The 120,347-nt window shown below is 40.1% G+C and overlaps 2 protein-coding genes across 2 annotated transcripts; one reads left to right on the top strand and one right to left on the bottom strand.

Annotated features, from left to right (window-relative positions):
• Window positions 1-40,768: 40,768 nt before the first annotated feature.
• On the bottom strand, window positions 40,769-66,633 carry LOC124140136 (PI-PLC X domain-containing protein 3-like). Its single transcript, XM_046507531.2, has 2 exons — window positions 66,492-66,633; window positions 40,769-52,189 (listed from the first exon to the last, which is right to left on the bottom strand). The coding sequence occupies exons 1-2, from the start codon at window positions 66,613-66,615 to the stop codon at window positions 51,360-51,362; spliced, it is 954 nt and encodes a 317-aa protein (XP_046363487.1). The 5' UTR covers window positions 66,616-66,633; the 3' UTR covers window positions 40,769-51,359.
• A 1,600-nt stretch (window positions 66,634-68,233) lies between these two features.
• Window positions 68,234-103,801, top strand: LOC124140135 (MAM and LDL-receptor class A domain-containing protein 1-like). The gene is made up of 21 exons (XM_046507530.2): window positions 68,234-68,321; window positions 70,806-70,860; window positions 71,742-71,933; window positions 75,543-75,796; window positions 78,436-78,517; window positions 81,343-81,522; window positions 82,313-82,566; window positions 84,438-84,519; window positions 84,706-84,842; window positions 86,383-86,803; window positions 87,867-88,052; window positions 91,205-91,458; window positions 91,619-91,703; window positions 92,701-92,880; window positions 94,250-94,503; window positions 95,593-95,674; window positions 97,145-97,322; window positions 98,450-98,663; window positions 100,828-101,095; window positions 101,471-101,584; window positions 103,569-103,801. Exons 2-21 carry the CDS (start codon window positions 70,809-70,811, stop codon window positions 103,730-103,732), a joined length of 3,633 nt encoding a protein of 1,210 aa, XP_046363486.2. The 5' UTR covers window positions 68,234-68,321; window positions 70,806-70,808; the 3' UTR covers window positions 103,733-103,801.
• Window positions 103,802-120,347: the final 16,546 nt, after the last annotated feature.

The raw sequence follows: 120,347 nt of genomic DNA, 5'->3' as shown, positions 1-120,347 counted from the left end.
TAGTGAGATTTCACCCTTATCACAGTGAGATCCCACCCTTTATCACAGTGATGTCTCACCCTTTATCACCGTGAGATCCCATCCTTTATCCAGTGATATCTTACCATTTATCACAGTGAGATTTCATCCTTTATCCAAGTGATATCTCACTATTGATCACAGTGAGACCTCTCCCTTTATCACAGTGATATGCCACCCTATATCACCGTGATATCTCACCCTTTATCACAGTGAGATCCCTACCTTTATCACAGTATTATCTTACCATTTATACCAGCGAGATTCCATCCTTTACCCAAGTGATATCTCACCATTTATACCAGCGAGATTCCATCCTTTATCCAAGTCATATCTCACGCTTTATTACAGTGGATTCTGAACCTTTATCCCAGTGATATCCCACCCTATTTCACAGTGATATCTCACCCTTTATCGCAGTAACATTTCACCCTTATCACAGTGAGCTCCCAACTTTATCCCAGTGACATCTTACCATTTTTCCCAGTGAGATCCAACCATTTATCACAGTGAGATCCATCCCTTTATCACAGTTAGATTCCATCCTTTATCCAAGTGATATTTCACCCATGATCACAGTGAGATCTCTCTCTTTATCACCGTGCTATCTCACCCTTTATCACAGTGAGAGCCCATCCTTTATCACAGTGAGATTCCATCCTTTATCCGAGTGAGATCGCATCCTTTATCCGAGTGCGATTCCATCCTTTATCAAAGTGATATCACACCCGTTATCTCAGTTAGATCCCACCCTTTATCACAGTGAGATCCCACCCTTTATCCGAGTGAGATCCCATCCTTTATCACAGTGAGATCCCATCCTTTATCCGAGTGAGATCCATCCTTTATCCGAGTGAGATTCCATCCATTATCCCAGTGAGATCCATCCTTTATCCGAATGAGATTCCATCCTTTATCCCAGTGAGATCCATCCTTTATCCGAGTGAGATTCCATCCTTTATCCGAGTGAGATCCATCCTTTATCCGAATGAGATTCCATCCTTTATCCCAGTGAGATCCATCCTTTATCCGAGTGAGATTCCATCCTTTAACCCAGTGAGATCCATCCTTTATCCGAGTGAGATTTCATCCATTATCCCAGTGAGATCCATCCTTTATCCGAGTGAGATCCCATCCTTTATCCCAATGAGATCCATCCTTTATTCGAGTGAGATTCCATCCTTTATCACAGTGAGATTCCATCCTTTATCCGTTTGAGATATCATCCATTATCCCAGTCATTTCTCACCCTTTATCAAAGTGAGATCATCCTGATCCCAGAAAGATCCACCTTTTATCCCAGAGAGATTCCAGCACATCCTTTAACACAGTGAGATCTCATCAGTTATCCGAGGGAGATTCCATCCTTAATCACACTGATGTCTCACTATATATCAAAGTGATATCTCAGCCTTTATCACAGTGAGATCCCACCCTTTATCACAGTGATATGCCACCCTATATCACAGTGATATCCCTTTATCCCTGTGAGATCATCTTAGAGACTGCAGTCATCTTGTTCATCCAAGCTGCAGAAGATGTACAGTAGCTCTTCGTGACTTGAGTATTACGTGCGCACACACTTTTTCGAAATCCTGGATCCACTTCTGAACCATTACCATTTTTGTGTGGTATGTGGTATTACTTCCGCATATGTTTTAATGACCAACGGGTCAATACAATTTAATGCATTTATTTTCAGACATGTAACTTCATAACGGACGCCTGAAGTTACAGACTAGCTTTCAGCTCTGAGCTCCTAGGGTCTGAATAAAGCAAATAAACTGTTTGGAAGAAAATGAGCAATTGTCTGAAATACCGTAAGTGCTTCCACCTATCTATCAGATTACAAAACAATTTAACCTAGAAATGGTAATGGGGAGATTCTTGCGTCAGCTCCCTCCTGTAGAGGATGCTTGGCTTGTTTACCACCTTTCCTACAATAAGAGTTCAGCTGTATTGGCGTCCATAAGAAGTTGTTCAAATAGAATAATATCTTGTTTTGTGTAGATTTGAAACATGGCTGCTGTCTTTTGTCAAATATTTTAACTGTGACATGTTGTTTTGAAACGACAGTACAGTACGTATTTTTCATTGTCTGCATCTGTTTTCTGTATGATTTGTTTGTTTGCTTAGCGCCGCACTCTTCCACAGCAATATTCCAGTTATATGACGGCGGTCTGTAAATAATCGAGTATGGACCAGACAATCCAGTGATTGACATCATGAGCATCGGTTCACACAATTGGGATACAATGATATGCAATAACCAAGTCAGCTAGTCGGACCACCCGATCCTGTTAGTCGCCTCTTTCGACAATCATAGTCGCCTCTCACGGCAAGCATGGTTTGCTGAAGACCTATTCTTTCTTACCCGGATCGCCACGGGTCGTTTTCAATATGAACCATGCTCTCTGTACTTTTCAGGATTTTGTGCAACTTCAAATAATAAAGGACCTAATACAAGGACAAGCCAGACTATGCAGAAATAAAGAACAGAAGATACTAAATAACAGAATGGCATGTACATCGATTCATTATTCAATACATTACTTGTTTGAGGTCAAAAAGTCAAAGGTCATAATTCTTTCAATCCCAAAATACACACTGAAGTGAAATACACGTACACGTTACAAAGCAGCCTACATACTTAGGGCATGTCACATTTCACAGTGTTACCTGTTATCATGGCTAAGTAGTAAGACAAAATGATATCTTCAGCATGCCCACTGTGGCTTTCATGTTTAAACTTGATTTGGAATTCTGTTGGAGTTGCTATAACAAACAAAATATTAACTGCATTTCAAATGTCATAGTATTATATGTAGAAATGGCTGAGCTTTTGGCCCAAATGTCATTTTAAATAAGGATCCATTGTGGCTATGTTAAATGTTTGATGAGATTTCCGAGAGGAGGTTTTAGAGATGCCTTTACAGGGATCATCAACGCAGAGCTTAAGCTTCATATACACAGGTCCTACAGTTCCAGAGGCATGTAAAAGTTTATGACAGATGGATGGACAGTTGACAGACAAAATGCCAATGTATTTGCTCACTTGAATTGTTTTTGCAGGTGAGGTCAGAAGGGAGGTGTGTTTCAAATGACTCCTTTTACAGCAATCAGAACAAACAATCAAGCAAAATATGCATAAGTAGAAATTCTACTATTTCTGTCACTATTCTTCAAGATGATATTACATACTTAATTTGTCCTTTGAAATATTACTTCACACATTTCATTTTGTTCATGTTTCACAGACAGCTGTGATAGTCACTTTTATAGAATGGTGAAAAATTAGAGAGAGAAACATTTTTGACATCTCCTCTGAAACAACTGGGTGAATGACACTGCTATTTTGACATCTCCTCTGAAACAACTGGGTGAATGACACTGCTATTTTGACATCTCCTCTGAAACAACTGGGTGAATGACACTGCTATTTTGACATCTCCTCTGAAACAACTGGGTGATTGACACTGCTATTTTGACATCTCCTCTGAAACAACTGGGTGAATGACACTGCTATATCACAACTGGGTGAATGACACTGCTATTTTGACATCTCCTCTGAAACAACTGGGTGAATGACACAGCTATTTTGACATCTCCTCTGAAACAACTGGGTAAATGAAACTGCTATTTTGACATCTCCTCTGAAACAACTGGGTGAATGACACTGCTATTCATTTAACGCCGCACTCAGCAATATTCCAGCGATATGACGGCGGTCTGTATATAACGGAGTCTGGACCAGACAATCCAGTGACTGACATCATGACCATCGGTCCACGAAATTTGGATACGATGACATGCATCAACCAAATCAGCGAGCCCGACCCTCCTGATCCCGTTAGTCGCCTCTTACGACAAGCATGGGTTGCTGAAGACCTAATCTATAGCGACGTGCATGTATGCGTGTGTGTGTGCGTGCGTGCGTGCGTGCGCGCGTGCGTGCGTGTTTGTATGTGTATGTGTGTGTGTGTGTGTGTGTGTGTGTGTGTGTGTGTGTGTGTGGCTGCTTGTACTAATACCGATTTTATAGTTCTAGCCCACTGAGATAACATGTCGCAGATAAACATGAATACTCCACTCAGACACAGTACAATGACTCCGAACCGACCAGTCCTTGTTTTAGCCCCTTAATGCCGAGCGCCTGACAGGGTAACAACAAGTACCATCTTTTAACGTCTTTTGGTATGACGCGGCCGGGGATCGAACCCCGGACCCTCCGCTCTCCCGACGGACGCTCTACAACTAGACCGAATTTGCAAAGACCTTTTACAAGTACATGTATTCACATATTGTTTATATGATGTATACTTATGACTGAATTATATATTGCATTCCCGGTCTGACATAGCATATGTAAGGTCTATATTAGTTACCATCGTTACACACACATATATATGTAATCTTGGACCAAATTCAAATACATTTAGGGATACACTCCCTACTGTAAGAGAGTTAGATTCCAACATTTCCTGTCCTCCATCTTGTTCGAAAAAATTGGCCACTGACAGCTTAATTTTAATATCAATAAAGTTTGTTAATATACAGACTAAATGAATATGATGTGTATGCCATATCACCATGGTTGCACACATCCAAGCGTATCTGGATCTTGAATAAAACATGATGGTAGATGGTTGCTTGGTAATGATTTGTCGTGCTGGTTGATGACGTTCATACTCTGTGCAGAGGGCATATTGGATACTTATCAACTTGAAAAAGAAGCCTTGGACTACCACACTTGACATTATACCTCCCACATTAAGCTGACACGCCGTGATATAACTAGAATACTCTTAAAAGCGGTGTTTAACCCAACTCACTCTTATACATCCCTTGTAGTACAGTTTTCTTATACACTCCTTGTAGAACAGCCTTTTTTTTATACATTCCGTGTAGTACAGCTTTCTTATACACCCCTTGTAGTACAGCTTTCTTATACATTCCTTGTAGTACAGCTTTCTTATACATCGCTTGTAGTACAGCTTTCTTATACATCGCTTGTAGTACAGCTTTCTTACACACCCCTTGTAGTACAACTTTCTTATACATCGTTTGTAGTACAGCTTTCTTATACATTCCTTATAGTACAGCTTTCTTATACACCCCTTGTAGTACAGCTTTCTTATACATCCCTTGTAGTACAGCTTTCTTATACATCCCTTGTAGTACAGCTATCTTATACGTCTCTTGTAGTACAGCTTTCTTATACACCCCTTGTAGTACAGCTTTCTTATACATCCCTTGTAGTACAGCTTTCTTATACGTCTCTTGTAGTACAGCTTTCTTACACACCCCTTGTAGTACAGCTATCTTATACATTCCTTGTAGTACAGCTTTCTTATACATTCCTTATAGTACAGCTTTCTTATACTCCCCTTGTAGTACAGCTTTCTTATACTCCCCTCGTAGTACAGCTATCTTATACATTCCTTGTAGTACAGCTTTCTTATACGTCCCTTGTAGTACAGCTATCTTATACATTCCTTGTAGTACAGCTTTCTTATACTCCCCTTGTAGTACAGCTTTCTTATACTCCCCTTGTAGTACAGCTATCTTATACTCCCCTTGTAGTACAGCTATCTTATACATTCCTTGTAGTACAGCTTTCTTATACATCCCTTGTAGTACAGCTTTCTTATACTCCCCTTGTAGTACAGCTATCTTATACATTCCTTGTAGTACAGCTATCTTATACATCCCTTGTAGTACAGCTTTCTTATACAGCCCTTGTAGTACAGCTTTCTTATACATTCCTTGTAGTACAGCTTTCTTATACATTCCTTATAGTACAGCTTTCTTATACACCCCTTGTAGTACAGCTTTCTTATACATCCCTTGTAGTACAGCTTTCTTATACGTCCCTTGTAGTACAGCTTTCTTACACATTCCTTGTAGTACAGCTTTCTTATACATCGCTTTTAGTACAGCTTTCTTATACTCCCCTTGTAGTACAGCTATCTTATACATTCCTTGTAGTACAGCTTTCTTATACACCCCTTGTAGTACAGCTTCTTACACATTCCTTATAGTACAGCTTTTCGACACATTCCTTGTAGTACAGCTTTCTTTCACATTCTTTGTAGTACAGCTTTCTTATACGTTCCTTATAGTACAGCTTTCTGACACATTCCTTGTAGTACAGCTTTCTTTCACATTCCTTGTAGTACAGCTTTCTTATACATTCCTTGTAGTACAGCTTTCTGACACATTCCCTGTAATACCCAGAGAAAAGGGCTGATGTTTTATATAGTACTTTAAGACATTGACAGTACATGCTAAATAGTACATTGTTTCATGCCAGAGACAGAGGCACTGATTAGTTGTTATATGTTTTATTACTTTGGTTACCTATAAACTTCAGGAATGAGGAGGAAATATAAAATTTTCGTCTGAAGCTATTCTTACTTCATGCTGAGTCTGATAAGTCACAGACACTGTCCGAGACAGCTGGTACATACCCAATGAATTGTCAGTGTTGGCTCCAAGACTGGTAACCCTAACAGTAGTTTTGTTCCTGTGTAAAGGCTACATAAAACATTATTTAACATTAAACAAAAATGACATAACAAAAAAAATAAAAAAATAGATAATTTTAGCTCATCCTACCGACCCAATATTCCAATATTAATGATAAGTGAAGAACTAATTAATTTTGTTCTTTAGATTTCTTCAACCAGGATATGAAAAACAGTTACAAAATTATTTCACATTTCACGAAATTGCCAAATGAAAACAATGAATTTAATAGGGTATTATTGTCTCATCCCACTGACCCTATATTCTAATCTGAATAATAATAAATGAAGAGGTAATTATTTCCTTTATATTTATTTTGACCAGCAAACAAAACTTTGAAAAAAGAAAATATCTGTAAAACGCTAATAATAAATCAGGGTGCCACCCCCCTGCCCTGAATCCGATATACCATCTAATTTTGAGTCATTTCTACACCCCTGACTTTGAAGGTTAAAGTTCCTCAAAGATGAGATTTAAACGTCAACGCCATAGATTAACCAGTCTCTATTATTCGCTGAAAAAGATTCAAATGCCAAAATAGCAGTGGAAATTATAAGAATGGATTCTCTTGTAGAAACTTGGAAGGGAGCCCTTTGTTCTTTATTTCCCTTGTAGAAACTTGGAAGGGAGTCCGTCGTTCTTTATTTTCCTTGTAGAAACTTGGAAGGGAGCCCGTCGTTCTTTATTTCCCTTGTAGAAACTTGGAAGGGAACCCGTTGTTCTTTATTTCCCTTGTAGAAACTTGGAAGGGAGCCCGTCGTTCTTTATTTTCCTTGTAAAAACTTGGAAGGGAGCCCGTTGTTCTTAATTTCCCTTGTAGAAACTTGGAAGGGAGCCCGTTGTTCTTAATTTCCCTTGTAGGAACTTGGAAAGAAGCCCGTCGTTCTTTAGCTAACTATGGGTTTGTGTCTTAGTAGGGATAAGCGTCTTTCCATGAACCATTACAAGAAGTGTTTGAAATTTGGACATTCTGCTTTTACATTTAAAATACATTTTGCATCACGACGCACCACAGCACATGTACATGCCTTTCGGTTATTCATTAAATTAAGCCAGATGATATTTTCTTGATTTATATAAAGAAAATCTTGTTTTTTAATGAATGTGCCTACCTTAAATGAAAAAAACCAACAAAACAAAATGAAAACAATGTCACAATTTGTTCGATTGTAAATACTTGCATTGCTATATTCTATCTGTATTTGTAAAAAGGAAGTTCTGATTTACCATCATGTATACCAGTATATTTTTTGTTCATTCTGGTATTCTAGTACACTGACAAAAAGATCTGTAAAACAAGCAATATCAATAAATCTGGCTTTAAGCACACAAATATTTTGTTCAAGAGTATGCTCTTGTTCATAACCTGGCACTGAGCTCGGGTACAGGAAGAAGCAGGTGTAGGCACACTGCAACCATGGTAACAGGTTAGCTTTATCAGGTTAACATTTGGATAAAACCGAGTCCTAGATTATTAGAGGTCTGGTTATTATATAGCTTAGCTTGGCTTGGCAGTGTATCTGGGATGCGCTGAAGGCTACACACCACTACAATACAATCTGCTACTCATCATGTTCCAGATTAATAAAGAACAGCCATACAGATGACGGACATAATCAATGAAAAAGCAGCCATGATCAGACAGGGTATAATATTATATTTTTATATTCTATTCTATCATATATTTAGATACTTATCCAGATACTAGTATCTGCTCAAATACAGTTTATTTGTTCCCCGACCAGTGGATCCGTATGCATTCCGGTTATCATTCTCAACTCCCTGGGTAGTATACAACCCAACTTGCCTATGGATGTTGGGTGCTAGAGGGTGTTTTACATCCATTTCACACATCGGGGGAGTTGGCGGTCGGGTAGCCTAATGGTTCCATGGTTAAAGCATTTGCTCTTCATGCCGAAGACCTGGTTGATTCCCGACATGGCTACAATGTGTGAAGCCCATTTCTGGTCTTCCCTGCCGTGATGTCACACGTCACTCACTCACTCATTCACATATTGGGTACCCATTCCCCTGTAGGTGAACAGAGGCACATAAGTCACTTGCAAAGGATGACATCACGCGTTCTGACACTTGTGTATTGGGTGTATGAACATCGGATGAGTGGGTTCTTTTGAGTGAGTGAGTTGGATTTAACGCTGCTTTTAACAGTATTCCAGTTACATCACGGCGTGTCAGCTTAATGTGGGGGGAAAGCTCGAAGTGATGCAGGTCTCCGACGTTTACCACTTCGGTGAAACCCACGAGCACCGGGATTCGAACCCACAATCATAGGTTTCTGGCGTACCCAAGGGAATCAACTCTGCACAGCGAATCGCGACGCCTTAGACGACTGGGCCATCCGTGCCCCCAGGGTTCTTTTGAGTGCACATTGGTGAATGTACTGTACACTAGAATATAGCTCAGAACCAGGACCACCTTTCAAATTGATGTTTTTGAACACTAACACTACAGTAAAAAGTCCATGAAATATCTGGAAATGTTAATTCACTGAACATAATTGCAACCCATGCCATGATCCCATGATTGCGGGTTTGAATCCCTGTTTCTCCCTGATAACAGTCACAGTTGATCTCCACCTGTCCTTGTGGGTTCCACCACATGGGTTAATGTCCTGGCAGTGTATTCACTAGTTGACCAGGATTGTTGTCAAGGGGTCGTGGTGAAAAAGATCCAGTCTCATTAAAATCAGATCTTAGTTCTTCCTATCGCTAAACAAAGATCTGAGGACATCCCATTCCGAGTCACGTCAGAACAACCTTTCATCCAACCAATCAGAGCGTCGCTTACCAGATCATGAAAGTGACACACGGAATGTGTTTTTCTAATCATGCAACCTCGAAATATTTAAGTGGGTATTCCGAACGACATTGACGGGTTTTATGATTATATCCATTCAATATAGGCCATCTATTAGCCATTCCAGAATGTTCTTTTTATCAGTTTTAAAAATTGTAATCGAGAATACGTCAAAATATGTTTATAACGAACACGCTTATAACGAACTGACAGATATAACGAACTTATTTTTTGGTCCCGGCCATTTGCTGTATATTTGTTGTATATATGCATATAACGAACTACGGTTATAACGAACTAAAATTCTCTTTTAGTTTGTTATAACCGTAGTTTACTGTAGTGTCGTATACTCAAGAAAGCTGCCTTCTGATTGGCTAATGTCGATTTCTTGTCAGTTATTTCATTGATCGGTCAAAGTTCGCGAAAGGTCGTTCTGACGTGAACCCTAATTGGAGGTCCTCAGATCTTTGTTTAGCGGTAGCGAAAACTAAGATCTGATTTTAATGAGATTGGAAAAAGATCGTGCCTTGGTCTTTTCACAAAACTGTCTCAGCAAGATTGTCACAAAGGTGTCGTTGCAAAAAGATCTTATCTTAGTCTATTCTGGAGGCTGTCTTAGTGCTAAGTTATTTTAAGTTTATAACAAACATTAAGAGAGAGTCGAACTTGTCTCAGGAGCTTGTGACAGGTGAGATGATAGACCACAGACGGCATGTTGAAGAAAACGAATTGGCAGCTAGTATGGGTCTACAGTATCATTTCTGAGAGAAAAACTGAGTTCCACGAAAAACACAGCATTTACTGATTATGACTTATGTCTAACATTCAGTTGATAACCGATAATATCCTAACAATCATGCCATACAAAATGTTTTGTGGAGGGCAGTCTACCTTATCCTTTCAGTTCAAACACTAGTTGTAACACTAGCAGCATGTTTGCACGCTATCTGTAGCGAAGGTGTCACGCGCTGGGAAGGAGCTTGGCTATCTCAATGACCATGACCTTTTCTTGTCAAGGGCAGTTAATTAACATAGAGAATGAGAGTGGTGTCCCTTTGACTTGAAAGTGCACCATGAAATATCGTCTGTTCGAGCATCCTGTGGATTATGTATTGCTGGATGTTATGGTGTTGTAAAACCATTTAGTCCATGAATTAATATTCCATTACGAATGATGAAAGAAAATGATTCAAGTTTATTTCTTTGAGTGTTGTGTAAAAAAAAAAAATTAACATCATTTGTAGATTGAAATCATATTTTTTTTACACTTGCTGGAGTATTTGCCATTGTTATCATACAGAGAACATAATAGTTTAGATGCTCATTATAGCTTCAAGGATGTTGCTCAAAGTGTGTGAGGCAATCTATCTGTGTTTGACATACCGACACAATGCACTAAATTATTCTATTTCCTGGTGGATATGTTTCCTTTTGGCTAGATGTAAGATCCTGCATTGTGACACTTAACAGCTTAAAAACTATCACATGGAAGTCCCCAACATATAACAAAGGGACATACATACAGGGTATTTACAAAGTGCTGAGTTCACTACTTTGGTGTATGTTTCATGTGATTAACAACTCACAAACTTTCAAGAGCTGATTTGCCATTTTAATTTTAAGAAGCTCAGAGATGCTTATTCTATGTTAAATAAATTCAGTATTTGCTACGAATATATTTGATCAGTTGATGTTTGAGTTGAACATTGTTCTGTCTGAGGTCAAGCAGTGCAATCCTATTGTCCTAGCTTTGTTTACAAGTTATTTCAGACATATATCCACCGTAGAAAATGGTTGTTGTTCTAGGGGATACTTCTTCAATATACAACACAAGTCCGTCTGCGGGTCCACAACGTTTTTATTGTCCATGGGATCTTCACTAGCTGTTTCGTGTTCAGCTCCCAGATCTCAAATCCCCAGCATGCGTCAGTCTACATGCATATAACTAACTTTCTAACATTCATCCTATTCTTTATAACATAATACAGCTATGCCACGCAGTATCTTGTCCGCAACCCACATGCCTCTCGTGCAGTGGTCATCCAGATGACCTTACTCTTGCCCTTATAAGACAACAGCATTAAGTTGCAGTCCCATAACTCCAAGAGTATATATAGCCGGCCTCCCGCATCCCTCACTAGCCACCAGTGAAACTGCTGACCACTGCCGACTGACCTGTGTCCCTGGTTACTACCCCCATGAGGGGTTTGCTTGAGGGAGAGGGGGAGGAAATGTGTGCTACTGCCCAGTGCACACTGCTCGTTGTCCACTGTATATTACTGCATGTGGTATACTGTATATTGCACTTGAACATGTTGAAATACTATTTACTGCATGTGATACATATCGAAAGTTGCACTAGTGTCTTTAAACTAGAAGAACATTGCCACATGTGCTACCCCTTATACATTGTTATGTTTTGAATACTGTATATGACGTAATATGAGCCCCGCTCTTATAAGCGCCCACGGCCATATTTGCTAACATATTGGCTAGTGAACAATCCCGATTAGCACCCTTTCCAACTGATCAATGGACACAAGACTTATTTATTCGTGTATAATATGCACTCGTGTGTTATATGCACCCTTAATCATGGGCAGTTAAATTCTGGAAAATATATCTGTCATACATAAACACTTCAGGCTGTCAGCATAAACCACAAAATTTATGTTTCAACTTTTTTCACCATAATAATATTCTAATAAGCGCCCCTATTTCTAATTTTTAGAGCGCCCTGGTCGCTTATTACGTCGAATACGGTACTTGTGTTGCATTTATGACATACTGCAACTGTCACATGGTTTAATCAAAATTGGTGTTGTGACACGTTGAATGCTTGCAATCATTGTTACATACCATATTTCCTCACTTACCTGATTTGCATAGTGCCTTATGTACATTGTGTCTAATGTACATGGTGCCAGGTTGTGTCATATTAGCATGGCGCCAGTTTGTGTCTGATTGCAAGGTGCCAGACGTGCATGATGTCAGATTTGCATGGTGCCAGATTATGTCTGATTTGCATGGTGCCAGATTGAGTCTGATTTGCATGGCTCCAGTTTGTGTCAGATTTGCATGGCGCCAGTTTGTGTCAGATTAGCATGGTGCCAGATTGTGTCAGATGAGCATGGTGCCAGATTGTGTATGATTTGCATGGCGCCAGATTGTGTCAGATTTGCATGGTGCCAGATTGTGTCAGATTAGCATGGTGCCAGATTGTGTCTGATTTGCATGGTGCCAGTTTGTGTCAGATTTGCATGGTGCCAGATTGTGTCAGGTTAGCACAGTGCCAGACGTGCATGATGCCAGATTGTGTCTGATTTGCATGGTGCCAGATTGTGTCTGATTTGCATGGCTCCAGTTTGTGTCAGATTTGCATGGCGCCAGATTGTGTCTGATTTGCATGGTGCCAGATGTGCATGATGTCAGATTTGCATGGCGCCAGTTTGTGTCAGATTTGCATGGTGCCAGATTTGCATGGTGCCAGATTGTGCCAGTTTTGCATCGTGTCACATGTGCATATGTCAGATTTGCCTGATATGCCTGATGAATGGTGCCAGAGAAGAGGTACACAGAATAATTCATCTATGAATGCTGTACAAATAATCCACAGTATTCCATGTCCTTTTTGTGTTTATCTCCCTTTTGCCTAATGACAAAAAAAAGTGAATAAGTAAGGATAAGATATTTGATGTACAACTTCTTCACTACAATTAGTAGCGACATTTCGGTGTAGGTTCTAACACCGTTATCAAGCAAGTGATGTACAGAGAATGGTTGACAAGCATATATATATACAGGTATACTCTGTACACCACTTGTTTGATAACGGTGTTAGAACCTACACCCAAACGTCGCTCCTAATTGTAATAAAGGGCTTGTTCATCCATAAATCTTATCCTTACTTACTACTTCAACTTCTTAATGCCTCTCAAAGAAGTTTAAAGTGAATGACTTGCCCATTCAATCCTGTAATGTAGTGTACACCTACTTCTACTTTAGTGGTAGTGGACTCTGACTAAAGCAAATGTGGTTCACCATTCCACAAGGGCAACATTTTTTAAGCCTATTCTTGGTGTTTCCCAATTTGTGTGCAGCAACCTGGGGCATAGTGGAGCCTTGTTACAACCACCTGATCCCAGCTGGGTGATCTATTGTAACACTTGTACGTAAATTGCAAAGTTAGTTCTCAAACAATTGTCTTACAGGATGTGTGCCTTGGAGGGATGGCACTGGCAGAGTCATGATTTGAAAAAAACTTTGCCCGTGTCACAAAATTAACACATGAGTGAATGACACAGGTTGGCAATGAAGGTATAACTGGCTGTGGAGTGGAGAGGAGAGAGGAGAGTGAAGTGGTGGGAGGAGAGTGGAAAGGAGAGTGAAGTGGTGGGAGGAGGGTGGAGAGGAGAGTGGAGTGGAGAGAGGACTGTGGAGTGGAGAGAGGAGAGCATTGTGGAGTGGAGTGGGATGGAGAGAGGGACTAGAGTTGAGTGAGGAGTGGAGCTGGGGGGAGGGGGAATGTGGAACTGAGAGATAAGATGAGAGGAGAGTGGATTGAAGTGGGGACAAGAGAGGAGGGGGGTGCAGAGTTGAGTGGGGCATAGAGATGAGATCTGAGTGGAGAGCAGAGCGGGGTAGAGAGCAGAGCGGAGTGCGGAATGGAGCTGAGAGGTGAGGAGAGCAGAGCGGAGTTCAGAGGAGTGGAGTAGAGAGGAGAGCACAATGGATTGCTGAGTGGAGCTGAGAGGAAAGAAGTGCAGAGTGATGGAGTCAAGCGTAGTAGAGAGGAGCATGGTGGGGAGCGCAGAATGGAGCTGAGAAGAGCATGGAGGGGAGTGCAGAATGGAGCTGAGAGGAGCATGGAGGGGAGTGCAAAATGGAGCTGAGAGGAGCATGGAGGGGAGTGCGGAATGGAGCTGAGAGGAGCATGGAGGGGAGTGCTGAATGGAGCTGAGAGGAGCATGGAGGGGAGTGCAGAATGGAGCTGAGAGGAGCATGGAGGGGACTGAGGAATGGAGCTGAGAGGAGCATGGAGGGGAGTGCTGAATGGAGCTGAGAGGAGCATGGAGGGGAGTGCAGAATGGAGCTGAGAGGAGCATGGAGGGGACTGAGGAATGGAGCTGAGAGGAGCATGGAGGGGAGTGCTGAATGGAGCTGAGAGGAGCATGGAGGGGAATGCAGAATGGAGCTGAGAGGAGCTGAGCTGAACGGAGGGAGGTGTGGAGCTGAGGAGTAGGGAGAGTGGAGTGGAGCTGAGTGGAGAGGAGTGAAATCATTTGGCATGTAGGATGAGTGATAATGCACTTAACAATTTCAAAATCTTCTAAAAAATCAAAATAATCCTCCAATCAATATATAGCTTTTTTCAGAATGATAAATTGGACAAGAACTATATTCTCATGTCCTAAAAAGTTTTTTGCTACTTTATTCCACTCATGTGGATATATTTGATATAAAAAACACTTTGGTGTCATTCCTTTTTAACACAAAATCCACAGCTGCTTTTAAGATCTAAACATCTGTTTGTGTAAATATCATAGAAATATATTCTCAATATTTCCAGTTCATCACTGACCCCAGAAAAATCAATCAGCATTTAAGCAAACAACATACCACATCCATTAAAGTATACACTAAATACAGGCCTGCTTTGAAGGGCCCAATTGTCTGCTGAGACTGTCTTTATTTAAGCAAAAACTAGGTCAGCGCTGATCCCAAAGTCAAACCAACACTCTAATGATTTGCAGCCATCGGAAATATCCTCAATACGAATACACTCACGAATGTATCTGGCAAGTACATATGTACCCTGGGTTCACCCACTCTCGTCTATTTTCAGTCGAGCCAGGAACAAGAAAATGAAAATATTGGGCCAAGAGCATTGATCTTGTAGAGGAAAGTATAAATAGCATTGGTTACTTCTCAAGATGGGCGGAACTGTGTACTTACACTGAGTGTAATATATGTGATTTTTAGCTTGCTATGGTTGTATCCAAACAGGGAAAATACACAGTGTCACAGTTTTGGTTTTGCGTGCTATTTTTTCAAAACCTAGAGTTGTTGGCTGTTAAAAGAACATTCTTACATGATCTCTTACAAGAATTGTCCGTTTTGGGAAATAAATGCTACAAATGTTTTTTCCTTTTCTTTCTGCTTTGAAGTTTTTCCAATTCTGAAATTAGTGACTTGGTAGGAAGAAAGAAAAATTATTGTTATACACCAAATATCTTTCTTCAATATTTCAGAAAAAATTATTTTAAAAGCCATTAAATAAAGTAAGTAATCTGCAAAAAATAAAACTATGTGTGGAATGTGGAAGTTAGACTCAGCATCATACCAATGTTAAACCTTAACTGTCATCCTATTTTTGATGCTGCCACTGCTACTCCAGCTGCTGATATATTCCTTGTGTTGCATTATAATCTCAAAACAACCCTGATATTTTAATTTTGATTTATTTTGACTCTGTCTGAAAATCCAAATAAGTAATCAAGTTGCTGTTTCTAAGATTACAGAAACACTTTAATTAATTTCTCATCTTTTCACATGATGTCAATACATTAAATGTATTATTTTGTCATTACACATAGCCACAGTTTTCCGTTTAAGCCTACCACAAATGTTGACATTACCTGTTGTCTGCAAACAAATTCCAAACCACACAATGATAGTTTACTGTACATAAAGAGTCATTTTCTGCAAAGTTTAGACTAACAAACACTGGTTTGTGGCATTCTTTTAGCTGCAGAATCTGTATGATGTGTAGACATAGATTCTCTTTATGATCTATTCCAATGAATCTATTTTTAGCTGTCAGTCATGTTGAGATTCCCTTTTTTTAATGCCACTTTTAGCAATATTCCGGCAATATCATGGCGGGGGACAGCAGAAATGGACTTTACACATTGTACCCACGTCACGGTGTGAGGAGCAAACGCTCTAACCACTAGGCTACCTGACCGCCCCCTTTTAATGTCTGATACAGGGCAGGGTAACCTAATGTCAGTTCTGTTGGGGCCAAAGGTTAGAAAAGGTTCGAAGCATTCTATTGCTTGTCATAAGAGTGACTTCATTGGACCCGGCAGTCAGGCCTGGTGGCTTGGTTCATTGCCTGTCGTCATTGCCCAACAGTGTGGGACATTGCTTGTAACACAGATTTGTTTGTTATTGGCTGTGGTGATATAGCTGGAATACTGCTAATGTGGCATAAAATAACAAACAAATTAATTACAGGATTTATGTAATATTTCAATGTTTCCCCTTTTCAGATAGACCTCAGAAAAGAAGCTTATGGAAGTTATCAAGAACTGTTTCTGAGTCACAACCTTGGCAACTCTTGCAAGTCATTCAGACACCACTTTTTTAAGATTAATTTTATTTGTTCATCAATCCTACAATTAATTATTGTTTGTTTGTTGTTTAATGCCACAATCAGCAATATTCAAGGAACATGACATCGATCTGTAAATAATCGAGTCTGGACCAGACAATCCCGTGATTGACATCATGAACATCGATCTAAGCAATTGGGATACGATGACATGTATCAACCAAGTCAGCGAGCCTGACCACCCAATCCCGTTAGTCGCTTCTTACAACAAGCATGGGTTGCTGAAAACCAATTCTAACCCGGATCTTCATGGGTAAGTTAATTATTACCCTAAGTGTACAGACACATTGTCTCATTTTGACACAAGTCACTAGTTACAATATTGAAACCTGGACTTGATAAGAGTGAGTGAGTGAGTGAGTGAGTTTGGTTTAACGCCGCTTTTAACAGTATTCCAGTTATATCACGGCGTGTCAGCTTAATGTGGGAGGAAAGCCCGGAGTGATGCAGGTCTCAGACGTTTACCACTTTGGTGAAACCCACGAGCACGGGTATGGTGCTGACAAACCTAGAAACATAATCGGGGCGAACCGGAATTCGAACCCACAATCATAGGTTTCTGTCGTGTCCAAGGGACGCAACTCTGCACAGCGAATCGCGGCGCCTTAGACGACTGGGCCACCCGTGCCCCCGGACTTGATAAGAATAGATACCTGACCTAGATAATGACGGAGGCCTGGACTAGAAAAGTATGGAGGCCTGGACTAGATAAGTATGGAGACCTGGACTAGATAAGGATGGAGACCTGGAATAGATAAGGATGGAGACCTGGACTAGATAAGTATGGAGACCTCGACTAGATAAGTATGGAGACCTGTACTAGATAAGTATGGAGACCTGTACTAGATAAGTATGGAGACCTGGACTAGATAAGTACGGAGGCCTGGACTAGATAAGTATGGAGACCTGGACTAGATAAGTATGGAGGCCTGGACTAGATAAGTATGGAGACCTGTACTAGATAAGTATGGAGACCTGGACTAGATAAGTATGGAGACCTGGACTAGATAAGGATGGAGGCCTGGACTAGATAAGTATGGAGACCTGGACTTGATAAGTATGGAGACCTGGACTAGATAAGGATGGAGGCCTGGACTAGATAAGTATGGCGGCCTGCACTAGATAAGGATGGAGGCCTGGACTAGATAAGGACGGAGACCTGACCTAGATAAGGATGGCGGTCTGGACTAGATAAGGACGGAGACCTGGACCCTGTTCCACAAAGCTATCTAATAGACTTAGCACTGAGAACTCCCATACATTAACATATTCAATATTGCTTTGTGGAATGAGGCTCAGGACTAAATAAGGATTGTGTTTGTTTATTTGTTTGTTTGTTTGTTTGTTGTGTAACGCTGCACCCAGCAATATTCCAGCCATATGACGGCGGTATGTAAATAATCGGGTCTGGACCGATGTCATGAGCATTGATCCACACAATTGGGATATGATGACATGCATCAACCAAGTCACCCTTTAAGGCAAGCATGGGTTGCTGAAGACCTGTTCTACCCCGGATCTTCACGGGTAGATGAGGACTGTGACTTGGACTAGGTAAGAATGGAGACATAGACTAGATAAATATAGGGAACATTTTCAAGGCAGAGAGCTTACAAGACAACAAATCACAGCTGTAGGTGGAATAACTTTCCTTTCCAAAAATCCCTTCAATAAAATAATAGCATGGCTTTCTTTAATGAAACAAGATTTGTTTTTTAAACAATTCAGAATGGGAGGATATGCTTTCAGATGCGCAAATGGGTGGACACGAAAACAAGTTTTTAATATTTTTAAGGGGATGGTGAATTGGACCATTGAAAGACATGAACACTAAAAACAAGGCAGTTTCTGAAATCAAATTTGAGCTTTTTAACATTTTTCAAAGCTCCAGCAAAAATTCAAATTAATCTTTGGGCTACTCAGCATTTCACAAATTCACAAAAACCAAACTGAAACAATAATGGAAAGAAATAGTCCATGGTCTTTCAAAAATCTCTAATGCATTCCATTAGCGCCACATGAAAGATCTTCAGGTATTGATCCAACTGGATCATAATTCTTTATTTTATTCTGTTGTTAACCATTTGTGTGAATGTCACTTAATATTTGACCAAATTAAAACATAACATCGCTTCCATCAATCATCCCAGACAGCAACTACAAAAGCAGGAATAATGTTTTAACTGAAATGTCAAATTTGAATTGCCTAGCAAACAGTGCCTTGAACCGGAGGAAAGGCCAGCTTCTGTTCCATTACCAACACTCTCAAACATCAGACCAAGCCATTATGCTGCCCTCAAATCAAAGACATGCTCTGGTCATGTTCAGCTTTCAACTGCATTTGTTATTCATTTTCTTTTCAAAACAATAATATTAGGAAAATCCCTTGATTGTATTCAAGTACCAGGATGATTTGTTTTTATTTTCATGAGGCATTTATTTTGAGAAAATACAGCATGATTTGATCATGGATTTGTCCTTTTGCAATTAAGGATGTCTATAATATATTTGCTCATCATAATACAAATCATACAACACGATACCTTGTGATATTGTAAATATAATGATATTTACCTTGTGATATGATACATATCATGATACTTACCTTGTGATAGGATGTATATCATGATACTTACCTTGTGATATGATACATATCATGATACTTACCTTCTGATATGATACATATCATGATACTTACCTTCTGATATGATACATATCATGATACTTACCTTCTGATATGATACCTATCATGATACTTACCTTCTGATATGATACATATCATGATACTTGTGATAAGATATATATCATGATACTTGTGATAAGATACATATCATGATACTTACTTTGTGATATGATACATATGATATTTACCTTGTGATATGATACATATGATATTTACCTTGTGATATGATACTTGTGATAAGATACATATCATGATACTTACTTTGTGATATGATATATATCATGTTACTTACCTTGTGATATGATACATATCATGATACTTACCTTGTGATATGATGCATATAATGATATTTACCTTGTGATAAGATATATGTAATGATGCTTACCTTGTGATATGATTCATATCATGATACTTACTTTGTGATATGATACCTATCATGATACTTACCTTGTGATATGATAATATGATATTTACCTTGTGATATGATACATATCATGATATTTGTGATATGATACATATCATGATACTTACCTTGTGATATGATACATATCATGATAATTACCTTGTGATATGATACATATAATGATACTTACCTTGTGATATGATACATATCATGATACTTACCTTGTGATATACATATCATGATACTTACCTTGTGATATGATACATATCATGATACTTACCTTGTGATATGATACATATCATGATACTTACCTTGTGATATGATACATATCATGATACTTACCTTGTGATATGATACATATCATGATACTTACCTTGTGATATGATACATATCATGATACTTACCTTGTGATATGATACATATCATGATACTTACCTTGTGATATACATATAATGATACTTACCTTGTGATATGATACATATCATGATACTTACCTTGTGATATGATACATATCATGATACTTACCTTGTGATATGATACATATCATGATACTTACCTTGTGATATGATACATATCATGATACTTACCTTGTGATATGATACATATCATGATACTTACCTTGTGATATGATACATATCATGATACTTACCTTGTGATATACATATAATGATACTTACCTTGTGATATGATACATATCATGATACTTACCTTGTGATATGATACATATCATGATACTTACCTTGTGATATGATACATATCATGATACTTACCTTGTGATATACATATAATGATACTTACCTTGTGATATGATACATATCATGATACTTACCTTGTGATATGATACATATCATGATACTTACCTTGTGATATGATACATATCATGATACTTACCTTGTGATATGATACATATCATGATACTTACCTTGTGATATACATATCATGATACTTACCTTGTGATATGATACATATCATGATACTTACCTTGTGATATGATACATATCATGATACTTACCTTGTGATATGATACATATCATGATACTTACCTTGTGATATGATACATATCATGATACTTACCTTGTGATATGATACATATCATGATACTTACCTTGTGATATGATACATATCATGATACTTACCTTGTGATATGATACATATCATGATACTTACCTTGTGATATACATATAATGATACTTACCTTGTGATATGATACATATCATGATACTTACCTTGTGATATGATACATATCATGATACTTACCTTGTGATATGATACATATCATGATACTTACCTTGTGATATGATACATATCATGATATTTACCTTGTGATATGATACATATCATGATACTTACCTTGTGATATACATATAATGATACTTACCTTGTGATATGATACATATCATGATACTTACCTTGTGATATGATACATATCATGATACTTACCTTGTGATATGATACATATCATGATACTTACCTTGTGATATGATACATATCATGATATTTACCTTGTGATATGATACATATCATGATACTTACCTTGTGATATGATACATATCATGATACTTACCTTGTGATATGATACATATCATGATACTTACCTTGTGATATGATACATATCATGATACTTACCTTGTGATATGATACATATCATGATACTTACCTTGTGATATGATACATATCATGATACTTACCTTGTGATATGATACATATCATGATACTTACCTTGTGATATGATACATATCATGATATTTACCTTGTGATATGATACATATCATGATACTTACCTTGTGATATGAAACATAATATGAGACCCGTGAAGATTCCGGGGTAGAATAGGTCTTCAGCAACCCATTCTTGCCCTTAAAGGCGACTATGCTTGTCGTAAAAGGCGGCTGGTCAGGCTCGCTGTGGATCGATGCTCATGATATCAATCACTGAATTGTCTGGTCCAGACTTGATTATTTACTGACCGCAGTCATAAAGCTGGAATACTGCTGAGTGCGGCATTAAACAACAAACCAATGATACTTACCTTGTGATAAAATACATATCATGATACTTGACAAGGCCCAGTGATATGCTGCACCTACGCTTGTGTAATACTTGCTGATGTGGGGCAGTCGGGTAGCCTAGTGGTTAAAGCATTCACTTGTCACGCCGAAGACCCCAGTTTGATTCCCGTCATGGGTACAATGTGTGAAGCCCATTTCTGGTGTCCCCCACCGTGATATTGCTGGAATATTGCTAAAAGCGGCGTAAACCCATACTCACTCACTTGCTGATGTGAATGCAAACCTTCTAACATCTAACAGGTGGTGTACATCCCAGGAAGTTAAGACTGCCACATCATATCTTAGCAAAACAACATCATACCCATTTTCACTGGTATCTTACAAGTGTCCTATAAGAGAGCTTATTTGGTAAAATGTGGTTTTAGTATAGGTTCTAAATCAAGTCTTTCACCATGATCAGCGCTTATGTTATATCTTCAAGTATGTCTGACAATATCAAATGGAACACAACCAGCATATTAGGCAACTGAGTAATTGCCTCTTTCCTCTAATGATAAGATGAAATGGCATGCAACACTTTTAGACTTTAGTGAAAAGTACGAAATACCACTAGGCTAAGACGCTAATCAATACAGACTGCAAGCTAAAAGGCTAAGGGCACACTTAAACCAACCATTTGTCTGTTATAAATAAAAAAAAAAGAATATTTATACTGACAACAGATTTCTAGTTCTTGACGTGTCCTAATCATTGCATGCAAATTGTTCCAAATAATCAATTTCTGTTGATTCCTTCAGAGAACATTTCTCATGCTGGGACATGAAACCCATGAAAGGTTTTAAAGTTGTACATGTGAGTGACGGCTCTGATTTATCTGTCCCCGTGACGTCAGCTAACCACAACCGGATTGAAACCTATTTTTATAAGGCTTCGGAAATAGCATGACCTATGTTGTTCAAGTTCTGAAATTCATTACATGAAAAGATTAATGTAATATTAAAATATTACATAAACCAGTCTTAAAATAGGCATTAACATTAATGCTGATGTTTATCTTAGAGCTAAAACATTGATATTCTTAATTATTAGCTTAAGTAGCATGTTATACTTTCTTTCAATTTCCTGTCATTCTTCATAAAATACTCTTTACAATTCCAATCTTTCTGCATTTCCCTCATCAGCATCAGATGAATTTTATCATTTAAAAGTATGGAAGACCACCTGCCCCAAATGTCAGTGAACAGTAAATGTACATTTTTTGGATAGCTTCATGTTAAAGAGACATCTATCAGTATCAAAATAAGGCTCGTGTACCTGTTGATACCCAGAAATAGTTTGAATTGAAGGCTTAGCTGGAGATTTCAGGTGTGCAATATCCAAGCATAAAGTATTCACTAATACCTGCAATATGTAAACACATGTTTATCGACATTGTAAGAATACAAAGATATCAGTTACGGTGTTTTCCTTAGCGCTCTGTCAATGTGAACTCTCATGACGTCAACTCTGGAATGCTACAATGGCATGATATGCTTCCATGATACCCGAACCTGCAAGATTTGCAGATTGTGGAGAGGAGAAACAACGAAACTGAAGTTGTTCTAATAAAATATCGATTAAACTTTATGAAAAACTAATGGGGTATCAGTTTCGCCAAGTCACAAACATAAACTCATAACAGAATAGAATGTTCATGGATTCAATCCAAACTATTGGGTGGTCACAATATATATACCCCACCACCATCTGAGAGGCAGATAGATCCCTTATACCCTGCTTCGAAGCAAAAAGCTGCACGCTTTTTTCCGAGCCAATTGAACAGCTCATTGAACAGTTGTTTTCTATCAATTTTGAATTTGTTTTAATTCTTTTACAATGTGATATTAAAACATGTCGGTAAGATAAATTCGCACAAGGGTGAAATCTGGACTTTTATAGACAGTTAACTCCCTTGCCTAGGGAAGATTGTATCCGTGCAACTTCCTTTAAAAAATAATACTTTTCTTATTCAGAATTAACCACTAAATCTGTCCAGGTTACATCAATATAACATATTCTGCAGTTCCCTTTGTTTGATACAAAGGAACCAGCTACGCGGGGCCTCACAGGTGTTTTAGTATTGTGTGGTCAATGTGTTTTCGATGAGAATATTACATAAACATGACCCTCACTGACCTCGTAAATGGGACATAATTGCTACGCTAGCTAGATTGTATAAGCTACCGTGAGTCTCGCTCAGTTGTCATTAGGTATAATATATGCATACACATATAATTTTAATGCAATGACATTTGGGTAACAGTTTCCAATTTCCGTTTCTTAAGTTTCCATTTGAACATATCACTGCATCTTACAAACTCGTTTTCTGGCTGTGCAGTAGACAAGCAAGTGTACTGATTGTTATTTAATACAAGAAAGTCGGCAATGTCACTGTCTCTGATACTGATTTAGCCAAATGACTATCGATTGATGTGATATTGAATAAATGTCAAGGTGAATTTGTAGAACTATAAATATACAAAAGCAATAATTGTTAGATTCATCCGGTCAATATTCTGAACTACTCGGCAAAGCCTCACAGGTTTCCTCGTATCACGGGGGAAATCTTTCCATTTGCTTGTATTTACAAACCATTAATCAAAATTCAAAATCATATTTCAAATACATCAACCATTACACTCCATATACATAACCATAGCTGAAGAATATTAAACCCTGATATCATTAAACAAATAACAGATGTCTTTATCCCAAATAACACCAAGCACACAGGAAAAAACATCAGTGGATCTTTAAAACGATTCAAGAATCTGATCCAAAAGTAAACCTGTTGACGAAAACCATCCAATCGTTATTCCTCCAATAATAAACACAGCGCAATATTGATGAAGCTATTCCTTTCTGCATGCTCAACCTTACCTTACCTCGGGCTCCAGGTTGCTATCAGTCGGACCGCTCTGTGGTCTCGTGGTAGAGCGTCCGGCCGGTTGAGCAGTAGGTCGGAGGTTCGATACTAGACGTTAAAGATGGTACTTGTTGTTACTGGTCCGCTCGGAGTCGCTGTACTGTGTCTGAGAGGAGTATTCACTCAAATTCAAACACGACTTCCTAGCACAGTGAAGATACAGAGAAGTGGCAACAGAACAGGTCAACCCAGGCCTAGTGGCTTTAGGGGAACACACTCAACAAGATGAAATTAGTTGTACTAACATTTACTGACATCTTGTTTACTCCATCATCGATGCATTATTATTCGTAGAAGGTGAACCAAATTCACAGACTTGATTCCTTGTGATGTCACATCATTAGAGGTCAACGGACAATTATTACTTTAAAACCTGCTATTTCTCTTTTTATTTGTTATTTAACTGAACATTTCAAACACAAATAATAAAATCAAGACAATTGTCCAAAGTAATACTCCTAGTTCAAACTTTTATAACCTATTTCTGTTCTCTCTACATTCTTAGGTCAAAAATGGATTTGTTTGTTGTTTAACGCTGCACTCAGCAATATTCCTGCTGTATGACGGCGGTCTGTCAATAATTGAGTCTGGACCAGACAATCCAGTGATTGAGCAACAATCATGAGCATCGATCAACTGGGATACAATGACATGCATCAACCAAGTCAGCAAGCCTGACCACCTCATCCCGTTAGTCGCTTCTTACGACAAGCTTTGGTTGCTGAAGACCAATTCTAGCCCGGAATCTTCACGGGACAGGTGAAAACGTAGCTTCATAATCAGAGTATCAGCATAGCTACGCAAAATAAAACACCATTACTTAATTTACTTTGGGTCGCTTGTGTACGAGTAAACATAAAAAAAAAACATTCCAAGAGTTTTACAACACTGAAAAAATACTCAACACAGCCTTTTCAACTTTCATAGCAGTATTTCTTAACACATCTCTAATAACTGACCGAATGTAGGCATCACACAAACACACTCTACTGCAGTGGATAGATGGACGAAAGTGCCATGTCTCGTGTCTTGTAACTCAGACATCTATGTACTGTAAATCTGGAAGGTTTTGCGAGCAGGAAAGTACTCAATCTCATTCAAATCAGATCTTAGTTATCGCTACCCCTAAACAAAGTTCTGATGACACCCCAATACGGATCACGTCAGACCGACCTTGCGCGAACTTTGACCGACCAATGGAATGACTGACAAGATGTCGACATTAGCCAATCAGAAGGTAGCTTTCTCGTACATTACAGCACTAATTTCGATTGGCGACTACGCTTCGAAACATATTTTGACAAATTTTCGATTAAAAATTTGAAACCTGAACAAAAGAACATTCCGGAATGGCTAAGTACATGGTCAAGATTGTATGGATTCACTTGTTAAGCCCGTAACTCTCGTTCGGAATACCCCATATTAAAGTTTTCGATGTTGCATGATCAGAAATCACATTCCGACTGTCACTTTCATGATCTGGTGAGCGACGCACTGATTCGTCGGATGAAAGGTCGTTCTGACGTGACCCCTAATGGGATGTCTTCAGATGTTTGTTTAGTAGTAGCGAGGACTATGATCTGATTTTAATGGGAATGGGAAAGTAGTGCGAACACTGCGAGTGACACACATACGGAATAGTTTCATGACACAATTATTTTTGCAGACCAACAATAAACTGAAAAATGTAAAGAGGCATATTTCTTAAAATATATTCACTTCCACACATCGTCAAACCAGAAAGTATACGATTAAATACGTAATCCCTAACATCCCGTTTCCTTAATGACACAGGAAGGTTCACTAACCTGCCACATCTCATCAATTTGCTTACACACAATTTCATGGATCGATACTCATGATAAAAACAAAAAACAATTTGCTTACAAAACACCGAGTTACATAAGTCCAGGTATATGCCAGCCTTACGAAACTACTGTTACAAAAACACGCTCCTTTAGCCTGCGTTGTTAACAACATAACACGCATCTATAGTTTAAAAGACACTGACTGACAATGAGTTACCTTTTCATAACGCTGCTTCCTAATCATAAAAAAATACCACATGGGAAAGTATGATCACACAATGCCTTTTAGAAAGTGGTCAAATGTAACTGATGTTATATCTGGGACAACGCTTTCTGAGTAAAGTACAGATTCTCGTACTTTTTTGGATGGGACTGAACCCCCAAAAGTAGGAGAATCTGTACTGTACTTAGAAAGTGTTATCCCAGATATAACATTAGTTACATGGGAAAATAGCTTTGATAATCTCTTTCACGGGGTGTTGCAAACTTTCAAGACGCAGTTAAGGCTGTTGTTAGCCACTAGCAATATTAATAATTTCATGCTGCAAAACTTTCCCGCTTGACAGTATATGTCATTTTTGTGAGCTTGAAGTGAAATTTAGCTTCTTGTTAAAGCTATCAAACATCATGGGGAGTGAAAATCCATGCTGACAATTTGTTTATGTGACGATATCAATTGAAGCAGAAATATTGAAGCAAAATATGATACAGTCCTGACCAAGTTGGACAGGGGGCACTTAACATAGTGTATACGGTTTGAGCAAGATGGAGGGACATTCGTCCGTGATGATCAAGAGGACACTGAACACAATCTGTGTCAGACAAATCTTTTCTGTGAAAAGTTATTCTCAGTTGAATATCAGATATAGAATTAGTGTCTACATGTTGAAATGAGTCACTTTTAATGCCAAATCCATCATGAGTATCCTGAAGGTCATGTCTGAACTCCAACTTATTGGCTGAATAATAGTCTGTTGGTGCCAGTTGTATTTGGCAGGAACAGTCTGGGCTTGTCTGGGCTTGAGCAATGCTTCCAAAACACAGAGCAGCAGGTGAGAAGCTGAACCAAGCAGATGTGAGAAAAACAGATAAAAGCAGAATGATGAAAAGTGGGGAACTACACAGCCCTGAAGCTGGCCACAGGTGCAGCAACAGCTCCTTCCCTAGAAGCACTACAAGTAGAAACTGAAGCACTTCCACTGAAACCAAGAAGAGAGCAGACAATATTAGCGTTCTCGAAACAAACAGCAGACCCTATGGGGAAACAAATATGGCAAAACAAAAACACCCGAGATGAAGCTCTAGCTCAGAAAATCTCTCACTAAAACCCAACCCTACTATGACCAGTAGCTATCACTAAAATTCAAACTACCTGGGATAACTGGGCCCAAATTACACTGATGTATCCAAGAAACCTATCAACAACAATGCTGGTTACCGGATCCATGTCCACAGCTCCAAACCCCAAGCTTATTTCGCCCCAAATAACCTAATGGTTATCATGCACATAAATTCATCCTGTACTTAAACTCATGCCGGAACTACCGGAAGCAAAGGCAGTCATCATATCAGATTTGAAAAGTTCACTACAAGCCATCAGTGGCAGAAACCCAAACTCTAGACCAAACACATTCAATAATATTCTATACGCATATATTAATCATCGGATCAAGGGAAACAGGTTGATATTCTGATACAGATATTCATGGAAATGATAAAACAGACACACAGGCAAAGCGGAGATACAGCCTATTCCCTTCAGCAAACAAGAGATAAAAATCAAAATCAAAGCCTCCATAGCCCCAAAATAGCAAGTGCAATGGGACGCAAGTACGATCGGTTTGGTTATACAAAATTCAACCCAAAATCCACAAAAAGCCATACTCATACTCAAATGGAAAGAACATTGTAGCCATCTCATGCATCAGACTCCGTCACACAAAACACGATGGCAAGGTGTGTCCATCTAGCAATCCACCTGAATCCATTGCTCACTTGTTACTGGAATGTTAGAGCATGTCCAAGCCAGCGCTCATTTAAGACAAGAACTGCAGTTACATCCGCTATCTGTCGTAGATCTCCAAAAACCAATGGATGCAACAGTGAAGGCCAAACTAACCCTATTTCTCAAAGATGGTCAGCTACTCGAACATATATAAATTGTGAAGCCAAAGAAATTCTATCAATTTCTAAACATGAAAATCAATTATATGAAAATAGAAATCTTATCAAAACAAAAACAGAAATGCCATCTATACTAAAACTCCCAATAGATATGATAGCTTCCTCACACACAAGACTCCCAAAGAAGATCCGGGGTAGAATAGGTCTTCAGCAACCCATGCTTGCCGTAAAAGGTGACTGCTTCTCTTGGAGGCGACTAACGGGATCGGGTGGTCAGGCTCGCTGACTTGGTTGATACATATTTGTACATGTTTGTGTCACTTATGTCATGACCAACAGGCAATGACAACAACAATTTTGGTTCATATTCAGATGCCCCCTGCTCCCCCTCCCCCACCACTCAAACACTCCCCACCCCCTCTCCTGGCCATGATAAAATCTTGCCACTGACAGAGCATTGTCAATACGTTACTTGTTTGTGTACGACCATACCTATATGGCTGCTGTTTGTATACAATACGTTCCTCTATCTTCTATGAACATACATACAGCTGTACCTCTGCTTTGCGGTGTAGTTGCTATTTCAACCAACACATCATGCCCGGTTCCAGAGCGAGGAAAGCCAGCTTGTGCTCAGGCCAATGAGCGTTCACCTTACGCAGACCTTCCAAAGACAACTGACAGACTGCAACAGAAAACTGTCATATGCCTACAATACACAAGGAATTGGAACATAAAACATAGAAGAGCGTAATCAAAACTAAGAAACATCATCATTAATCTGAGAACACACTGCCGAAAGTACGGAAAAAGCAACACCAAAAGACACAGACCGCAGCCTTCCAAACTGGGCACGCGCAGAACAAGAAGGAATTTGCCCGTCATGTCACGAGGATCAACAACAAGCGAGTACCTTTACATCTTACAGCGGCAATACAACAAAACACATCTAGAATATTCTATATTGGCGCTGTACGATGTACATATACTCGCTGTTTTTTTATCCTATTCATCATGACAGCTTTCTGCTGCTGTCATTTTTAATTGGTAGGCTTGTTACGTACATTAGCAATATTTCTTGTGCAACATGTTCCTTGCTGTCATCTACTACACACTGCTTCAAAGTCAGGCAACTGTTGGGTTCGCACAATGTCAGGTAACTGTAGGGTTTGCACAATGTCAGGTAACTGTAGGGTTCACACAATGTCAGGTAACTGTAGGGTTCGCACAGTGTCAGGTAACTGTAGGGTTCGCACAGTGTCAGGTAACTGTAGGGTTCGCACAGTGTCAGGTAACTGTAGGGTTTGCACAATGTCAAGTAACTGTAGGGTTCGCACAGTGTCAGGTAACTGTAGGGTTCACACAATGTCAGGTAACTGTAGGGTTCAAAACGTGTCAAGCAACTGTAGGGTTTGCACAATGTCAGGCAACTGTAGGGTTTGCACAATGTCAGGCAACTGTAGGGTTTGCACGATGTCAGGCAACTGTAAGGTTTGCACAATGTCAGGCAACTGTAGTGTTCAAAAAGTGTCAAGCAACTGTAGGGTTTGCACAATGTCAGGTAACTGTAGGGTTCAAAAAGTGTCAAGCAACTGTAGGGTTCACACAGTGTCAGGCAACTGTAGGGTTTGCACAATGTCAGGCAACTGTAGGGTTTGCACGATGTCAGGCAACTGTAAGGTTTGCACAATGTCAGGCAACTGTAGTGTTCAAAAAGTGTTAAGCAACTGTAGGGTTTGCACAATGTCAGGTAACTGTAGGGTTCAAAAAGTGTCAAGCAACTGTAGGGTTCACACAGTGTCAGGCAACTGTAGGGTTTGCACAATGTCAGGCAACTGTAGGGTTTGCACGATGTCAGGCAACTGTAAGGTTTGCACAATGTCAGGCAACTGTAGTGTTCAAAAAGTGTCAAGCAACTGTAGGGTTTGCACAATGTCAGGTAACTGTAGGGTTCAAAAAGTGTCAAGCAACTGTAGGGTTTGCACAATGTCAGGCAACTGTAGGGTTTGCACAATGTCAGGCAACTGTAGTGTTCAAAAAGTGTCAAGCAACTGTAGGGTTTGCACAATGTCAGGTAACTGTAGGGTTTGCACAATGTCAGGTAACTATAGGGTTTGCACAATGTCAGGCAACTGTAGGGTTTGCACGATGTCAGGCAACTGTAGGGTTTGAACAATGTCAGGCAACTGTAGGGTTTGCACAATGTCAGGTAACTGTAGGGTTCAAAAAGTGTCAAGCAACTGTAGGGTTTGCACGATGTCAGGCAACTGTAGGGTTTGCACGATGTCAGGCAACTGTAAGGTTTGCACGATGTCAGGTAACTGTAGGGTTCAAAAAGTGTCAAGCAACTGTAGGGTTTGCACGATGTCAGGTAACTGTAGGGTTTGCACAATGTCAGGCAACTGTAGGGTTTGCACAGTGTCAGGTAACTGTAGGGTTTGCACAATGTCAGGCAACTGTAGGGTTTGCACAATGTCAGGCAACTGTAGGGTTTGCACAATGTCAGGCAACTGTAGGGTTTGCACAGTGTCAGGCAACTGTAGGGTTTGCACAATGTCAGGCAACTGTAGGGTTTGAACAATGTCAGGTAACTGTAGGGTTTGCACGATGTCAGGCAGCTGTAGGGTTTGCACGATGTCAGGCAACTGTAAGGTTTGCACAATGTCAGGTAACTGTAGGGTTCAAAAAGTGTCAAGCAACTGTAAGGTTTCCACGATGTCAGGTAACTGTGAGTTTGCACAATGTCAGGCAACTGTAGGGTTTGCACAGTGTCAGGTAACTGTAGGGTTTGCACAATGTCAGGCAACTGTAGGGTTTGCACAATGTCAGGCAACTGTAGGGTTTGCACAATGTCAGGCAACTGTAGGGTTTGCACAGTGTCAGACAACTGTAGGGTTTGCACAATGTCAGGCAACTGTAGGGTTTGAACAATGTCAGGTAACTGTAGGGTTTGCACGATGTCAGGTAACTGTAGGGTTTGCACAGTGTCAGGCAACTGTAGGGTTTGCACGATGTCAGGCAACTGTAAGGTTTGCACGATGTCAGGTAACTGTAGGGTTCAAAAAGTGTCAAGCAACTACAGGGTTTGCACGATGTCAGGTAACTGTAGGGTTTGCACAATGTCAGGCAACTGTAGGGTTTGCACAGTGTCAGGTAACTGTAGGGTTCAAAAAGTGTCAAGCAACTGTAGGGTTTGCACGATGTCAGGTAACTGTAGGGTTTGCACAATGTCAGGCAACTGTAGGGTTTGCACAGTGTCAGGTAACTGTAGGGTTCAAAAAGTGTCAGGCAACTGTAGGGTTTGCACGATGTCAGGTAACTGTAGGGTTTGCACAATGTCAGGTAACTGTAGGGTTTGCACAATGTCAGGTAACTGTAGGGTTCGCACAGTGTCAGGTAACTGTAGGGTTCGCACAGTGTCAGGTAACTGTAGGGTTCGCACAGTGTCAGGTAACTGTAGGGTTTGCACAATGTCAGGTAACTGTAGGGTTCGCACAGTGTCAGGTAACTGTAGGGTTCACACAATGTCAGGTAACTGTAGGGTTCAAAACGTGTCAAGCAACTGTAGGGTTTGCACAATGTCAGGCAACTGTAGGGTTTGCACAATGTCAGGCAACTGTAGGGTTCACACAGTGTCAGGCAACTGTAAGGTTTGCACAGGGTCAGGCAACTGTAGGGTTTGCACGATGTCAGGCAACTGTAAGGTTTGCACAATGTCAGGCAACTGTAGTGTTCAAAAAGTGTCAAGCAACTGTAGGGTTTGCACAATGTCAGGTAACTGTAGGGTTCAACAAGTGTCAAGCAACTGTAGGGTTTGCACAATGTCAGGCAACTGTAGGGTTTGCACAATGTCAGGCAACTGTAGGGTTTGCACAGTGTCAGGCAACTGTAGGGTTTGCACAATGTCAGGCAACTGTAGGGTTTGAACAATGTCAGGTAACTGTAGGGTTTGCACGATGTCAGGCAACTGTAGGGTTTGCACGATGTCAGGCAACTGTAAGGTTTGCACGATGACAGGTAACTGTAGGGTTCAAAAAGTGTCAAGCAACTGTAAGGTTTCCACGATGTCAGGTAACTGTGAGTTTGCACAATGTCAGGCAACTGTAGGGTTTGCACAGTGTCAGGTAACTGTAGGGTTTGCACAATGTCAGGCAACTGTAGGGTTTGCACAATGTCAGGCAACTGTAGGGTTTGCACAATGTCAGGCAACTGTAGGGTTTGCACAGTGTCAGGCAACTGTAGGGTTTGCACAATGTCAGGCAACTGTAGGGTTTGAACAATGTCAGGTAACTGTAGGGTTTGCACGATGTCAGGTAACTGTAGGGTTTGCACAGTGTCAGGTAACTGTAGGGTTTGCACAGTGTCAGGCAACTGTAGGGTTTGCACAATGTCAGGCAACTGTAGGGTTTGAACAATGTCAGGTAACTGTAGGGTTTGCACGATGTCAGGTAACTGTAGGGTTTGCACAGTGTCAGGTAACTGTAGGGTTTGCACAGTGTCGGGCAACTGTAGAGTTTGCACGATGTCAGGCAACTGTAAGGTTTGCACGATGTCAGGTAACTGTAGGGTTCAAAAAGTGTCAAGCAACTACAGGGTTTGCACGATGTCAGGTAACTGTAGGGTTTGCACAATGTCAGGCAACTGTAGGGTTTGCACAGTGTCAGGTAACTGTAGGGTTCAAAAAGTGTCAAGCAACTGTAGGGTTTGCACGATGTCAGGTAACTGTAGGGTTTGCACAATGTCAGGCAACTGTAGGGTTTGCACAGTGTCAGGTAACTGTAGGGTTCAAAAAGTGTCAGGCAACTGTAGGGTTTGCACGATGTCAGGTAACTGTAGGGTTTGGACAATGTCAGGTAACTGTAGGGTTCACACAATGTCAGGTAACTGTAGGGTTCGCACAGTGTCAGGTAACTGTAGGGTTCGCACAGTGTCAGGTAACTGTAGGGTTCGCACAGTGTCAGGTAACTGTAGGGTTTGCACAATGTCAGGTAACTGTAGGGTTCGCACAGTGTCAGGTAACTGTAGGGTTCACACAATGTCAGGTAACTGTAGGGGTTCAAAACGTGTCAAGCAACTGTAAGGTTTGCACAATGTCAGGCAACTGTAGGGTTTGCACAATGTCAGGCAACTGTAGGGTTCACACAGTGTCAGGCAACTGTAAGGTTTGCACAGGGTCAGGCAACTGTAGGGTTTGCACGATGTCAGGCAACTGTAAGGTTTGCACAATGTCAGGCAACTGTAGTGTTCAAAAAGTGTCAAGCAACTGTAGGGTTTGCACAATGTCAGGTAACTGTAGGGTTCAAAAAGTGTCAAGCAACTGTAGGGTTTGCACAATGTCAGGCAACTGTAGGGTTTGCACAATGTCAGGCAACTGTAGGGTTTGCACAATGTCAGGCAACTGTAGGGTTTGCACAGTGTCAGGCAACTGTAGGGTTTGAACAATGTCAGGCAACTGTAGGGTTTGCACAATGTCAGGTAACTGTAGGGTTCAAAAAGTGTCAAGCAACTGTAGGGTTTGCACGATGTCAGGCAACTGTAGGGTTTGCAAGATGTCAGGCAACTGTAAGGTTTGCACGATGTCAGGTAACTGTAGGGTTCAAAAAGTGTCAAGCAACTGTAGGGTTTGCACGATGTCAGGTAACTGTAGGGTTTGCACAATGTCAGGCAACTGTAGGGTTTGCACAGTGTCAGGTAACTGTAGGGTTTGCACAATGTCAGGCAACTGTAGGGTTTGCACAATGTCAGGCAACTGTAGGGTTTGCACAATGTCAGGCAACTGTAGGGTTTGCACAGTGTCAGGCAACTGTAGGGTTTGCACAATGTCAGGCAACTGTAGGGTTTGAACAATGTCAGGTAACTGTAGGGTTCAAAAAGTGTCAAGCAACTGTAGGGTTTGCACGATGTCAGGCAACTGTAAGGTTTGCACGATGTCAGGTAACTGTAGGGTTCAAAAAGTGTCAAGCAACTGTAAGGTTTGCACGATGTCAGGTAACTGTGAGTTTGCACAATGCCAGGCAACTGTAGGGTTTGCACAATGTCAGGTAACTGTAGGGTTTGCACAATGTCAGGCAACTGTAGGGTTTGCACAATGTCGGGCAACTGTGGGGTTTGCACAATGTCAGGCAACAGTAGGGTTTGCACAGTGTCAGGCAACTGTAGGGTTGCACAATGTCAGGCAACTGTAGGGTTTGAACAATGTCAGGTAACTGTAGGGTTTGCACGATGTCAGGTAACTGTAGGGTTTGCACAGTGTCAGGTAACTGTAGGGTTTGCACAGTGTCAGGTAACTGTAGGGTTTGCACAGTGTCAGGCAACTCTAGGGTTTGCACAATGTCAGGCAACTGTAGGGTTTGCACGATGTCAGGCAACTGTAAGGTTTGCACGATGTCAGGTAACTGTAGGGTTCAAAAAGTGTCAAGCAACTACAGGGTTTGCACGATGTCAGGTAACTGTAGGGTTTGCACAATGTCAGGCAACTGTAGGGTTTGCACAGTGTCAGGTAACTGTAGGGTTCAAAAAGTGTCAAGCAACTGTAGGGTTTGCACGATGTCAGGTAACTGTAGGGTTTGCACAATGTCAGGCAACTGTAGGGTTTGCACAGTGTCAGGTAACTGTAGGGTTCAAAAAGTGTCAGGCAACTGTAGGGTTTGCACGATGTCAGGTAACTGTAGGGTTTGCACAATGTCAGGCAACTGTAAGGTTTGCACAGTGTCAGGTAACTGTAGGGTTTGCACAATGTCAGGCAACTGTAAGGTTTACAAGTCAAGCAGCTGTAGGGTTTGCACGATGTCAGGTAACTGTAGGGTTTGCACAGTGTCAGGCAACTGTAGGGTTTGCACGATGTCAGGTAACTGTAGGGTTTGCACAATGTCAGGCAACTGTAGGGTTTGCACGATGTCAAGCAACTGTAGGGTTTGCACAATATCAGGCAACTGTAGGGTTTGCACAGTGTCAGGCAAGTGTTGGGTTTGCACGATGTCAAGCAACTGTAGGGTTTGCACAATGTCAGGCAACTGTAGGGTTTGCACGGTGTCAGGCAACTGTAAGATTTGCACAATGTCAGGTAACTGTAGGATTTGCACAATGTCAAGCAACTGTAGGGTTTGCACAATGTCAGGTAACTGTAGGGTTTGCACAATGTCAGGCAACTGTAAGGTTTGCACAATGTCAGGTAACTGTAGGGTTTGCACAATGTCAAGCAACTGTAGGGTTTGCACGATGTCAAGCAACTGTAGGGTTTGCACGATGTCAGGTAACTGTAGGGTTCAAAAAGTGTCAGGCAACTGTAGGGTTTGCACGATGTCAGGGAACTGTAGGGTTTGCACAATGTCAGGCAACTGTAGGGTTTGCACGATGTCAAGCAACTGTAGGGTTTGCACAATGTCAGGCAACTGTAAGGTTTGCACAATGTCAGGTAACTGTAGGGTTCAAAAAGTGTCAGGCAACTGTAGGGTTTGCACGATGTCAGGTAACTGTAGGGTTTGCACAATGTCAGGCAACTGTAAGGTTTGCACAGTGTCAGGTAACTGTAAGATTCATACAATGTCAGGCAACTGTAGGGTTTGCACAATGTCAGGCAACGGTAAGGTTTGCACAATGTCAGACAACTGTAGGGTTTGCACAGTGTCAGGCAACTGTAGGGTTTGCACAATGCCAGGCAACTGTAAGGTTTGCACAATGTCAGGTAACTGAAGGGTTCGCACAGTGTCAGGCAACTGTAAGATTCATACAATGTCAGGCAACTGTAGGGTTTGCACAATGTCAGGCAACGGTAAGGTTTGCACAATGTCAGACAACTGTAGGGTTTGCACAGTGTCAGGCAACTGTAGGGTTCGCACAATGTCAGGCAACTGTAGGGTTCAGACAATGTCGGGCAACCCTAGGGTTTACACAATGTCAGGCAACTGTAGGGTTTGCACAATGTCAGGCAACTGTAGGGTTCACACAGTGTCAGGCAACTGTAGGGTTTGCACAATGTCAGGCAACTGTAGGGTTCACACAGTGTCAGGCAACTGTAGGGTTTGAACAATGTCAGGCAACTGTAGGGTTTGCACAGTGTCAGGCAACTGTAGGGTTTTGCACTATGTCAGGCAACTGTAGGGTTCGCACAATGTCAGGCAATTGTAGGGTTCACAAAATGTCGGCCAACTCTAGGGTTTGAACAATGTCAGGCAACTTTAGAGTTTGCACAATATCAGGCAACTGTAGGGTTCACACAATGTCGGGCAACACTAGGGTTTGCACAGTGTCAGGCAACTGTAGGGTTTGCACAATGTCAGGCAACTGTAGGGTTTGCACGATGTCATGCAACTCTAGGGTTTGCACAATGTCAGGCAACTGTATGGTTCCCACAATGTCAGGCAACTGTAGGGTTTGCACAATGTCAGGCAACTGTATGGTTCCCACAACGTCAGGCAATTGTAGGGTTTGCACAATGTCAGGCAACTATAGGGTTTGCACAGTGTCAGGCAACTGTAGGGTTTGCACAATGTCAGGCAACAGTAGGGTTTGCACAATGTCGGGCAACTGTAGGGTTCACACAATGTCGGGCAACTGTAGGGTTTGCACAATGTCAGGCAATTGTATGGTTCCCACAATGTCAGGTAACTGTAGGGTTTGCACAATGTCAGGCAACTGTAGGGTTTGCACAATGTCAGGCAACTGTAGGGTTTGCACAATGTCAGGCAACTGTATGGTTCCCACAATGTCAGGCAATTGTAGGGTTTGCACAATGTCAGGCAACTGTAGGGTTTGCACAATGTCAGGCAACTGTATGGTTCCCACAATGTCAGGCAATTGTAGGGTTTGCACAATGTCAGGCAACTGTAGGGTTTGCACGATGTCAGGTAACTGTAGGGTTTGCACAGTGTCAGGCAACTGTAGGGTTTGCACAATGTCAGGCAACTGTAGGGTTTGCACAATGTCGGGCAACTGTAGGGTTCACACAATGTCGGGCAACTCTAGGGTTTGCACAATGTCAGGCAACTGTAGGGTTCCCACAATGTCAGGTTACTGTAGGGTTTGCACAATGTCAGGCAACTGTATGGTTCCCACAATGTCAGGCAATTGTAGGGTTTGCACAATGTCAGGCAACTATAGGGTTTGCACAGTGTCAGGCAACTGTAGGGTTTGCACAATGTCAGGCAATTGTAGGGTTTGCACAATGTCAGGCAACTGTAGGGTTTGCACAATGTCAGGCAACTGTATGGTTCCCACAATGTCAGGCAATTGTAGGGTTTGCACAATGTCAGGCAACTGTAGGGTTTGCACAGTGTCAGGCAACTGTATGGTTCCCACAATGTCAGGCAATTGTAGGGTTTGCACAATGTCAGGCAACTGTAGGGTTTGCACAGTGTCAGGCAACTGTAGGGTTCACACAATGTCGGGCAACTGTAGGGTTTGCACAATTGCAGGCAACTGTAGGGTTCGCACAGTGTCAGGCAACTGGAGGGTTCGCACAGTGTCAGGCAACTGTAGGGTTCGCACAGTGTCAGGGCTCCATTTTAGGAACTTGAATTAACTTGCACCGGGTGCACGTTGACGTCAAAACCTAGTTGCACCAGACAAATCCAGGCTGCACCCTGGTGCCATTAATTTATCAAAGTTGTACATAGATGCATAAACTAGTCTAAATAAAACATATCTCAGTTTGATGATGTCAAGCCCAAGATAGCATGACAAATTACACATAACACAGGGATTAGTGATGTAGTATGGTATATATAGCTTAGAGGTATTGAGTGTGTCCCGAGATCAATGTTATGTGGAAAGTAATGGTTACTCAGACACAAATTTGAATTATTTCTACTTGTACTTTGTGCATGAAGACATAAATATCAGATAGCATTTTCCAATATTAGGTTGCTCTGGAGCATCTTTATATAGATAAATCATTCCCTGGATGTTCTTGCACTTAGTTGAGTCGAGTCCAATTGACTTCTGTGAGTTATTCACGGCCTTGTGTTATTACTTGACAAATATAAAAGTAGACACATGCCATTACTACACCGCATAGCCACTGTATGTACTGACTAAGATGGAGGAATGCAGTGTATACAGATCCCAGAAGTATATTGACGATATGTTGGCAGAACTATAGATAAACATATAGTCTGAAATTATAGATTTTCCATTTTCAGATGTCCCAGAGATTTGTTTGCATAAGAATTATTACCTTGCTTGGGAGTTTTTGGATATATTTAGTTTGAGTTTGAGTGAGTGGGTGAGTTTTAACATCTCTTTTAACAGTATTCCAGTTATATCACAGCGTGTCAGGTTAATGTGGGACGAAAGCCCAAAGTGATGCATGTCACAGACGTTTACCATTTCAGTGAAACCCACGAGCATGGGTATGGTGCTGGCAAACCTAGAAACATAATCAAGACAAACCTGGGATTAAAACCAACAATCACAGGTTTCTGGCGTGCCCAAGGGATGCAACCCTGCACAGCGAATTGCTTTTGACTGGCAGACAAGAAGAGCTACACAGTTTATAAAATAGAACAAAGACATGATGTATGTTCAACAATAATTTATGATATACTATGATATATACATCATAAGACAACAAAGAATATTATATGATTATGTCTCAAGTTAGAAGCAGATGTTGGTCCTCTTACAGACTTTGACCTACATTTCATTGATATGTACCATCTAAGGTAAAAATCACAACATTTGGCCCATGTCAGCAAAATTGATACATACATATATCGTAACATTTCAAACTACCGGTAAACAAATTTGAAAAAGAGGATAAGTGAAAAGACTGACACATTGCAAAAGTTTATTAATATGTCACAATTTTGTCTCAAAGTCACAACTCAAATGATAAGACAAGAAACATAGAGCTATGTTATTTCACATATATACTTAAAGGTGGTCTCTGTGCTAACATTAAAACATATTCCCTGTCTACAGGTCCATATTGTTCCATGCTTGAAGGAGCTCATATTGTTGTTAGAGACTGGTCATTTATCATAGGGGGGTGATGGGGGGTGTCCAGAGATTATCAGGGGAGGTCACCTATAAATAGGACAGTCCCTAGATGAGGGTCATTGAAAATAATACACATATTTCGTTGGGGATGGTCATGAAAAAAATGAACAGTTTATAATAAAACACAAAGTGTTTTTATATCTTGTCTTTAAATGGAGGGAATTGAAAAAAGGTACAAGGGTATTGGAAGGGTCATTCAAAATATGACATTCATTAGGGGAAGGTCATTTTTTTATGTACATTTGTGTATGGAAAATCTCTGACCCACCCACCCCTGTAATAAATCACCGGTACCTTAGTGTTAGTCAGTGTTAGTGGTTAATATTTTCACTTGTCACTCTGACAAAGCTGGTTCAATTCCGCACACAGTATAACATGCGTTTCTGTTTGTTGTTGTATTCTGCAGTCAGCAAGATACAGTTTGTTTGTTTGTTGTTTAACACTGTACTCAACAATATTCCAGCTTTGATGATCAGTTGATGATGTCAGTCTGTAAATAATCGTGTCTGGACCAGACAATCCTGTGACTGACATCATGAGCACCGATCTACACAATTAGAATATGACATGCATCAACCAAGTCAGCGGTTCAGACCACCCAATCCCGTTAGTCGCCTCTTACGACAAGCATAGTGGCAAGCATGGGTTGCTGATAACCGGTCTGCAAGGGTCAGAGAAACCGATAGTTGATATCATCAGCAACATGATGACACATATTCAACCATGTCACCAAGCCTGTCCACCTGATCCAGTGAAGTTGCCGCTTACAGTAGCTAATTAGTGGTGGCACATGGTCCTGTGCACAGTGCACAGGTCACAAATCAGGTGAAGCTAAGCATCGGCAGTCTCTACGAGCAGCTTGACTCCTGAGAGTTTCTGGGGCCTCTGACCTGCCCTACACTGAAGCACATGTACCACATGTGGTGTCTCCTTAGGCAAGTGCCTTTGTTCTAAATGTGCCTCTGTTCACCCAGCAGTGAGTGGGTACCCGGTAGGATGCAATGTTAATGTGGCTGTTAACCTTCTAGTGCCTCACAGGCAGCATGGGTTGCATATTCCCCAGGGAGCTGAGAAAGAAAATCGAGCGCACACTGATCCATTGACCAGGGTAATAATAGTGTAGTGCTCTGAGCATCCACTTGGTAAATGGAATTTGGCACATTATAAATGCACATGATGGTTGATGCAGGTCATTGTATCTCAATTGCGTAGATCGAAACTCATGATGTCAATCACTGGATTGTCTGTTCCAGACTCGATTATTTACAGACTGCCACCATTTCGCTTGAATATTGCTGAGTGCGGCATTGAACAACAAACACACAAACAAACAAAAACAAACAAAAAGGGTAAGGATGTAGAAAACATCCATTTAACATACATAAACTCAGAAAGCAACTTGAGGTGACTTGTTTCCTTGGAAACAACATTCTTCTATCTCTCTGCCCTCTCACATACTCCTGTAAAAAGCATTGTTTACAGTTTGTCAGAATGTTCATAAACAAACAGATTGACTTGGAAGGTGTACATTTCAGGCTGGAGGGAAAAGCTTAAAATAACCAGTCACCATTATACATACCACATGTAGCGATGAGCTATATATTGTTATCTTCACATAAATATTTGATGAAGTGATATCTGTTCCTAATGTTACGTATGGATTTCTATTCACTGGGAAGCATGCTTAGGACAAAAACAATAGATGTATAACCGTGATAACATGTACTCATAAACGATACCAAACGATTTCAGAAAAAAAAAAATGTTTTAAATTTGAACCATAGTAACCATGGTAACAAACATATCACAAAAACTGATTATTGATAAACAGTCAATGAAAAATTGAAAAACTTTCCGAAGAGTGATTTCCAATGAATTTTCCAGAAAATTTGTTTTCGTATCTTATTTTGAACAAATTATTGTATATAGTAGTTAAAATATTATTGACAGTTGAAAGGTTAACTATGCTTTTTAACATCTGACTATGTATTATTCTAATAAAAGAATGAAATCAACCAGAGATTTCAAATTGTATGAACACAAACATAATGAGGCAGATATATTTGAAATTAACATAATATTTGTAATTTTGACTTTATAAAGATTGCATATTAAAAGAGTCTATGGGGCCAATTATCATCCCAAGTTCACACCAATACAGTGTAAATCCTTCAAGAAAAAGAGATGAGGTTGTACTCCAGTTTCTGACAGTGCAGAGAAGATATACCATTAACTCCTTAGTACTTGTGAACAGAAATACCTATAACAAGAGTGAGGGCCTACAGTGACAGTGGCCTTTGTTGCTGTGCAAATTCAAATAATTCTGTTAAATTGCATATTCTTACAGCCTAGGCTGAATAATGAAGAAATATTTTGGCATCGTAATTGAGGTGATTGTCGATAATACCTATTACGTGATTCATATAAAACAAGTGTCAATCTAAAAATATGTCTCTATTTGGTCAATATAAAATAAATTTCCTGAAAATAAAAAAGCTATGATGTAATTTTAGGTGTCAAAATACTTAATGCAAAAGGAATACAGTCATATTGTAGAAAAATAGACACATCTTCATGAACAATATTGGAAATTACAACTGTGTTTGTCAGTATACAAAAATAACATTAGATGTGAAAGATATAGAATCAAGTGTCAGTGCGTATGTTATTACACAACCATACCAACACTATATAATTGGTTGGGCACTCATTAAGATCAGATCTTGTACAATGATACTACACGTCTCTGTATCAAGATACAGCAAACACGCCACAGGAGGTTGCATCAGACAAACTCTCAGCAAACTTTGAACAAGGTAAATTAAGAAAGTGTTGATTCTCAACCAATCAGATATCAGCTTCATTCAGTGACTTGTGACAACTAAGGGACACAACTCTACAGTGACCTGTTAAGGGACACAACTCTGTACCAAACATTGTGACTTGTGAAACAATTTGGTAATTCAACTTTATTTATTTCAGAAATTTCATGCCATGGCATTTAGAAATAAAAGTGTATAAAATATACATAACAACATAGTGAGGTTTATTTCATATTCCATTTGGAACTGTGAGAGTCAGAAATAGGAATATGCTGCTCTGAATGATTTGTTCACTCATACTGAGTATTTAAAAGCCTCAGCACTGATTGGCTAATAAGGAAGTTCCCCTGGCGTCAACTCCTATGGAGGATTTGTCAGACCCTCACACTGGGCGGCACCAGATCCGAGTAAAAGATCTGATTCTAATGAGATTTGGGTTCAGGATACCTTGATAAGTAATTGTACTGGTGTACATGATGAAGGATTTAAACTCGAGAAAGATGACACACATACCACTTGACTATCCAACTGCCCCAGTAAATGATGAACAAATCATAGTTCATAGTATCCATGGCAACAGAAGATGTGTCTATTTCACATTACAATGAATTTGTAAACATTTGTGATAACTATGATAGATCGAATATATAATCTCTAAAACAACAACCTTGGTACATTCTAGGAAACACTCAACATAAACAGTGAAAGCCCTGTTTAATCATATTCATCAGGCTAATTGTTTGTAAGCACGTGATTAGTGATAATTAACCAACAAAGTGATTGTATTTTTGTCAGTCATAATCATGACAATTAATTGTTTTGAAAGAAAATATACAAGATGTACAAACCCTTTTTCTAAAGCTTTAGAACTGTTCAGGTCAACCTTCAGTAAAGCATTTTATAAACATATTTTGAGTACTGAGCAGTTGTCAGTGAAATATAGATCAAAACATTTAGAGCATATAACAAACATGAAAGATGCAAGAAAAATGAACTGTATATTTGAAATAAGGTGGTGAGGTGAAATGGGTTTTAACGTCGCGTCCAAGATTATTGCACTTGTATAGCGACTGTTTAAAATAAAGGATCTAGAACTATTGCAACACACAATGATGGACAAACTACATTCAACATTGTCACTCATATTCCCCAAGGAGCTGAGAATGAAACTTGTGTGCACACTGATCCACTGACTTGGGTAATTATAGCATGTGTCTTCAGCATTCACTTGGCTCATCATAAATGGACTATTATTATTATTATTACAGTGTTGTTAGTACTCTCTGGCAGTTTGTTCCTTTAACGGAGAATACATTTATCATGACCATTGTCCTCGGGGTTGGTCATTTATAATAAAGTCATAACTTTCAGTGGAATTCCTTGCAGATGTACTATATCAGCTCATGTGGTCTTGCAATTTCTTCATCATGTTTATGCTAATTCAGCCAAATCAATACTGAAATAGAATTCCAACTGCCATCACAAAACATGTCCGAAGGCTTCTAAAATTGTGTCTGATCAAATCTAATTTTGTATTCTATCCAATTCCAATCTCTCTGAATAGAACCAGTAATGTCTTTATGTGATCTACATGGCTAACACAAAAGATGACGGTAGTCACACATTTCTTTCTGACCTCCAAGAAGACATGCATATTGAAACAGATCCCACTGGTGCTGATATTTGATGTCTTACAAGAAGCACAGCTTACTGGAGCTCAGTACAGCCTCGTATCTTGTGATACAATACGTACCACGATAGACTGCATGGGCGGATACAGCTTTTTTTAAAAGGGGGGGTGCACAATTAAGATCTATTTATTGTCTTTGGTGGTAATTTATACAGAAATAAAGATTTTTTTCGAAATAAAATGGACTGATGGTACCACTGGTATCACGATACACCAACAAATAGTAAGAAATGATGGAATCACGGAAATAAAACTCTAAAACCATTAGCTTCATACATTTACTTATTATTACCTCAAAAATAAAAATTAGTCGACCAAAAAACCAAGAACAAAACAGTTCTAAATGAAGGGATGGTTATTATATGTAATAGTTTAATAGCAGGCACGTCCTCTATCACCACGCCCTTGTTGCGCTATGCTACTTCTGCCATTACGGGAGATAACTCTTTCAGTTTCTGTTCTATTTATAGGGCATCAAATCTCACAAAGTCATGATTCAAGTATCGTCTGAGCCTTAGTACTGATGACATCGTAGGTACCAGTGTATCATTACAGCCCTTTAGCTTACCCACTCCACTTCAAGGACACTGCACAATGCCAGGTTTAAGGACACCAAGGGCAATATTTTTGTGCCTGGACTTTTTTCATAACCAAGGGCAGGTAACTCTAATTTGCCAACCCAAAATCAATATTCCTGCTCATGTCATCTCCTTGTTTTAAATAATCAAAACAAAATACAAAAATTGTGTCAGTGTGTCATTTGACTGTGCATAGGCAACAGAAAGAATAAAAGCAAGGCATAGAAGGAAGACCAAAACGACACAGATATTCTTTGAGTTCCATTTTCTGGTGCTGGTTGCCATTCCACATCAGGAATTATAAAGAAGGCTTCCAGGTTTCGGTTGTACAAAACACCCTTAGCGCTATGATGACGTAAGTCTGTGTTAAAGTATGGGAGTTAAAGTACGATCATCTTAGCACTAAGATCCTTTGTACAACAGCACCGAGAAGTACATGACCAAATGTTAATCATGTTAATTGTGACTGACAAAAATACAAATAGAATTATAATCATTAAAATATTCCAAAACATATACATATCTCAAACAACCATATGAACAAGATATGGAAATGTCCTTATTTACAAGACTAGCAAACAACTGGTCCTACCAACCAAACTCACAACTGGATGTCTATGACTGTACCATATCAGGATGGCACAATGACCTCACAGCATGATCACAGGCCATGTGACCTACATGCAGACTCCGAAGCCACTAACAATACTGAACACGACTAACACTATAATACAAGGTTGTACACAAAACTACCAACACGGAGATAGACGCGCTTCGTCACTCACCGCCAACACAACATGTGACCTAGTTGAAATTTGGTTTTATAATGAAAACTTGTACCAAGAACAAGATTGTGATGATTGTGATGCAACTAATGCTCCTAGGCACATCTAGTTTGATGCACATACAATCTTGTAAATGTCACAAATTATTATTTGTTCAAAGGATGTAGTGTCAAATGTATGTTTGATTTTTAAGATTGGTGTTGAAATAACAAGAAATTCTTTATAAAAATAGGATTAAAAAGCCAAAATGTCTTTATGTCAAAGACATGAGTTGACATCAAAAGTTTGTGAAGTTGAACTTTGTTCTGCTTTTTTCAATACCATGGTAGAGACTCATCAGGGAGATAGTTTTGTTCTGAATATGGTCTTTAATCCTGATAATAAATTAATCATCCCTAAAATACTTGAAAATTGTGAAAAAAAGACTGGTTCCGATGTGATGTCATTCAAGTCTTTTACACTGTGTTAATACTTCTCTTGTTGAAGTTCTGATAAGTTCTCCACTGGACGCTAATGTCGAGTGAACCCTGACTGCCCAATCCAAAAGACAGGTGTGCGGGCTTGAGCCAATCAGATGCCACCTTTCTCAAACAATTTGGCTTCATTGTCTAACTGGAGTGTGTGAATGGTTTTACGCCGCTTTTAGCAATATTCCAGCAATATCACGATGGGGGACACCAGAAATGGGCTTCACACATTGTACCCATGTCGGGAATCGAACCCGGGTCTTCAGCGTGACGAGCGAATGCTTTAACCACTAGGCTACCTGACCGCCCCTTGTCTCACTGGAGGCCTTGACATAGACAGTGCAGTAAGGGAAGTTTAATTCTGTTTGGCGTGGGAAAAATGAATCCACTGATCATATGGATGAAAGAAATACTTATATAGTTGATTGAAAGATGCAATTGAAAGGCCAGGCTGTAAGGTTTCCACAATATGGCATAGCCACATTACTTTCCATTTGGAACTGCCTGCTTGGGTTCATATTGAAAATCAAAGGTCAGATATGTAGTATCAAATGCTTTGTTTACTTGTACAAAGAATTAAGAAGCCTCCACTCTCATTGGCTGATTAGGAAGTGAACTGGGCGTGACCTATCTGAAGGTTTGTCAAATGTAGAGAGGTATCAAATCAGAGTAACATATCTGTGTTAAGATTTGATTCTGATGAATCTGATTAGCTCAGGTCACTGGACACACTTGGATCTAAATGAACAAACTGTGATTTCAGTAATTCATAGCTAGTCAATTGGTCAACTAGTTGATTGTCATCTTTATGTATCTAAATGCCTCAATGGCTATTTGTCATACAGATGGTGAAGCGGCTCCTAACATGAATATTTTAAGAGCAAAACCTAGGTTTTTAGGAACCAACACATATCTTAAACAGAAAATGTTGCCAGTTACATTACTTTTAGGTAGCCAAGAGGTGAGCAGTAGATACATTTAGGCCGCCAATCATGGATTTAAGTCACATTTTGGCTGCCCAAATGGTCGTTACTTAGAGGACTGGATAACATGATTATATCAAGAGTTATACAAAATGCAAACCAATCCACTTTTGAAAGAGTAATAATGACTCCATTGTGACCATTGTTACCATGGTTACCATGGTTAGATCTTATGACGTTGATAAATTTACTTTTCATTAATCATACAGGGATTTTTGCAAATGACAAAAAAAATATTTTGATAGAACATTCTACTCAACATGCTAAAGATCTGAATTTCAAAAGACAGTTAGAAATCTTTTCTCAATGACCAAACATATGGATCAATCTTGACCCTGTTGTGTAAATGTATCAGAATGTTGAAAATGGATGATAAACTGTATCAGATGGAGAATGGTTTTCAGTGGTAGAAACTAACATTTTTAGTCCTTATAATGATAACATATAACAAAGCCCTTAAAAATGGCAAATTTCTACTGGTCCTTAGGATACCTTAACTACTAGGCAGTTTGGCAAGGACTACAGGACTAGTGCCAATTTGTTACGCTGGTTTTGATTGAGAAATCTTCTGACAAACACTCAGCATTGATTTTCTGTATGCATATTAAATCAATAATCCTCCCCCATCAACCAATATGTTTTGATCAAAATTTAAATACATGTAGTTGTGTTCATTGTAAAACCTCTCAATGGTAGTTAGTTGGTGGGAAGCAGTACCTGCACTAACATCCAATTGAAAGTGAATGGGCTAATCTCATAAACTTTAATGACACATTGCCCGCCTGAAGTCTACAACATCTTCTGCCCTGTTAGCAAAGAAAGAGGTAAGGTAAGGGTTCTTTTTAAGCCCACTTGACAAAGTTACCGAAATGGTAGGAAAATAATAAGACATGTCCAAATGCAAGACAACTCCCCTTTTTTTCTTTCTTAAATGTACAATATTTTTACTGCTGACATGATCAAGGACATAAGTCTGGCGAAAAAAAGTGAAAAGGATGAAATACAAGTAAAAATCTAAACACGATTTAAGCGTCAGTCAAGCTAATTCGTTCACCATATGTTTACTTTAATTCAGCTTGGGTGAAAGAATTGAAATATTGAAAAAAAGCGCTCTGAAAACATTCAAAGGTAGGCTTTTGTTACATTTAGTGTTTTCTCTACATTTGGAGCTGTTATAAGTTGAAAACAGGTAAGTATTGAAAAGAAAAGGTCAACTTCTCATTTATTTGAACATGTTTGATGATTATCATGATGATTTTACAAAGGTGTTTGTTTTTAGGTTATCCAACATGGTCCTCATCCTACCCTGCCTTTGGGCAAGCCAGAGTGTTGGTGGTCGTGCAACATCTTCTAAATTGTTCCTAAGCATAACAGAAAGCTAGTTGAGGCCATAGCTGTTTGACATTGAAAGTCCATTAACTCAGTTGTCTGCACTGCTGAGAGGTTTTCACAGATTCATTGCAGCACAATTTGATTGCCCATGTCCTCAATTGAGGTTGAAGTGAGTTGGCTGCTTGATAGAAATTTTCATTGGACAAGCCTTTTTTCGCACATAGCTACTAAAGTGATATATAGATAATTAAGTCCCTCTAATCAAGATAATACAATTACAATTACTGGGTTTCTTTAAAAAAGAAGAAGTAGATATGAAGTTCTGTGTTGAGAAAACTCGAAAGTGATTCAAGTTGCACCCTTTTGCTAATCATGAAACTTGAAATGTATACTATGCAAAAATTGTTGGGAATATTTTGTTTTCAGGTGAAACTACAGGAGAACAAACTAATGTCTAGCAATGAAAGCAAGTGATTTATGTGTAAGAACATTTCTGAAGAAATTAAGCTGCCAAACAACATTGACAGTCATGAAGCATGTGACCTTGGACAGCACGTCCAAGGGGTGGTATGCCAGACGCATAATGTTATTTTGGAACCAAACACTCAAAGACACTTTACTAGACACATTTAATCATTAAAGAAGCAATAGGATTGATGATGACGTTTGCAATGTGCTGAATGTTTACGTGCCATAGACATGCTGCGGGTGGACACGTGTCAGAATATTGTCATCCCAACGCTGCATGTTTTTCAATTCGTCATCGAGCAGATTGTGGGCCCAATACCAACAAACAGGCAACAGTGATGATTGATGTGCTACGGACGCCCAAGGGCAACAAGTCCAGCCCAGGACAGATTAGTCAGATCGATGGTATTAAGAAATCGGTTGCACACTGCCCCTCAGATAAGGGACCGGTTGCAACAGGCAACTGGTGTAAAAGTACATGCCAGAGGATGCAAAATCGTCTGCACAGGTAACATTTGCGTGCATGACGTTCACGTGTCATGCCACAATTTACTGCACGTCATTTGAGTCAGAGGCGTCAGTGGTGTAGGTAATGTCAGCACTGGGATAATCGACGTTAGGCTAATGTCATGTCTTCTGACAAATCGAGGTTAACCCTCGACTTCTATGGTCAAAGGAATAGATTTTGGAGACGTCCTAATGAGCGTTTTATGGACGTTTGGGTGGTGGGTCCATAATGCCATGGGGTGCTATCACAATGACAATGCGCACTCCATATTGTCCATGGCCGAGTCACAGGTCAATACTATCCGGACAACATCATTGCACCATTTGTGTGCCATTTGCACGACATGTTGGGCAACATTGCATCTTTCAAGATGATAATGCACATGTTCATCATGCCTAGATTGTGACCCAATTCCCCTTACAGCAAAAGATCTATGTTATGCCATGGTGCGCACTCAGACCTGACCTCTCCCTTACTGAACACATCTGGGTCGTCACTGGCAGACGTGTACGTCAAAATCCATCCACCACTCTCAATGAACTCGGTGTTGCTCTCACTGATGAGTGGAACAACATGTGTCAAGCGGACATTGGTCGACTCATCATTCCTCGAAGAATTGGTGCATGTCTGGCCAACGGAGGTGGTTTTACCCGATATCAGTGATATTGGCTGCAAAATGTAAATTTCGAATTTGGCCCCCGACCACTTTAACGACCTTGCGCGCAACCTTCTCATCACACCAACCATTAGAACCCATTAGATCTGACCGCCTACTCCCAAGCAGATATGATCATATCATTTCCATTTGCTAATACCATGTGAAGATGTGCCTTGATGATTCCCACTATCCCCTACTTTTTGGGGCATAGTATTTTTGAAATGGAAACATTGTGTAGAAGCTTTTACTGTACAGACTAGCAATGACTAGAGTAATTTCCCATTTCAGAACAAACACATGTGAAGTATTACCTACAATGACCATGATTTACTGTCACAATGCTAATGACAATACAAATTCAGGTATCTAAATATTTTGATTTGCATCGTTTGTCAAGACCAATTTAATTTATGTTTGACTGATCAATATCAGTGTGTAAAATTCAGAGATATTCCAGCCAGACAGCTGGACTGGCAAGACAAATAAATTGCCTGTGTGGTTCAAAAGTTGCCAGTTCAGACAAAGCTCCACACAGAAATCCAACAGTCTACAGGGTTACCCTGAGTGTTGTGTTTCGGAAATGATCATGACTCTCAAACTAATTATTACATATCTTATTGACAATTGGCCAAGAGTCGGGAGACAAAAAGTGAGTTTCAGGATTAATTAGGGTTAATGTTCACTAAAATCTAAACAAAAAATTACAAAATACAAACATATTTCAATAAAACAGCATTCTAAAGTCTTCTTCATATCACCAACTTTAGGGAAGGTTTGTCACAACAAGACAATATACAGGTCTGTTCTTACAAATAAAAGATATTTGAGTTGAACATTGCACTTTTTCAGTGAAACATAAAGAGTGCACATATGGATAGTCATTGTTTGGCAACTAAAGACAAGGGTACAGAAATACTTTGCCTACGATGCAAATCAGTATAGTTTCATGCTGGATCTGTATCACGTAATAGCCCCAGAATACTATAGTATTAAATAACTGTTACCAATGCATACAATAACACCTGAAATAATAATCATCTCAACTAAAACTATATCCTAGCTGCAACTATGAAGAACAGTCCGAACCTACTCGAAAGACTGTAGACATCAACTAAGGCCATTATTTCTGAACTAAAAGGATACAGTAAACTAAGTATTCCATATGTCCGAGTTCTCCACAATGTATTTCTCTCAGGTCAGTCATCAAAGAAAACCAGTGCACACAGGGCTTCTCAAGTTATCGTGCTCTGAAAACCAGTGTCAGGAACAAGAAAAAAGCAAACATCCACAACATGAGACGTGCGTGTTGGCATCATCTGTTACTTATTCATACCAAGGAGCTCAAAGATAAAGCTTTCTTTTTCAATAAAATCCATAGTGCAGATATTGATGCCATTTTCCCCTCGCGTCTTCTTCTTCAGCCACTGAACAAAGACAGGATCAGCTTTTGCCACCAGATCGTTCTTGAGACTTCCAGAGAAGCGGCTGATTATGTAAGTAGCGTCTGGAGTCAGAACGCCTTGGTAGGTTCGAAACGTATTTGCCGGACGATTTTCACTGTGCATCTTCTCAAAGAATTGAGTCATCTTGGCTGGATCAGTGGTATTGGCCCATTGGGACTGTATGCAGCTGGCAGGCCAGAATTGGTCAAAGTCATTCACAACGTCGTCCTGATAGATGACCACCACCTGGAACTTGTTCTGCCAAAGCTCGTCCAGGGTCAGGCTTTGCATGTCCTTCTGAGGACAGATCTTGGCGCCAAAGGTTTCTAAGATTACCGACATGAACTGTTTGTGCATGGACTCATTCATGCCATAGAAGTGGTTAAAATCCAAGATGATGACTTCCGTCGGATGTTCTTCCAGATAACCATTTATTTCCTGCAGAGAGGCTTCCACTTTGCTGCCGTATAGACAGTGTATGAAATAAGTATCCTCGGACCCTGGCTTCGAGGCAATGCGGAGGTCGAAATAGCGTATTCCAGCTTTTAGTTGATCTGCAAAGGATAAGCTTTGAGTTTGAGACCATTTGAAGATGACATCCTTGGCCATTCCCCCGAAGACCTTGACCAGATCACGGATGGCCTGAGATGTGTCTGGTCCCACATCCGAAGTCTTATCCAGGTAGAATGTGAAAGAATCATGGGACCCTGAAAACAAAAGAAGTTGATCAGATCTTGTGTATATGGACATGGACAAATATAGAGACTTACCACAAGGACAAATATACAGCCTTACCACAAGGACAACTATTCACCCTTACCACATGGACAAATATACAGCCTTACCACAAGGACAACTATTCAGCCATACCACATGGACAACTATTCAGCCTTATCACAAGGACAACTATACAGCCTTACCACAAGGACAACTATACCACCTAACCACAAGGACAACTATTCAGCCTTACCACATGTACAACTATACCACCTTACCACATGGACAAATATACAGCCTCAATCCCACAAGGGCCCAATATACATACAGCCTTACCACATGGACAAATATACAGCCTTACCACATGGACAAATGTATGTCCTTACCACATACAGAATACATAATGTATGACATTTTGGTCCAACCTTTGTATCAGTAATATTAATCATTCTTCATACCTTTTGTCAATGTCTGTTTATTTGATATTGGATTATGATTTTTTGTTGTACCATGAGTGATGCTAAAGTCAATTTGTCCTGTACATGCATGAAATCATGTTTTCTACAAACTTGGAACCTATTCACAAACAATGTACCCGAACAAAGAGCACCTCAACTTAAAAATTGTAAAATATATCCACATACTCAAAAATGAACGGAATAGTCATTCAGCTCAGCTTTTAATGAAAGTTTTTTATGTTTGTGTTTTAAAGCCACACTCAGCAAAATTCAAACCATGTGATGGTAGTCAATAACAACAGTTATAGGCTGTATGACTGAATCCATACAATCTAGTGAATCTATTAGCCATTCCAGAATAAGAAAAGCTGCCTTCTGATTGGCTAATGTTGACTTTTTGGTCAGTCAATCCATTAGTCGCAAAAGGTTGATCTGTCGTGACCTGTAATGGAATGTCCTCAGATCGTTGTTTAGCGGTAGCGAGAACTAAGATCTCATTTAAATGAGATTGTCATAAACCCGAAGAAGATACTAAGCTAGTGCCAGGAATGCACATATTTTAGCTCCTTGGGTGTTTAGCTTAAATGACTTTTTTTCATTTTTTATCCCATGGGCTTAAATTAAGAAATCAATTTTGAATAATTCACTCCGAGCAGATTTTTCAAAACACATGGAGTGTGACATTATTACCTTGATAATCTAGACTTTTTCACACTTTTTCACACTTCCGTTTTATTGTACTTTTGAATTTGGAAATACACTGTAGTTGATTCACCTCCTACCCAGGCAGTTTTGAAAAAAATCATTAGAAACATTGTGGCTGGCATTACAATAATTATTTAAACATTCTAAGTGAAGGATAAACTCCTCCTAAGTTTTGGTTAATAAGTAAAACCACGAGCTAGCGAAAAGCCTGCATTTATCCAACCTAGCAACCGTCTAAATGCAAGGAATATCAGAGAAAATAATAAAACATTGTGATACCTTATAGTGGTAACAATTGAGTAAGACCATGGGAGAGTAAGACCATGTGCAGCATGCACACATCTGAAGTCATGACATGTAAAACTGAACAAACTTTAGTGGCCTGGTGGCTCAGAGGGTTACAAAAATCAACAACATATGTGTGGATGCAGGTTTGATTAACATCATGGAACTTTCATTTTTAGCTTTTAGCTAATCAAAACTCCAATTTATAAAACTTCAATTGTAAAACCTAGGTCTTACAATTCAAATGTACAACCTCTGAGCAGATATCACTTGAAAGTTACGAAGTACCTCTCACAGGGTTACTATGAGACAGGAAAATACCTAAAGTACAAAAGGTAGAAGCAGCAGGATTATAACGTACTGCAACTGTCACCTTTTTATAGGAACAGGATTTGAGGTTCAACAAGAAACATAATATCAATAATATTTCCACCTGCAGTATTACCCGGTGTGTTAACACCACCAAAAACTAGGATTATTTGAATTTTTTAACCTCAATACATTGTTACAATGGCAAACTTGTGATATCAATGACTGGATGGTGTGGTCCAGACTCGATTATTTACAGACCACTGTCACACAGCTGGAATATTGCTGAGTGCGGCGTTAAACAACAAACCAACCAACCAAACCAATCAAAGAACAAAATGGCCCAGTACTAAGCACCACTGATTGGTGCTAATTTACAGTAAACACAATACCATAAACTGAGATTGAATTGTTAGAGGGTAATTAATTGGCTAACAAGATGTTTATTTCAATGCTACCCTGAGGCTAAATGGCTTACCAGCAGCAGCTCAGGGGAGCAATGTGTTAAACTGGATCGCTCATTAACTGGACATCCGAGCTGCTGTTGCTGCCGCTCTTTCTAAGCTTAGACTGGTTACTCCTAAGAGACGAACCATTTGATATTTGGTTCGGGAGGGAGAGAATTCTTGAAAAATATAATTACCGTATTCGACGTAAAAAGCGCCCCGCTCCAATGAGCGCCCACAGCGAGATTTGCTGATATACTGGCTAGTGAACAATCCCACATTAGCACCCCTTCCGACCCCTATTCGCATATAATAAGCACCGCTTCCTTCCCCTATTCGCGTATAATACGCACTCGTGTGTTATTTGCACCCTTTATTGGCAATTAAATTCTGGTAACATATATCTGTCGTACATAAACATTTCAGGCTGTCAGCATAAACCACGAAATTTATCTTTCAACTCTGTCTTTTTTTCACCAAAATAATATTCTAATAAGATCCCCCTATTTCTAATTTTCGAGGCTTATTACATCGAATACGGTATGCTTCAGACTGTTGAAAGAAAAAAGAAATTGCCTGCCACAAAATTGACATTGTTGGGAGGTGTTTTTCTTACAGAAAATAAAAATAAATATACAAATTATCTGGTTTGTAGCTTTAGCTGAAAAAATATGTAATCTCGATAGAAGATCCAAGCCTCCCCTCCGCCAGAATATCAAATGGTCGGTCTCTAAGAGAAGGTAGCCCCATAATGTCTTGGGCCCCATTCCAGAAAGCGATAGCAGTGCTACGACTGTCGTTAATCTATGTTGAGAGTAACAATCATCTTAGGGCTACGATCACTTTGTTGAACAGAGCCCTGGGCCCACTTGCACAAAGTGATCTTAGCGCTAAGACTATTGTAAGCCTATGTTAAAGTACGGGAGTTATGATTATCTTAGTGCTAAGATAACTTTGTGCAAGTGGGCCCAGGGCTCTTTTCAACAAAGCGATCGTAGCGCTAAGATGATCCTGGTAGTTATGAATACACAATGCCAATTAGACAGTGGTCAAATGTAATAAATGTTAAATTTGGGATTACAAATTTGATTGTTTCATCCTGCTAGTTAGTGAAACCTTACTTAAGTCAACACATTTGTATTTCAAACTGGCAAAACTGACAGATTACGAGCATTATGACAACGAAATCAACCCCAAAATATGTCCAACTGTAAAAAAAATAATTGATATAATATTTCTTTGATTACAATACTTTCTTGTATATACTTAATATAATACATTTCCCCCCCTAAAAACACAGGTGTATAGATGAGGGTGCATATAAATTTTTTATACAGGCAGAGTATTGATTTTTTAATGCAGGAACAACATTACCACTAGCATGTTAACACAGGAAATAGCTTGTCAACACATCCACAGTGAAGTAGGCCAGCTGCTCCTGTTACTACACAAGTTTTTTATTTAAAAGAGTTTGGTGAATATTTGGTGAGTTTTTAATCCTTAAAGGGGAAGTGTACACGCAAAAATCACTTTCTTTCTTTTTCTAAACAAAACGCAATTTTAGAATTAGTTAGTATCTGTGTTTGAAAATATAAACTCATCTTTTTCACAGTGAAAGTAGGAAGCTCACAATAGTGTGAAAATGCTATGCCGTTATGAGGCCTTCGTTTTTCGAGCTAAACAGGCCTGAGTTATCCCCCTTAGATTATGACGTAATTGGTGCCAATTCAACTGGGTCCCTGTCTATTCTCAACGCAAAAGATATCAAGTACCAGCTTGCAGTAAAACAACATGGCCTACGACACACTCCGGCGCAGTGGTGACTCAGCATAACACTATGCTGGCTGGCATCTGAGACGCTAGAATCACACACCTGTACCTACACCACGTGAAGCGGCTCTAACAAAGCATGATGACGTCATAATGTTTATCAATTGGCACCAATGACGTCATATTGCAAGGGGCATAAGCCATGGTGTTTTTGTTCTGGAAATAGAACACTTGGTAAATGTGAAAAAAATAAATCGTTTTAATGCAAAAAATATGTTAATTAATTGTGATATTTTTATATTTTTGTCTAGGACACTACTAGGTTAACACTTTTAATGTGGAAAAAGTACAAGAAAAATAGGTTCATTTCTGTGTGAACTTGCCCTTTAATGTTATTCGATATTCACTCAATGAATCTACCTCTGGATCCAGACACTGCAATTTTTGTCTTAAAACAAACCTAACAATGACTAAATTAAATTAAGAAAATGCCCTAATTATGACCGTGAGTGAGTGAGTGAGTGAGTGAGTGAGTGAGTGGCATTAGAAATTGGCACTAGTCCAGTGATTTTGACACAAAAAGCTGTATACAGTTCAATGACTTGGACCCAAGAAATGTAATAAGTCAGTGGCAAAAGTCAACAAGTCACTTAAACAAAGATTCCGGATGCAGTAAAATTTCGAAGTTAAATCAGTACTTTACCCCCATCCCCCAGACACAAGGACAACTGTCACCATGGTCACAAGCGTGCAATGTCTGACCTTTGAAATATATATTTTTTTTAAATAGCCTTGTACTTACTTACCTTTTGTTGAAAAAAACATTGCAAACATGACATTATTTCAACACATACCCAGGGTTATGGGTTTTCGGACACTAAGAAACAGTCATAGTTTTCTCGCTGATCACATGAAAAACTGTAAGTGTAAAACTTCTCATTCACTTATTCATAAAGGACAACTTTATCTTAGAATCAAGCCATCATCTGAGTATTTATAATTTCTGTGTGACACCTACCGTTATGGTGCAAGTATTCGTGATTGAAAACGTATGATGTCCGAAAACCTATGATCCGACGATAATAGTATTGTGTCATGAATAATAATAAAGGCATAATTGATGCTGAAAGTTCTGATCGAAAACAGGACAATCCGCGACGGTTCTCCGGAAACACGATATTTTCGGAGTATTTTTTTAAATCTTTGATTATATTTTTACGAGGAAGATGACTCTTTTCGAGGACCACTGTTTTAAAAAACGCGATTTTCAGCGTTTTTGCGGAGATTTCACATTGTTAGATCTAATTATTTACGTATTGAACAAATTGACCAGTCACCGAAGGGACTTCCCGCGCTACATGTATTTCGATTGCGAAAGTGTTATGTTGACATTTAATAGTCAAATTGACTCAAATATGACTTTAAATGAGTCAAGGTATGGCATTTATGATATGTGTATCCATTCTCTTGCAAATAAAGTTCGTTTCAAGGCGTCAATAGCGGTAATCTGACCGTGGTTGCTGTAAATAACGGTGAGTTGTGCGATCTACCGATAACTTCGCATACGATTTCGCCAAAATTATTATAATTATTGAATATATATCTTAATAAAATCTATAAGATATATTGCAAACATAAGTCCAGATAAACAATGAACACCTTTTTATAACAAGATATTATAATAATAGGATTAAATTGCGTACTTCAGTTGGGATTTGTTGACTGGTATTTCCGGTGTTACGTGATCGCGGTGATCAGTTGATTATGTTTTTTTGAGATGGGGGGAAAAAATCGTGTCATTGGAAAACTTGAGTTTATTATAAACATAAGTAAATTTTGGGACCATGCTTTACCGCCCGCTATAACCGAGTAAGCGCTATTATTGACGGGCGCAATAGCGAGAGAACACTCACTGTATATGATGCTGAAATTATGACACGTGTGACGGCTTGCTTGGCATTTCTATCGGTCAAAAGTCCAACAACTTAAACAAACCAACGGTCAAATAGAAATTTTATCGGTCTATGACCGGTGACCGACGGCCATCTGAAACCCTGTAGTCCTGTAGTCCTTGCCAAACTGCCAAATAGTTAAGGTATCATAAGGACCAGTAGAAATTTGCCATTTTTATGGGTTTTGCCATATGTTATCATTATAAGGATTATTAGACTAAAACTGTAAGTTTCTACCACTGGTGAGTGAGTGAGTGAAGTTTAAAGCCACTTTAACAGTACTGCATTTCAGTGGCATCTCTGTGTGCCAGCTCGAGGTTTTAGATGTTTACCACTTGGGTGAAACCCACAGGCATGTGTAAACCTGGTAATATGATCCAAGTGAAGTGGCTACATCATAAGTTCCTGGCAGACCTAAGACCTCAACTCAGCAGAGCGAATTGTGGTGCCTCAGACAACTGGGCCACCAGTGCCCTCTCAGAACAACAATTTCAAGATTAATTAATCCACAACTTGAAGATGGGTGTCAATGGATAACTGATGAAGACGGAGACTAGAGTACTATTATTCAGCATATCCAGCATGGTTAGGCAATTATTTTTTATAGTAGGTTTAAGGAAATTGGTTTTGTTCTTACATTGTCTGAAATTTAAAAAAAATAAATCTTGACTGCACTCACGAGGTACATGAATATCGCAATTTTAACACCTGAACGACAAACAGATCATATCAAAGGGCTGTAACTCCTATCTATCAACAATGCTTCAAACTTTGCAGTAAACACCTTGCTATGTATTTTGCATTTTGCATTTGGCAAGGAATCCTCTTTTGAACACAAACTGGTTTGAGTAATATCTCATGCTAACTTATTTTTTTATTTCCATTTCTATTTCTATACCATTAGAGATGGCGGAATTAAAATATGTCAGAAAAGTCATTTTATTATATTTTTATTTGACTATGTTTGGGGATCCGTAAACCAATGACGCAGACATTGAAATAAAGAAACACAACAAACGGGGACAAATGATGATAGGTGATCAAACCTGTTTGTTGTTTTTGTTAACCTCTGTATACGTAATTCTTAGCTATAAAACCATGTCCGGCTCAGTTGTTGATCACATGCGTGATCACTATCGAAACGTTGTCGCTTAGGAAAAATAATGACATGGAAATCCATTAGTCAACTGTCTTCACTGATACTACAGCTTCTGAAAGGTCACTTAAAGTTAATGCATAACTGATCCCTGTTATTTTGTCGATAATGAGTGTGTGTGTGTGTTTGTTGTTTTACACAGCACTCAGCAATATTCCAGCTAGATGATGGTAGTCGAAATAATTGAGTTTGGACCACACAATCTAGTGATTGACATCATGAGCATCGATCCACACACTTGGGATACGATGACATGCATCAACCAAGTCAGCGAGCCTGATCACCTGATCCCGTTAGTCGCCTCTTACAACAAGCATAGTCGCTTTTTACAGCAAGTATGGATTGCTGAAGACCTATTCTACCCCGGATCTTCATGGGTATGTCGATAATGAACATAATGCATATTATGCACAAACTGAGTTACAAGAATTAAGAAATCACTTCTCTGTTTAGTTTGCATATTTGGAGGTATAAACAAAAAAACGGTGTATACACTTTACGTAAACCAGCTACAGTATGCAAGACTTTTTTTATGTACATACTTCCACAATTGTCAATTGTTATAAATAATAAATAAATACATCAACAAAAATAACTCAAAAGACTGCTTTTCTAATCATCAACACATGAAAACTGCAGACAACAATACAAAATCATTGACATCGTTCAGCGTATTAATGCAACACAATTCTATTCTATTATCAGCCAATCAGGAAACAGTAGTCTGTTAGAAGCGGGGAATACGGGATTTAATATCCGGGGCAGAAATCCATGTGCATGCTGTTGTTTTCGTGGCAGAGTATAAGGGATTTATTCTCCTGCTGAGAAATGTATTTCCCTCCTGGGCCGGATACATCATATTTTATTACGTACGAGGGAAAACACATCAGGGTTTGAAAAAAATCATATGTGCCCTTGGGTCATATCACGTCACAAGACAACAGTGTATTGTTTCTGTCATTCGGACGGCACTGTTGACGTCATTTGAATCTTATTGTGACGTGAGGTCGGAATGACGTCACACTAGAAACGACGTCATCACTTGCAATTGTTGATGTCATTCGACAAATTGTGGTTCCGCTGCTGTTGCGACTTGCTATCCTTATAGGTAAACACTAAAATTCATCTCTGTATGTAGACATCTTCTTTAGTAACATTATATTTGTTTTCATGTCATGCTATGTTTACGACACTTGTGCCTAAATCCGGTAATTAGACACTTGTGTCGTAAACATAGTATGACATGAACACTCATATAATATATCTAATTATCAAGATCACGTGAACCAATCAGATTTCATCATTCTGACATGGAGGTATGATAATTTGTTTGTTCGCCAGAGTGTAACATGTATGACACTGCCTAGGGACAGATTTTGAGTCGTCATTGAAATATTGATTGTTTTATGTAGTACAGTTGCAGGGTAACATATTTCCATAACACAATACTGTGAAATATTCCCTCCAACATGCATTTTTCATGAGACCTGTTTTGGGATATCTGTGAAACAGGCTTATAATTGAAGATTATAAAAACTATTTCTGTCATGTAGGTTGATTGTTTATAGCATCAACACTCATTCAACAGTCAATAATGCTGAGCCTAATTCACCTGAAGCTACTGAAGCCAGCCTATCAACAGCTTCAGGTGATTTATTGCAGGCCTGTGATCATGATGATTGATTGGACAATTACAGTATTGACTATTTGCCTGAAAATATCATGCTTTATTGATACTAATTGAAACATCCATTAATGATAAAATTCATAATTATTCATAACATAAAGCATGATAAAGTATAGCAGATGGCATTTAGAAATAGAAAACAGGAGATATGACGCATAAACGCATAATAATTAATAAACTAATGTTTTTCATTAGCTTTAACACCATTTCAATCATTGTAATATGAGAGTAAGTGTTGCTTTAAGTTACAGTCTGCAATATTTCTGCAAGATTTCTGCAATTTCATATTGGGCCAGTAAATAAATGAGTCTGGGCCAGGCAAACCAGTGGTTGAAGGTAATAAGTAAGGATCAATTCAGTCAGGGTATATGACAAACACACTGACTTCCAAGATCCTCACTGTTGACTCTTACAAGCGTGGGTACTGGGAACATATTCTCTCGACAGGTATTATTTGATGTTTACTACTCCTGAAGATATTCCGTAAGTAGAGTCTGGACCCGACAAACCAGTGATTGATATTATGAGCAATGTCACACGATGTCAGAGTACGCTGACACGCAATCAACCGAGTTACATAGACTGACAACCCGATCCATTTTGCCGCCTTGTACGTCCAGCACAGGCTGCTAGGTGCCTTTTCTAATGTCCACGGAACATGGTTACAACAACTAGTGTTGGGAATCAACTTCTACAATTGTGATTGATAATCAAACTTTTCAATCAATCGTGAATAATTTATCAACAGTGAATGTTGACATGCTCTGGGCAGATGTGTTTCTATGTCAGGTTAAGATTAGCTCTCTGTATAAGCCGACCCGTGAAGTTCTGGGTTAGAATAGGTCTTCAGTAACCCATGCTTGTTCTATAAGGTGACTATGCTTGTCGGAAGAGGTGACAAACTGGATCTGGGGTTATATCCCATTAGTTAGACATCCCAATTGTTAGACATTTTTATTTAGGCAAAGAGGGAATATACCTACAGGTGTAATGGATCAGTCCTAATTAGATTAAAGTACTGCGTAGGGATAGGGGACTCACAGTTTAGGGAGTATATATGTTACAATTTCGTTTAATTTACCTACATTACCTTACTCTCAGCACAGGTTCCGCCTGAACATGAAACCAGAGTGAACTTTGTCAGCAATCTTTGTAAAAGAGCGAGAGAAGAAACCACACAGATGCGGGCATTGTACGAGGAGCAAGTCACTCAAGTAGATGAAGCCAACATCCCAGCGATGCCATGATTTCAGAGCGTGAAAAATGCAATTTACAGGTAAATATCATCCCGTATTTTTGACTTGGTAAGAATTAACTTTTTTTCAGGCATCGTCGCAAGACCATTCCAGCGTTACCCAGGTCGCGATCAGCAGTAGATACTGAAGACAAATGGTCAGAGACAACAGATGGACGTCCCTTTCCATGTTCAGCAACGGCGACGATGACAAGATCCTGGCGTTCTCCACTGCAGAACAGATACAAGCCCTCCAGGAAGCTGACACCCTTTACATGGATGGTACCTTCACAGCATGTCTAGGTTTATGGGATCAAGTACACATCATTCATGCCAGAGTCATCCAGAAAGTCGAGTTCAGTGAAAGGACTAAGGTGATGCAATTGAACTTTGGTGGGGAACCACGCTGCCGCAAGAGAATCTACAGAGAGACAGAGAACCACCTGGTATGCCTCAAAGATCAGCTGCAGCAGGGTGACAAGTTTGCTATTGAGTATTTAGATGCTTGTGGACACTTGCTTCGTCTGGGATATATAAACTGTAAAAGTTATTAAATGTAAAGTGTACATTACCAAAAACTGTCACAAAGTGTTGTTACAAACTGTATAAAATTTATCAAATGTAAAGTGTCATTAAATGTCAAGTATAATATTAAAGTATCTATTTAAAGCTGCTTTGCTTTGTTTGTCAGATCTTATCTGGACTATTCCATTTTAAAGTCTGAGGTAAGAAGCATAAGGATTAGTGTGCACTCAATGGTCTAAAGTGTTATTATAAGCTGTCTAACTATTGGGACGTCTAACTAATGGGAGGACACCGGATTGGGTGGTCAGGCAAGCTGACATGGTTGATGCATGTCATCATATCCCAATTGCGTGGATCGATGCTCATGATGTCCATCACTGGATTGTCTGGTCCAGACTCGAATATTTACAGACCGCCGTAATATAGCTGGAATATTGCTGAGTGCGGTGTTAAACACACACACATTATCGACAAAATAACAGGAATCAATTATGCATTATGCATTATCTTTACGTGGCCTTTCAGAAGCTGTAGTATCAGTGAAGACAGTTGACTTATGGAGTTCCATGTCATTATTTTTCCTAAGTGACAACGTTTCGATACTGATGGTAGTACCTTTATCACGCAAGTGATGAGCAACTGAGCTGGACATGGTTCTATAGCTAAGAATTACACATACAAAGATGTCATGATGTCAATCACTGGATTGTCTGGTCAAGACTCGATTATTTACAGACCGCCGTCATATAACCGGAATATTGCTGAGTGTGGAGTTAAACAACAAACAAACAAACTGTATAAACCCTTGTGAAAAAATATCCCAAACCTTGGCTTACAAACTTATGCCAGTTAACCTGTAATTTATCATTGTTCATAGCTTATTCTCCAAATAGGCCAGGATGCTGTTGTACAAAACAACCTTAGCTCTACGACTATCATAAGTTTATTTGGAGGTATGGGAGTTAAGATCACCTTAGCGCTAAGATCGCTTCGTACAACAGCACCCTGTGGACAATGTTTCACTGAACAGAGAAAATTCCTATCTGCAGTGTTTGAGTGAGGGAGTTGGGTTTAACGCCGCTTTTAACAGTATTCCACAAGCACGGGTATGGTGCTGACAAACCAAGAAACATGATCGAGGCGAACTGGGATTCGAACCCACAATCATAGGTTTCTGGCGTGCCCAAGGGACGCAACTCTGCATAGCGAATCGCGGCGCCTTAAGACGACTGGGCCGACCATGCCCCCCTGCAGTGTTTGAAGTTAAACATAATGGCTGTAACGTTTCACAGATATCTACGATATGATCGATACTTAGATACACACTATACTAGAATCATCAGTTTGTGAGATCGTGATACGCTATACAATTAAATAGAACAGGAACTAATAGTTACCTCCTGTAATGTTTGTTTCAGCATGTTTAGTCATTAACAATGATTAAAGATTGCCGAATGATCAACAGCTTGTGTGTAATCGTTTGTAGCCAGCGCTGAACTGTAGACAAAGTTTTTCAGTACCATGTTTCTGTTTTTTTATTATCAAGGGAGTTACAAGAATTAAGAAATTGACTTCAATATGTTTTTTTATGGAGATAAAAATGTAGAAAACGGCTTGGACACCATGTTTATACCTCCATCAATGCAAAACATATTGAAGTCAATGCTTATACATTTATATGCCAGCAATAACATCTTCAAAGACTTATTTAATCATTACAACATGAAAACTGTAGACAATATGAAATCAGTGACGTTGTTCAGCACAATACTGCAATACAAGCCCCAAACCATTCGAAAACCAGCCAGTCAGGAAAAAGTCATCTGTAAGTGGGCATGGCCTTTTTTTTATATGTGTTTTTTTATTAAATATTCGTAAAAATAAATTTGCTATGTTAGCCAATCAAATGCTATGGAATCACTTGCAATTTATTCATTAATACAATAACCCAAAATTAATTAAACTTCTTTCTGAAATACCAGGAAAGGTATTGTTGAACCAGCATAGTTTTAAGAATTACATTATTATGAGGGCACTTTGTGCCAGTTTGTAAGCCTTGACTTTTGATGATACTTCCCCCTGATCTCCATATAAAGTTATTCATTTGCCAAAATATGCAAGAGAAATAAATTTACCTTGCATAATAATACAAATGAAACATTTTCAACCCAATTGTGTAACAACACTCTGCAAAATTTTCAGACTGAGTACTTATATTTCTTTACAGATATAACCTATACATTAATTCAACTACAGTGAATAATACGAAAAGGCACTACATCTCCCCCATTCTACCATGACTTTGGAGGTTGGCAAATCACAATAAATCCCCTTTCATTGAACAGATGATTTGACGGCTGCATAACCATGGAAGCTAATATTCATAGAATAGTACTTTTTTCAGTTTTCAGTAACTGTCAGAGGCATATTTAAATAATTATATCTACAATTATAGGTTACAAAATGCAAAGTTGTGGGTACTACAAAACTCAAAGGCAATAGATTTCATGCAGAAAACATGATAGAAATCTACAAAGAGAATGTATTTTCAGTTTGAGAGACAATTAACAGAGAGCTTGGAATTTGGCGCTTTTCTATATACAACTGTGACATGATATCTTTTGCATCACAATGAGTGAGATGATGTCATAATGGTGACATGCGGTGTAGAACGAATGCTTAACCACACTAAATTTAACATTTGAAACCTCACATCGCACGTCCATTTCCAAATTCAATTTAGTACAGATAAATCTACAAGTAACCTAGCTCTACATTGAAAAAAAAGTACAGGTATGTTTATCTCCTAATTGTAAACATAGACATGTATTGCTGATGTGAGCTGACCCACATGTAACACACTTGAATAGCACATGAACAGATGCAAATAAGAAATCACCTGAAACAGCATTTAAAGCAGAATTGTTTTCCCAAAAAGTCTACTCACTGGTTTAAAAATACCAAATTAACTGGACACAATTTACTAAGAATATATTGAATAGCCAAAGAAAACTATCAATACTCAATATTCCTCTGCTTTAACATAGAATATCATGATACTAATCATCAATCTATCATGCTCATGAATATTTGAGACTTTTGTTTGAAGGATCATAAAATCACAAAGAAGTTCATAGGATTAAAAGCCTTATCCTTTTAAAACCCTTTTCGTTATTCATATATATATCCTGTCGGATTATTCGAGGTTAGTTGTTAAAGAACTTGGGGGCTGCATCTTTCGACTGAATCAATCACATAAATCATTGCATAGGACCAGCGGAGCAGAGTGGATCATTCTTGTGAAGTGTACAGTGCTTAGGGAACATTACATTACAAGTAACATTTCATCAATTTAGATTCAACAAAGAAGTACAAGTATTTTAGCATATACAATCAGTCTTTCAAACGCGTAGCGCCTAACGGCTGATCTTTAAGCATTCAGTTGAAGACATGACAGGGAAAAAAACTCATTGGAATTGATAAAACGGGCAAAACCCCACCCGGCATTTATGCCACTTCTAAAATTACACTTCGAATAAATAAATCTGATCACCACATGTCGCCCGAGGATGATCTGATCAACGTCATGGCGTCAACAGCGAACTGATTTGATCAGCGTATTATCCTACTGATCGGCAATCGACACTGCCATGATAGGCTAGCTGCCTCTTTAACGGTAGCGAATGCGTCCATTGGAATTCGTCTGCTAGAGCTAGGCTAAATCTGAACCGCCATTTAGAAAAAAAACCCGGATAAAGTACCTACCCGGTATCGCTAGTTCGTTCAGGGGAGTTTTATGTAGACTTTCGGGTAGATGCTTCATCCAATCCGGGTTTCCAGGGTATAAGACATTTTTCGGATCGTTTTTAGTCTCCGTCACCCCTGCCATCTTCTTGATGATGAGAACTTCCGGAAATCACGCGCCTTCTAAATAGAGTGATCTCCCCTTGGACATAGCTTTACCCTCAGGCAAGGCAATCGATTTTCCCAATTCATGCTCTGCATTCATTAAATTGATGTTATGGGGAAACCTGATACAGCCATACTGGTTAACACTAACGTCATTGTGAAAAATATATAAGCTAGAATGGTAATCTGATAGTCTTATTAACTTGTTATCTTTTAAATGCAATCAATGATACCAAAAATAGTCAGTCATGTACGCATGCAGTCTATCTATAAATTGATTTATTTATTTGATGGATATCCTACACTCTATTAGTTATTTGTGTTATTTTTTATATATTTTTAAAAATACAATATAGTTAAAGGTTAGTGTTTAAATGACGCACGTTTCCATCCTAAGGCTTAGTTTGTTTCATTGCACACGTATTTAATATTAAAGCCATGAATCCTGATTCATAAGCGCCATTGCATCTCGAAGAGTCAGAGACTCTTGAGAGAGAGAGAGAGAGAGAGAGAGAGAGGGAGAGAGAGAGAGAGAGAGAGAGAGAGAGAGAGAGAGAGAGAGAGAGAGAGAGAGAACGCTTTTTCGTGAGTCTGGGTGTATTTCTTCAGTTTCAACTTGTTTGAGATAATTCAGGTATTTTATTTGCGCTTCCTACGGTCATGATTTACAATTATACACCATTGCTGTATAAAGCCATATAATCTATTGATAACTTTGAGTGTCTAGTTAGAGGTTAATATATTTCGCTGTATTCAAGGCTTGTTACTCAAAACGTAAAGTCCCATGAACATTTCTGATAACATGTTAGCTTTAGTAGTGAATATGCTTGATCTAAATCGATTATTCTAAACGTGAGGAAATGGTTTTGACAACCGTCGCGGTTATTTTGAGATCAAAGGATAGCGTTTGTTTACCTAAGTCAACATATTGATTAAGTGGCGGTTATTCATTAGTGCGCACACGTGACTTATGGGAAGAAACACAGACAATTCTAATTTAGGACAGAGAAGCAATCAGGATGCGGAAATAAACCAAGGGATAGGGCTGACAAAAATGGCGAATAGTAATTTGTTACAGATATCCCACAACAGAAAGCAAATCACACCACGAAAATAGAACAGCAATTGTACAAAGGTAATCAAAACGTTTCTAGGTGGAAAACATTCGGCTTACATAGCAAATATAAGGTCCAAGACACAACTATGATACCCGTATCAAATACATCATCATCAAATAACCATTTCATGTTTGTTTCATTTTTAGCCACCACCACACATGGGTGTGTACTTTCTTTTGCCCGGTAGTGTAGTTCCCAAGTCTATCTCATGTTTGTCGTAATAGCCGGCTTAAATGGGAATTGGCTGCCAGGCTCAGTGACTCAGCTGGGTACGTTTTCACCCCGATGACGAGGATCGTTGTTCATGCTCGTTGAAATGCTTACAGGTTTTTCCTGGTCAATCCGCCGTCATATTGCTGGAATAAAACAATATTCACTCACTCATTCTTTACAATCCATTGTCTTTCCTAACGATTTATTCCAGCCAATGACCGTATATATCGTTATCTTGAGAACTGTACATAGTTTATATCAGAAACGAACGTGACGAACTTACATCAGATGGCATTTCACGGCGTTATCAGCTGACGTTACGTGGCATATTTTTTCGCCTCCAGCACTGAAAAAGGTAGGAATTCAGCACCATTGTTGCAAATCTGTGAACGACCTTAAGTTTATTCTGCGTTGAATGTTTTGAAATCTGTAAGCATATTGCTAAAAAGATCAGCGATACATAAATTAATTAAACAGATGGTAATTTATTTTAAAATTTCAGAAATCGTTTACTAACCAGGAAATTTCCTTTTTAGTTTTCCATTTGAATATAAGACGTTCACCGAATTCATTTCTTTATGTGAATGTAGAGCAAATAATTACGAAATAAAACGGTAGATAGAAGGTCTTTGGGTTCGAATCCCAGAATTACACATGTTCCTACTTGTGTTCGTAGGTTTCTTCGGGTGGCCCAGTCGTCTAAGGCGCTGCAATTCGCTGTGCAGTGTTGCGTCCCTTGGGCGCGCCAGAAACCTGTGATTTAATGTTTCGAATCCAGGTTCGCCCCTATAATGTTTCTAGGTTTGTCAGCACCATACCCGTGCTCGTGTGTTTCACCGAAGTGGTAAACGCCTCAGACCGGCATCACTTGGGGCTTTCCTCCCACATTAAGCTGACACGCCGTGATATAACTGGAATACTGTTAAAAGCGGCGTTAAACCAAACTCACTCACTCACTGTGGTGTATACTTATCATTTTGGCCATCTAAGAATTTCATACTAAACAATAGACTGACTCGTCACGTGTGACTTGAATACTGATAAGAGGGTCGTTAAACTCCAATTAAAGGTATATTTAAATTATAACATGTTGGCGAGATCAACTCTCTTTTTGAACTAGTAAAATAACATAAAAAAGACAAACTGTTAAAAGTTTCCATTTTCAAACTTTGAACTCAAGAATGTATATTGGAAATTTAAGATACTCGATAACATATTTTCAAAATGTTATTATTGTTTTATTACTGTCCCTTGTTTTTTAAAGAAATCAATTGACGTTCAGTCGCCGCTATCATATTTTGTTATAAACTTTAAAACTTTTTTATTTAGGCCGAAAGGTTTTTGTTCCTATGACAAGGGTTCAACGCTAAGCCCAGAATGACCGCCCTGCTTTGATGGCTGCATTCCGGAGTACACCAGTCTACCTTAGATCCAATGAAAGTTTTATCAGAACACGATAACGTGACCCGTTCATCGACCTGAGTGTACTACACTGAAGACACTGAAGCATGCTCTAATGACAATTTAAGCATTTAAAGCATTTTTCTTTATTTTATCAAGATGATATTTTTTTGTCAGAGAAAACAAACAGATTTATCTCAGAGCGTAACATTTTAAACAACACGACCCCATTACCGGTAACTTAAAGAGTGACTCAGTTTCGTTTTGTTTCATTGGAGAGTGATTAGTTGCGCAATACAAGCAACACTAAAAATGAGGGACATGGATAGGCCAGATTCCGGAGATGAAGTCTTTGCCAGGACCCGCTAATATTGGGTTCGAACCCCACTCGCATGATCCCCGAATTGTCATGAACAATTTTTGTGTGTGTTGGTTTCACAACATTGGTACATGGGTACGACATAGATTATTTCTTGCATCCTTGCCTTATCAAGGTCACATGCCGTCATGCAACTGAAATACTGTTCAAAACGGCGTTAAAAATCAACTTAATGGTCGATCTAAATAAACCCAATCATATCGCGAAATACACCAGTCCTAATTATACCGCCATCGATTTCCTTCATTATATCACATTATGTATAGGACAAAACACGCCCCCGAGGTTTTGGCTGAAAGTGTAAAATCGCGAACGAGGGAAAAGGTTATACATTTTCAATCAAAACCGAGAAGGCGTGTTTTATTCAACTTACGAACCGACTAAATGCAAGAAATGCCAGAAAAAAATCGACATACCTTATAATGAAACAATACAGTGTATCGCGGTATAAAAGGAATTCGCTCAAAGCGTGCGAGAGAAAAAAAACCCACGTGCAGCATGGACCAGCTGGAGTCATTGCATGAAAAACTGAACAACTTCTCATCACCTGCCCCGGTAGCTCAGTGGGAAAATAGTGGGTTACAAAACTTAACACGATATGTGAGGTTGCAGATTCGATTCACGTCATGGATTTTCATGTTTAAAACATTTTAACCAATCTTCAAACAATTGTGTTCACATTAAGAGGCAAGTTTATAAAACGTTAATCGTAATCAATAGAAATGTATTCATCAGGTCCTGCCTTGGAGTTTATCAACATTTAGAAGAACCTTCTGTTACTGTAGTGTGACGTCGTCAGAGGTTTATAACTCAATGACGAACCCCTCTCCCTGGGAGGTTTTGCAACACTACACTCGTAAAGCCTCATCTTTGCAACAACAGAATCATTCGTCACCACTCACATCTTATCGTAACCTACAAGACGATCAGTCCGATTTTCCCGGAATGACACGACCGGAACAAGAACAGAACCAAAGTTTCTTTAACGAGTACATATATAATTCATAACGAAAAACCAAACCTTTACCATTTCATGACATCTCACCTCTCACCCCTCAGAAAATGTGGACCATCCCGGTCGTGGCCCTTGTCGCCTTCGCTTATCCGGGGCAAGGTAAGCTAACTATCCAAATATACATTATAGTGTCAGTGACAGGTTTACCAAGGTAAGATACAGTACATTTAGAAATAAACGATAATGTTATTCAGAAAGGAAAACAGACGTCTTTAGATAATTATATACAGTTCTGAAGTCTTTGATTGGCGTTTAGAAGTTGGTGGACCGTGGAAACAAGTAACAAACTTCTGTTGATAACAACTTACCTATTTCGTCTAACGACAGGCTTCACACACTTAAGATATAGCACATGACAATTGAATTAGTGGACCTGCATTACCAGCACAGTCGATAACAACAACAGGGGTGGGCCTGTTATCTGTGTGTTCACTTGCTGTCGACCGACCGTACCGGGTTCTAGTTGTAAACATGATGCTACGAGTACGATGGGTAAAGCATTGCTTGAGTTTTGTCCTGTGAAAAGGAAACTTAAATCAATTTTTACAGGTGAACATCTTCAGTGTCTGTGTCGAGGTGCATGGACAGATATCCACGGCACGAACGTGTCACGCTCCACGGTAGTCTCCTGTTCAATAACGGAAGATACAATTCAACATGCTTTCATATAATGTACTACTCCAAAAACGTTAGAGACCACCCGATTAGTTCATATTACTATAGTTATTCTGTCATGCCATGAAATATTCTTTCACATTGCTTTAGTTAATCTACCCATGGACCCTAAATATAGAGTATTAAGTGTCCATGATCTATCATGGCATGGCAGATTAACTATAGTAATGTGAAAGAATCGGGTGGTTCTTAACTTGTTTTTAGTGGTATATTTCCTCAAAAGAACAGGTATCACAAAGGTCACCGCCAAACATCTAAATGTTAAAAGTGCCGCGAATTCAGTTTATGTTTGTGGTGTTGTGTAGTTGCGTCCAGTCTGGACTGCACGTTCGAGAACGAGACACTGTGCGGGTACACCGTGGAGATTGACCACACCCCTGGACTGTTTGACGTCATGCAGTGGAGGTGGGGCGAGGCGGTGGAGAAACAGAAGTACTACGACATCAAACTGCTTGCCTTTGGGCCTGATGGCGACCACACCACTGGAGCTCCTGATGGTAAGGAATGGGTGGGTGGGTGAATGGTTGTGTGAGTGAGTGAGTGAGCTTGGTCACAGTTGATGTCTGTCATAAAAGACTTGCCTATTAAAACAGACACGACAAATAATACTTGTAGTTGTGATATCAGCTTTTTATCTCAACATCCCAAGTTCAGACAGTGCTGGGAGATGAAGAAACAATGCAGGATGCATTGTGACATCCTCATGGTGTCTCTAAATACGATCCTGCTTCTATGAGATCGCGTACACGGTAATTGCATTGATTCCTTGAAAGAAAGACTTTCGTGCGTGTACTGGTGGTAAAAGAGTTTCGTCGTTCAGTTCCGGTGAAAATGGATTATCTGCCCGTGGCCAGAACATGTACACCAGCCCGCCATTACATAGCTGAACTACAACAGAAAGATCATTGGCTTACTACTGTCCGATATCTGAATAAACATATTAGAGTATATAGGTTGTTTGGTTTAGTTACGTATGCCGTCATATAGCTGGAAAATTGCTGAGTGCGGCGTTTAACAACAAACAAACAAACTTACGTCTGCAACTGAAGGTCAAACGCTTAGGTCAAGGTATTTGCGTCTGTGGACGGGGAGTAGAGATAATGTACAAGAAAAGAACTGCCTTGACAGGATGTTTACAGAATGACAGGTATATGATCCAAGAATGATTAAGTTGAAATTGTTAGGTTTGTTTTGTTTTGTTGTTGTTTAACGCAGCACTCAGCAATATTCCAGCAATATTACGGCGGGGGACGACCCGTGAAGATCAGGGGTAGAACAGGTCTTCAGCAAACCATGCTTGCTGTAAAAGGCGACTATGCTTGACGTAAGAGGCGACTAACGGGATCGGGTGGTCAGACTCGCTGACTTGAATGATGCACATCATCGATCACACTTGCGTGGACCGATGCTCATGATATCCATCACTGGATTGTCTGGTCCAGACGCGATTATTTACAGACCGCTGTCATATAGCTGGAATATTGCTGAGTGCGGCGTTAAATATCAAACCAACCCAAAAAGGGCTGGGGACAACAGAAAAAGACGTCACACAGTCTACTCATGTGTGGAATCGAACCCGAACTGTGGCGAGACGAACGAAATTTAACCACTGGAGTGTCAGTGAGTTTTATTGCCAGTGAAATAATATTCTAAAATTTCCCTCTGTTACCCATTAAATGACATGCTTGACAAATGATATAGTAATGATATACTAAATAGCCGATTTCAGTGTGTGCCAAGTTGTGTTTGTTAGTTTTCTTGGTGGGGAAAGTGATAAAAAGTGCTTTTCCCGCATCACTCTTGTTTTCATATATAAAGCCCTAATCCCATGTGCCCGGGAAACATTTAACTTATTTAAAGTCTGAGCATGTCGCCATGAGAACAAGCATCTGATAGATAAGACATACATGTTTCAGTTTACAGATAGCGGCCATTGCTTAGCACATACATGTAAAATACATACTTTCACTGGCTTCACGGCAACAGAATTTGTCTGCATTGTTACCCGTCACCATGCTAAGCGATAGTTAAACGAGAACCAACATTGATTTGATTTTGTTGTTATATTTTTCGTGGAAGTATTATAATATTCCTGTATCAAACATTTAGCATAAGCCAATGTACAGTCATGACAAACACGACGACCTTCAATTATTCGCCAATACAGGTTAAGTGTTGAGAGGACGCGTCCAATTCTTACAGGGGTGTTGGATTTTTTGTTTTGAAAGGAATTGTTCTAAGAACACAGAATTTAGTGTGTATTATCCACTCAATTCACAGTCCTCGTGAAAATATAGTTTATATGACGAACTTAACAGTCATCTCCTGATGTCGAATATATTTCACTCAAGTTGCACGCTTTGTTTACACGATATGAAATGTAATCGTCCACCCACAACTGTCGTCTGCTCTTGAGAACATGGATGCGTTGATACCTGTGATATTCAATCCCGATGCCTAGTACCTAGGCACATTTACTTACTAAAATATGTAAGTATGATGTATCGTATAATTTACTGGATAATGTATGATAAATATTTAAACCATTGATCCAGGTGAAGATGAGAGAAAGCATTTTCCATTACACTGAAATGATCATCTAGAAGTTCGTTCAACAGTATGTAATGTTCATAGAGGAAGAATTATAACATTTCGAGTCCCAGTCATAGGTAATGGCCTGACTTTAGTATTGCAATATATTGCAATAATGATTCATGTATTGCGATAAGTACCATGCTATATTGCATGCGTTCTTCCATCTGTAATTTGCTATGAACTTGAATAAAAAACGTTACCATGCACATTTTTGACAATTCGTATTAGTCCGCCATTTTGATAGTTGTTGATATGGTCACAATGCAAGTGTAACTAATCGCGAATAGTTTCGTTTCTTTGATCACAGGAATAAGTCGCTAATAATTTCGATTCAACTTGTCACTTTACTTAAACTTTGCCACAAGGTGAAAAATGCATGATTTAGGAAAACGCAATTTACCCGTATTTTTCATACGTATTGTGATACGTATTAATTCGTATTTCATATCATGGTTTACCGGCAATACCGCGCACCTCAAATTTGTACATTTACAAGAATGTGTTTTACGATTGGTTTGCGATGTGCACTGATGCTAAAGGAGGCGTAAAATTAACGCACAATTAAGGAATAAAACTGGATGAATGGCGTATGGGTGTTACATGCATGATACGATATGGATGGGTGAATGGTTGAGTGAATGGTTGAGTGAGTGAGTGAGCTTGGTCACAATTGATGTCTGTTATAAAAGAAACTGAATGAAACTGGATGAATGGCGTATGGTGTTACATGCATGATACGATACAATGTATTATTCTGGTGTTTCACTCATTTTCACTCGTAAATGATTATAAGATAACATACATTTTTTTAAAGGTATATGCTTATACAAGATTCAGGAATTATTCATTTTGGTCGTACGTTGATATATTATTAATATTAGGGATGATCGTAAACCATAATGTGAATGGATATTGTGTTAGGGCGCATTAGAAACTGAAATTTTCATCTATTCGCGACAAATAACATCCATGTATGCAGTGTGATAAATGGTTTTTTCATCAGCACTAGCCAGACGGGCTAGCTAGATATTTTTACTAGCCCATTTCATATAAAAATACCCCCTTTCACCCTACCAAATAGTAGGACAATTCCGGAGAAGGAAGGGAGAAATTATTTCAGATTTCAACAAGGTTAGAGTGACAATTTCAGTCATAATGAAACAGGTTTCTGTCACTTGCAGAACTAGTGTAAGGGTTTCTGTCATTTGCAGAACTAGTGTAAGGGTTTTTGTCACTTGCAGAACTAGTTTAAACCATACATTATTCTTTTTAGAAATTGTTTTTTCAATTGAACATTTTTTATTTGAGAAGGGGGAGGAAGGTTGGTATATTATGGATCCATAGGTAGGAAATTAAGTCAGTCAGTCAGTCAGTCGGGCTACCTAGGTTTCATTTTCACTACCCAGGAAAGAAAAGAAAGTAGCCACGGGCTTCCGGACAGGCGGTAATTTCGCTTTCTGCCTGTATGCATTAATATAATAGTAACTATCTGTTTATCTGTTTCATCCAAGGTCACTTCATGTACGCCGTGCGCCCCATCAACCCCCACACCAACACCACCCTTCTTTCCCCGCCTTCCTCGGGACGACTTTGTTACGTACAGATGTTCTACCACATGGGGTCCAAGAGTCTCAACACCATGACCTTGTATGTCATCAAGTACGGGGAGAGGATCAAACTGTGGTCAGTGGATGGCTCGAAGGGCCGGTCGTGGAACAGGATGCTTGTAGACATTGAGAAGTACACTGAGTTTGGCGATTATCAGGTAACTACTTCATGAACGCTTTTGGTCCGACCATTAGATATTTTAGGGTTGTGGGGGTTTACGGGGGTTGGGCTGTGATTTTATCGAAAAAATAAATTGTCCCTTGAAAAAGTAATGATGCCTTAGACTGTTGAAAAAAGAAAAGAAATGGTCTGCACAAAAAATATGATATAATCATAGCCCATAGGTTTTTATGTTCAAAACTTCTTAAAGTCAATTCTTATAAATAAGATATAAATACGCCAACAATGATAACTTAGAATACTGCTTATTTGATTATTAATACAAAAAGATGTGTCAAAATAAGAAATTCAGTGACATCATTCAGTGCAATAATTCAACACAAGCCCCGCCCATTCTATTATCAGACTGTCAGGAAACAGTTGTCCAATCGTGGGCGTGGCCTATTTTTTCGGTTTATTGGAACATAAACGCAAAAGCAACTGCCTGGTTAGCCAAGCACATGCCATGGAATCACTTGCAATTTATTTATTCCACGAACTACGGAAAATACGTAATTGATAAGGTGCAATTGTATCCTGTTCGTCCCGTTTATGTTTCTGGGTTTGTCAGCACCAACCCGTGCACTTGGGTTTCACCAATACGTTTTCTATAAAAAAAAAATCGAAAAAGTTCTCTGGAAAAGTTCTCTGGGAAATATCAGGAATATTTACAAAGAAAAAAGTTGGGAACATGTATAAGACCTGCATCACAGCAGGCTTTCGTCCCAGACGCTGAAAGGCCGTGATATAACTGAACTACTGCCATGCGCGTCCTAAAACATAACTCACTGACTCTTGTATAAACTCTGTCACATGAGCATGGACGAATTAGGAATGGAATGTGCCATCATTTGGATCCACTTATTCAACCTAAACGACAATCAACTGCAGAGATAATTCAGTTACCTCCGAGCAATGTCAACATTTGAATTTTAGCTAAAACTGTCGTATCGAGGCAGGGGATTTGGTTAAAGTCGTTTGTCGTTTGCCTTAAAATAGACTTCAAAATACAAGGTTACGAAAACCTTTGTTTTATTGAACTATCAAATACTTAGCTCTAATGGATGCCTCGATTCATTACATAGGGTACTGTTGTATAGACATCGTGATACTTGACTGACACTACAGCGACGTGTGAGTTGTTAGCATGATATGTACTGATAGCGGTATCAGTACCTGGTTCTGTACATAACTGGTGCGGTACTTCGTGATAGACCCGTGAAGAGACGGGCTAGAAATGGTCTTCAGTCGTAAGTGCGACTATGCTGGTCGTAAGAGGCGACTTGTATCCCAATTGCGTGGATCGATGCTCATGTTGTCAATCACTAGTTTGTCTGTTCCAGACTCGATTATGTATAAACCGCCGTCAAGAAGCTGGAATATTGCTGAGTGCGGCGTCAAACAACAAACAAACAAAAAACATCCACCCAAAAACCTGACTTCACACCAATTCTTGAGTATCAACCAATGATGTTCATGAAACGTAATCGTAGAAGTTAGATAACCTGCAGGACAGGCAGACATGGACACAGACAGTTGATGCGTCTGTGCATGACAAATGATTAGTACAAGCGTTAGACAACAACGTTATCTGATGAAAGATTAGACAGCAAAATGACTTCATGAAGATTTATACAGGCGATAGAAAACAAAATAGCTTGATAAATTATTAGACAACGGAATTACTTGATGAAAACTTACACAACATCATTACTTGATGAATGATCAGACAAAAAAATGAGTGAGATTACATAACATTACTTGTTGATATTTTAGACAACAAAATGACTCGATGGAAGATTACACAACATTACTCGATGAAAGATTACACAACATTACTTGATGAAAGATTTCACACCATTAATTAATGAAAGATTACACTACAAATCTACAACATTACTTGTTGAAAGATTACACAACATTACTTGATAAAAGATTACACAACCTTACTTGTTGAAAGATTACACAACATTACTTGTTGAAAGATTACACAACATTACTTGTTGAAAGATTACAAAAACATTACTTGTTGAAAGATTACACAACATTACTTGATGAAAAATTACACAACATTACTTGATAAAAGATTACACAACCTTACTTGATGAAAGATTACACAACATTACTTGATGAAAGATTACACAAAATTACTTGTTGAAAGATTACACAACATTACTTGATAAAAGATTACACAACATTACTTGATGAAAGATTAGACAACATTACTTGTTGAAAGATTACACAACATTACTTGTTGAAAGATTAGACAACATTACTTGTTGAAAGATTACACAACATTACTTGATAAAAGATTACACAACATTACTTGATGAAAGATTACACAACATTACTTGATGAAAGATTACACAACATTACTTGATGAATTACTACTCTATCCGTGACATAAACAATGTTTGACCTGACATTCAAGTATCATGATACGTATTGTTTTTTAACCTGCTATCCAATTATCCTTTATGTTCTCGGTCAAAATGAATGTGTATCGTTACATTGGGCACACTAAGCTCAAACATTTAAGCGAAAGGAAACACAGTTTACAAATATTTACGTTTTTTACGGTTTTCTGTCAGTGCCCGTTTCAACCGGTATTGTTCCTTGTACGTTGTTGTGTTTTAGATTGCCATTGAGGTGAATGAGCCGGACGACGCTTACTGGACTGTGGGGTACGCCCTGGACGATATCAAGGGGATCGAGTGTAGTACGTATCTGGTTCAATTATTGCTGTAATCGATATCAACTCATTCATCAGAATCCTCGCCGTTCTAAGGCGTCGATTTAAGAAGCAAAAAAACACCCAAAAACATGGGTCTTTAAAAAAAGTGGCCTATGTCGCCAGGGTGGCTTGTCATCTTGACCATATAAATTTAGTTATTCATCCTTCGGATGCTTTGAAAACTTCATATGAAATTGCTTTGCGTATAAACAATAAACTGCAGCCTATGAGTAATTAGGAGTGTTGTTGGCTATCAGTTGGCCTCAGCTGTCTGATAATTTTGCAGCTGCAGCTGTTGATGACGATCTTCATCAAATCTTTTTCTATTTGTCTCCCAGACCCTAGAGCATAAATTTAAAAAGGAGACTCAAGTCAAGAACGATTTGGCAAGTCTAGATTGCCTCAACTCAAAGAAATAAACAACTGTTCTGGGCTCAATTTGGATTTTAATATTTTGAAGATGTATCTTTTAAAATAAGATTCCTATATTTCAGGAACTAAATTCCAGTCTGTTGCCCTACATGTATCACCATCATCAGCTAAATGACCCTCACTATCAGTACAGCTGTCTGTGTTTGTAGACTGACACCTTCATCAGCTAATTGACCCTCACTATCAGTACAGCTGTCTGTGTTTGTAGACTGAAACCTTCATCAGCTAAATGACCATCACTATCAGTACAGCTGTCTGTGTTTCTAGACTGACACCATCATCAGCTAAATGACCATCACTATCAGTACAGCTGTCTGTGTTTCTAGACTGACACCTTCATCAGCTAAATGACCATCACTATCAGTACAGCTGTCTGTGTTTCTAGACTGACACCTTCATCAGCTAAATAACCATCACTATCAGTACAGCTGTCTGTGTTTCTAGACTGACACCTTCATCAGCTAAATGCTCATCACTATCAGTACAGCTGTCTGTGTTTCTAGACTAACACCTTCATCAGCTAAATGCTCATCACTATCAGTACAGCTGTCTGTGTTTCTAGACTAACACCATCATCAGCTAAATGACCCTCACTATCAGTACAGCTGTCTGTGTTTCTAGACTGACACCATCAACAGCTAAATGACCCTAACTATCAGTACAGCTGTCTGTGTTTCTAGACTGACACCATCATAAGCTAAATGACCATCACTATCAGTACAGCTGTCTGTGTTTCTAGACTGACACCTTCATCAGCTAAATGACCCTCACTATCAGTACAGCTGTCTGTGTTTCTAGACTGACACCATCATAAGCTAAATGACCCTAACTATCAGTACAGCTGTCTGTGTTTCTAGACTGACACCATCATAAGCTAAATGACCATCACTATCAGTACAGATGTCTGTGTTTCTAGAATGACACCTTCATCAGCTAAATGACCCTCACTATCAGTACAGCTGTCTGTGTTTCTAGACTGACACCATCAACAGCTAAATGACCCTCACTATCAGTACAGCTGTCTGTGGTGTTTCTAGACTGACACCTTCAACAGCTAAATGACCCTAACTACCAGTACAGCTGTCTGTGTTTCTAGACTGACACCTTCATCAGCTAAATGACCCTCACTACCAGTACAGCTGTCTGTGTTTCTAGACTGACACCATCAACAGCTAAATGACCCTCACTACCAGTACAGCTGTCTGTGTTTCTAGACTGACACCATCAACAGCTAAATGACCCTCACTATCAGTACAGCTGTCTGTGGTGTTTCTAGACTGACACCATCATCAGCTAAATGACCCTCACTATCAGTACAGCTGTCTGTGGTGTTTCTAGACTGACACCTTCATCAGCTAAATGACCCTAACTACCAGTACAGCTGTCTGTGTTTCTAGACTGACACCATCATAAGCTAAATGACCATCACTATCAGTACAGATGTCTGTGTTTCTAGACTGACACCTTCATCAGCTAAATGACCCTCACTATCAGAACAGCTGTCTGTGTTTCTAGACTGACACCTTCATCAGCTAAATGACCCTCACTATCAGTACAGCTGTCTGTGTTTCTAGACTGACACCTTCATCAGCTAAATGACCCTCACTATCAGTACAGCTGTCTGTGGTGTTTCTAGACTGACACCTTCATCAGCTAAATGACCCTAACTACCAGTACAGCTGTCTGTGTTTCTAGACTGACACCTTCATCAGCTAAATGACCCTCACTATCAGTACAGCTGTCTGTGGTGTTTCTAGACTGACACCTTCATCAGCTAAATGACCCTAACTACCAGTACAGCTGTCTGTGTTTCTAGACTGACACCTTCATCAGCTATATAACCGTCACTATCAGTACAGCTGTCTGTGGTGTTTCTAGACTGACACCTTCAACAGCTAAATGACCCTCACTATCAGTACAGCTGTCTGTGTTTCTAGACTGACACCTTCATCAGCTAAATGACCCTCACTATCAGTACAGCTGTCTGTGGTGTTTCTAGACTGACACCTTCATCAGCTAAATGACCCTAACTACCAGTACAGCTGTCTGTGTTTCTAGACTGACACCTTCATCAGCTATATAACCGTCACTATCAGTACAGCTGTCTGTGGTGTTTCTAGACTGACACCTTCAACAGCTAAATGACCCTCACTATCAGTACAGCTGTCTGTGGTGTTTCTAGACTGACACCTTCAACAGCTAAATGACCCTCACTATCAGAACAGCTGTCTGTGTTTCTAGACTGACACCTTCATCAGCTAAATGACCATCACTATCAGTACAGCTGTCTGTGTTTCTAGACTGATACCATCAAAAGCTAAATGACCATCACAAAATGACTGACACCAGCTGCGCTGATGATAACAATTCCGTTTCAGATCTGCCTGTCGACTGTAACTTCGAGAAGGATCTATGTAACTGGGAGGTTCAGTCCAACACCTCCGTGTTTGACCCCATGAAGTGGTCACGTGGGAAAACCAGGACCAAGACCTGGTTTGGAATGGTGGACACGATGAGGAACGGACCACAGAATGATCACACAACTGGCACCAGTCACGGTAAGCCTGGCCAAGCACCTCCCCTTGTACGTGTGAGGATGAGATTGTGTGTCACAATGTGACGTCGGGGGCTTCACATATTGTATGTACCTACCTACCTACCTACCTACCTACCTATCTACCTACCTACCTACCTACCTACCCGGGTTCGATCCCCGACATAGGTACAATGTGAAGCCCATTTATGGTGTCCTCCGCCGTGGTATTGCGGGAATATTGCTAAAAGCGGCGTAAAACCATACTCACTCACTCAAACGTCTTTCGTCGCATGACCAACGATTTGCGAATTCTATGTTCACGAGAACACGTTGCAATTAAACATTCTTAGCATGGGATAGGTGGGACTGAAAGCTCAGCCGATTCATAGACAGGTTTTGTACTTTGTACAGAGTATCATAAGCTGCCCCCTTTCCTTTTAATTTTACACAAAGTCATCGATAAACATGTGATTGAGTTTCCATTATATTTCCTTCCAAAACACACCAATGGTTCCTTTATTTTATTTTCATTATGAACGTACAGCCAGCCTGTGAAAATCATGGGGAATGCGGGGCAGGATCGGTCGTCAGTTTATAGTATGCTTGTAAGACCTTAATGAGAACCAAGAGGTCACTATGGCGTAGGACGTCTTCATTCTACCAACCACTGGTTCGTCTGTTCCAGACTTCGTTATTTTCAGCCGACGTGATATAAATGGAATCTTGCTGACTACGGCGCATGCCACCACTCTCACTCACTCACGCACTCACTCACTCACTCACTCACTCACTCACTCACTCGTAAATTGCAGGATATTTCGCCTATGCCCTGAAGACGCTGGCTGGCAATACCGCCACTGGACTCGTCAGCCCCAAACAACTTGAACAAATGTGTCACGTGACCTTCTGGTACTACATGAACGTCACCACGCTGCGAAGTCTGGAGTTCCACGTCCGGAAAGACGGTATGGACTTCCAGGTGTGGAACGTGAGCGGTAACCAGGGCAACCAATGGAACTATATGGAACTAGACGTTGAGACTATAGCCGAGAAGGGGAGTTACGAGGTAAAGACGACAATCACGATGTCGGATGGTGTCGAGGATGAAGGACACTAACGTTATGAATATGTTGTTTTAGTTCTATCGTTATTGTAAATATTATTTCGATGCGTAGTTTCCAAACGGATTTTCGAAAAAATGATGTGTTAATCATCATTGAATGAAACCTCACTACATTCATGACATGTCGGCCTCCCATTCTGGCGCCAGGTATTTGATTTCTTTACAGTTTTGATACATTTTGTCATTCAAGGTTTTCAGCAATATTCCGATGTCAAGTGCATTCATCATACTTCCATGTCAGAGTGATGAGATCTGATTGATCCAAGTGATCTTGATAAAATACAATGTATCCCGCCTTGGTGGGAAATAGATTTCTCAACAGGAGAATAAATCTCGTATACCCCTCCACGAGCAAGACAGGCTGCACGTGGATTTTGGAGAGGCAGAATAAATCCCTCATACCCCTCTTCGAAGCAAAAAGCTGCAGGCTTTTTTGCGAGTCAATAAAGGTCACGTGACATAGCACAAGTTAACCTCATCTCAATCGAACAGCTGTTTTCTATATTTTTTTTGTTTTAATTCTTTCACTTTCTGATACTCTTGCAACTTAATATAGATTGCTATTTTACTCTCCCACATTTAGTTGGCAGGCACGATGTAACTGAAAACATACTCGGAGCGGTATTATAAATATAACTCACAAAAGGCTGATAGCATTGCTTAAAGTGACTTATAGAGATCTATTTACACCCCCCCAAAAAAAAACCAAAACAAAAAAAACCAAACAAACAACAACAAAAAAACAAAACAAAAAACAAAACAACAACAAAAACAAAAAACAAACAAACTGCAGTTCTATCCTGGCGTTAGTGACCTCTTGTCAACGATCGCGATCAAAGATAAATGTTCAACATATCCTTGGTGATGTTCACATTTTTCTATTTGAATTTTAGGGGCGGTCGGGTAGCTTAGTGGTTAAATCGTTCGCTCGTCACGCCGAAGACCCGGGTTCGATTCCCGACATGGGTACAATGTGTGAAGCCCATTTCTGGTGTCCCTCGCCGTGATATTGCTGGAATATTGCTAAAAGCGGCGTAAAACCATACTCACTCACTATTTGAATTTAAAATAAGACGTATCAGAACTGGTACCCACCCATCTGTAAAATCAATATCTAAATGCAATTACTATCAACAATGCAAAATAATGCGTAATGCGGATTGATAGCTAATCACAAACCTATCTTAGTATATCAAGTGAAATATATTAAAAGTTAGATGGCGCAACAGATGAGTTAACCGTGGAACATTTCTCATACTGAAAGATTCTGTGAATGAAAAAAGAAAGGAAATATATAGAGGATGAATACCATTTGACACGTTAACATGTTTATAACAATCAATATTTACAGCGCTAGTACATTGATAGACTGACATTTGTCCCCGAAATAAAATGACTTATTTAAAAAAGATGCATCTGCGAAATAAATTTTTAAAAATCCAAATGGAGCCCTGGAACAATCCTTAATTACAGGGCTGATGAAGCAATCTAGAATTGCCAAATCATTCTAGACTCTTTTTGTAATATATTCTCTCGGGTCTGGGAGACAGACTAATGCACTGACTATCCCTCTGTTGAAACAAGTGTACATCCCATTAAATCCACTCACAGACATGAACTATATAATATTACTGTTTCTAGCTAAAGTGTTTACACTTGGAAACTCAATCACCTTCTGACATGGGGTATACATGAGCATTTATCTTCGTTGAATATACTTTTGTAGCATGAGCCAGTGGATTTTTATCTGAATAAATATGTTTGTCCGTCTGTTCGTCAAATCTTTAGTTGCTCGTCCTATGTTTACGTTCCAGCTGGTGTTCTGGGCCAAAGAGCCCGTGGATAGCTACTGGACGGTAGGATACGCTATTGATGACATCAAGGGATACAGATGCGGTGAGATTGTTAAAAAACAACTCTGACATTTAAAAACAAGATTTTTTCTCAGAATAAGTAGACTGTGTAATCGGTGTCATCTAGAAGGTAAGTAATTTGGTAAAGCAGATCCGTAAATATTTTTTTAAATGTTCTCAATGTTGTATGATGTGTACCTTATCTAATGTACACTTTTTTACACTACAGCATGTGAAAATAACCCTTGTAAAAACGGAGGGGATTGTATCAACCGTTTTAACAACTACACCTGCGTCTGTCCCAAATACTTTGAGGGTCAAAGCTGTGAAATAAACACCAACCCATGTAGAGATTATCCGTGCAAGGTGAGTTTATTGCTTGCGTCGAAATTTATATTGTATCTGGAATCGAAGCCCGTTCCCTAAAGCGGTCTATGCCACTGAGAAGATTGTAAAGTCTAAGTTAAAGTGAGAGAGTTCTGAAGTCGTAGTGCTGTGATCGCTTTGTACCATGATTATCTTCCTACCTTTCAGTGACCCTCCGACACACTCCCAAGCAGCCATTTTGTCCGACCCATACCCATTTTTTCGTTATACTACTACTGTTCAGTGTACGGTAACCTTTCCGATCCGTCTATGCCAAAACATTTGGAGTCCAGCCAAACCCTTTGTCGTAGCATACAAGCTAACCCCATCTCATTATAATTAGCGTCGAAATATTTGTATTCAAGGTGGGTTCTCATTTGTACAAATTGAAATTTCCGAATCGAGGTAATAAAAAAGAAGCTGAATCGTTTTAGAGTGAGTGAGTTGGGTTCAACGCCGCTTTTTAACAGTATTCCAGTTATATCGCGGCGTGTCAGCCTAATGTGGGAGGAACGCCCGACGTGATGCAGGTCTCGGTCGTCTACCACTTCGGTGAAACCCACGAGCACGGGAATGGCGCTGACAAACCCTGAAACATAATCCGGGCGAACCGTGATTCGAACCCACAATCATAGGTTTCTGTTTCTACCATCAAAGTCAGCGAGCCTGACCACCCGATCCCGTTAGTCGCCTCTTACAACAAGCATAGTCGTCTCTTAGGACAAGCATGGTTTGCTGAAGACGTAATCTGACTCGGATCTTCACGGGTGAACATCTTAAAGTTGAGAGGGGTCGATTCGGAATGAAATGTTTGATTTTAGTGAGATTGAATTTGCAAATTAATCGTCCTTGGTCGAACGGAATTCAGTGGACTTGTGACTACATGTTTACATCACAGAAGTCCACACAATGGTACTTGAAGGCTCTATGTACCAGCAGCCTTAGAAAGTAGCTTTTGAATGACTACAGATGGTCCAAAAGACTAGTGCAAAACCTATTTGAACAGAATAGTATTACGGAGCACTGGTACATATAGCCCTCAAAATCATCGAGGACTACCATTATAAGAAGGGCGGTGAGGTAGTCTAGTGGATAAAGCGTTCAATTGTTACACCGAAGGCCAAGGTACGATTCCCCACATGGGTACAATGTGTGAAGGCCATTTCTGGCGTCCCCTGCCGTGATATTGCTGGAATATTGTTAAAAGCGGTATAAAATAAAACCCACTCACTGACTCACCATCATAAGCTTTGTATGTGTCCTCAGCGTAAATTAGTAGTGTTGGGTTAACTTGGAAGGCTGTACCAGTATGTCCTTTACAAAATAGAGAATCTCACCCGAGTGTCTTTTGATATCAAATATATCAACACGAGTTGATAAAAGTGGTTACAAACAAGACTTGCGGAGGAGTATTCCATTTTTATCAACGACCAGAGCCATTAGTGATGTCATTTGATTGTGACGTCATGGTAACGATGACGTCACAATGGTCTGCACAACATTGTGATGCAATTATATATTATTTGTATGATCTTTTTAGAATTTCGCTACCTGTAACCCGGTAGGCGACAACTACACGTGCGATTGTTACCCAGGCTACACTGGTCACGACTGCGACCTGGACGTGGACGAGTGCGCCAGCTCGCCCTGCGCACATGGCACGTGCTTAAACCTGTATAACTCCTATTATTGCTGGTGTGAGGCGGGGTATGAGGGAGACCAGTGCAGTACAGATATAGACGAATGTGAGTCCACACCATGCCAGAACGGCGCCAACTGCACCGAGGGCGTCAACTCCTACACCTGTGACTGTCCCCCGGGGTTTACTGGCAAGCAGTGCGAGGTCAACATCGATGAATGCGCGTCGTCCCCCTGTCAACATGGCGGCATGTGCTATGATGAAATCAACACATACGTCTGCATATGTCCTCCAGACTTTGCCGGGGTATTATGTGAAGTCAGTAAGTAGATTTCACAGGTATTTCACTCTTGTACAATCAACTGCATCCTTGAATCAAATTAAGGTGAATGCGCAAAAGGTTACTTTTTATCTCCCCCTCCTCCTCCTGGCAAGCTACTTGTACAGTGATATAGTCATCACCTGGTCTGTCCGTCCGTCTCTCTGTCAGATCATATTACGTTTCCGGAGCATAACTTGAAAGTTCTTAAAGACTTTTCATACAGACTTGGTACATGTATTAACTAGTGGCTAAAGTGGTGCCTTTTGCTATTTAGGGATTTTAGAATATTATTTTTTCCGTTTCCATGGCAACAAGTTCATAGTGGTATATCTCTAAAACTAAAAGTGATTCCTTCATGTAAACATTGCACACACAAAGACTAAGTTGTCAACTGGTGCCTTTTGCTATTTAAGGATTTTCAGAATTCATATTTTTTTCGTACCATGGCAACAAGTTTGACTTCGACTCTGTTCATATTGGTGTGTACCTGACCTGAAATACAAAGTTCCGAATCCTAATTCCATGGTATTGTTTTGATAGCTCAAAAACTACTCTTGTGTACGGACAGACAGATTAGATAGAATTTATCTCATCAGGTTGAACTTACTGTCAGATGATTTGTTCTTTCGACTATGTGTGGGCCAGGGGATTGGTCATCTCCTGATGACTCTTGCTATTATAAAAGACGACAGGCAAACTTCAAGCAACCACTTTCCCCAACCCTTAAAGGAAAGCAAATATTTGAGGCATATTTGCATCCGTAACCGTAAAATTGGCCATTTGAACAACGCGTTACTGGTCTTCTTACTCAGGTTTTACAATGTATTTGAATATAGCACTACCCAAAATTTCCGAATTACGTAAAAGGTAATATATAGACATTAGGATGTTTCTCTAATTGGAAATACTGAAATATTGTCAAAGCGGCGGAACCTCATGCGATAAATGCTGAATCATCTCACAAAAGGCAAAAGACAGCCATACTTGTTTATGCATGAACATTGTAGAGTAGACACAATGTGTGGATATTGCATTCCAAAGAGGATATTTGTATTTTCAACAGGAAACTTGATGGATTGTGACTTCGAGTCCGATTTCTGTGGCTACCAAGTCTCCACCACTGACCCAAGCAACGACACCGACGCATTTGAGTGGGTACGCGGTCCCCTCTCAGTGCCTGGCTTCTTCGGCAGTAGCCGGATCCTCTTCATGGGCCCCTCCGTCGACCACACCACTGGCGAGACTGACGGTATGCACCTGGTGAAATCCCGCGTGGCAAATTAAGATAAAACGCAATGTGGAGTAGATAGAGTGCAAACAATTGTTTTCAGAATTCCTTCAGTGGTTTTGCTCACTTTCTATAGTGTTTGTTTGTTTGTTGTTTTACGCCGTACTCAGCATTATTCCAGCTATAAGACGGCGGTCTGTACATAATCGAGTCTGGACCAGACAATCCAGTGATTGACATCACGAGCATTGAGCAAGTCAGCGAGCCTGACACCCTGACACCCTATCCCGTTTGTCGCCTTTTATGATATCACTATACATAGAAAAGATATCATGTCCACAAAAAAATAAATATGTATTGATAAGTAGATGTAGGGAAATCGCGTGCGATGAAAGTAGAGTGGTCTCAGCAATGTCAGGAATGTTTAAGTGTACGCGGAGAACATCGTGTTAGTACTGGTTAAGAAATACATTGTGTTTGAGATTCTATTCCCATTTCTAGATTGAATCAGCACGGGAACTGGTGCTTGTTCTGCGAGATGGAACCACGTGTTACATTGTGCCTCGCATCTCCTACAGTGGTAGATAACGCATCTCACAGACATTGGTTACAATTAGAAAAAGCTGGCAAGCTACTTGTACAGTGATGTACATTCAATTTGGGTTATAAAGTAGATCTCAGTAGAACTCTTCCAGAACGAAAGTAAAGACATCTGTACACATGCATCTGAACCTGGGCCATAGATAAATGACTCTTCCGGGGGAGCATTCGTCTGTGTGGGAGATAGTACCAGACTTGAACTGCGTGTCTAACCTCGGCCAGTATTTATTAGTCTGCCTCGTGATATACAATAGGAAGGATGAGGACATCCTTCATGTCTGTGGTCTCCGACATGACACCAACACATTGAGGAAGAAACACCCCCAGTGTACCCACATTTGCCGAGATTCTATTTAATAATGAACCTCGTTCCAATCCCATTGTACCAGATGATTTGTCTGGCAAAGTTTATTGCTCGGTCCGGAAATTGCTCTCAAAACGCAGAATATGTTCATTCCCCCTAGCACTGTTTAATACAATCAGTGGCAGGCATACTCGTTACTGAATTGATGTTCCTTGTATGGAGATTGCTGACCGGTAGCCTGTCCTGATAACCACCACTGCCAGTAGGTTGTATCGTGGTCATTAGTCTCCCCTTGCTGGTGTGTCTGGAAGATGTAATTGTCTCGAGGTCAAGGTCGACTTCAAGGTCACGGAGGAGTGTTCTCACGCCGCCTATGGCAATATTCAACAATTATCACTGCATTGGACACGAGTGAGTAGGTGAATTGGGTGTAACGCCTCTTTGAACAGTATTTCAGTTATATCACAGGGTGTCAGCGTAATGTTGGAGGAAAGGAACGAATGATGCAGGTCTCAGACATTTACCACTTTGTTGAAACCAACGAGCACGGGTATGGTGCTGACAAACCCAAGGAATATAATCGGGGCGAACCGGGATTCGACCCCACAATCGTAGGTTTCTGATGTGCACAAGAGACGCAACACTGCACATCGGTATGGAACACAAGAAACGAGCTGGACACGTTGTTCCCATGTGGTCGAATGTGTGTGTGTGTCCGTCGTGCGTGCGTGCGTGCGTGCGTGCGTGCGTGCGTTAAAGTTGTTCCAATCTTACAAGGATCCAATGATCCTGGCTTTGAATCCCAGATTAGCCATAATAGGGATGCTATGTTTGTCAGCATCATACCAGTGCTAGCGGGTTGACTAAAGTTGTGGACGTTAAAAGACTTGCATCACTTCGAGTTTCAATTCCGCATTAAGCTGTACTGCTGTCAAATAACCGTAATACTGTTCAGAGCGGCGTCAAACCTAACTCACTCAACCACCCACTCTGCTTGTACCTCACTCACAATAACTGTGAAGTGAGTCTTTTATTGCAAATATATATGCTTTAGATCTAGGTTGTAGCTAAAACCAACATATTGGAACTTCCAGTTTACCCCAGACCTCAAATTCGTTATCGGTTCTCTATATTTCCTCTCTGATTTAGCGGGTCTGTGCACTGCCATGAGTATTTTATGACATTACGTCTTGTCACGTGAAGATTCCATTTATCCAATCATGTGTGTAATTGTATCGTTAACCGGAATGCATATTTTATAGCGAGCACACCCACCCATGTGGCATGAGGTTCTGCAATGCCCTGATGATAATTTGCGGCGAGACAGTTCACTCTGGTTTACGATGGGTGCGGTGAAATATCCATCTCTTTTGACGAACATCTTCATTAGACTTGGTTCTGATTGCCATTGATGTAATGAGGCGATGTATTATTCTATGGGCAATGTTTGACGTTCGTGATTCTCGTTAACTGATATACCTTACCTGCCCTCGGATCGGAAATAAACATCGATCATACATGTATGGATAGGAGCGGCAACGGGTCATCCGTTTGATGGTTTACATTGGTAGATTTTTATACACTAGGCTGTGATAGAACATAAAACAAACATGATAGCAATTACATTAGGGACCACGTGAGAAGTAACTGTTGTGAAAAATACGGTTCGGATCCTGCTTTCTGAGAACGAATCTTGTGCGTCTTTAAGCAGTGACTGAAAATATATTTCTTAAAATTCCATTCTTAAAAATATACTCAATGGCTGGGTCCCCATATTATGTGGGTTTCGGTGCAGAATAGGTCCCCAGTACTAAAACTTGGCGACTGATGTAGGCAGTAGACGATCTCGAGTATGTGCCCTGGCTGATTGTGTGACTTCGTACTCGGATCATTGATCTAGCTATCATCCATTAGATGGTTAGAATCTCAACAGTTACAGTACGTAACTCATGCTTTGTAGTATACACGTGGTAAGGGGTGTGTGTGTTTCACATACGCCCCCTTTTGGACTCCATGGGGATCTAGTTTCATTACGTCATCAACATCTCGTGAAGAAGGAGAGAATACGTGATCACAGTGTAATTTAAGCCAGCTTAGATATGAAATGGGAAGTTCATTATAAATATTGCCCAAATTGTGTTTAAAGCTTAATTGGGGCTTGATCCACATGTGGTCTCCCTCTAAAGCCGTTTGAGTAAAACGCACATACAACTATGAAACTGCTTATTTTGTTAAAAGAAGCATGTACGGAGAATGATTTTTTCTGCAGGAAACGCGACGTACGCCAAGCGCGGCAACGCTAAAAACGCAACAACGACGTTGTTGTCGCCCCTGATGGAGGGACGTCTGTGCTACCTGGAATTCTTCTACCACATGGGCACCGGCGCCCTCAACACCCTCGACGTCTATATGATCAAGGACGGCAACAGAAACCTCATCTTCTCTTCAAATGGATACCAAGGCTTCGAATGGCAGAGAGCAATGCTCGACATTGAAGAATACACCGAAACAGGACGATACCAGGTGAAGACTTCAGTCAAACAATAATGAGTAGCCAAACTAAAATATCACAATAAAGTTTTCCTTAGAACATTATTTTAGTCTTTGAAATTGGTACTATATTGTGATATGACGCCATGTAGGTGTTTTATGAAATTGACTGTCACGTGTGCCGTTCTTGCAGCTGTCTTTCGAGGTTAATGAACCAGATGACAACGGCTTCCTCTCTGTCGGCTACGCCATCGACGACATCAAGGGGTTTAACTGCGGTAAGAACTCGGTTAGAAGGAATAAAGGTAGAATTGGACCCCAGCATGGGTTTGACGTAAAGGTTGCGAATTTGGTACTTTGATCACCAGGCCTACACACTCCAATCCGTTACCTGGCTGTATTGGTTATGATAGTACCTCAGCGTTGGTGGGCAGGTGTTTCTCCACTTAGTTCGAAGGAATACAGAAAGTCATCACACAAGGGTTTGCGGAGCCCATCTGTATACTTAATGCTATTAACTGATATTGAATAGGACATGTGTAGGAAATGCTTTTCCATATACCGACACGATTCTTATTTTTAGTGAATTTTTAGAAAAAAATGATTCAATTACAATTCTGTAAAATTCTTATTTATACTTCTATGAACCAACTAAACATTGCCTTACACACGGTGTGCATTTTTAAATCTATTTGCAGTCGATGTCATCCTACATTATTTGCTACATTGCTAAAAGAACCTTTATGTTGTCTTTATACAAATACTCATCATTCATTGGCCGACCATGAAAATAGAGGGGCAATCTCATTAGAATCAGATCTTAGTTCTCGCTCCCGCTAAACAAAGATCTGAGAACACCCCATTACGGGTCACGTCAGACCGACCTTGCGCGAACTTTGACCGACCAATGGAATGACTGACAAGAAGTCGATATTATCAGAAGGCAGCTTTCTCATGCTTTACGGCACTAAATTCAAATTGGCGACTACGCTTCGAAACATATTTTGACAAATTCTGAAACTTGAACAAAAGAATATTCTTGAATGGTTAATAGAATGTATGGATTCAGTCGTTAAGCCCGTAACTATCGTTACAGTTTTGGAGTTTCTAGGTTGCATGATTAGAAATCACATTCCGACATTTCTGGTGTCCCCCGCCGTGATATTGCTAAAAGAGGCGTACAACCACTCATTAAAATGGACTGTACCTGTATATAATGAAATGTGTATTAGTCAAAAGGAAAGATTACTCGTCATCTAAAGCATACATCTGCAGATTTGTCTCTGGACTGTGACTTCGAGAACGACACATGTAACTACATCATCGAGCGAGAAGGCAATTTCTTTGATCGCATGGAGTGGAGACGGGGCCAGGCTGTTCTGGAGACCATCTTCAGTGACATAAAACTCCTCAGAAACGGCCCCAGCGGCGATCACACCACTGGGAAACCAGACGGTATGTGCTTTCGTCTGTATGTACCTAATATTGGATCAGGGATTTATCATAGATTTTATACTGTGTGCCTCTGGCAGGCAATTTGGGAAAAAATAGTTATGTTCAAACTTAGGATTTGGGGGGAGCTCATTTTTTTTAATTCAGAGTTTTGCACATTTCACCATTATATTTTGAGATTGTGTTCAATGCGATAAAATAGAACTGTACTAACCGATCTTAACGCTAAGGTGGTCGAAACTCCCATTCCTTAACCTAGACTTACGACAGTCGTTGCGCTAAGGTTGTTTTGTACAATGGTACCAAGGTAACCTTAGTAGAATGAGGGCGGTCTGGTAGCCTAGTTGTTAAAGCGTTCGCTCGTCACGCTGAAGACCCGGGTTCGATTCCCGACATGGGTACAATGTGTGAAGCCCATTTCTGGTGTCCCCCGCCGTGATATTGCTGGAATATTGCTAAAAGCGGCGTAAAACCAAACTCACTCACTCACTTAGTAGAATGACGAGGGAAAGGATGGCATGTCGGGACATACGGTAACGTGAAAACAGTTCATCTATACTTAGTTATTCGAGCAGCAAATATAGTGCGATCACGTAACCCAGGTTGTTTATGCAGACTCCTTTCAACTTCTTTGCACAAAAGCAGAACAGTCACCATATTGTTTTCAGCGAACATAATAAACTCAGTAACCTTAAGGGTGGGTGGAATTAATCATGAGGCTTGTTTCTTAACTTAGGCTTCCGTACCTCATGGTGGTTTCGTGGAACAGTATCTGAATCTTAAGAAAAGTCGAAGGTTAAAATTGTATGGTTTACGTTCACCTCAGCGCTGAGGTTGTTTTGTGGAACGGGCCCTGGTCACAAGTCATAGCAGGCTATCTATTGTTTCTGCTGGCAACATATCGACTATAAACCGAACCCTGAATCCCCAACAATGATGCGTCACTGCGTCAAGGTTTCTTGAAACAACGTTCATGATACTCCGTGTGAATATACTTTGCCATACCTATACGAATCCAGATAAGCCTCCACCATAATGTGCTTTTCGTAAGAACCAACTAAATGGGTTGGATGGTCAGGCTCATTGCCTGTCATCGCGCACCCCAGGGGCGTGCATAGTTGCCCATATAAAAAACTGCTATGTCTGGTACAAACACAACCCTCGTGGTTCACCGTCCCTGTTTATTACAAGTCACGTCATGTACGCTGTGAAGGCCATCAACCCCGGTACAAACACAACCCTCGTGGTACAACCTTGATACACCGTCCCTGTTTATTACAAGTCACGTCATGTACGCTGTGAAGGCCATCAGCCCCGGTACAAAGACAACTCTCGTGGTACAACCTTGATACACCGTTCCTGTATGTTGCAGGTCACTTCATGTACGCTGTGAAGCCCATCAACTCCGGTACAAACACGACCCTCGTGGCTCCACGGCAGCGTGACCAGCTCTGCTTCATCCAGTTCTTCTACCACATGGGGTCTCACTTCCTCAACAACCTGGAGGTGTCCGTCAGGGCCGAGAATGAGACTTACATGGTCTTCAACACATCCGGTTACAAGAGTGATGGATGGGACAAGGCCCTCATCAACATCGAGGAAGAAACACGAGTGGGCAAATATGAGGTGGGTGAAACATGTGCGTTGGCAGCCATATTGGATTGGTACAGATACAGTTTTTACACGGACGTAATAACCTTTCATTTAACTTTGAATTTCACCAGAAATTTGACAGGAAAGTTTCAATTTAATAGCATTTCATGTTTGCGTTTAGATAATTATTTATGTCAAAGGCAAAGTTTAATTTTGTTTGTTTGTTTGGTGTTTAACGCCGCACTCAGCAATATTCCAGCTATATGACGGCGGTCTGTAAATAATCGAGTCTGGACTAGACAATCAAGTGATTGACATCATGAACATCGATCTACGCAATTGGGATACGATGACATGCATCAACCAAGTCGGCAAGTTGACCACCCGATCCCGTTAGTCGCCTCCTACGACAAGCATAGACGCCCTCTACAGCATGGGTTTCTGAAGACCTATTCTAACCAGGATCTTCACCAGTGTGTTAGGTTGACTTGCATGGCACTAAGATGACTTCGTGGAACACAGCCAAATTCGATAATCAAAACCACACGCTTTTTTATGGCGAATCTACTCTCTTTCTGATGGCTAGTCGGCGCTATTTATGATGGCTGATTCACTCTCATTATGATGGTCAGCAAGCGTGACCACCCGATCCCATTAGTTGCCTCTTACGGCAAGCATGGGTTGCTGACGACCCGGATCTTTACTGGTCCAATGTTAAATTATTGTACTAACTTGTACCTACCAAGCAACCTTAACGCTAAACAGCTACACTTGGTATACAGGCAATCTTCAACTTCTACATACCTTGTATTTGTTGATTGTTTGTGTTCTCATTACTTTCTCTACTTGTAATTTTAAGGATGAAATTCGAGTCTAATACATTTCATATTTACTTTTTATAAAGTATAGGAAGTTAATATCTCATAACCACGCAATGAATCGTGTAGTTGTAATGAAATTGAAGACCTGGTAGTCTGAACTTGACGTTTCTACCCACAGGGTGTCTATAAAACTATTCCAATAGAATTTAATCAACGAGAAGTTGACGTAGTGCTTTCGCCTGAAGCATGTTTGTACCCAAACAAATGTAGAATATGTTGAATAACACTTTCTCTTGGGCAGATTGCCATCTTCGTGGATGAACCAGATGATATGTTTTGGTCCGTGGGTTACGCCATCGATGACATCACAGCATCTCCATGCCGTATGTATTTACTGATGAACTCTTAACACGCTACTAGGACGTTCTCGAGTGATTGAGTTGCGTTTAGCGCCGCCGCCGCTTTTAACAGAGTTCCAGTCATATCACGGCGTGTCAACTTAATCCCGAACTGATGCAGGTCTCGTTTACCAGTTTGATGAAAGCCACGAGCAGCCGATATGGTGCTGACAAACATAGAAACATAATCGAGGCGAACCAGGATTCGAACCCACAATCAAAGGTTTCTGGTGTGACCAAGGGACGCTACTCGCATAGCAAATTGTGGCCCCCCTCCCCCCCCCCCCCCCCCCCCCCACATACATACACCACACTCCCCCTTACTTTACCCAAATTAATGCATCTCACCTTATCAAATATAAAATGAGAAATATATAAGAACAGTTCTGTACAAACATCAGTCTTTCTGTATCAGTGTAGAGTAAGAAACAACATATCGCCACCCTAAAAAAACCTCGAATAAATATTGTAAAGCAGTATCACAATTAAACTGGACCATTGTGGTTGTGACCCATCTCATCTAATTCACCGCAAGAGTTGTGTCCCTTGGGCACGCCAGGAGTCTATGATCGTGGAATCGAATCCCAGATTCGCCCCGATTATTTGGTTGGTCAGCTCGTGGGTTTCACCAAAGTGATAAATGTATTAGACATACACCACGTTAGGCTTTCCTCCCACATTAAATTAACATGACATGATATAACTGAATACTGACCAAAGCAGCCTCCCTCCCTCCCTCCCTCCCTCACTCACTCACTCACTCACTATTATGGTGATGCTGCCTGATGAACGTTTTTGAAATCGGCCCCCTAGACTATATTACATGTCGTAATTAACTTGGATAGTATTGCGTGTTAGCCTACCCCAACGACGTATGATGTTGCATATAATATCACCTGGTTGGTCTGGTCCAGGCCGTGAAGATCCGTGTAGAGCAGCAACACATGCTTGTCGTAAGAGGTGACTAACGGGATCAGTTGTCAGGCTAGCTGAATTGGCTGGTCATGTCATCAGGTTGGTGATGTCATCGTATCCCAATTGCGTGGATCGATGCTCATGTTGTCCATCACTGGATTGTCTGGTCCAGACTCGATTGTTTACAGGCCGTCGTGATATAGCTGAACTCATTGGTTTTACGCCGCTTTTAGCAATAGTCGAGTAATATCACGGCAGGGAACACCAGAAATGGGCTTCACACATTATACCCATGTCGGGAATCGAACCCGGGTCTTCAGCGTGACGAGCGAATGCATTAACCATTTGGCTACCCCGCCGCTCCTAAAACAACAAACAAGCATCGTGTTGTGTGGTGTTTTGAATAAACACCCTCTTAGAAACACATTACAGCTTCAACTGTTTTTGATAACCTGTCGAAACCTCAGTATTATAATTCTAGCAGTTACAACATTGCAGGCGTTAATTGGAAACTGATTACTTGTTTTGCTTGCCTTGCAGTGTGCGCCAATAGCCCATGCATGAACAACGCCACCTGCACCAACGAATACTACAGCTACACCTGCACCTGCCCCTATCTGTACTCAGGGAGGCACTGTGAGACAAGACTCACGCCCTGTGATTACTCCCCATGTGCACATGGCAGCGCTTGTGATAATCAACCTGGAGATAATTACAGGTAACCTATAATCTGACTTGTGATAATCAACCTGGAGTGATAATCAACCTGGAATAATATTCAGCTAACTTAAAATCTGACAATCAACCTGGAGTTATATACAGGTAAGTTATAATCTGATTTCCGATAATCAGCCTGGAGTGATAATCAACCTGGAGTAATATACAGGTAACTTATCATCTGACTTGTGATAATCAACCTGGAGTGATAATCAACCTGGAGTAATATACAGGTAACCTATAATCTGACTTGTGATAATCAGCACAGGGATAAATATATGTCTCAAACTGGCGATTATCAACCTGGCGGTACATACAGGTGTGCTACATGTACTTGTCATAATAATCTGGTGATTACGAATCAAACTAATATCATAATCCTGATTAAATATTGTTAATACATTGGAAATGAATTTTTTGAAAATAATTGGTCCAATGCTGAGAGAGACCTTGTGCTTGGCAACGGAATTGAAAGTATTACCGCTTATATTTCCTCAGGTTAAGTAGCAGTGTTCATATTAGTTGCTCTGGTGATGTTTGCTATGAACTCAATGTTTACATAGGACAACCTGAAATTCATTTTGTGTGAAGCCCATTTCTCGTGTCTCCCCAGTGTGATATTGCTGGAATATTGCTAAAAGCAGTGTCCTCAAACTGTCTGCAGGTTTAACCACAATCTTAACCTATATGTGATAAGGCAGGGCTGGGCTTAATAATTTGGTTAATTTTGTCCTGAATTATGCTTTTCAAACTTCCTTCATTTCTTTTTACCTTTAGTCTTTAATCCTTTTCTATGAAACTTATGAACACATGATATAAGAATACTGATGGGCATTTGACTTCAGTCTCACCTATAGTCTACTTATGAATAATTTCCTTGTTACTTTCAGCCACTGGGCGATGGGGTAGCCTAGTGGATAAAACGTTCGATCGTCACACCATCCGGGTTCGATTCCCCACATGGGAACAATGTGTGAAGCCCATTTCTGGTGTCCCCCGTCGTGATATTGCTGGAATATTGCTAAAAGCGGCGGTAAACCATACTCACTCACCTACTCTCTCTCTCTCTACTTGCAGCTACAATTCTAAGGCTCTTTGTTTTGATCATTGTTTGTTTCATATTCTTAGGTGTAATTGCACTGAGGGCTGGATGGGAAATGATTGCGAGGTAGAGGTTGATGAGTGCGAGAGCAACCCCTGCATGAACGGCGCCAATTGCACCGACTTGTTCAACGGCTATGAATGCGTATGCGAGCCAGGATGGTACGGTACCCATTGCGAAATAAACATCAACGAATGCCTCTCCCAGCCCTGCCAGAATGGAGCAACTTGCATTGATGAGGTATGTATCTCGAAAATATTTAATGCTGTGAAAATGACGGGTACATCTCATTTTCAGTGGGCACAATAGTGAAGATTACGACGGTGCGGATTTTAAACGAAACTGGAAAAGAGTGTTCCTGCCTAGTCTTCCTCTACCATAAAACATATTACAGATAATGGCAAAGCTAATAAAATCGGATCAGATGCATACAGAACAAATATTCAAGATTTTGTATTGCTTCATTTGCACATACTTTCCATCACATCATATGGAAAAGAGGATTCAGGTGTATCCTACAGACGCAGAATGACCCTCAATTTTTAGACTGATGTCTTTCAACACATTGAAGGGCAACGTAGTCCAATCTTTCAACGTTCCAACATTTTTAACTAGTCCACTCTATATGATGGGTAGTCCTCTCTCTGTTAATGGCTAGTCTACTCTCTCTAAGATGGCTAGTCCACTCTATATGGTTGCTGATCCACTCTCTGTGATGGCTAGTCCACTCTCTCTAAGATGGCTAGTCCACTCTCTGTGACGGCTGTGATGGCTAGTCCACTCTCTCTAAGATGGCTAGTCCACTCTCTGTGACGGCTAGTCCATTCTCTATGATGACTAGTCCACTCTCTCTAAGATGGCTAGTCCGCTCTCTTTAAGATGGCTAGTCCACTTTCTGTGACGGGTGTGATGGCTAGTCCACTCTCTCTAAGATGGCTAGTCCACTCTCAGTGACGGCTAGTCCATTCTCTATGATGACTAGTCCACTCTCTCTAAGATGGCTAGTCCACTCTCTTTAAGATGGCTTGTCCACTCTATATGGTTGCTGATCCACTCTCTGTGATTGCTAGTCCACTCTCTCTAAGATGGCTAGTCCACTCTCTGTGACGGCTGTGATGGCTAGTCCACTCTCTCTAAGATGGCTAGTCCACTCTCTGTGACGGCTAGTCCATTCTCTATGACGACTAGTCCACTCTCTCTAAGATGGCTAGTCCGCTCTCTTTAAGATGGCTAGTCCACTCTCTTAAAGATGGCTAGTCCGCTCTCTATGATGACTAGTCCACTCTCTGTGATGGCTAGTCCATTCTCTGTGATGGCTAGTCCACTCTCTTTAAGATGACTAGTCCACTCTCTGTGATGGCTAGTCCACTCTTCGAGGCCTGTCCACTCTCTGATGGCTAGTCCACTCTCTCTGAGATGGCTAGTCCACTCTCTATGATGTCTAGTCCACTCTCTGTGATGGCTAGTCCACTCTCTCTAAGATGGCTAGTCCACTCTCTGTGACGGCTAGTCCACTCTACGAGGCTAGTCCACTCTATGTGATGTCTAGTCCGCTCTCTCTAAGATTGCTGGTCAACTCTCTCTTAGTCGGCTAGTCCACTCTATATGGTTGCTGATCCAGTGTTTTATTCATGTCAGTGGCACCCTTTATAACCAGCGTTAATTCGCTCTCTTTTGTGCGCATTAACAAGTGTTGAGTATTCAAGCAGCAATGTCAGATAGACTAAAGTGGACACTGGCGGCAATCTCTTTAAATTCGGACATTTTACTCCGATACGATACTCTCTGCGGGAAGGTCTGAGGACACCTCGCGTCAGGTTAACTTTTGATCAGCCAATTAACGTCGAGGTTTCTAAATCTCGGTACGAGTGCGCGAACCATTCGAACAAGCACTTCTGACTTCGACAACTCGAAAACGAATGTACAACATGAAGCCGCACAAGGGAATGTGGCTATCTGATACATCCATGGTATCTGCACGCAAGGGGGGCTACTGCCCATGGTATATCTGTGTTCGGTGATGGTTTCATTTGCTGACATCGACATTGCCCTAACGAGGTGGAAGAGAAATGAAGCCGGTTCGTGTTTGAAAGCTGATAATTGATGCGACCTTTTATGGGTGTGTCGTTCGATCTTGGCACCGAGCGGTGGCGTATCGGAATAAATTGGGGCGGGTGTACATGGACATTATTAGAGGAATAACGACAGGAAATAACTACGATCAGCGGAGACTCTTAGATTGTTTGTTATCGTGCTTAGATGGCATTGGCCATTGGCCTTTGCCCACACTATGTACCTCTGCTACAGCTCGACGAGTTTTCTGGCTATTGTGATATACCCATATACCTACGACTATATGGCACAAGCAAGGCCACTGACTGTTCTTTGCTTTCATCTCCCCTAGGTAAACTTCTACCAGTGCGAGTGCGTTCCTGGCTACTGGGGTGTATATTGTCAGTTCGACATCCAGGAGTGCGATTCCAATCCCTGCCTGAATGGAGCGACGTGTGTGGACGACATCAACTTCTACTCGTGCAAGTGTCCACCAGGCTACAGCGGCGACCACTGTGAGATCAACATCGACGAGTGCGCCAGCAATCCCTGTCTCAATGATGGCATGTGTTATGACCGTGTGAACAGATTCGACTGCTACTGCAAGCCAGGCTACACCGGTAAACAATACGATCTAACATTAATAATGAGTTATTTTCTTTATGTGGCAATCTTAGAAGCTGTTGTATCAATGGGCCGATGTGTAGATTTCTACTTCTATATTCTCTCAATGCAACGTTTTGAATAGTTGCTAGTACCTTCGGTGGTCACCAACTGTGTAGGACAGGGGTTATATTGATATGGAAATAGCTGAGACTACTTTACAGGAGATTAATAAACACAACATACACACAAGGGTGACAAAGTGTTGCTTGGGCTTGGGTACAATAACATGAAAACATTATTCAATTTGCCAACTCCTTTCTTACAATATACATATTTTTAAAATAAAAAGAACAGGTTATTCGTTTTTGATTGCATGGTATTTATTACAGGATCCTCTTGCGCTCGAAACGTCAACGAGTGTTGGTCGTCTCCCTGCCTGAACGGGGCCTCCTGCGTGGACATGGTGAATGACTATCAGTGCTCGTGTGCTCCAGGATATACAGGTACAGGGTTGAAATGTCTCTCTTCCTGTGGATTTGTTGATATAAAATGTTGTCACGTTTGTTTTAATGTATAAGGGAAAAGAGCGACGGTTTTACATCTACAGTGTACAGTTTAGGGATGGGACGAGTCCCACCGACCCGAGTACCAGAGTTACCCGTCCCAGCACTAGTACAGTTCCATGTACAGTCCGTGTACACCTCTTCTTACGACAGCTTACTGCTCGTACCTTAAATGTATATTCGCCTTTCATTACTTAGTCTTTTATTCAGACCAATTTAGCTTCTGCCTTATAGACGAACTAAACTAACCATTGCAAATATAATATATACTGTGATTGATAACTGAGCTGTCAATACGTTTTTTCTGTGTCCACCCTGACAAGTTTCCTATTCGTTATAAGCTGCATCTTGACTTTTGTCATATTTACCAAAAACAATTCCGAACTACTTTCATAGCTTATTGAACTTGTTCTCTGAGTTGAATAAATGCAATATTGATCCGTTACCATGTGATCTGTGACATGGAATTCTGAGCTACAACTTAGCAAATCAACATCGTCTTAGCCTGTTGAAGAGATTGTCGTCTTTACTTAGATAATCCGAAACCATTTATGTCAATATCCCATGTCAGTCGGAATGGGATTATATTCGAGGTCGAAGATAAAAGGCACCAAACCCTTTAATGTCATAGGGAGGGCACAATGTGTCAGTAGGTCAGGTTTTCTAAGTGACAGATATATTATATTATTGGTTATACTTTGGTTAATATGTGTTTATTATAGGCGATTAATGTTTTGAGTCTCAGAAGCAGGTTAAAAAAATCAGATAGTTACAATATTTAAAACCCCTTTAATCAATAAAACCACAGGTACTATTTGTTTTCTTTGAGCGAAATATCTATTTGGAAATATATTGAATCAATTTCAGAAACAGATAGTCTATAAGGCCGCTGTCGCAATAATTTCGGACTCCTTTAACATACTTTGAACTAGTGTGCTTAGTTGTCAAAAACAATATATATTCTACATGACAGTTATTTAGGTTAAATGTATATGAGTTGACCCAATTACAGTCATACTGTCTGATTCTGGGGCAGAATACATGTAGATTCCCGGGACCTCATGCTTGTCTTCCCCTGGAGACCCCGATGTCATGCCTCACGCTTGTCTTCCCATGGAGACCCCGATGTCATGCCTAACGCTTGTCTTCCCATGGAGACCCCGATGTCATGCCTCACGCTTGTCTTCCCATGGAGACCCCGATGTCATGCCTAACGCTTGTCTTCCCATGAAGATCCCAATGTTGTACCTCATGCTTGTATTCCCATGGAGACCCCGATGTCATGCCTAACGCTTGTCTTCCCATGGAGACCCCGATGTCATGCCTAACGCTTGTCTTCCCATGAAGATCCCTATGTTGTACCTCATGCCTGTCTTCCCCTGGAGACCCCGATGTCATGCCTCACGCTTGTCTTCCCATGGAGACCCCGTTGTCATGCCTCACGCTTGTCTTCCCATGGAGACCCCGATGTCATGCCTAACGCTTGTCTTCCCATGGATACCCCGATGTCATGCCTCATGCTTGTCTTCCCATGATGATCCCAATGTTGTACCCCATGCTCGTCTTCCCATGGAGACCCCGATGTTGTATGTCATGTTTGTCTTCTTGTGATCACAGTGCATTACGTCTAAGATTGTGTCGGCACAATATATGATGACCTGGCTAATTGTGTCTCATCATGCCCTATTCAGGGAAGTTGCTATTTACGGAGACCATAAAATAGATCTCTGCTGTTACTAATGTTATCATCCACTGGTTGGTCCGGTCCAGATGTGAGAATGGGTTGGAATCTGTCGCATCGGCAGACAAGTTACAGACCGCCATGATACAGATGTAATGTAGTTTTAATTGTAAAACAAAGTTCGCTCACTCAGTCCAACATGTTCATCTGCAACCTACTTACATGTATATTGATCTGTTTCAGGAACCCACTGTGAGACTGACATCGATGAGTGTGCGAGCGCCCCCTGCAGGAACGGCGGAACTTGTCACAACGAGGCCGGGAAGTTTAAATGTGACTGTCCAATCACCTGGGCCGGCGAACAATGCGAAAAAGCTCTTGGAGATTGCGGCACTGACCCTTGCTAAACTAAGATCATTGTACGTCATTTCACGGTTTATCTTTAAATACTAAATAATAAACACATTTTACTGGTTCTGGTTAGTTCATTTATTTACAGGAACAGTGAGGTGGCCAAGTTAAAGCGCTCGCTCGTTATGTGGAAGCCCCGGGTTCGATTCCCCACATGTGTAAAAAGTGTGAAATCCATGTCTGGTGTACCCTGCTGTGATATTGCAGAAATATTCTAAAAGCTGAACAAAACCTAACTCTCTCATTTATTTACAAAAACCTCATATGCAAGAGCACTGTTAAAATATTAGTACTTTCATACTTTAAAATTTACACTGTTTCTGTCATGTTGATTGGCCGAATGGGTGGTCACGTGATCACACGAGCGACTAATAGGATCGGGTGGTCAGGGTCGCTGACTTGGTTGATGCATTTAATCGTATCCCAATTGCGAGAATCGATGCTCATGATGTCAATCACTGGATTGTCTGGTCCAGATTCGATTATATGCAAACCGCTGGAATATAGATAGCTGGAATACTGCTGAGTGCGGCGTTAAACAACAAACAAATCACAGAGCGCTTTTAAATCGTCCACACTTTATCCAATTCAAACCATCTTCCCGAGGCAAGAGCGTCCACTGGCCTATTTATCAAAGTCTAGTTTCCTTGGCTTTGATTCTGGATACGCTTGCCTCGGTGAAGATAATAGAAAAACGTTCTAAACAACCACATAGGTATTGGATGCCGATCTAAGGCCATGCAATTCGCTTTACAGAGTTGCTGAATCCTTGTATGGTCATGTGTTTCCCCATTTCAGTTCGCCAGAATTATGATCTTTGGTTTGTCTGGACCCCACTCCTGTGTCCCCCATAATGGTAAACGTCTAGTACCTGCATCACTTTGTCCTTTTCCCTCAAATTAAGCTTACACTGTGTGATATCACACTGTAAACTGTAAAAAAACTGAAACGTAATGTGAGTGAGTTAGGTAAAAGTCGCATCGGCATTATTTCAGCCATGTAGCGACGAGGAAACGTAATGTGGACTACAGTACAACCATTTTGACAAGTGGTGTTAAAAATACACTCCAGAAAACGTTCAACTACCACCCAACATGAAGCAGTTGATGTGTGAACGATGCATTATGTAAGGTTTAATTAGGAAACGGCATTTGGAAGTATACGTTAAACGCAGGAATTGATCTGCACTCATGGTGGTATGGCCTTTTGCTTGCACTGAAAGAATACTTATTTCTTCCATTTTAACTTATATTAGCATCTAAGACCTGTTTACTTGCAATTATGACACAAAGAGAAACTAATTAAACAGAATTATAGTACTATTTGCGTGGTATGGATGGGCATTTCAAAGCCTTGTTCTTTTTTAAAACTACTGCTAGTAATGAGGTGAGGTGAGGTGAGGTGAAAGGATGTTTAACGCCGATTTTATAGTGCTAGCCCACTGAAATACCGCTGTTTAATTGTTTTAAAGATATCTTGAATTGAATTGAAGATATCGTGAATGGAATTGAAGATATCTTAAATACTTATAATTGTAGATATCTGCAATAAAATTTAAGATATCGCGAAATGAATCGATGATACGGTGAAGCTTATTGCTGATATCTTGAAAAGAATTGCTGATATCTTAAATTCGATTAAAGATATAAAATGATGAAAAGATATCAAAATGTCATGTTTTGCTATATCAGTAATTCAATGCCTGATATCGTGAAACTAAATACAGATATCAATAAATAATTATTGATATCTTCAATTGTTGCCATTATTTAAGACTTCCGCTTATTTATAAATATCTTCAAATACTTCCGTCTGTTAAGTAGTGTGGGTAATGTTTTTAACCATGGCGTAATATTTCTTCTCGCTGGGAGAGCATGTTTTCAAATTGATCACTGCTGTGATAGTCAGTCCCCTCAACTCCTCCGCGAATTGTTTGGCGTGCTGTTGAAACTAGTTCCTGCACAAGTTGGGTCGCCATTTTGGAACCTGAAGAATTTATGAATATGTAGCCAGACCGGAAGTATTTGAAGATATCTTTGAATCATACCCAGTACTTTTTTGGACAGGAATAATTCTTTTGCCGTTTCTTCGTGTTACTTAAATTATATTACAGATATCAACAATTGATATAAAGATATCTTCACAATTAATAATATGTTTATTTGATGATAATTAATGATATCTTGAAATGAATTAAAGATATCTAAAACGAATTACAGTTATCTGTAATGCATTTGTGGATATGTATAACTTATTTCAAGATACCTTGAACTTATTTCTAATATGATTACGTACAATAGAATGATAGTTGTTTAATGATATCTTAATTACATTTAGAGCTATCACGAAATATTTTATTGATATCATAGTAACATTTTAAGATATCAGTAATCGTATTTATCAATATCATAAATGAATTCAAGATGTCTTTAACTATTTTTTGAAATCTTAAAAACATTATTGATTTCTTTAAAGAGAATACCGATATCTTTAAAACAATTGAAGATCTGTAAAGGTACCTTTTTAGGCTAACCACAGTGGCATTTTAGGATAGGCTAGATTAGGTAAGTAAGAAAAACGTACAACCTTATGGATAACAACTTCTGGTTTATTGCATATAGCGACGTTTCGCTATAGATTCTTACACCGTTATCAAGCTGGAGTGACAACAACCATGTGATGAGAGGTATATATGCATGACATGTTGGGATAAACAGCAGATTAACATGGACAACAACGGTAACAGGTAACACGCAGATAATTGGATGAAGCCAAATGTACAGTAGGGATACAGTGATTTACATTATTTTGATATACGGTATTTTCATAGTCCTATGATTCGTATTTAATAAATGAAGCCAGAAAAGCAGTTTTCAAGCATTCCCGACAGTACTGCCCCAAGCATTGTTTTCACCTTTACACACTTGGGGAATATGCGACTACCAGTCAGGCATAGCCTTTGTTGGACTTTGTTGGACTTTCCTTCACTATAAAACAACATCTACTCAAAATAAGTTGAAGAACGCGCGATGAGAGAGAGGGAGAGAGAGAGAGAGATTCTTTATTTCCTCCAGAAGTTAATCCGAAGATTATACATAATAAATCAAACGTATTCACACAAACTCATATTACCTGTACATATATACAATAAAAGACAGTAGCTACAGTGTCATGCCATTCACACAGTACAAAAGGTTAGATCAGATGACATAATCAAGGTAAGGCTTTAGTGTAAGTACATAAGCAGAAAATATCAGTATAACTGATTCCAATGTAACTATATCAATACATTGTGAGAAGTGAGTATCAGCATCAAAGAAAAATGAAAACATAGCTTCTTATGACTATAGTTAATCGGTCGTGGCTGGTGGGTATTGCAACACAGCCTTCCAGTTTTGGATGTTCTTGTTTTGAGCACTATATAAATGGGATCTACAGAGTTCTAAACTACGATTCGCCCTGATTATGTTTCTTGGTTTGTCAGAACAATGTCATCCTAGTAGTTAATACGTACTCCCCGCATTACCTCCTGTTTTCGTCTTATATCAAGCTGACTCGCCGTGGGGTACTGACTGTTCAAAGCGGCGTTAAGCCACACTCAACCCGTGAATTGGTCTTCAGCAACCCATGCTTATACCATCGTAAGGGGCGACTAACGGGATCGGGTGGTCAGGCTCGCTGACTTTGTTGATGCATGGGATCGGTCCCAAATGCGTGGATCGATGCTCATGATATTAATCACTGGATGTCCAGACTCGATTATTTACAGACCACCGTCATATAGCTGGAATATTGCTGAGTGCGGCGTTGAACAACAAACCAACATATCTTGATTTAACTGATCGTCGTACATATCAGCCCCGCTAGTCACTTGATAATTCCAAATTGAGTTTCTGCATTACATTTAGACAAGACCCGTGAAGATCCGGTTTAGAAAAGGTCTTCAGCAACCCATCCTTGCCGTAAAAGGCGACTATGCTTGTCGTAAGAGGTGACTAACGGGATAGGGTGGTCAGGCTCGCTGACTTGGTTGATGCATGTTATCGTATCCTAATTGCGTGGATCGATGCTCATGATATCAATTACTGGATTGTCAGGTCTAGACTCGACTATTTACAGATCGCTGGACCTACCGTCATATAGCAGGAATATTGCTGAGTGCGGCGTTAAAAAATAAACTAACAAACAAAAATAATAGTTCCACGAGAGCCCCCTGGACTCGCTGTTTGGTCACAAGCTTAAGTTACGGCGCCTCAGCCCTCTTTCATACACTAAAGCTTCTCGACTGTGTTGTCGTAGATTGGTCTATAGTATACAGGTACCTTCGTTAAACAACCTAGTACGTTTGCCTTAACTAAATAAGAGAAATTCCCATTACTTGCTCATATGGTTAAACTTAGAGGTGAAGACAAAAGTCGTATGTACATAGGGATTATTTGAACTGGTTTCTGGTTTATAATGACATTGCCTGTTTGTTTCTTGCAGTAAAGAATCACAGCTCACGCAGCTGAGTATTACTGTACGTCTTTTAAAATGTACGTTCGCTGTCCCCAGTTCTTATCAACAGTTTATGAACTTGTTTCAAAGCCTAATGTACCTGCTATTTTCCCCCGTTTCGTTTCAGCAATACGCACTCCAACCTTATCGATTTTGTACTATTCCATGACCCGTTTCCCAAAATGTCAGCACTGACATGGTCGCCTGTAGCATCTGAAGTAATAAAAAGACTTCTAAGGCTCGTTTGACCTTTTTTCTGGCCATATCCCCAGAGGCCATTGCATGCATCTGCACTGGTGGAATCCCACTGAGAGATAATTATCATTACTACTGTTACTAGTGCTTCATTTGTGATTTAGTCCCGTGAAGATTCCGGGTTAGAATTGGTCTTCAGCAACCCATTCTTGTCGTATGAGGCGACTAACGGGATCGGGTCGCTATTGATCGATGCTCATGATGTCAATCACTGGATTGTTTGGTCCAGACTAGGTTATTTACAGACCGCCATCATAAAGCTGGAGTATCGCTGAGTGCGGGGTTGAACAACAAACAAACAAACATTTGTGATTTAAATGCATGTCATATGTGATTGTCTTGTCTTTGGAATTAAGGACTTTGATCTCAGGTTCACGACAGTTCCCCAGATTCTTCTATTGTGTGAGTGGCGGGTCCTACCGGTGGTGCAAGACATGCGTACCCTTTTCGCGAACACCTGGTGTCAGTGATCTATTCATGTAATTTTCACCGCTATGTTTCCTTTTACGCCTATTGGAATCTGTTTCGGCTGATAATCGAATGGGTGAGTGAGTGAGTTGGGTTTAACACCGCTTTTAACAGTATTCCAGTTATATCGCGGCGTGTCAGCTTAATGTGGGAGGAAAGCCCGAAGTGATGCAGGTCTCAGACGTTTACCACTTCGATGAAACCCACGAGCACGGGCATGGTGCTGACAAACCTAGAAACATGATCGAACCGGGATTCGAACCCACAATCATAGGTTCCTGGCGTGCCCAATGGACGCAACTCTGCACAGAGTATCGCGGCGCCTTAGACGACTGGGTCACCCCTGCCCCCCACCTGTTAATGGTTTAAGTTGGGGGTGTGCAGCGTTGTTTAAAAATCGTGGAGACATTATTTAATAAAGTCATAGATCATAGAAGCTTAAATATCAATCACAATGCACTTAAAGGGTTTTTTTCATTAAGTGTTTTTAGACCTATATGATGTACTAAAGAAATATACGCTTATAACTAAGGTATTTCTGAAAATAATTGAATATAAAAATAAATCTTTTTGAGATAATCATATTTTCACATTACACTTTTTTTTACATGAAACTGTATTTACAACAGTTTTGAATCAACCTGTAAAATAGGTTAGTCACATAAAGTCTTAACTCATTGAACAAGACACTTTTAGAGATTGAACGAGCGCTTCTCCTTTTGGACAGTGACGTACCCGTTGTCTGTCTTAATGTCTGCAGGCGAGGCCAGATTTACGTCAAAGGTTGACGTGGGGATCTCAAGGACGTGAGATGAGTCAGCCCAGGGGTATACTGGCTGACGCCGGAAGCTGGACGACAGGGATATCCCTAATTAACCCTCTTGGTTCATGATGGTAATACAACCGTGACCTCTACAGTGACGACGCTCGAATTCACTGCATCTCTGTGGGCACACTTGAGGAACATGGCAGCAATGACGCCTTTCATGTCATTGGTCCTTTCTGTGAGCTACTTCTATATTTAGGTGGTTTTGATGTGACGGTGTCCATGTCCAAACGTATGCCGTTTCTGTGGAGTAACACTGGAGTTAGTATTTTTGCCAATTAAAATAGACAGATTATTTCGTGGCATTTCCGTGTTCGACCTATCACGTGAACAAGTTTATTGCTTGTTTTCGTGTGTGTTTTTAGATGCCAGCGACATTGATGGATATCTTTGCTACAAAGCTGTCAGTGGCTTTCAAAGCGTTGGTAATGTTGTAAACAGCGTTGGCTTTGTATAGTTTGGTCTTGCTTTGCATTGATGTACATGTGAGAAATGTTTTAGTCGGCCCCCTTTCTTACATTCTCTGTACAATGTAAGCTTTTGCTATGCACTTGCTTCACGTGTAATGCCTCGATTGTAGTTTGTCTTTGGTTATAAGTTTCAGCTTTCTGTTGTCTAAGTGATCCTGAGATTTTATTGTTAAACCCAATCACTATATGAATAAAATCTGCCATTTCCACAAAGTCTACCAGACAAATACTAATTCTATATTCCCCAGGGGCCTGCTTGCCGTAAAAGGCGACTATGCTTGTCGTAAAAGGCGACTATGCTTGTCGTAAAAGGCGACTAACGGGATCGGGTGGTCAGGCTCGCTGATTTGGTTGAAGCATGTCATCGATCCCAATTTCGTGGATCGATGTTCATGATGTCAATCACTGGTCCAGACTCGATTATTTACAGACCGCCGTCATATAGCTGGAATATTGCTGAGTGCGGCGTAAAACAACCAACCAACCAACCAACCTTATTCTTCACCCAGTTGACAAAAGTTTCCGTGGCAGGGCGAGCTAAAATACTCCTCAGAGAGCAAAACAAATGCATGGCAATTGTTCCTGTATCCGGTGTCAGGCACCCTTGCCACACGTAGAAATTATATCCGGGGGGTCGTTTTTTCTCGGTGTAATCTGTCTCCAGGAAATCAACCAAAGATTCCTCCAGGGAGACCGAATGACATTCTTGTTCCAGATCTTTTGAAAGGTGGCTGCGTTAAATGGGTTGTGATAAATTAGTATAATCCGACCGGGGTGATTCCAGATGTTGGCGAGAGTGAGATTCCATAGTTTGTATTGGTAACCATTCACCGGAACCAGAAGATCGCCAACTGTGTACTCTATCTCCCATAGCAACCGGTCATGGTCTGATGGCTCCATGTTGTAAAAAAGGTTCATGTCCAAAATGGCGACCTCTTTCGGGTTGTCTTCGAAAAAGGTCTTAATGGTACCAAGTAAGGATTTGACATTGTCGCCATAAAGCCCATGTAAAAAGTGGAATTGTTCTGCGTCCGGTTTCTTGCACATCCGTAAATCGAAATACCGTATTCCTGCTGTGAGCTGATCCAACATTGCCATGCTTTGATTGGTTGACCATCTCTGGATGATTTTTGTGACAGCTCCGCAGCTGTAGGAACCTAGGATCTGGATACATTCTGACTTATCTACTGACACGCCAAGGGAGGGGTAGAGGGCAGATATGAATGAATTGTGCGAACCTTGAAAAGGCAAACACAAAATAATTGAAATCACAAGAAGAAGAATAAATCTTAGAGCTCAAAAACAAAATATACGTTTACTCACAATCACGTGAAATAAGGCAGTGTTTGGCATATTTTGATTTCAAAATGGCTGATATGGTGTTGATGTCAGGGGTTGGGGTGTGGGTGTGGTTTGGGGTGGGTGTGCGGGGATTTTGTATCAAGATTTGATATGTTTCAGCTATATCCACATAACCAGATATTTCTTTATTTAATAATATGAACCTGGATTATATTTTTAGAAAAGCACACTACAACGATGTAATTTAATGTGGCAGGCAATTAGTTTTTTCAAAGGTCTGAAGCCTATTTATCTTTTTCTAGAATTTCGGGGACAATCTATTTTTTTCGATAAAATCCCCCTCACACACGGAAGAAAATCATAACTTTTCCGTTAAAACCCGGACACAAGCCATTGAAAGAGACTAAAATAAAAATAAAAGTATAATTATTTACACGGCATCATTTAATTGATGATGAAAGTCTTTCCATGGCCTATAAGTATATTTAACATGCCTTCATTCCTACCTGGTATTGCAAGATGAGCGGGCGGGACTGTGGTGAGATGGTCGGGTAGATTGCTCATCCACTTTGAGTACACAGGGTTCCACATTGTCACACTTGTGTCACCTGCAAGTAACAGCTAACGGTTCTACATATGATTGGTTGCTAAGTATGATGTTAGCTGTGATTGGCTCCTGAGTATGCTGTCAGGTTATGATTGGCTGCTGTATAAGCTGTAAGCTAGGGATTGGCTGCTGAGTATGCTGTTAGCATGTGACTAACTGATGGATATGCCATGAGCATTCAAAAATTTATAGTGTATTGCCTCACCGTAATCTTTGCCTCAATAAAGTTAATTTTACGTAATACATTGCAAAATATACACTACCGATAAAAAATTATATCGACTTTAAAAGAAAACGAAAAATGTATTTGAATTTCAATCATTTATGGTACAACACGCCAAGAGGCAATTTCGGGACACTTGGGATGAAGTAACAAAAAGCAATTAAACACATCTGATGGTGATAACGGTCACTTTTTATACAAACAGATGATAAAAGTCTGATTAAAAGCTTCCCTAGGACGTAAAGACATCGCCATCTTGTGTGACGTCCTCGGGGGACACAAATCCTCATCGATGACGTAAGCCTCCCTGTGGCGTCAATGGGTATGCGGCCACACTCCTCCAATAACGTACATCCAGGGTGTTGCTAGGCCGGTATGAAATTTGTCTTATCTGTCCCCCAAGATGATCCCAAAGATGTTCTATTGATGAGCGGTCGGGTGATCATGACGACCCGGGCAACACGGGTAACGTTACTGATGCTGAGTCCTTGATTATTCCAGCAGTGTGGCGCTTCACTTTGGGAAAGCATCCCTCCTTGCCGTCTTCCGAGAAAGAGAAGGACAACTGGCAGCAGAATGATGTCCCTGTAAGTAACGCTGAGTGTTCTAACATCCACCGATGGTGACAAGACGTGTCTTCCCTTCACCACAAATTCCGCTCCAAACCATGACGCCACCGCCTGCAAAGGATGAACCTTTTGGATGCATCCTAAAACTAATCATCACTTTTCCGTCGATACATCCGCATCCAACCATCAGGATGGATCAAGTTGAATCTGACCAGTATCCTTGACCAACCATGTGGTTGCCAGCATCGCACAGTTCGATTCTAGAGACGAATAATTCGCCGATGTTGAGGGGTCAAGGCCATTCCGCGGTGTGGGCTGTAGGCCCGCTTTCCTGCAGCACGCCTTGACATGTGCCTGCTGAACCTGTGTCCCAGTCAGCTGAACACCGATGACGTCAACGTCAGGAAGCGGCTGCACAGATGTGACGTGCGCAGATGATGGTTCTCCTGTGGGGTGGTCACACGCGGTCTACCGCTTCATGGCCTGTCTCTTGTGTGCCCAGTCTCATGATATCGCTGAAGCAGTCGGTCACTGGTCTGTAGGCTGCACCCGAGCGTTCTTACAATATGGACCTGCGCAGCCCCATTCGGCGCCATTCCTTGAACCACCTCTTTCTGTTCTGCTGGCATTTATATGCGTACTATTATGAGCGGTGATGTTTTGGGATACAACCCCTGTGTATTTTAATGGCGTGCTATCCTAATAGACACCCGTTTTATAAAAAAAAACAAATCACGAAAAACGTTTGTTCTAAAAAATGCATAGACTTCTAACAATTGTTTGTTTGTTGTTTAACGCCGCACTCAGCAATATTACAGCTATATGACGGCGGTCTGTAAATAATCGACAATCCAGTGATTTATATCATGAGCACCGATCCACGCAACTGGGATACGATGACATGCATCAACCAAGTCACGGAGCCTGACCACCGGATCCCGTTAGTCGCCTCCTACGACAAGCATAGTCTCCTTTTACGGCAAGCATGGGTTGCTGTAGACCTATTCTAGCCCGGATCTTCACGGGTCATCAGCTGGTTGTGACGTCATTGTTGTTTTTTTCGGTTAAGATCAGTTAGATTGAGATGAGAGTTGAATGAAGGTCGTTTGAAATTGTGAGTATGTCAGAAGCTAACACGCTGCCACAAACTTATCTTTGGCGCTGTTTTAGCTTCTATATCGTATATTTATTAAGTAATATAGACTAAGTATATATCTTTATGAATATATAGACTTGCTAATATGAGTGTTTGGTTCGTGTAAATAAATCGATAGTATTATTGTTGAAAAAAGATATCCTGTTCTGTGATTATTTTGAAAATGCAAACTGTGACATCATGTCCAGATAAGTGAACCCCCCAGATCCGTCCCATGTTGTCTGTCCCTGATCCTACATTCACGGAGGCAACATTGTGTCGTGTTCAGTGAAACCTCGTTAGTTTGGTTCCCGTACATTTCGGAAACCCAACCTCCCGTACGATCTTGTTGGGGGCGTGTTTACATATACAAATGAACATCACTCTGAATCCATTATTCGTTACTCATGACCTTTTCCGTGGAACAATACAAGGCCAAAGTTGAGTGCAGATGATGTAACATAACTGAAACGTTTGTCATTATCATCTACACAATGTTTCACTACTTTACATAATGCTATAAATTGAGGAAATATTTTCTTTTCTTTTTCTTATCAATGTTAATAATATAAAATTACTTCTCAATCTGAATGTCAAATTTAAATGTGAATCGAAATCACAAAACTCCTTATGAATCTAAATGTCAAAATTTATTCTGAATCTAGATGCCATGGTTAAATCTAAACTCTATTATAGTGTTACATATCGTATGAAAAATGTCACACACTGAAACATTTTCGGAGAAAGTAATGGTTAACCATGTTCCATAATTGAATTTTCAATTTAAAATAACAAATTCTATCAATACAATATTATTATTTCAAAGTTTAAAATTGAAAAGATATGAACCCCAGTATGTTGCTGTACAAGAATTGAAAAATCTATTTCAGCATATGGTTAAATACGTTTTCAACCACTGTACTTCAGCAATCGGAATTGTATTAATGTAGACATTGTTAGATAACAGGCATTTATCATCCTCCCAAAGCACGGGAATTAACTAACTAAAAAAGTCCCGTGGAACCTGGATTTTTATCGTCAGTTAACTCCCTTGCCTCGGGAAGATGATGTAAGTGAGGGATACACTATAATCGGATCACGACCCAGTTCTGGTGTTTTCGGTGATAGTTCATCAGAGCCTGTAGCAGCATGGTTGGCTCTATACAGCAATAAGGACACATGTTACTGTTTCAAATTCAAAATTAATGTAATTCAGTTTAAAGCAACAGTGAAACAGAATTAAGAATACCAGAATAGTGCCGTTACTACCGCATATACTTTTGTGTGCAAATAAACTGTAACTGAAATAAAAAATCACATGAAACCACGTTTACCACCGCTACTGCCGACACTACCACACAAATATACAAAGAAAATACACACACCTAATGTCAAAATCAACAAATAATCCCAAAATAAATAAACCCCAGCAAACAAGAACAAATGGAGACCATGAACACATTAACAAGAAACATACAAGGAATGAGTGAATGAGTGAGTGAGTGAGTGAATGAATTATGTTGTAACGCCGCTTTGAACAGTATTCCAGTTATACCACGGCGTGTCAGCTTAAGTTTGTTCAGCAACATTCCAGCTATATGACGGTGGGCTGTAAATAATTGAAACAGGACCAGACAATCCAGTGATAAACATCATGAGCATCGATCCACGCAGTTAGGATACGATACATGCATCAACCAAGTTAGCGAGTCCGACCACCCGATCCCCTTAGTCGCCTTTTACGCAAGCATGGGTTGCTGAAGGCCTATTCTAACCCGGGTCTTCACGGGTTGTGTCAGCTTAATGTGGAAGGAAATCCCGAAGTGATACAGGTCCAAGACGTCTACCACTTCGATGAAACCCACGAGCACGGGTATGGTGCTGACAAATATAGAAACATAATCGGGGCGAACCCACGATCAAAGGTTTCTGGCGTGCCCAAGGGACGCAACTCTACACAGCTAATTGCAGCATCTTTGACGCCCGCCACCTATGCCCATGAAGCATGCAAGAAATAACCCACAAACATTAACACAAACACTAAACAAAGAAACATACGCACTGCCCTTAATTGGAGCTTAGAGTTTCTTATGTCTGATACAGTTAAATTTCTATTATGTCGTTTTTATACATTTCAGAATTTTTCATACAGTTGACTATGAGACTTAAACATGCATGTCACCAGCACAAAAACACACCCTGGTGTTCAGGCATGAACGCTTTATGTGGGGCCGTTTGCAGAATTGGAGACGGATTTTCTTGATAATGCCGGAACACCCGGACGAAGAGCCCGTGTGGTATATCATCAGAGATTGTTAGTGAATGAATTGTTTATTTGAGTGTCACGCATAAAATACAGACTAATAGCCATATAGATAAAATAAATCATACTTTTTTATGCAAGGCCTGGGCAGGCCGAGGAGACACTATTATTAGTATATACAATACAATGATTCTATATTCAAAATTTTAATGTATATATATATATACACACATGTTAGTCTACATGACTTTATCTTATGAGATAGGCGTGACAAAGCAAATACAGGTAGAGATATCCATACGCGTTGAGGCGGATATCAGGTCAACATTAATCAGAGATGTTTTGTGATGTGAAACATTTATGGGTGATTTTAACACATATTGCTCTTTTTTCATGCATAAGTATAGACAAATGTTTCAGGTTGAGACGGGGCGGTGGGTAGCCGAGTGGTTAAAGCGTTTGCTCGTCACGCCGAAGGCCCTGGTTCGATTACCCACATGGGTACAACGTTTGAATCCCATTTCTGGTGTCTGCAGGAGCGACATTGCTGGAATATTGCTTAAAGCGGCGTAAAACCACACTCACTCACTTAGGTTGAGCCACATTTGGAGTCGTGAAAATATCATTTAATAGATGTAGTGACTACAATGTATTATTTCTTGCTTTTTCCATGTACTTTCACACTGGCTTAAATCCCCGACTTCGCGATATTACAAGAGTCAAGGTCATTTTTGTCAGTATCCATAACACCCGGGATAGAACTAATCTTGAGGCGACTGACAGGATCGGATGGTAATTCTCGTTGACTTGATTGATACCTGTCATCGTATCCCAATTACGTAGGTCGATGCTCATGATGTCAGTCACTATATGTCTGGTCCACACTTGATTATTTAGATACCCCTATCATATAGATGGAATATTGCTAAGTGCGGCGTTAAACAAAGAAAGAAAGACAATAAACAAATTCGATAATCATTAGGTAGGACATTTTTAGAAACTTTACGAATTGTCATACATTGGAAGGAGCCCCGTGAGGGACACGGGCTGTAAAAGATCTTGCGAACACAAGTCAATGTCTCGTAAACACGGGATACCTGTATGCACGGCATAGCAAGTCGTAGCAAAGTATCTCATGTGCACTAAGTGCATTGTGTTTCCCTTGTCCCCAGCGGGACTGTACAGGAAAACTAAACGAGAACTGTACGGGAGCTGTACAGATACACACTCGGCCATGAGAAATAACCTGTTTGAGCTACTTCAGAGGATTTTACGGGCGTTTCGCCATCAGTATGCGAACTGATTAAAACATGGTTAATATGCCCAAGGTCAGGTGGGGGTGAAATTAATGATTATTGTGCTTATATTGCGACGTGCATACACGTGTGTCTGGCAGCTTGTAGTAGTATGGACTAATGCCGATTGTTATTTACTTGAAAAACAGTCAAATAAGTCTTAAATGTGTTATATCAATTATATCAATAGACTAAGTACATTGGGGGCAGATATTATTGAATTATTTAAAGTGATCATGTCGCTGTTTTTGATACAATATATTGTGTGGAATATAATGTGTGGAATAAACGACACAAAAATGTATCATAAATCTGTTATATGTTTCTACTGTTAGAATGTGTCCTGAACACCATCCTAAAACACAAAAACACCATTAATTGCGTGCTTGTAACAACCTCGTGTGTTAACATAACACGCACATATCATCAAAGAAAAACCGCGTAACGCGTAACGGTGGTGTGTGTGTGTGTGTGTGTGTGTGTGTGTCACTGTCTGATTGACGCAGATGCCAGGGAATAAAAAACCCTGCACTTTAATACCGATCATAGTGCCGCAGCACGTTCAGTGCGTGCAGCTCCATGGCCCCTTTGTTAATGCACTGGGTGCGTTTTTCCGAATCGTACGGGTTTCCAGACTAATGCTTTGCATGTCCTTGTTGTGATCATTTTGATCCAGGAAATTTGTCATTGACACTCTAACACATTAAACCTCTCCATTTTGCACCTCTTGGTCCGCTAATTTTGCTTTTATGGCCAAAAATACCACTTTTTGCGTTTCTTGTTTTAAATAGTATACATGTTGTAGAGTAATCCTTTTTACACAACCTATTTAAAACCCCACGAGCTGGTACACGACGTCCTCTATTATCAAGTTTAGTATCTCAATTCAATAACCATAAATCTATTCTTGAAGTTTGTCTCAATCTAACCTTAATGCATGTGCACAATAATTCAACAACAGAGCGACAGGATTTATTCAGCTCAGTCGGTCACAGGCCTATAACACAGAAGAACAAGAACAAGAACGTTTTCACATGCTGAGTTTGTGATGGGTAAAACTTAAAATCCAGGACAGCTTTAGAGTTAATTATTTCGTAATTTAGGACACATTTAAAATACGACATACGACATGACTTTCATCTTCGATCTCTAGGATTTTCTATTGAGACCAGCTATTTCTACAGCCATATCTTCAAAACCTGATTTTATTTAATTGCTATGAGCCTAAATATCATTTTAAAAATGTATTTGCAACAATGTATTTTTTGTGGCTTGCAGTTTTTTCAACAGTCAGAAGCCCATTCAATTTTTCGAGCATTTTCTGGGACATGTGTTTTGGATAGAATTCCAGTCTCTCTACCCCACCCCCACCCTCGAATATCAAATGGTCGGTCCGTAGTAACGAAATATAAATTAATCTAAAACTTCCAAACCTTGTTACATCTGTTCACAGGGTGCCCTGGTCCTAATTGTGTTATATCTGTTCAATGGGCGTCCTCATCTAAATTATGACACATCAGTTTACAGGGTGTCCTGATCCAAATTGACATGTGTTACATCTGTTCAAGGGGTGTCCTGATCCAAATTGTGTAACATCTGTTCAAGGGGTGTCCTGATCCAAATTGTGTTGTGTCTGTTCCCAGGGTGTCCTGTCGCAATTGTGTCACATATGTTCACATGAAGTCTTGATCCAAATTGTGTTATATCTGTTCACATGGTGTCCTGATCCTAATTGTGTTACATCTGTTCACATGGTGCCCTGGTCCTAATTGTGTTATATCTGTTCAATGGGCGTCCTGATCTAAATTATGTTACATCAGTTTACAGGGTGTCCTGATCCAAATTGACATGTGTTACATCTGTTTACAGGGTGTCCTGATACAAATTATGTTACATCTGTTTACAGGGTGTCCTGATACAAATTATGTTACATCTGTTTACAGGGTGTCCTGATACAAATTATGTTACATCTGTTTACAGGGTGTCCTGATACAAATTATGTTACATCTGTTCAAGGGGTGTCCTGATCCAAATTGTGTAACATCTGTTCAAGGGGTGTCCTGATCCTAATTGTGTTACATCTGTTCAAGGGGTGTCCTGGTCCAAATTGTGTAACATCTGTTCACATGGTATCCTGATCCACATTGTGTTACATCTGTTCACATGGTGTTCTGATCTAAATTGTGTTGCATCTGTTCACGTGCTGTCCTGGTCCAAATTGTGTTACATCTGTTCAAGGGGTGTCCTGATCCAAATTGTGTAACATCTGTTCACATGCTGTCCTGGATCCACATTGTATTACATCTGTTCACATGGTGTTCTGATCTAAATTGTGTTGCATCTGTTCACATGCTGTCCTGGTCCAAATTGTGTTACATGTGTTCAAGGGGTGTCCTGATCCGAATTGTGTTACATCTGTTCAAGGGGTGACCTGGTCTAAATTGTGTTGCATCTGTTCACATGGTGTTCTGATCTAAATTGTGTTGAATCTGTTCACATGCTGTCCTGGTCCAAATTGTGTTACATCTGTTCACATGGTGTCCTGTCCAAATTGTGTTATATCTATTCACATGGTGTTCTGATCTAAATTGTGTTACATCTGTTCATATGGTGTCCTGATCAATATTGTGTTACATCTGTTCAAGGGGTGTCCTGGTCCAAATTGTGTAACATCTGTTCACATGGTGTCCTGTCCAAATTG

The sequence above is a fragment of the Haliotis rufescens genome, unplaced genomic scaffold (assembly GCF_023055435.1).
Source record: "Haliotis rufescens isolate VD_foot unplaced genomic scaffold, xgHalRufe1.0.p SCAF_23, whole genome shotgun sequence".
NCBI classification, from domain to species: domain Eukaryota; kingdom Metazoa; phylum Mollusca; class Gastropoda; order Lepetellida; family Haliotidae; genus Haliotis; species Haliotis rufescens.
This window is presented reverse-complemented; position numbering and strand designations above follow the sequence as displayed.

Coding starts and splice junctions, on each gene's coding strand:
- LOC124140136 (XM_046507531.2), bottom strand. CDS start 66,615: ATGGCAGGGGTGACGGAGACTAAAAACGATCCGAAAAATGTCTTATAC. Junction 52,190..66,491: donor GAACGAACTAGCGATACCGG/GTAGGTACTTTA, acceptor TTTTGTTTTCAG/GGTCCCATGATTCTTTCACA.
- LOC124140135 (XM_046507530.2), top strand. CDS start 70,809: ATGTGGACCATCCCGGTCGTGGCCCTTGTCGCCTTCGCTTATCCGGGG. Junction 70,861..71,741: donor CTTCGCTTATCCGGGGCAAG/GTAAGCTAACTA, acceptor GGTGTTGTGTAG/TTGCGTCCAGTCTGGACTGC. Junction 84,520..84,705: donor CATCAAGGGATACAGATGCG/GTGAGATTGTTA, acceptor TTTACACTACAG/CATGTGAAAATAACCCTTGT.